The sequence below is a fragment of the Mesoplodon bidens genome, assembly GCF_964165515.1.
Source record: "Mesoplodon bidens genome assembly, chromosome: 15".
NCBI classification, from domain to species: Eukaryota; Metazoa; Chordata; class Mammalia; order Artiodactyla; family Ziphiidae; genus Mesoplodon; species Mesoplodon bidens.
In genome coordinates this window covers 52099433-52243611 of record NC_138171.1, presented here as the reverse complement: position 1 = coordinate 52243611, position 144179 = coordinate 52099433, and the positions used below count along the sequence as shown (strand labels likewise).

General features: G+C 39.6%; 3 protein-coding genes and 1 pseudogene across 7 annotated transcripts; 1 reads left to right on the top strand and 3 right to left on the bottom strand.

The window, feature by feature from the left end:
- Positions 1-16918: 16918 nt before the first annotated feature.
- Positions 16919-18238, top strand: LOC308629071 (ATP synthase subunit g, mitochondrial-like; annotated as a pseudogene). The gene has a single exon. The product of its transcript is annotated as an ATP synthase subunit g, mitochondrial-like (transcript).
- An 8604-nt stretch (positions 18239-26842) lies between these two features.
- Positions 26843-32741, bottom strand: RPS15A (ribosomal protein S15a). 2 transcript variants are annotated; one of them, XM_081257657.1, is made up of 5 exons: positions 32718-32741; positions 31483-31620; positions 30926-31005; positions 28163-28248; positions 26843-26992 (listed from the first exon to the last, which is right to left on the bottom strand). In XM_081257657.1, exons 2-5 carry the CDS (start codon positions 31613-31615, stop codon positions 26899-26901), a joined length of 393 nt encoding a protein of 130 aa, XP_081113783.1. In that variant the 5' UTR covers positions 31616-31620; positions 32718-32741; the 3' UTR covers positions 26843-26898. The 2 variants fall into 2 exon arrangements, with proteins under 2 accessions (XP_081113783.1, XP_081113782.1); XM_081257656.1 differs by lacking the exon at positions 32718-32741 and adding an exon at positions 32373-32707.
- Positions 32742-36272: 3531 nt separating this feature from the next.
- Positions 36273-44231, bottom strand: ARL6IP1 (ARL6 interacting reticulophagy regulator 1). 2 transcript variants are annotated; one of them, XM_081257296.1, is made up of 6 exons: positions 44102-44231; positions 41771-41904; positions 41219-41338; positions 38710-38827; positions 38030-38114; positions 36273-37588 (listed from the first exon to the last, which is right to left on the bottom strand). In XM_081257296.1, exons 1-6 carry the CDS (start codon positions 44135-44137, stop codon positions 37470-37472), a joined length of 612 nt encoding a protein of 203 aa, XP_081113422.1. In that variant the 5' UTR covers positions 44138-44231; the 3' UTR covers positions 36273-37469. The 2 variants fall into 2 exon arrangements, with proteins under 2 accessions (XP_081113422.1, XP_081113423.1); XM_081257297.1 differs by lacking the exon at positions 41219-41338.
- A 2928-nt stretch (positions 44232-47159) lies between these two features.
- On the bottom strand, positions 47160-143158 carry SMG1 (SMG1 nonsense mediated mRNA decay associated PI3K related kinase). 2 transcript variants are annotated; one of them, XM_081255521.1, is made up of 64 exons: positions 142719-143158; positions 123881-123939; positions 120549-120712; positions 119874-120029; positions 117425-117561; positions 115880-115938; positions 114661-114874; positions 111418-111543; positions 110948-111020; positions 109758-109855; positions 108319-108492; positions 106011-106235; positions 104354-104455; positions 103469-103738; positions 101815-101945; positions 101136-101297; positions 100581-100699; positions 99797-99884; positions 99605-99706; positions 99070-99210; positions 98286-98485; positions 97696-97892; positions 97366-97527; positions 95754-95908; positions 93907-94049; positions 93559-93760; positions 90636-90745; positions 89805-89952; positions 89260-89419; positions 88409-88529; positions 84965-85213; positions 84351-84635; positions 83060-83204; positions 82462-82600; positions 81330-81560; positions 81042-81219; positions 80212-80373; positions 79206-79423; positions 78742-78896; positions 76876-77098; positions 74085-74331; positions 73431-73660; positions 72293-72541; positions 71662-71800; positions 71470-71579; positions 71122-71340; positions 69420-69610; positions 68516-68688; positions 68087-68366; positions 67362-67634; positions 66899-67133; positions 66511-66737; positions 64101-64251; positions 63808-63997; positions 63143-63612; positions 61355-61492; positions 59853-60005; positions 57995-58174; positions 56809-57036; positions 55829-56040; positions 55560-55666; positions 54279-54458; positions 54094-54200; positions 47160-51801 (listed from the first exon to the last, which is right to left on the bottom strand). In XM_081255521.1, exons 2-64 carry the CDS (start codon positions 123928-123930, stop codon positions 51724-51726), a joined length of 10941 nt encoding a protein of 3646 aa, XP_081111647.1. In that variant the 5' UTR covers positions 123931-123939; positions 142719-143158; the 3' UTR covers positions 47160-51723. The 2 variants fall into 2 exon arrangements, with proteins under 2 accessions (XP_081111647.1, XP_081111646.1); XM_081255520.1 differs by lacking the exon at positions 123881-123939.
- Positions 143159-144179: the final 1021 nt, after the last annotated feature.

Genomic DNA, 144179 nt, shown 5'->3' with positions numbered 1-144179 from the left:
TCATCACACCACCCAAGCTCAAGGCTTAACCAGACTTTGCAGAAGGAGTGGACTAGCCAGTGCTTCCCCCTGACACAGAGAGGACATTGAGTCCACACTTGGATGACCACAGGGCTCAGCAATGTTTTCAGTTCCTGTGAAGGCGGGTGGAGCAGAGGGAAAGGGAAGAAGCACAGACTGGGCGCCAGCACTTAAACCTTACCAGTTTATTATCCCATTTTGCAGATGAGGAAACAAGCCCAGAAGGGTATGCTACATAATGGTTGTTGAAAAAAAAAAAAAAAAAAAAGATGGCTCTAAGATAGGTGCAAGCTCAATGAGGACAGGGACTGCCTGTGTCTGTCTTGTTCACTGCAGCAGCTCCAGAGCCTAGCACAGGTGGTCAAAAACATTTGTTGGATGGATGGATGGACGGATTGGGTGCACCCGTCTTCCAAACCTCAAACCAACTCTCTGTTGCCTCAAAGCCAGTGGGTGCCACTTTCCTTCCTCCCCTCTCCTGCAACCTCCTCTCCCCCATGGCTAGTACATGCTCTACCCCAGCCTCTCACTCACCCCCTCTCCAGGCTGGTCTTGGGATGTTTCAGGACATTTGTGGTCATGTGCTGCCACCTACAGGGAGTCTTTGGTACTGCAGAGAGGAGCCGTGTTTGACTCAGGTCTCACATTATGCAGAAAGAGAAACAAGCATGAAAACACATTTGGCAAGGACCTGGTAAAGGCCACGGTAAAATGGGGGATGGTTTAGGTTTAGAATCTTCTTTCAAAAGAGGAAAACACTGTGCTCATTCGGGTACACTGAGCCCAGGGATGTTCGGTTAGGTAGAGCAGGAGAGGGCAGGGGGAGGGAACAATGAGGTGCAGGAAGGAGCTTCTGTCTAGAAGTCGCTTATTCCACTCCAAAACAGCCCTGCGACGTGTGTCCAGTTAGCATTATTACTTTAAATAAGAAAAGGGGATCTGTAAAGGCAATTTGGAAAGTCCCAGAACAAAAGAGCTTAATAAACAGGCCTTAGAAAACAGGAACCAGGACTGCTCAGAAGATCCCAGCCAGAGGGACCCAGGAACTCTCTCAAGGGTTCCAACCCCTGACGCGGAAGGTCTCTACACAAGAGGCAAATCCCTGCAATGGAGTCTGTCCGGGCAGCCTGATTATGTGGCCCCCTCGGAGCTGGCGTCCAGGATTGGCAGGCCCAGAACTGCAAAGTGTCAGATAAAAGTCATCACCCCAAGGAAGGGATGCTGAACTTGAAAGCAACAGCTGTCCCCATTTCACAGGTGAGGAAACTGAGTCTCAGCTTTGATATCTGGTGCTGTTGGTTGGGTCTTTGTATGTTGCAAGGAAGAGCAACATTCTCAGGTTTCATTACAAGATTGAGAAAACCAAAGTCTTAGCCACCCAATAAGCCTCCCAGAGGCTGGAACAGCTTTGGGTTAGAGCAGTAGCTCTAGTCAGCTGTCAGCAGCTCTGTAACTCAGGGGCACCCCAGCTCGGCACTCTGCACTCCACCGTCATGGTGACTCAGCACCTCTGGGTCTTGGCCTGTCCCTCTGCTGTCCCCACTCTCCTCTCTGTCTCATTTCTGCTGACTCACAGTTCCTGTTCATTCATGGCTCCTACTCACCCATCACTTAGGTTGACTCAAAGCCTTCTACTTAGAACTTTCCTTCTGAGTGTCTCTCTGCTTCTGCCCCTGATGCTGACACTAATCCTTTCTCCATGTCTCAGATTCAGATTCTGCAGAAGAAAGCATCTGAATTGTTCAGTTGGCCCCCATTATCCCTATGAGTTGGATTTCTCACACTGGGCCACATCACAATCCTCTGACCAGCCTAGATGCTGCCTGTCCGTAGCGGGGTTCCACTCCTGTCCAAACAGCTGTATCCTGGGTCCTAAGGGCAAAGTGGGTAACTCAGAGCAAAGAACCCCTCTGAAGTGGCTGTGGATATGGAGGGTACGCAGATGTAACAGGCTCCTCTACAAGCCAGCTTGTACCTGACAGGACCAGGGTTTGAGCCCAGGTTTTCTGGTTCCAAGTCCTTTCCAACTAAGTACACAGGCTGTCCTGCCCCCTGGGATTAAGAAATAATAATAAGGGAATTCCCTGGTGGCCTAATGGTTAGGACTCTGTGCTTTCACTGTCGTGGTCTGGGTTCGATCCTGCAAGCCATGAAGCATGGCAAAAAAAAAAAGAAAGAAAGAAAGAAAGAATAATAACTAACACTGACTAAGCACCATTCTAGCTTTCCACTGAATATCTCAATCCTGACTGCAATCCCTCTTTAATTGTGTCCATTTCACAGAAAAGAAAACTCATCTATAAAGACTAAATAACAGGCTCAAAGTTATACTCCCAGTAAGTGGCAAAAAGTGATCTGAACCCAGGCCTGTTTGAGTTTATAAAGGAGAAGGAAAAGGAATACAAAGAGAGACCTTTGCTGGTAGAAACCTATAATTGCCTAGATTTGCACCTTCTGATATGGAACCACTAACCAAATGTGCTATTGAGCACTTGATATGTGCCTAATCCAAAGTGATGTGCTGTGACTGTAAAACAAACACCAGATTTCAAGGATTTGTTAACAAAAAAAGAATTAAAATATCTCATTAATAATGTCTTACATTGAATGAGAATTATGTTTACCTTTTGGGAGAGTTAATAACTGCTAGTGGACATCAACTCCATTATCAATAATACCAGCTTCAGGGGTGGTAGTAATGCCTATATAATAACATTGTGTAATATATACTTATCAAGCTCTATACTTAATTCCTATCTGTTTTATTTCAATAAATACTCTCATAAAAAAATAATAATGCTTTACATTGACTGCAGTTTTAAATGATACTATTTTGTATATTTTGAGTTAAATAAAATATATTAGTAAAATTAACTTTACCTATTTCTTTTTACTTTTTAAAAGCAGCTTTGTTGACAAGTAATTCACATGCCACACAACTCATTCATTTAAAGTCTGCAACTCACTGGTTTTTAGTATATTCACAAAGCTCTGCAACCATCACCACAATCAACTGTAGAACATTTTCACCACTCCAAAAACAAACCTTGGACCCATTAGCAGTCACCCCCCACACCCCATTTCCTTTTTCTCTCAGCCCTTGGCAGCCACTAGTCTACTTTCTCTCTGTATGGATTTGCCTATTCTGGACATTTCAGAGAAGTGGAATCATACAGTGTAAGGTCTTTTGTGTCTGGCTCCCTTCACTCAGCATGTTTTCAAGGTTTATCCATTTTATAGCATGTGTCAGTACTTCATTTAATTTTACTGTCAAATAATATTCCATTGTATGGATATGCCACATTTTGTTTATCCATTCATCAGTTAGTGAACACTTGAATTGTTGCCACATTTTGGCAATAAGTAAAGCTGCTATGAACATTCATGTGCAAGATTTTATGGAGACAAAATGTTTCCATTTCTCTTGATCCTTTTACTTTTCTAAATGGGTTTATCAGATAATTTTAAACTACACATGGCTGACATTATATGTCTGTTGGAAAGCACAGGCCTAGATCTTTCACCCTGGTTCAGATAAATTGTTAAAATACACAGCCACCACAGGAGACCCTGTTGGCTAACTCTGACATCAGTCCCCTCCCCATCAAAGCTAGGTGGTTCCCAGCTTGACAATGGGCCAGCAAACTGTGGAGGCAGTTTCCATCAGTCTGGAGCCTGCCAAGCAATCCCAATTCCAGAGACCCAACAATAACTCGGTCAATTCTGCAAGCTCAACATGACCAACAAGGCCCTTGAGGTGGCAGATAATGGGCATCCTTCCATTACGGAATGCTGGTTGTCTAACAAATAGGATACTCCCGCGGGACTTCACCCATGAAAACTAATCAGGCTCTCTGTTTCATCTGCACCAATTTCCCCATGAAACACCAAGAGTGGCTGGCCTGAATTTCTGGGTGGCCAGGATTCCTTGGTGCCCAGTTAAAAATAACTACAGCTACAACAATTTGTTAATGGACACACAATACAAAAAGAGGTCAACTGCGACATCAAAAACATAAAAGGGAAAGAGTAAAAGGGTAGAGTTTTTGTTTTCCATCAAAGTTATTATCAGCTTTAGGGACTTCCCTGGCAGTCCAGTGGTTAAGACTCCATGCCCCCACTGCAGTGGGCGCAGGTTCGATCCCTGGTCAGGAAACTAAAATCCCACATGCCTTGTGACACGCCAAAAAAAAAAGTTATTATCAGCTTTAAAAGTTATTATCAGCTTTAAATAGACAGCTGTAAGTATAAGATCGTTATGTAAGCCTTATGGTAATCACAAAAAAAAATAACCTATAGTAGATACACAAAAGAAAAAGAGAAAGGAATCAAAGCATACCACTATGCTAAAATCATCAATTCACAAAGGAAGACAGCAGGAGAGGAAGAAAGAAACAACAGAACTACAAAACAACTAGAAAACAATTAACAAGATGGCAAAAGTAAGTCCTTACCTATCAATAATTACTTTAAATGTAAATGGATTAGGTTATCCGATCAAAAGGAATAGAGTGGTTAAATGGATAATTAAAAAAAAAAAAACAAGATCAATGTATGTGGCCTACAAGAGATCTACTTCAGCCTTAAGGACACACAAAGCTGAAAGTAAAGAGATGGAGAAAGATATTCTATATGCATAGAAGCTAAAAGAGAGCAGGGGTAGCTATACTTATATCAGACAAAATAGATTTTAAGTAAAAACTGTAACAAGAGACAATGAAGGTCATTGTATAATGATAAAGGGGTCAATTCATCAAGAGGATGTAACATTGTAAATATATATGCACCAACACTGAAGCACCTAAATATATATTTTTTTCTTTTTTTTTCCTTTCTGGCTGTGTTGGGTCTTCGTGCTGCATGCAGGCTTCTCATTGCAATGGCTTCTCGTTTGGGAGCACAGACTCTGGGAGTGCAGGCTTCAGCAGCTGCAGCACGCGAGCTCAATAGTTGCGGCGCGTGGGCCCTAGCACACAGGCTTAGTAGTCGTGGCATACAGGCTTAGTTGCTCCGTGGCATGTGGGATCTTCCTGGACCAGGGTTGAACCCATGTCCCCTGCATTGGCAGGCAGATTCTTAACCACTGCACCACCAGGGAAGTCCCAAAGCACCTAAATATATTAAGCAAATATTAACATATCTGAAGGTAGAAATAGACAGTAATGCAATAAGAGTAGGGGACTTCAATACTCCCCTTTCAACAATGGATAGATCATACAGACAGAAAATGAAAAGGAAATATTGGACTTGAACTACACTTTACACACCAAATGGACCTAGCAGACATCTATAATACATTCCATCCAACAGTAGCAGAATACACATTATTCTCTAGTGCACATAAAACATTCTCCAGGATAGATCAAATGTTAGATCACAAAACAAGTCTTAACAAATTTAAGTTGCTGAAATCAAATCAAGTATATTTTCCAACCACACATGGAATGAAACTGGAAATCAGTAAAATGGGAAAGCTGGAAAATTCACGAATATTGGAATTGGAAATTGGAAATTAAACAACACTCCTAAACAATCAATGGGCCAAATAAACCAAAAGGAAAATGACAGAAACCTCCAAACAAATGAAAATGAAAACACAACCTATCAAAATGTATGGGATGCAGCAAAAGCAATTCTAATTAAATGCCTACATTAAGAAAAAAGAATAACCTTAAATAAACAATCTAAGTTTACACCTCAAGAAACTAGGAAAGGAAGAACAAACTAAGCCCACAGTTAGCAGAAAGAAGGAAATAAAAAGATCAGAGCAGAGGTAAATGATATAGAGATTATAAAAACAATAGAAAAAAACCAATGAAACTAAGAGTTGGTTTTTTGAAAAGATAAACAAGTTTAACAAACCTTTACCTAAAAGAGGAGTGGGGGAGAAAAGACTCAAATAATAAAATCAGAAATGAAAGAAAAGACATTACAACTGATACCACAGAAATATAAAGGATCAAAGTAGTCTTATGAACATTTATGTGCCAAAAAATTACATAACCTGGAAGAAATGGATAAATTCCAAAAAACATACAACCTACCAAGACTGAATCATGAAGAAATAGAAAATCTGATCATATCTGTAACTATTAAGGAGGTTGATCAGTAATCAAAAATATCCCAAGAAAGAAAAGACCAGGAACTGGCCTCAACAGGGAATTCTTATCATATGATCCAACAGTCCCACTCCTGGGCACATATCCAGAGAAAACTATAATTCAAAAAGATACATGCACCTCTATGTTCACAGCAGCACTATTCACAATAGGCAAGACATGGAAAAACCTAAATGTCCATCAACAGATGAATGGATAAAGCTGTGGTACATATATACAATGGCATACTACTCAACCATAAAAAAGAACGAAATAATGCCATTTTCAGCAACATGGATGCAACTAGAGATTATCATAGTAAGTAACGTACTTAGTAAGAGAAAGACAAATACCATATGATATCATTTATATGTGGAATCTAAAATATTACAAAATGAATCTATCTATGAAAAAGAAACAGACTCATGGACATAGAGAACAGACTAGTGGTTGCCAAGGGGGAGGGAGTTGGGGGAGGGATGGAGTGGGAGGTTGGGGTTAGCAGATGTAAGCTTTTATATATAGAATGGATAAACAACAAGGTCCTACTGTACAGCACAGGGAACTATATTCAAAAATTCTATGGTAAACCATAATAGAAAAGAATATTTTAAAAAAAGGAATGTGTGAAAAAATATATATAAAAATAAATAAAAAAATAAAAAAAGGAATGTGTGTGTATAGATACACATATAACTGAATCACTTGGCTGTACAGCAGTAATTAACACATTATAAATCAACTATACTTCAATTAAAAAAAAAACAGTGAATTCTACCAAACATTTAAAGAATAATTAACACCAATCCTCCTCAAACTCTTCCAAAAAATTGAAGAGAACACTTCCAAACTCATTTCACAAGGCCAGCATTACCCTGATAAGAAAGCCAGACAATGACACTACTAGAAAAGAAAATTACACAGCAATATCCCTGATGAGCATAGATTCAAAAATCCTCAGTGAAGAGACTTCTGGGGAAGACGGCGGAAGAGTAAGACGCGGAGATCACCTTCCTCCCCACAGATACACCAGAAATACAGCTACACGTGGAACAACTCCTACAGAACACCTACTGTATGCTGGCAGAAGACCTCAGACCTCCCAAAAGGCAAGAAACTCCCCACGTACCTGGGTAGGGCAAAGCGGAGAGATTCCCGCACAGAGGATCGGATTAAAGCTCCACAATCAATTTGATGTACCCTGCATCTGTGGAATACATGAATAGACAACGAATCCTCCCAAATTGAGGAGCTAGGAGTCAGTGTTGTGCCTCTGAGGTGGGAGAGCCAACTTCAGGACACTGGTCCACAAGAGACCTCCCAACTCCACATAATATCAAACGACAAAAATCTTCCAGAGATCTCCATCTCAACACCAGCACCCAGCTTCACTCAACGACCAGCAAGCTACAGTGCTGGACACCCTATGCCAAACAACTAGCAAGACAGGAACACAACGCCACCCATTAGCAGAGAGGTTGCCTAAAATCATAAGAAGTCCACAGACACCCCAAAATACACCACCAGACGTGGACCTGTCCACCAGAAAGACAAGATCCAGCCTCATCCACCAGAACACAGGCACTAGTCCCCTCCACCAGGAAGCCTACACAACCCACTGAACCAACCTTAACCACTGGGGACAGACACCAAAAACAACGGGAACTACGAACCGGCAGCCTGCAAAAAGGAGACCCCAAACATAGTAAGATAAGCAAAATGAGAAGACAGAAAAACACACAGCAGGTGAAGGAGCAAGATAAAAACCCACCAGACCTAACAAATGAAGAGGAAATAGGCAGTCTACCTGAAAAAGAATTCAGAATAATGATAGTAAAGATGATCCAAGATTCTATTTCCCAGATCCAAAATCTTGGAAATAGAATAGACAAAATGCAAGAAACAGTTAACAAGGACCTAGAAGAACTAAAGATGAATCAAGCATCAATTAAAAACACAATAAATGAAATAAAAAATACTCTAGATGGGATCAATAGCAGAATAACTGAGGCAGAAGAACGGATAAGTGAGGTGGAAGATAAAATAGTGGAAATAACTGCTGCAGAGCAAAATAAAGAAAAAAGAATGAAAAGAACAGAGGACAGTCTCAGAGACCTCTGGGACAACATTAAACGCACCAACATTCGAATTATAGGGGTTCCAGAAGAAGAAGAGAAAAAGAAAGGGACTGAGAAAATATTTGAAGAGATTATAGTTGAAAACTTCCCTAATATGGGAAAGGAAATAGTTAATCAAGTCCAGGAGGCACAGAGAGTCCCATACAGAATAAATCCAAGGAGAAATACGCCAAGACACATATTAATCAAACTGTCAAAAATTAAACACAAAGAAATCATATTAAAAGCAGCAAGGCAAAAACAACAAATAACACACAAGGGAATCCCCATCAGGATAACAGCTGATCTCTCAGCAGAAACTCTACAAGCCAGAAGGGAGTGGCAGGACATAATTAAAGTGATGAAGGAGGAAAACCTGCAACCAAGACTACTCTACCCAGCAAGGATCTCATTCAGATTTGATGGAGAAATTAAAACCTTTACAGACAAGCAAAAGCTGAGAGAGTTCAGCACCACCAAACCAGCTTTACAACAAATGCTAAAGGAACTTCTCTAGGCAAGAAACACAACAGAAGGAAAAGACCTACAATAACGAACCCAAAACAATCAAGGAAATGGGAATAGGAACATACATATCAATAATTACCTTAAATGTAAATAGACTAAATGCTCCCACCAAAAGACACAGATTGGCTGAATGGATACAAAAACAAGACCCATATATATGCTGTCTACAAGAGACCCACTTCAGACCTAGAGACACATACAGACTGAAAGTAAGGGGATGGAAAAGATATTCCATGCAAATGGAAATCAAAAGAAAGCTGGAGTAGCAATTCTCATATCAGACAAAATAGACTTTAAAATAAAGACTACTAGAAGAGACAAAGAAGGACACTACATAATGATCAAGGGATCGATCCAAGAAGAAGATATAACAATTGTAAATATTTATGCACCCAACATAGGAGCACCTCAATACATAAGGCAAATACTAACAGCCATAAAAGGAGAAATCGACAGTAACACACTCATAGTAGGGGACTTTAACACCCCACTTTCACCAATGGACAGATCATCCAAAATGAAAATAAATAAGGAAACACAAGCTTTAAATGATACATAAAACAAGATGGACTTAATTGATATTTATAGGACATTCCATCCAAAAACAACAGAATACACATTTTTCTCAAGTGCTCATGGAACATTCTCCAGGATAGATCATATCTTGGGTCACAAATCAAGCCTTGGTAAATTTAAGAAAATTGAAATTGTATCAAGTATCTTTTCCGACCAAAATGCTATGAGACTAGACATCAATTACAGGAAAAGATCTGTAAAAAATACAAACACATGGAGGCTAAACAATACACTACTCAATGACGAAGCGATCACTGAAGAAATCAAAGAGGAAATAAAAAAATACCTAGAAACAAATGACAATGGAGACACGACGACCCAAAACCTATGGGATGCAGCAAAAGCAGTTCTAAGGGGGAAGTTTATAGCAATACAATCCCACCTTAAGAAACAGGAAACATCTCGAGTAAACAACCTGACCCTGCACCTAAAGCAATTAGAGAATGAAGAACAAAAAACCCCCAAAGTTAGCAGAAGGAGAGAAATCATAAAGATCAGATCAGAAATAAATGAAAAAGAAATGAAGGAATCATTAGCAAAGATCAATAAAACTAAAAGCTGGTTCTTTGAGAAGATAAACAAAATTGATAAACCATTAGCCAGGCTCATCAAGAAAAAAAGGGAGAAGACTCAAATCAATAGAATTAGAAATGAAAAAGGAGAAGTAACAACTGACACTGCAGAAATACAAAAGATCATGAGAGATTACTACAAGAAACTCTATGCCAGTAAAATGGACAACCTGGAAGAAATGGACAAATTCTTAGAAATGCACAACCTGCCAAGACTGAATCAGGAAGAAATAGAAAATATGAATAGACCAATCACAAGCACTGAAATTGAAACTGTGATTAAAAATCTTCCAAAAAACAAAAGCCCAGGACCAGATGGCTTCACAGGCGAATTCTATCAAACATTTAGAGAAGAGCTAACACCTATCCTTCTCAAACTCTTCCAAAATATAGCAGAGGGAGGAACACTCCCAAACTCATTCTACGAGGCCACCATCACCTTGATACCAAAACCAGGCAAGGATGTCACAAAGAAAGAAAACTACAGGCCAATATCACTGATGAACATAGATGCAAAAATCCTCAACAAAATACTAGCAAACAGAATGCAACAGCACATTAAAAGGATCATACACCATGATCAAGTGGGGTTTATTCCAGGAATGCAAGGATTCTTCAATATACGCAAATCAATCAATGTGATACACCATATTAACAAATTGAAGAAGAAAAACCATATGATCATCTCAATAGATGCAGAAATAGCTTTTGACAAAATTCAACACCCATTTATGATAAAAGCCCTGCAGAAAGTAGGCATAGAGGGAACTTTCCTCAACATAATAAAGGCCATATATGACAAACCCACAGCCAACATTGTCCTCAATGGTGAAAAACTGAAACCATTTCCACTAAGATCAGGAACAAGACAAGGCTGCCCACTCTCACCACTCTTATTCAACTTAGTTTTGGAAGTTTTAGCCACAGCAATCAGAGAAGAAAAGGAAATAAAAGGAATCCAAATTGGAAAAGAAGAAGTAAAGCTGTCACTGTTTGCAGATGACATGATACTATACATAGAGAATCCTAAAGATGCTACCAGAAAACTACTAGAGCTAATCAATGAATTTGGTAAAGTAGCAGGATACAAAATTAATGCACAGAAATCTCTGGCATTCCTGTACACTAATGATGAAAAATCTGAAAGTGAAATCAAGAAAACACTCCCATTTACCACTGCAACAAAAAGAATAAAATATCTAGGAATAAACCTACCTAAGGAGACAAAAGACCTGTATGCAGAAAATTATAAGACACTGATGAAAGTAATTAAAGATGACACAAGTAGATGGAGAGATATACCATGCTCCTGGATTGGAAGAATCAATATTGTGAAAATGACTCTACTACCGAAAGCAATCTACAGATTCAATGCAATCCCTATCAAACTACCACTGGCATTTTTCACAGAAGTAGAACAAAAAATTTCAAAATTTGTTTGGAAAAACAAAATACCCCGAATAGCCAAAGCAATCTTGAGAACGAAAAACGGAGCTGGAGGAATCAGGCTCCCTGACTTCAGACTATCCTACAAAGCTACAGTAATCAAGACAGTGTGGTACTGGCACAAAAACAGAAAGACAGATCAATGGAACAGGATAGAAAGCCCAGAGATAAACCCACGCACATATGGTCACCTTATCTTTGATAAAGGAGGCAGGAATGTACAGTGGAGAAAGAACAGCCTCTTCAATAAGTGGTGCTGGGAAGACTGGACAGGGACATGTAAAAGTATGAGATTAGATCATTCCCTAACACCATACACAAAAATAAGCTCAAAATGGATTAAAGACCTAAATGTAAGGCCAGAAACTATCAAACTCTTAAAGGAAAACATAGGCAGAACACTCTATGACATAAATCACAGCAAGATCCTTTTTGACCCACCTCCTAGAGAAATGGAAATAAAGACAAAGATAAACACATGGGACCTAATGAAACTTCAAAGCTTTTGCACAGCAAAGGAAACCATAAACAAGACAAAAAGACAACCCTCAGAATGGGAGAAAATATTTGCAAATGAAGCAACTGACAAAGGATTAATCTCCAAAATTTATAAGCAGTTCATGCAGCTCAATAGCAAAAAAACAAACAACCCAATCCAAAAATGGGCAGAAGACTTAAATAGGCATTTCTCCAAAGAAGATATACAGACTGCCAACAAACACATGAAAGAATGCTCAACATCATTAGAGAAATGCAAATCAAAACTACAATGAGATATCATCTCACACCAGTCAGAATGGCCATCATCAAAAAATCTAGAAACAATAAATGCTGGAGAGGGTGTGGAGAAAAGGGAACCCTCTTGCACTGCTGGTGGGAATGTGAATTGGTACAGCCACTATGGAGAACAGTATGGAGGTTCCTTAAAAAACTAAAAATAGAACTACCGTATGACCCAGCAATCCCACTGCTGGGCATATACCGTGAGAAAACCATAATTCAAAGAGACATGTACTAAAATGTTCATTGCAGCTCTATTCACAATAGCCCGGAGCTGGAAACAACCTAAGTGTCCATCATCGGATGAATGGATAAAGAAGATGTGGCACATATATACAATGGAATATTACTCAGCCATAAAAAGAAACGAAACTGAGCTATTTGTAATGAGGCGGATAGACCTAGAGTCTGTCATACAGAGTGAAGTAAGTCAGAAAGAGAAAGACAAATACCGTATGCTAACACATATATATGGAATTTAAGAAAAAAAATGTCATGAAGAACCTAGGGGTAAAACAGGAACAAAGACACAGACCTACTTGAGAATGGACTTGAGGATATGGGGAGGGGGAAGGGTAAGCTGTGACAAAGCGAAAGAGAGGCATGGACATAAATACACTACCAAACGTAAGGTAGATAGATAGTGGGAAGCAGCCGCAGAGCACAGGGAGATCAGCTCGGTGCTTTGTGACCGCCTGGAGGGGTGGGATTGGGAGGGTGGGAGGGAGGGAGATGCATGAGGGAAGGGATGTGGGAACAGATGTATATGTATGACTGATTCACTCTGTTATAAAGCAGAAACTAATAAAAATATATATATATATATAAAAAATCTACAAACAACAAATGCTGGAAAGGGTGTGGAGAAAAGGGAACCCTCTTGCACTGTTGGTAGGAATGTAAATTGATACAGCCACTATGGAGAACAGTATGGAGGTTCCTTAAAAAACTACAAATAGAACTACCATATGACCCAGCAATCCCACTACTGGGCATATACCCTGAGAAAACCATAATTCCAAAAAGAGTCATGTACCACAATGTTCACTGCAGCACTATTTACAACAGCCAGGACATGGAAGCAACCTAAGTGTCCATCGACAGATGAACGGATAAAGAAGATGTGGCACATATATACAATGGAATATTACTCAGCCATAAAAAGAAACGAAACTGAGCTATTTGTAATGAGGCGGATAGACCTAGAGTCTGTCATACAGAGTGAAGTAAGTCAGAAAGAGAAAGACAAATACCGTATGCTAACACATATATATGGAATTTAAGAAAAAAAATGTCATGAAGAACCTAGGGGTAAAACAGGAACAAAGACACAGACCTACTTGAGAATGGACTTGAGGATATGGGGAGGGGGAAGGGTAAGCTGTGACAAAGCGAAAGAGAGGCATGGACATAAATACACTACCAAACGTAAGGTAGATAGATAGTGGGAAGCAGCCGCAGAGCACAGGGAGATCAGCTCGGTGCTTTGTGACCGCCTGGAGGGGTGGGATTGGGAGGGTGGGAGGGAGGGAGATGCATGAGGGAAGGGATGTGGGAACAGATGTATATGTATGACTGATTCACTCTGTTATAAAGCAGAAACTAATAAAAATATATATATATATAAAAAATCTACAAACAACAAATGCTGGAAAGGGTGTGGAGAAAAGGGAACCCTCTTGCACTGTTGGTAGGAATGTAAATTGATACAGCCACTATGGAGAACAGTATGGAGGTTCCTTAAAAAACTACAAATAGAACTACCATATGACCCAGCAATCCCACTACTGGGCATATACCCTGAGAAAACCATAATTCCAAAAAGAGTCATGTACCACAATGTTCACTGCAGCACTATTTACAACAGCCAGGACATGGAAGCAACCTAAGTGTCCATCGACAGATGAACGGATAAAGAAGATGTGGCACATATATACAATGAAATATTACTCAGCCATAAAAAGAAACGAAATTGAGTTATTTGTAGTGAGGTGGACGGACCTAGAGTCTGTCATACAGAGTGAAGTAAGTCAGAAAGAGAAAAACAGATACCGTATGCTAACACATATATATGGAATCTAAAAAAAAAATATGGCTCTGAAGAACCTAGGGGCAGGACAGGAATAAAGATGCAGCTGTAGAAAATGGACTTGAGGACACAGGGAGGGGGAAGGGTAAGCTGGGACGAAGTGAGAGAGTGGCATGGACATATATACACTACCAAATGTAAAATAGATAGCTAGTGGGAAGCAGCTGCATAGCACAGGGAGATCAGCTCAGTGCTTTGTGACCACCTAGAGGGGTGGGATAGGGAGGGTGGGAGGGAGACGCAAGAGGGAGGGGATATGGGAATATATGTATGTGTATAGCTGATTCACTTTGTTACACAGCAGAAACTAACACACCACTGTAAAGCAATTATACTCCAATAAAGATGTTAAAAAATTCTGATTAAAAAATGGGCAAAGGATCTAAACAGACATTTTTCCAAAGATATACAAATGGCCAACAGGTACATGAAAAAGTGCTCAACATTACCAATCATCAGGGAATTTAAATGCATATATAAATACACACATATACAGTGGAATAGGACTCAGCCATTAAAAAAATGAAATAATGCCATTTGCAGCAATATGGATGGACCTAGAAATTATCATACTAAGCGAAGTCAGAACGAGAAAGACAAATATCATATGATATCACTTATATGTGGAATCTAAAATACAACACAAATGAACTTATCTACGAAACAAAAACAGACTCACACATACAGAGAACAGACTGGTGGTTGCCAAGGGGAAGGGGGTTGGGGGAGGGATGGACTGGGAGTTTGGGACTAGCAGATGCAAACTTGTATATACAGGATGGATAAACAACAAGGTCCCTACTGCACAGGGAACTGTATTCAATATCCTGTGATAAACCATAATGGAAAAAATATGAAAAAGAATATATTATAACTGAGTCACTTTGCTGTACAGCAGAAATTAAACATAACATTGTAAATCAACTATACTTCAACAAATTTTTTTTTAAAAATCATTGTGCTGTACACATGATGGCACAGGAGGAGAAAGGAAGGGAAAGAGGAATCATGGCTGAGTTGCCCTCAAGAAGCCTACAGTCTGATGGGACAAATGGGACCAACTGGAAAGAAACTTAATTGAAACTAATTTGTGGGCTTCCCAGACATGGCCCAGCTACAAGCCTGGTTTAAGCTCCACCTCAAGGGCAGCAGAGTTTTTGGGGTTTTTTCCCAGATAAGCCGAGGGCAGAGCACACTGGACCCTACACACTGTTCTGTTCCCTTCATATTTTGTCTCCAGTGACCCCAGGCCCAAGGGAGGTGGCCTGTGTGAGCATGTCCGAAGCTGATGGATTGAAGAACAAAGAGGAGACACAAACTCTTACCCCCCAACTGGTGAATATTAAGAATTCACTCCCAGCTTCCAAGGTCAAAGTCTCCCAAACTGCCTCTTAGAAGCTCCTAATCCATGAATGAGGTAGTTTAACTTCTTGCACAGACGAGGACAGTGGAAATGGAAGACATGAGAGGGATCAACTACTCAGACACCCTCCACCAAGGAATATCCCACTTGTAAAAATAAGAGGATTCTTTGGCTGTGAAACTTGCTTATTAATTGAATAGGAAACTTATTTTGATTCCCCAGAAAAATGTCAGACATTAAGTAATGCAAATTCCCATTCAGCCAGGAGCCAAAGAAGCAGAAAATATGAATCACTAGATTCTTCCCCATACACCAGATCCACATTCTATTTCACGGGAAAGAAACAAAGAAAATCAAATTCTCTGACATCTGGATTTTGCTCTATCAAACAGACCACCAGAATGGACTGGGGATGGGGCTGCCCACATTTTCTCAGGGCCTACACTGGGGCCCCTCAGAATCACCCAGAGGACCAGCCACATCCTGTGTGTTCTCCTGTGAACCTCTCAGATCCTTTGAGGTCTAGCGGGAGAGACTGGCTCATGACCAGGAAGTTAGACAAATGTGAGGTCAGTGCCTGGTAGGGAAGCAGCACAGGGGCTGAGGGACAGATGGTGGGGTCAGCTCACCCAGCCGAGTGGGCCCAAGCTGGGGTAAAACAAGGGAAGGCTTGAGCAAATTTTACCTTCCAGGCAGCACAAAGGTGCTCATAATTTGTTCTAAGTAAAGATCCACCAGTTTAATAGGTAGGTAGTTGCAAAACCATGTTCCCCACTCCCCTTTTAAACGTGGCTGTTTACGCACATAAGCACATCTGACATGAGTGAGTTGGAGAAAGCCCCCACTTGTATGTTTGGATTCTGATACTGATAACAACAGCTGTTATGATTTTCTGAACACTTATCCTGTGCCAGGCACCAGACTAAGTTCTTAATGTGTTCACCCATTTAATCCTCATGATAAGCCCATGAAGCCAGGGCAGTGCTTAAGACAGAGGCCAGATCTGAATCTGCTTTCTCCAAATACTAGCTGTACAACCAAGTGGCCTAACTTCCCTACACCTCAGCTTCCTCATCTGTAAAATGCACCACCTTGTAATATTAACATGAAAACTAAATGAGTTCTTATATTAAGCGTCTGGAACACAGAATGCACAGTCCAAGTATGGCCGTCATCATTATCATCATCATCATCATCTGTTTTCACAAATGAGATAACTGAAGCTCAAAGGGAAGAAGGCTAAGCTATATCCCCACAGTCCATTCTACTGTCAAGTTCATTGTCAAGGCCCCGCCCTCCCCTATATTCCCATTCACACAGCATCTGGGTTACACTCTACAAAGCCCCTGTCCTTCGGACGCCTCAGGAAGCAGGGACTTTACATCTTCTCTCTGGTTTGGGAGCAATCACACTGGAAACTCAGCTGGGTGTGGACCGCCTCTCCCTGGGCACCTACGCACCTGCCCACACCACCATCTCTTTGGCTGGAACCACGTGCTCCTGGGAGCTCTCCCCCTTTCTCCCTTGGCACACTGTATACTTTTCTAAGAGGATACAGACACACAACCCCATCCAAACAGCAAGAGAACACATCACGGCCAGGAGGGTGACACTCAGCCGGCCAGTCGGCGCGACGGGCTTTCCATCCTAGAACCATGGCCCAGTTTGTCCGTAACCTCGCGGAGAAGGCCCCGGCGCTGGTCAGCGCTGCTGTGACTTACTCGAAGCCTTGACTGGCCACATTTTGGCACTATGCCAAGGTTGAGCTGGTTCCTCCAACCCCTGCTGAGATCCCTACAGCTATTCAGAGCTTGAAAAAAATTATCAATAGTGCTCAAACTGGTAGCTTCAAACAGCTTACAGTTAAGGAAGTTCTACCGAATGGTTTGGTGGCCACTGAGGTGTGGATGTGGTTTTATGTTGGCGAGATCATAGGCAAGCGTGGCATCATTGGCTATAATGTTTGAAGACCAGTCTTTGCTTTGTTATTTGGGTGTTCTTGGACCATGTGTGAGTAGACAGCTATTTGAATAAAATAAGGCAATGTGTCAAAATCAGTGTTTTCTCTGTCAAGCACTACATGGAAGGTCACAGTTTCTCTTGATATTAAGTTGGGTTGTCTTTTGCTTTAACACATTAATACAGCTCTAAATGCATGTCTTTGCTTAGCCTACAATTGGAAAGGATAGATACGAATATACCAACCTGGTACATGTATGTATGAGGATAGCATTTTACTTTGAAGGCTTGAAATAAATGATATTTAAGCTTAATTTTAGAAAAGTTGGGGAAAGGCTTTGAGAAAACAAGAACTTGTTCCAGTAGGAGAAGAATAATACCATGTGCCAAACATGGTATATACTAGTTAAATCACCTAGTATAAAGAATACAATTTGGACTGCTTTTCTTTGCTAAAATCAGAGAAAGACCCCTTTGACAACAGCTGTGTCTGTAAATGTAGGGGTACTTTTTGTCAGTTTGAATATTGCTTCCCCAAGAGACCAGCCAGGTGATATTCTGTGTCTTTGTAACATCTTTAACACTAGGACAGAGAATGAAAGCAATGACCTGTGTTTTCAATTTAATTTTGATATGTTATTAATCTTTTTTTAAGGACCTATCTTTACAAAAATAAAATATCCTATAGATATTTAACAGGATAATAGTTTAGTATCGTCCATGGGTCAAAATAGTATATTATGTCCTGAAATAAATACAAGTTATTGGTTAAAAAAAAAAAGAGAGAGAACACACCACACAGTGGTTCCTCAGTGTCACCACACATGTATACATTTATTCTAAACACATCCCATCCTCACAGCCCTAAAACAGGGCTTTATTTTTAGTGAGGAAATATGGCTGCCTCATGGACAGTTTCTATTAATTAATTTTTTCCTGTGAACAGCCATAATTTCTTGTTACTTGCATAGCTTGTGATTTTTGGTTGTTGAATACTGGATATTTTGAATATGTGGCAACTCCGGAAGTCAGATTTTCCTTCCTCTGCCTATTATAGGTTGCTGTTGTTTGCTTATTTAGTGACTTTTGTATTTTTGTAAGGTCTGTAGTCTTTGCCACTGAATTCTGTGTTCCTTTAGCTTATCGGACAACTGCTATTTTGGCAGAGTTACCTTAAATGTCTGGAGCCAACAAAAGAAATAAAGAATTCTTTTACAGGAAAGAAGAAATACCCTCTTAGTCTTTGCCAACTGAATCTGTGTCAGGGCACGCCTTGAACACTTAGTAGAGGTTACTTGCAACTCTGCCTTAGCTTCACTTCCTGCTTGCACAGAGCCTGAAGGCCAGCAAGAGATGAAAGCCCAGAGTCTTCTCAGGCCTTCTCTGTGTGTCTCACTCTAAGCCTGCACATGGTTTTCTCGAGTCCCAGGCACGCATGGAAGCTTTGAAAAGCCCTATTCCCATATATGTCTCTTTCTCAGGCTTCTTGATCTTTACCTGTCCCAAGTATTGCTGCAGGGTGCTGAGGCCAGTACCTGCCTGTGCCTTTAAATGCTTTTAGCAAAAGCAACGTGTCACCCCAGCCCCAGGAATGCCCTGAGGAAACAGGAAGCCTTTCCACCTGTCCTGAGGGAGCCACCAGGCAGGCTGACCCCACCACCACAGCTGTTGGAGAATAGTTTCCCTTCTGGCACTCGCAACCAGCACGAGAAGTCTGGGTCACCATCCTCACGGCCGTGGAGCGTGGGGGATGGTGGGTGGGCAATCTGAAATGCCACTGCACCCTCTCACCATAAAGAAGCAGTTTCTCTCTTCACCAGGTTTTCCCTTGGTTGTTGTTAGTTTTTGATTAGATTTCAGAGTTCTTCAAATGCTGACTGACAGTCTTCACCAGCTCATTAGTTGTTTTGGGGAAAGAATGGAGCCCTGGACTTCCCTATTCCACCCATTTTGGTTTCCCAGCACCTTTTAAGCTCTCCTTCTATGTTTGGGGAAATTCCTACATTGTGAGTCTAAATATCCCCAAGGTGGAGGCTCAGGACTTGTTTTCCCTGTCTCCCTTGCAGCCAGTAGTACACTTACATCCAAGCAAGATTGGCCCTGTATCTCAGAAATACATAAAAAAATAAATGTATTAAGGAATACAGGGTGCTTTTGTCATTCAGGATCATACACTTAGCACTGGCTCAGCATGAACTGTAATCCTAAACATCCCATTTCATAACACCGTTCAGGCCCCCAAGAATGTTCTCCTCACCTCTTACCCTAAAATCTCTAAACAAAGGGCAACTGTATCTAAATATCAGAAAGGTTTGTGGGGAGTGGCCTCTGCCAGTGTTGCAGACAGGCACCGTGTCAGAGTATGTGAAGAATTTTAGCATTGAAAATACTTAAGTGAAAGGACAAATTAATTAACTTCTTAATAACTTCTCCTTCTCAAGCAGCACGTGTGCAATAGATTCTAGCATAATAAGCATCACTTGCCAGCAGTGCTGAGCGTCCATTTTTCTGTTTCTCTTCATGTTCCTGCTTGTCGTTTCCAAGGAACATTTTGCAATTTAAGTAGTTAATATCACTCTCTAATTTGTGTATGTGAGATAGAGAATTTCTATTTGAATAGAAATTTCCATTCTTCTATCCAAAGATAGAAATATAAAGTAATACCAATTCTTTAAATTAGCAACTAGATTGACACTGAATACTAGAACTGCAATAAGTCATGTAAGAGAAATACTACATAATAAAACTATTAATAAAATTGTTTTCAAAATATTAAATTAAAATTTTTTAGCTTTAAACAACTTTAAAACTTTGATATTCAATACTTATATAATCTGTATTTTGCCCTGTAATTTTAATACTTTTGAATACTTTAGAAAAGCAACTTCACTGAGGCTTTTGAGCTTTAAAATATTTAAATTTTTACATTAACTTTCATTTATATCTTCTATGAAAACATATTCAAATTTTTATATTTTGAAACTAATTACACTTTTTTTGTCTTTTGGATCATTACTGCCTGTAGGACATAAACTATGCAAAAACCTTTATTATAACAACATATTTCGTGATTTTATGAAAAATGAAGGCAAGAGAAATAAATTTTATGGAATATATAATAGTTATAAATTATGAATGTCTTTCTCATTCAAATATTGCTGTCCCATCAACTTGCTCAGAATATATGCAATAATTCAGTTTAGACATTCTGCCAACTTCATCATAAAAAACCAAATTTGTTTGGGGTTTCATTGTTGTTATGAAGCTGTCAAGATAGGAGATGAGAACAAACATATTTTACTAAACATCTTGTTAGCCTGATTTATTACTTTTAAATACATAGACATATGACACACAGGCCTCTTTCTGAACTCTTGCCCTGGCACAGTCTGCTTGCAGTCGAGTGTGAAGCTTTGATCCAATAGAATGGTGTTTCTCAAGCTGGGGTGATTTTTGGTTGTCTCAACTGGCATGTAATGTGGGGAGGCCAACAATGCTGCTAACATCCTATAATGTACAGGACAGCCCCCCCACACACACACACACAATTTTCCTGCACCCCCCCACACAGAATTATCCTGTCCAAAATGTCAACTGTGCCAAGGTTGAGAAACCCTGCATCAGAGGATAACATGAAGTCAGTGTGGAACTGATACTAGTAAGGGTGATAGAAACTTCAAGCTTCCAGAAACAGCAGGGGCAAAGAACTCAGGAGCTGAGTTTTTGAACAGAATGGGCCAAAGGTGTAACGGAGATAACCAGCCCTGGCTGAAAGCCTCCAAACTAATTCTCTGGCCCTTCCAGAGACTGAGTTACCTTATATCCTGTAATAAACTGAACTAGCTAGAGTGGTTTGTTTTTTGCAACAAAAAAATGATGACTAATAAAGCAGGTAGCACTGTATACCAGAAACTAACACAACATTGTAAATCAACTATACTTCAATTTTTTAAAAAAGCAGGTAGGACTAATATCCCAGCCCCCATCTGACAGATGACAAGATTGATCCCCAAGAAGCTCCAGAGCAGATTGGTGAAAGAGCTGGAAGTAGGACTGTGTTACTTTGCAAGTAGCTAGAATTTAGTTCAAATCAGTAAATTTAATTTTAGCTTTATTAATTTATTTTAAATACACTAAATTTAAATTTAGTTCAAACTAGTACTTTTGAAAAAAAATAGTGGAGAATGTTATTCCTTGCTCACAGAATACGAACATGGGAAGGGTAGGGTGCAGCTGCATCTCAGGAACAACCGGAAGCCAGTCAAACACCGTAAGGACCTGATGCATCTGTCTGCTCAGGGACATTCCTCTGTTGTTGCTCCAAGCGTCTTCTTCCTCATGGCCGAAGTCATGATAATCAGCATCACTCAAGGTTTTTATCTTATCATTTCCACCATTTTAAAGACACAAACCTCACATCTTCCAGGTTCAAAAAACCCTCATGTATCTTCCACCTGGTTTGAGGCAGGTGCCCCACCTAAGGACGGACTGTCTGTGTCAGAGGGCTGCGGGTTGGGGGTATGTAAGAGCCACATGCACGCATGGAGGGGGTTGCGGTGGGTAACGGAAAAAGCCACGTTGAGAACAGAGGGTCCTATAGTCTCCTGACATCCACTCATAAAGAATGATAAACCCTATTATGCTAAAGCCCACCCATTTCCTTTTTGTAACTTAATAAGCCCTTACTAAATTTCAGAGATTGCTCTAAGCACTTGTAGCAGGAGGCTGGTAACAAAGCAGAATCATCAACGGGTGATTTCTCGCTCTTCCTACACTGTCACTGCTGAATAGCTGGATCTCTGCACTGTCATCCACACTCCCAGTCCTGGGCTAATAGAGCCCAATGCCCATCACCATGGCAGAAAGAAACAGGGTCCACGAGAGTTCTCCCACCAGCCACTAGATGCTCCAGCCCGGAAGTAACACACATCACTCCTGCTCACAGCTCATTCATTGACCAGAATTAATCACATGGAAAGTACATGTGCCTGGCAGGTGGAGAACCTGAATATTTTGCCAACAGCTCTAATTACCATTCCAGCACTTTACAAGCATTATATTTAATCTTCTGACCACCACAGAGAGTAGTACCATTATCCCTACATTAAAGATGAAGAGCACAGGGACATCAGCTCGGTGCTTTGTGACCGCCTGGAGGGGTGGGATAGGGAGGGTGGGAGGGAGACGCAAAAGGGAGGGGATATGGGAACATATGTATATGTATAACTGATTAAATTTGTTATAAAGCAAAAAATTTAAAAATTTAAAAATTAAAAAAAAAAAAGATGAAGAAACTGATGCACATAAAGGAAAGGCAACTGGCCCAAGATCACACAGCATGTGATCCATTCTATTACCCGTATCTTTCTTTACTGCCTCCCTTACCTTATTTTCTGTGTGGTCTGCAGCACTTTCATTGCCCATTAGATTACTTAAAACATAAAACTGGGAACCTGGGTGCCAGGACAGTGACCTTGAACTGAATCCTGCCCATATCCCACTCTACCCCCATGCTTCCCTGAGACTGATTTTTGGGACCATGGAATTCTGTGGACTCAACACTATAACACAGGCACTGGATGGGATTACATCTTTAAAAACACTCTCCAGGGCTTCCCTGGTGGCGCAGTGGTTGGGAGTCCGCCTGCCAACGCAGGGGACGCAGGTTCGTGCCCCGGTCCGGGAGGATCCCGCATGCCGTGGAGCGGCTGGGCCCGTGAGCCATGGCCGTTGAGCCTGCGCGTCCGGAGCCTGTGCTCCGCAACCGGAGAGGCCACAACAGTGAGAGGCCCGCGTACCGCAAAAAACAAAAAAAACAAACAAACACCACTCTCCATGGCCCAGAGGGTCAGAGATGACTTTTTTAAACATGCTGACATCTTTGATAGGCTAGATGCTGGGGACAGAGATAACAGGGTTCCTGCTGTGGAACATGGACTAGATGTTGGCACACCCTGGGTACCCTAAGTGCCTGGATATGGTAAACATATAATAAATTTAGTTACACACTGAAGGTAAGGAGAACGTATGCCAGAACATAAGGGCCTGAAAAGTTAGACTGGTAAAGCATTTAAATCCTGACTTTGCCACTCCCTAGCATCTTCAATAAATGGTGTCACAGCTCCGTGCTTCATTTTTTTCACCTGAAAAACTGGAGCCAGCAATAGTAGCCATCATGCAGAATTAAGATGAAATGAGATGATACATGTAAAGCTCTTATTTCATGCCTGGCATATAGCAGTAAACATTTAACAAACACTAAAAACTACTATTAGCCTTATTAAGGCATTTATATCTTTAGGAGAGAAAAGATAAGAGTATAACAACACATGTTCCTTTTGGTGGAAGATTTACGATGGAAGTGACATTTAAGCTGGATCTTGGGAACACCTCTGGGGAAGAGGAGAAGGAATTCCAGGTGGGGTGAGCCATCAGCAAGGGCTCAGAGGTGGGGGTGATTTAGAGTTTAGGATTAGATTATCTCCATATTAAAGATGAAACAACTGGTATTGTCAGCTGTTTTGGGAAGCAGTGAATTAGACTGGAAAGCCAAGTAAGAATCAGACTTCGGGTCTCCCAGAGCTTGCTTTCTTCGGGGTCAGTAGTGGAAAGCAAACTTCCTAGCCTGGGGAGAAGGAAAAAGTAATCTCAGATGCTGACCTGACCAAGGAAGACTGTAATAACTCTGGCTTGCCCAGAGAACTGAGTACTCAGAATTCTATCTACCCAAGTTACCCGGAGACAAGGCAAAACAGCTTCTAAATGAGGACACGGCACACACTGGCGTGGACACAGACGTGCTGAGAAAACATGGAGTATGTTCTTGGCAGCAGTTTTGACTTCCAGGGTCTGGGTACGTGCTGGGGCCCCCTTTAACACTGACTCAAAGTGCATCTGGTGGGCTGTCCCACTCCAAACCCCAGATCTCTCCCTGCTGGCAACAGTAGCACGCTAGGAGGAAAAGCTGAGTTCACACCACAGCAAAGTACAACTCTGAGCCAAGTCATTATGCCAGCAGGAACCTAAACTATCTCCAGAGCCTCAAACCTAGGGGTCCAGACCCAGCCAACCAGCCCCCGGTCATGTTACAACTCTTACTGGGTCTCAGAAACAAGGACTAAGGCCACCTGCTTCCTCACTCATGTGCTGTTAAATTCATCAACAGGTCACCCAATTTTCCTTGTCCAGATTTTTCCCACCCTTGTTCATTTTAAAGGACACAGGATCCCTACTAATGGCAAATAGGGCCATTTTCTTGTCCTCACTTTAGCATTTGAAGTCAATGCCCAGTATGATATTCAGTCAACGTGTACTTACTGAGGTATCCCCTATGTGCCAGGTATCAGGCTAGAAACCAGACAACAGTAAAGAAAACATGGCCTCCATCCACCTAGAGCTTACAACCTTGGCATTAAGAGAAACCAATCAACCATCAGCTCTTTGGTCTTCTAGACTCACTTCACTTCAGTGTCTGACAAATACAGCTGTAAAATGACTGTCAAGTGCTATTTTATATAACCTCATCTTTCCCTCAACTGAGGTAGGTTTTTTCCATTATCCCCAATATACAGATGAGGGAATCAAGGTTATTAGGTGGAAAAGCAGACCTCAATCCTGGTGTACTGAGCCCCCCAAATCCATGTTACTTACTCATGGCCTTCCAAACACGAGAGGCCCCAAACCCAGACATGCCTCTCAACTTTTCTTCTCACATTTTAGCAAGTGAGGCCTACCACATGTGGTTACCAGCCACATCTCTAGGGCCTGTCTAGGTACTCCTGTTCCCCACATCGTACAGTAGGCCCCCCTTTCAGGAAGTTACTACGTTACTGAATACAAGCCATACACCAGTCCCTGTTAGCAACCCCATGAGGTTAAGTTGTCCCTGTTTACCCAACAGGGAGCTCAAAGTTGTTGTCACTTGTCAGAATTCACCTTACGCCAGGTCAGCGAGGATTTTTACCGAGAACTACCTGACCCACAAGAAAGTCAAAAACAGCCCTATAGGAAAGTTATCAAAACAATCCCAATGGAGAACTGTGAAACTTATCCTTTTCTGAAAAGAAAAAAAAAAAAATCAAACCTATACATCAAACAGGTTTAGGCACCTAACATCCTATTAGGTCTACTGGACATCTTGTAATAAAGCCTACAACCTGACAGCCTTTTTAACTTTGGCCCACTTGACCAGCAGACAACTGAGGAAAAGTAGTTGCTGTCCTTTTTTGTAAGGCTGAGCTGCCCCATTCACCCTACTCCTATGCAGGAAAATACAGCTGGCTAGGTGCTCAGTAACATAACATACCCAGGATCTCTTCCAAGCGTCCTTTCTCCTTGGCCAGACCCACCAAGAATCAAGAGTCTAGACTGTGCTGTCCAATATGGAACACCAGCCACATGTGGCTATGAAAAGAGGCTAGTCCCAATTAAGATGTGCTTTAGGTGTAAATAAATGTACAGTGTTCGTCATTTCAAAGACATCATGAAGAGTAAAATCCCATTCATTTTTCACATCAATTATATGCTGAAATTTTAACTTTTGAACACAAAATGTTATTTAAAAAAAATCAATCCCAGCTGTTTCTCTTTACTTGTCTTCACGTGGCTACTAGAAGGCTTAACTACACATGTGGCTCTTGTTACAGCTGTACTGGACAGCACTACTCTTAGAAGGGAGAGTGGAGCTGTGGCCTGTTTCACAGAAGCCACCCCTGCCCTCTCTTTGGTGTCTGAGCTCTTTACAAGCATTTCCCAGGTCAAGTGATCCAGTAAACTAATTCTCCCCAATTCCAGAATATACTTGGTGACAGGCTTACAGTAAAACTAGTTTTTAAAAGATGGTCCATGTTTTGGAAAAATGACATTTTATAACCACATATTGCTAAAATGTCCCTGATATGCCATCCAAATTTACTTTGAGATGAGTCTTAGTGAGCTGTGGGGATCTAGTTATCTGCTTCCTTATGAGCAATTACATAATCAACTACAACCATATCATATTTTTAGGGCTTGAAATGTGTATTCTGTCAAGCTAAAAATAGGAAAGGCACCACTCCTTCCAGGGTTAATGTAAGACTCCAGAAAGGGACAGCTTCACCACCTGGACCCCAACCCAGAGTCAACCATCCAGGGCCAGACACGCCCTCCTCTGGTGAGCCACAAGGGTGATGGCGAAAGTTATCCCAAGTCAAAACTTGCTTCTACGTCAAGGAAACAGCATTCACCAATTAACACAAAGGCTGTACGCTCCCGCAGACGCTCTTGCTACTCTGCTGTACAAAGTTCAAAACGACTGAGGGAAGCACCAGAGTCCTCTGAGGCATTTTATTTGCATGTATGTATTACATCCCTAGAAAAAGAATCCAAGGATTTTCCCTCCTGTGTGTTTTCGTCTTGCTTCTTCATGGTCCATGATGCCAGCTGAGGTTGTCAGTACAATGAAACTATGGAAAGTTTAAAAAAAAAAAAAAAAAAAAAAGCTGGTAAGTTTTTCCTAAGAATGTTCAACACAGAGCTACTTTCTGGTACAGAAAAACTCCAACATTTATCAATGCTTAAGATGCCTTCCCATAATGGACACACAGACTAATGCTGCCTCCACAGGCTGGCAGTACACAGGCACGGTTCCTAGAACCAAAGACCCAAACCCAGAGATATCAGCTATACACATACAGCCCTGGCCTCAGCTAACAACGAGAAGCAATGTTACCTAAGAGTAAAGACTGGAACTCCTTTAATTTCAAAATGTCACTTTCTGCTCTCAAGGAGACATGCAGTCTAAAGCGTTAAAGAACTGACTGAATTGTTTCTGCCACTTACTGTGTGTACGATCACAGGAAAGCTACTGTACACAGAGTTATTTGGACAAAGGGCATCCCACCTGGCCTAGCTACCTCATGGGTTACTATGGGGATCAACGTAAGACACAGAAGGTATGCCAATTGGGAGGCATTAAAATTAGTATCATAACTACAATCAGAAATGACTCGCTCATAACACTATACCTGTTATACGGCAACCACGAAGTGGGAGTAAATTCAGCATCACCAAACATGACCGTGGGTTTAAGTTCTTAACCACAAACAGATAAGCACTTACTGTGTCAGATCTTAAAGTGCTTTACCAGAACTAAATCAGGTGATACTGTAACTTACAAGAGAACTACTACCATTTTTAAGATGAAGAAATCAAGGCTATGACTTGCCCAAGGCCTCACAGATTTAAAGCAGAAAAACCAGGATTTGAACTCAGTCTCTTACCGAGGAGGAAGATTTTCAAATCGAGTTTCCCCAGAGGCCAATGGTTGAGAAGTCATCCTGGCCATAGGAGGGGATTCACAGTGAACATACATGAACTATATGCACTGAGCCAAAAGAGCAAACATTAAAGGGCACACAATTCTGCTGTCTCTCAGCCAGCCTCAGCTCTCCCACGCCTCTCAGAAACTAGAGCCTAACACATGAAGTATAGCAACACAGGAGCTAATCCTTGAGTCAGGGATGGAAACGGAGACAACGGCTACTGCTATTAAGTTAAAAAAAAAAAAAAGCTCAAGTCAAATTGCATCACAGAGATCCACAGCATTAACTTTTAAATACAGAAAATTGACTCACCCAAACTGACGGGACGGGAGCAGGTTATTCTGCCATTTTTCTAGATCTTTGAGTTGCACATCAAACCTGGGGCTGATCACTCCACACTGTAAAAACATAACAGAAAACGCCGTTCACACTTCACCAATAACAGAAAAAGAGTAACATTAAAATGCATTTATAATTGAATTGTCATATAACCCAACCAACTCAACATTTAATGGGTAACTATTTTGTACAATCTTTGATATAAATGCCATTTGAAAAACACACTTAATTAAGACTATACCTACTTAGGAAGAAAAAGCAAACTATTGAAAACGTCAACAGAAGAGGGAGAACACCAAGACACCACTAGCGGGCATTCCTACGGCCCGCAGAGCTGTCTCAGCACAGATGACCAGATTTTACAGAACTCAAGTCTTAGACAAATAAATTATAGTCAAGCCCTACTAATCTAGCAAAATGTATAGAAGGCAGAAAGAGGTAAAGAGTTATCCCACCTGCATGCTACGGCAGTGTTGGGTGGGGAGAGATGACACAGCAACAACTATCCTCCAAAGTGAGAGCTAAGAGCCACGGCACTACAATCCATCATACCTAAACCATAAAACACAATAAAATTTCAAATATCCACTAACAGGCTACATGAATCTATCCGTGGGTTCACACAAGGTCTATGACTAGATCCAACTGGGTGGAAAATGAGGGGACTAAAATGCTCTTTAGTTAATTAGAGCTAAACGTGACCCCGCCCTCTGCTCATACCACCAACTCTACAAATCACTAGAAAACTTTAAAAAAAAACAAATCAAAGCAGGAAGCCTCCTGTTTACACACAAGAAATGATCATGTGAGAACACTCAGGATTAGTACCTTCAGAGGGCTAAGAGAGCAGACAGAAAGTTGTGTGTGCACATCCATATAAGCACCATTCAAGATTCCAAGATGCTTAACTGTAAACTAAAAGAGGCTATGAGATTAGAACTTAGTGAAGTCTTTGGAGCTGGTTCACTTCCCTAGACAGATCTGAACCCACAGAAACTGAAAATGGACCTGTCATGCCCAACTGCCCCATGGCAGGAAGCCCACTCAGGTTCTCCTTTTTATAACATCACCTTATCAGCTACAAATATCACTTGACTGTCAAGGGCAATCCCACACTGGATGGAAGCAATACAGGGATAGGGATAGGGAAAACCCAAGTAAGCTACAGTGAAAGACCTTTCTGAGGCCTCTACACTACCACACCCAGGCTTGCTTTATTCCAGCCGCAAAAATCCCTTCCATTCAGCTAGCAGAACTCCAGCACAGCTGCTCCCAAAGCAGATGAATCTTAAGAGGATACAATCAAGGCAAGAATTTTCTTAATCTATAATCTTTAAACACTACCTTACTTCCCAGCTGCATTACATTTCCACAATAAGGTACATCTATCTCCTGCATGAAGGAAACTGAGGCAAAAATGTCTTATAAAGAGTAAGAAAGCTGCAACTGAGAAACCAAAAACTAATTCCAACACTTTAGTGTGGCAGGGCCTGGATTTCAACTACCTGTTAGCCAGGATTTTCTAAACTAGTATACCACAGAACAAGGATGCCACAAATGAGTTCCATTTGGGAAATACTCTGTTCAAACTTATTTCTCAAGCTATTATGTGTAGTTCAAGAGAAATGTGGTACAGGGCACTTCTCCAACTAAGTTTTTTTGGTTTTGCTTTTTTAACATCAACAAAAGCTGCCGCAGGACAGCTTTAAACTATATACTGGAACCAGCTCTTCCACAGTTTACTGAGACCTCGAGCAGGACTCAGCTCTCAGCTTCCTAACTCCTAAAAACAGGGGAAAAAAGACACGCCCTCTTGTACTTCAAGAACACTGTGAGGGTCAGAGTGAAAAAGTGAATCCAAATCCTTCCGTAGGAATGGAGTCTAATGGCTACAATAGAACAAAACAAGACATAGGCCCAAAATTCCCTTCAAAAATTCTTCAAAGGCTTCAAACCCAGTAGTTTTCATCTGACACTAAGTATCCACACAAGAAGCAAATTCACTATGTAAGGAACCAACTCTGTAAAATAGGAATTGTTGGTCCACGAAATAACCTTATCAACACATCTGGCCCCTGTCACTAACCACTCACTTTCTTGGCCCGTGTGCCCCACTCTGTTGGACCCCCTTGAAAATACGAAAGCTACAAACCTGAACACAGAAAGCAGGGTAGCAGCTTAGAGACCCCCCAACTTGCTTACAGACAGATACCTGCCCCCAAAATACATGGAATCAGTTAAACCACAAAGTCAAAAGAATCAAATAGATTCAGTAGATTATGCCTACAGGGAGAAGCGACCTCAAAGACATACATTCAGCCTATGTCAGCAAGAACAGAAATATTAATAGTTAGAGAATCCCATGCTCTCTGTTCAAAATACCCAACAATCACCAAGTGAGACGAAGGACCAAAAGTTATTTACATTGTCAGGACTAGTGGCCTTGAGCCACCCAAGATTCAAACACCAGTATCATCGGTTGTTCATTTTCACCCAACCCTCCCGCATCTCCCTTCAGATACCTTCTACTCCACAAACACTAGGTTAACTCACAATTCTACCTGGAGAACAAACGCAGTAAAAGGTCATATATAAAAATTAACGATTTTAATCAATCCCTCATCTTTTTAACCTTAAGGAAGCAAATTATCTGTTTCTACAAGGGCAACTATAACATGGAACACCCTGTTAGACCATTCTGAAGGTTCTTAAACGTGGAAGATAATCAATTCTTACCTTATTTAGCCTGCCTGTGAGGTTCACAACAATTTTCCCAGCCCTGTGATCATCGATGATCTCAAATTCGCCAATGTAACCTAAAGAACACAAGTGACTGTATTAAAAATAATTTTTAAAATTTAGGGGGCAACACCCAAAACAATCCACCCTGAACTTTTAAAAAGGGGATTATTTCCTCCTTGCCTTTTCACGGCTTCCCACTCCCAAAGGCTACCTCGTGCCCAAGACAAAACAATCCTCCTTTCCATCCCAAGGAGCTCTTAGGTTCAGAGCCCTTTCAGTGACATGTTGCAGCTGCAATGTTACACAACGAAAAGCCATTTTAGCTGCCAAACTTTCTCCTCCTTTCAACAGTTCTACCCTACTCAGTATTTCTTGAACAGCATCATTTGTCCAGAACTACCCTGTCCACAGCCCCAATCAATTGCATTAGTTCCCATGTATGACTGCCACCTTGTTCCCCCATCTTCCCACATCTCTCCAACAGTTAACTTCTACAGGACCCATTCTGTAACATGTTTACCTCAAAACATAATAAACAGCAAGACACTTACCATGCTTCATCATCACAGTGAGAAACCTGACGATGACTTTGGAGCACGGCCTAATAAGAACCTGGCGTTTGCCTCTCTTTTCGGCATTGTTGATACTCTTGAGAGCATCAGCCAGGACATTCATGCGCACCATTATGGCTGTTCAGGGAAGACAAAACAGGGGTTTTATTGGCATTGCCATTAAAAGGCACCCAATCATTCCACTGCGAACACATCCTTTCCTTTCTGCCTCTATCATGAGGAAGTTTCCCCATTTCTAAGCAGCCTAGTTCCCCAGGATACCCAGAGGAATATGTCGACTATGTCGAATCAAATAATTCATTTGATTATTTCATTAATCAAATGAAAATACCAGCCATGGTAGGTCAGTTATTCAGAACGGGAACTGATGATTACCAGCAGTATTTTCCAAACTTCTGGAATCCAGCAGCATGTGTACTATTTATTAACACTGTCCTTTAAACCAACTGACTCGGTGGCAGCCTTGTCCTAACACCCAAAAGATACTACTCAACTCTCACCTAACACCCGTAACTATTCAAATTAGACGCCCGTCCTTGTGCCATCTAAAATTATGCCCAACAGCAATCGTAGCACACTGGTAAGCAGAAACATTTCACATGCACCAGAATGGACTCTATCACAGTGGGCACGAACTTTAATAGTTTTGAAAGCTAAGGATAGAGGCATGCCTCAAATGACGACAGTAGGGATCCAACCTGCTTCCTCAAGCTCAACAAAGTGTCTGAGGGGAAAACCTGGAGCCCAGACGACCCAAGTGCGTTCCCAGCAAACCGCCACCCCAGGCAGGATCCAGTTTTCCCTCCTGAGGGCCCTCTGTCTCCTAAGCTCCCGGCGCGGCCGAAGTAATGGGAAGCTGCACGGCTCACCAAGGCTACGGCTCCCCGATGCTTCTCGGAGCCAAGGAGCTGCCTCGACCACTAATGGGAGGTCCTGGCGCCGCCGAAAGAGTCGGGACTGCCCCCTGACGGTCGAAAGCTCCGGGTCCCGGCGGGGCTGCGGCCTGCGCCCCACAGGCCGGGCTCCCCAGAGTGCAGAGCATGGGGCGACCGGGCAGGACTCCCCCCTCCGCCTGCCCAGACCCCCGCAAGGATAGTATCCCCGGCCCAGGAGGTCTCCGGCATCCTCGCAGGGCACCGAAGCCCAGTCCTAGACCATAGGATGGCACCGATAGCCGACGGATGATACTAGGCCGTTCACAGAGAGACACTCACCGGCACGGAAAGATGGCGGAAAGAAGTTGGGAGGGGCGAGTGCACGGAATTATGGGAAGCGGTCGGACTATCGCGAGACTTTCAAAGGACCGCCAAAAAAAATAAATAAATAAAAAATGAATTGCCTAGTGGAAGGAGGCTGGTGAGGGGCGGAGCCTCCTCACGGGTGGGCAGTAGAGAGTCGATGGAGTCGAACACCCAGGCGAGGCCCTGGGGAGCTAGCTGGTGGAGGTGCGGCGTTAGCATAGGTTCGACTCCCTTCTAGCATCTAATCCGTAAAAGTCAAAAACTGACAAGGGCCTAGATATTTGCAAATTTTTATTGCAGTAACTGTTCACCATTTAAAATGAATTTTGATACTTGCGTATTTACAGTATCTCTAGAAGGACCCACAAGAAATCGGTAAATGCCTCTGGGAAGGGCGTTAGGAACTGGGATGGTAGACTTGCTTTTCTCCCAATACAATTTAGTTTTGTTTTTTGAAACATGTGTAGATTACTTTTTCATACAGTCAAAAATATAGTTTTTAATCGGTGCTTCCTTTTTGACTCTCCCTAAATATTAGAAATTTACAGGAGTTCCAGACTTTGCTTTCGAGTTCTGAGATACACAGTTTGGAAGAAAGCCACAAATGTTTCAAAATAAACGCTCAGCCTCTTAAAGGTTATTGCAAGGGTCAGATGAGATAATGGTGACAAAGGGCTCGCAAAATGTCTGGCACGTAGTAAATAAATGCTCAGTAGGTACGGCTTGAAGCCCGGGGGTCTGGCGGCCTGGAAGGGAGTGAATTCTGGCTCCGCCCTCTCCGGGGCTGAGTAACCTCAGGCTAGATACCCAACATCTGAAACTTCCGCCATAGACTTCTCTCGTCTCTGCTGTCACCCTTACCCTCCCTTCTTAACCTTCTTTGTGTTTCCCACTTGGCCGCCAGAATGATCGTTTTAAAACTTAAGTCAGACCTTGCACTCTCCAAGGGTTCCTAGCACCCTCAGTAAAATCCAAATTCCTTACCAAAACTTACAAGGTCCTCCCTGACGTGCACACCTGCCTCCTTGCCTAGGAACATCATCCCCCCAACTTTCGCCCCTGGCTTGCTTTTCTTCAGATACACCAAGCATACTCTGCCTCAAGGCCTTTGCATTTGCTTTTCCCTTTAACTTGAGTATTCCTCCCCCCCAGTTTATCCCCGAGACTTGCTCCCCACTCCCTTTCCTCAGGTCTCTATTCAATCACACACTCATACAACCTTCTCCCCATTCCCCCCAACCCCATTGCCCCGCTTAATTTTTCTCCACAGCACTTACCAGCTGAAATATTGGAAGTGTACTTATCATCTGTCTCCATTAAGTAAGCAGGGATTTGGTTGGTTTTGTTCACCGCTGTACCCACAGCTTCTAGAAAAGTCATCTGGTACATAGTAGGCGGTTGATATGTATTCGATGAATAAATGAATGGGCAAATCAGTTTCCCCATTTGCAAAATGGGGATGATACACCAATCAGCTGAAGTTGCTATGAGGGTAAATGAAATAATCCAGATAAAAGAGACACATAAAACCCGGGAGCGTGCATGCTCAGTCAGCGATTTGTGATTAGCATCACAGCCCACCTCCCCCACCCCCAATGCTTCTCAAATCCCAGGTGAACATTGAGGAGAGCTAAGCTCCCAGTTTGAACATCTCAGGGATATAGAAATCTCTGGTTGTTACTTACATTTACAAAAGGACATTTGCTTTTCTAATGAACATTTCCTTTAAGAACTGGTTCCCTGTACACTTACCACATCCTGTTGACAAAAAATGTGGTGCTCACCTTAATTGAGGGCCTTAGCAACAGTGGGAAGTGAATAAATCCACTTTCCTTCAAGAGCCTTACCATAAATAGAAAATTAGTACCACCCACTATCTCTTTATACATTTCATTCATTCATTCATCCCTTCATCCAGGAAATATCTAATGAGTGCCTACCATGTGCCTGCCAGGTGTTGTACCAGGTGAGAGGACAAAAATATCAGTTCTTGCCCTTAAGAGGTACAGATCCTAGCGGGACAGATCTCTAAATAACAGCACAATACTGGGCAATGTGCCATATAGGACGCCAATATGAAGTGCTGTGAGAACAGAGAGGTGGCCTGGAAAGTTGCTAAAGCTTTCACAGAGGAAGTGCCATTTGATCAGTGTCGTGAAGGGTGCTAACAACTACTAATTCCTAACTGCCACTAAGTGCCTCCTGTAGATTAACTGAATCCTCAGAACAACACATGCAATTTACATAATGTCCCCGTGAGATCTGTACTATTATCTCCACTTCACAAATGAGGGAGCAAACGAAATTCAATCTTAACTCTGTCTCCAAATTTTGCTCTAGGTTAAAAAATCAAAACAAAAAAGTGGTCACTTATAACTTGTCTAAGCTACTAAATTACTTGTGGGGTTTTGGGATCCTGAAACGTCAGGAAGGGTGTGTGGCCGGCCTATAGATATTAAGAGCTAGGAGGGCATATAAAGACGGACAGAAATCTCAGAATGGTTGGGTTGGAACTGGGAAAAGGGTATTAGGGTGGAAATGGAGCGGGAGGGCCATGTATACATTGCCTCTTGTCATCCTGTGAATTCTGGAATGATAGGACCTCTGCCAGAGGTGGTGCAAAGGCAAGAGTTGAAAAGGGACCTGTGCTGTGGCCAGAGCTGGCACAGGAGTAGCCAAGCTGGCCTGGGGAGTAATCATAGCTGCATGTGGAAGACCAGCATTTCAGAGCATCCAGTGACCAGGAGACCTATGGTGACTGGGTGACTGGGTTGAGACTTCCCTGTTCTGGACATCATCAAGCCCCCAGGAGGGTCCAAGGAAGGATCCACACACTTTGGGGAGAGGGGGAGCAAGAGATTTAATTTGACATTGAATCTTTTCCCAGGATCCACTATGTATAGATAGTAAGGCCTAATGATAAAATATCCAACTGGGGCTCTATTTTTTTTAAAATTCTAAGTGCAGACAAAAGTCACCCACCGATTATTTACTGAGCAGCTCAGGTACTGAATTCCGAGCTAGGACCTAGGGCACACAGGTGCCTTGGCAGGCACTCTCTCCTGCATGGCTCCCTGCCTATTCTTCCAACCAGGCCCTCTCACACATCACCTTTGGCCATCAATTATTCATTGTATCTCCTTTTCCATCTAGGGTGGTGCCTGGATGTTTACTGAATGAATAAATTTAAACCTTTTATTTCATTTTGTTCTTAAAGAGCACCTTATAGCCATGTAATGATCACACAGGGTAGTTCATTAATCGGGTACATAAATCCGATCATGTAAACGTTGTACTGGCTAAGCTAGAAAGAAAGGACACGAGGGATTCCAGCTTTTTTATTTTTCCCCTTTTACACAAAACAAAGTAGAAGAAATAATACCGGATTAAAACTGCAAAAGTAGCTAATTGGTAGAACACACATACACACAAAAATCTAGGAAAACAAGCTTATTTACAATGAGGAAACACAGGTAAATTACGGTAGTTTGTATACGAAACATTAAAAAAGAAAAGTCAAACATATGCTACATGGGTGCCACTGTTTACAGCAATACTGAAGGGGAGAAAACAACACTTATTTAGGAACAGATACACCACAAGGTCCAGGTTTTACAGCATCAGTGCAATAAATTCACAAAACTATATTACAGCTAGTTAATCAGTTTAAGAATTGTTCCCAAATATGTCACATTTCCAGCCCTCAGAGGTTCATTCCTACAGATTTCAACTACTCCATCTATGGGGACCAAAAGCAGCCAGTGTTACCATAAAATGAGAATCTTGAGGCTTACGTTTAAAGGCTTATTCTGGTCTTGAAAAACTAGTAGGATTTTCTACTGAAATGAATCTTGACTAAACACAGGATGAGTTTTGTTCTTTATTAGCTGATCTTGGAGTGAAGGTCATAGACATGACTCTTAACCTATTATGTACTTTAGTTTCATTTAGCTGAAAATCTGAAATTAAAAGTATTCTAAAAATCCTAAATACCATCTTGCGTAAGCCTGCTACTAAAAAGCCCTTAAGGATGTACTAACTTCAAGTTTAAGTGCACGGGAACAAGAGTTCTAAGCCTGTCAGATTACCCATCTGGGAGGAAGGATCAATGCTTCCAACAAATTGCTAAATTCTGCACAAGGGGGAAGCCAACACATACTAGGCCATGGAATTACTTTCATTTTATTCCATGAGGATTCTTCTCCCACAGTATCGAAACAGAATGAGGAATGAATCTTAACTGGTCTCTTCATCAGAAGTGGTAAACTTGGTTTCTATATTCACGAAGCCAGACAGTTGTTTAAGCAGACTGTGAAAGTAGACAGTAGAACCAGCTTCCTGTAGTCACAGACCACTATCTTGTATCCAGCTAAAGCAAAGATCAACTTGAACAGTTATCCCAGGCCACTGTTAACTGTACTAAAGGATGAAGTTCACCACTATATTATTTTAAAAGCAAGAGTTCAATTAACCCTGGGTGAGAAAAACCAAGACAAGTGGAAATGATGAATGAGTTGTCCATATAAGGCCAGCTGATGAGAACACACCCATGAAGACACTGGGCATAAAGCCTTACTTGGCAAGTCAGAATTTCTACTCACTAAGGGCAGAATGAGGGACAGCAAAGAGCTACATCTGTAACATTTTAGTATCCAGACAGCATAACAGACACTGTCCCCAAGGACAACGTATACACCATTAATCACACTGAATAAAGCAGATGTATTATTCATTTTTCTTTTCTTTTTGTTTGAGAAGCTTGTTTATCTCTCTTTTGGCCATTCCAATGTACTTCGAAATGATTCCATGTTGGTTTAGTCCAGGAAGCAAGAGTAAGAAAGTCACTTAAAATTAAAAACAAAAACAAAACAAAATAAAATTACAAAGGCAGCAATTAACTTCCCAAAGATTCTAACATTTTATAGAAGGTAGTTCTTCAGACTATTACACACTCTAATGGGAGGAAGTAACATGAAATCCATTATTTCCATTGGTATTTATCCCCAGAAGCTTCTGCTTCATACCTCCCAACCTCAGATAAGACACACTGCTTATTTTTACCTCTTGCACATTACTTTCTACCTTGGTTATTAGTTCTTTGTCTTAACTTCCGATAAGACCACAAACTCACTGAAAACAAGGACCTGGGATTTAGTCATCTTTCCATACTCACACAGTTCCTTAATCGCTGCCTGGAACTCAGGGAGCAGGAACATATTGTTTACTAAATTCCAGTTAGACTTTACTGGCCAGGATGTACCTGCAGTTTTTCCTCAAAGACTTACCTATCAGGTAGGTGAGAAGGAGGTTGTGGACTTGCTGTCCCACCCAAGCAACCGCAGCAAGAGAAATGATCATGGTCATGAAGTACTAATAATGAAAATAACAAGAATTTATCAACTCCTAGAAACAGACTAAGAAGCGAAACTTCAGTAGGTTGTTTCAAAGACTGGAAAATAACTCAGTTTTTATTCCCACTTTTCTTTAAAACTATTTAGTATCTATATATTATATAAAACCCATAGAAAACTCCCTAGGTCTACTTTATAGAATTTACATACATTCTCTCCTAGAATAACTATAATTCTGTATGTAAATTAAGTAGTTTGTAAGTTAACTACTTTTGCAATTAATAACTTCACATAGTAACCTCAAGTGAAGCTAAGAGAAAAGAGAACAAGTGCTTCCTAAGTATATGTCTTTTACATTTATTTCAGTAAATAAAAGAGAAACAAAAAAATTCACCTCTACAAGAATAAAAATTGAATGCAAAATGTAATTTTAACTTTTAGTCTAATACAGATAAATATTTATGAATGTACTCAGAGGAGTTAAACCAACAGATAATGATAAACATCAAACTACAACTAGAGTAAAGCAAAAAGGCTTTACACTACAATGAAGCAAAAATTGACTCAATCTTAAAATGTTGCTTTACTTAAATAAGTCAAAACCAAAAAAGTACCATTTTAGGCTTTTCTTCCTTTAGCGTAAAGAGGCGTTTCCACCAGCCCACAGCTCTGCGTCGAGTTTTTACTAGATTGCTGCAAATTTCATGGAATCTCTGCTGTTGCTCAGTGGTCCTAGGAAAAGAATCTTCCCTTTTACTATAGGCAAATCTTAACAGTAAACAGAAATACACCGTCCTCTCAAATTTCAGAAACTATCTTCTAAAGAAAATCTAAATAAAAACAACAATGATTCACCATTATCTTATAGAAAAAGTTCTTAAACCATTAAGACTCCTTTTGGGAATTCCCTGGTGGTCCAGTGGTTAGGACTCTGTGCTCTCACTGCAGAGGGCCTGGGTTCAAAACCTGGTCGGAGAACTATATCCTACAAGCTGCTCAGCATAGCAAAAAAGACTCCTTTCATAGCACAGGAATAAGTTTTAACATAAAGACACACGTGTGTGTACAAAGTAATGGTATCTATGGTTCTAAAGCCAAATTTGGTCAATGATAGTAACAAAAACCTCATGACTACTATGAGCCATGCAGAAATCAGTATGAATTAATTTCCCTATTCCTATATTATTTTGCAGATCCCAATGAATCCTGGGTGGTGACCCATCAGAGTCCCACTATTTTGAGGAAGATGTGAAGTTTCAACCAAACAGTTATATTTAAGCACTCGTCAGTAAGATAATAACTACTAGCATTCAAAGCACAATACCATCCACTGGGCTTCATACATTTGAGGCCTAGGCAGCCACAAGGAGCTCAAATCCAAATTCCTTATAAATTTAGTCCCATTGAGGGAAAATATAATCACAAACAAAACAGCAGTAAGAATACAAAAAGATCCTCCAAAAAGCCCTTTGTAGTTTATAATGTATTTTGGGTTCTGATTTTTTACAGAAATTTTGCCTTTGTACTGTCTTTGCTATACAGACGTAATGGCTGCTATAAAAAGTAAGCCCTATGCTGGAGATGTGTTGCTTTCTCTCCTGTAGTCCTTGTCCCTATAAATCTGCAGTGACAGATACAGTAGAAGGGCTTCTACTGAGCCCTGGAACTTCTTATAAATAATCAGACCTCGTATGCTGCCCATAGTCAAGGCTGGACTGTGGCTAGGCAACAGTGTTCTTCCTTCCTCATAAAGGTCAAAAAACAAAATCACTCTGTAGATAAGACTGAGTCACATACTGATTACCACAAAACTTCAAGAGCTTACTTCTGAAAATTTTTCTCCAGGAGTTATGAATTAGCAGATTAGAATGTCATCTGGCTAATAAAGTCAGGGTCTGAGGTTGATTCTGTTACACTGTTACATTGTATAGTTACAAACTTGCCCCCCAAACAGCAGCACAATGAAAAACAATTCAAAGCACATTTCCTAACACTAACCATTGTGCTATGGCAGAGACATCTTTGTTTCAATACAAAAATGCTTAATTATCCCATAACTTAAGCAAACCCTACATTTAAAATTCTTATTTTTATTTATTTTATAATTTGCTATTATCAGGAGAACGACAAACTACAGGCACAAGTAGACTACCAATGAAATTAAAATAAACAACCAGGGAGAATAGCAGCTAGGAGAAAAAAATCCATTCCTATATCTAGTTTTGCTCACTATTTGGATCAAAAGAGAAATGAAACATTCCAGAAGGAAGTTAAAAAATACTTTAACAGGATCCACAGCCACTTATCTTGGGAACTCATAAGTAACCCATTCAAAGAGTGGTATAAATGCAATCAACAACCCACTTATATATACAGCTTGAACGTATTCTAAAGCACTTTTGCTAACCTCCACTGCACTACCTCAAGGTCTCAACGTGAAACACAAGATCAATCTTTTTCTTTTTTTTTAAAGTCTTTATTGAATTTGTCACAATATTGCTTCTGTTTTATGTTTTGGCCCCTCCCGACCAGGGATTGATCACGCACCCCCTGCATTGGAAAGCGAAGTCTTAACCACTGGACCACCAGGGAAGTCCCAAGATGAATCTTAAAGTCAAAATATTTCACAGCACCCAGAAGAGTCTGCCTAATAGAAAAGTAGACATTCAATAAATAGTTGCTAAATGAAGAGGCAAAAAAAATCTACGTTACTGTTTTCATATTCATTCAAAAGTAACTGGTGAAATTAATATTATAATATCTTAAATATCAATGGAAAAGATGTAAAAGTAGACATACTATTTTTATGGAAAGCCCATTATGAGGTCTGCAATCCTTGATAAAACATTACCTAAAAAAGCCTCACTTCAATAAAAAGGTCTAGGAAGAAAAAAAAGTCAAATTAAATGCTAGAGTATAAAAGAACTATGGAGATATAAGTACTGGAAGTTTGTGATTTATATCTGAATCAGCTAAGAAATTCCTTACATCAAACGATAAATCTAACCCCTAGCCATCTGATGGTTAAGACAATTCTCTGTGCTTAATTACAACACACTAGTCATAGCCACCAGGCGCAGTAACTTCTCAGAAATTAGACTGCCACATCATTATTTCACCTACCATTTATTGGAGCCAAAAATTCTAGGCGCTAGAATGGGAACAAGGTAGTCAGCCAAGCACAAAAACATAACAAAACAGGAAACACCTGACAGAACGGATGGATCTAGATAGTAGATAGTCCTGTTTAAAAAAAAAAAAATAAAGGTTAGAAAAACATAGTCCTCATTAGTCCTAGCTGAAGATGTTTATTCTCCTAGTCCTCTGGTTCTCAAAGATGTTATTCGCCTTTTTTATTCTAATTTTCTCACAAGTAGTTTTCCGGAAGCTTCATGACATCACGGCTGTAACGGTTAACGTAAACATGACGAAGCAAAGGCTCTGGAATCCTCAACATTTTTTAGGAGTGTAAAGGGTCCTAAGGCCAAAAAGTGTGAGCCACATTTTTATTCAAATGCCTTGGTTACTGAGTTTACAAAGTACTACAAATTCTGAAAACTAGGCAAACGGCTCTAAGCAAAGGCATTCTTTACAGATTCAGGCACTTCCATAAATGGAACCTGAGCCCTTTAGGAGTAACAAGCACAATCTACAGAAATTTAATAGCTCACTTACAGAAACACCAAAGAAACCACACCCATGATGGCAGGTGGAAACCAGGCTCTTTCCCATCGGAGGACTTTATCTGCCATCAGCATCACTTCTCCCCATCCTTGCAGCTGCTCTTCCAGATTTGCAGTCTCTGCAGCCTACATATGAGTAACATTTAAAGCGATCATTCTACTAATCTCAACATTTCTGTGGCTCCTAGAGAGTTACATTCTTCTAAGGCACCAGGTATGTAAAACGACTCTTACAAATCACTACCTTAAACAAATTAGTTTCTTAGAAAAACGCAATTTTGAAACCAAAGACAGAAATCAATGGGGAAAAAAATTATCATTTAATGCTCACTTTCCAAGTCCAAGCACTGGGCTACTCTTTTATATGCATTATGTAACATAATCCTTATAGACCCCTTAAGATAGGGATAATCAGAGCCATTTTACAATTAAAGAAAGCGAGCTCAGAATGGACTTTCCCAAAGCCATGCACTACTAAGTGGCAGCGCCCTGAGTATAAAATTGGATCACTTAAAGTTTCTCATTTCAGGTAGTTACAACTGGTCTGTTGTTTTGTCATTTCATTGATTTAGCCCCCTACTTCTGAATCCATTAGGAAAGCCTCTTCCTGAACAGCATTCAATTTCCAAAATAGCTCTTTGTGCAATGAAATCATTTAGATGTTGGCATCATCTGCACAATTAAGGAAAACTACTGTGCTTTTACAAAATTATAAAAGGCATATTAAGCCCAATATATCTCAATAAAATGCTTCTTACACTTATCAGGACATTTTGGTTAGACTTCAAATTTCTCTGCAAATTTGACCATCAGCTGCAAGTAGACTTCTCAGATGAGCTAATGTGGCAAAAAGCCCTTAAGCTGATTTTGGTAGAGAAAAAAAACTTTGAACAGGAAACCCATGTGTCCTTATAGCTGTTATCACAGGGAAATATGCAAATGACAGGAGACAGGGCAGCTTAATCTTGACAAAGATGTTATCTGTGTCACACTGACACTTAGGTGACCTCAATGGACTTTATATACCATGCTTAATATAGTTAAATAAGAGATTACCACGTGGCAGAAGCTCTGCTAAATATATTATATGCTTATACTTTAATTACTCCTCCCAACAAGCTGAAAGGAAGGTGTCATTACTATCCTCATTTTACAAATGTGGAAACTGAGATACACAGAGGTTTACAGATCTGAATCCAGCAAATCCAAGGCCAAAGGCCTTGTTCTCCTTAAATTAAGTCACACTGCTCTGTGGAAAGAGCAGCCGAGCTCCAGGCCAGGATTGTTGTTGTTTCAATAGCTGTGTGAACTTGGGCAACGATCAACTCTTAAAAGGAACCTGGCTGGGGCTCACTAGGCTAACCATAGAAAAGGGGTGTGTGTGTGTGTGTGCATGTAAGGGGGCAGAGGTCATGCATATCTAAAAACCAATGCAAAATGAAAATCACGCACAATCAAAACTGCCCTGCAAAGTCACTTAATTCGTTAGCACCTGAGCTCTTGGAAAATCAAAAGTCAAAATTAAATTATTTGGTTTCTCTATTCACTGTTGTTCTGGTGGTGAGTAGCATGCTTTTTCCTGGGGAAAGGCAACTGAGAAGATGGACGGACTTCTCTCGTTTTTACCTAGATCCTGAGGGGGGGATTCGAGCTGAGGTTAAAACTGTCTGCCTGTGATACAATCTTACTGCAGTTCCCTCCGACCCCTGCTTACTCTAAAATCGTCCTGGGACACCCCCCACCCTCGCCCAGACAAACGCCAGAACCTCCCACTGTCCCTCCAGCTGGATCCTACCTCCAGTTCCCAGCGGCGAGCTCGTAGCCTCCCTGCCGTTTTAAAGCTGTGCCAGCTTTAAAAGAAATTCTCGGCAGCAGCCCTTTGACCCTCCACCCCTGCCCAAGTATTAGGGGAAAAGGGCGAACGGACATCCTGGTTAAGATCAAAGACGGGGAATCCCAGATACGGCTGGGGTCTGGGCCGCAAAAGCGCTCGACGAGCCCCTCGCGGCCCTCTGCCAAGGACTGCACCCCAGGCTGGTCACAGCCCCCCTTCTCCCGCTTCCTCCTAAAACCCTATTCGCGGTGAATGATCACGCGCCCTCCTCGCCCCGTCGTGCACCTTCCCCAGGGGATGTTAGGAGTCGACACGACTAGTGACCGCCAAGCAGAGGTTACCCAAGAAGCCCAAAGGGCAGGCGTCGTCGCCTGCACCTGGGAACGGAGAGGAGGGCCGGGCCCGCGGCGGGTAATAGGAACGAGGCCGCAGCGCACCGAAGTCCGGAGGCCCCGCTCGGTCCCCTCGCGACGGAGAGCTGGGACTCACCAGCAGGTTGGTGCTGCGATTATCTCCTTCCGCCATTGTTCCCGAGGTGCCCCCTCAGCGAGCGTAAGACGCCCCCAAAAGCCTGCCTTCCTCAGAGGCACTCACGACAACCCCAGCGAGAAGGCACGCCCAGCAGGACGCTTATATAGGCCAGCTGCCTTTCCCGACACAACCCGCGAAGCTCGCTCCTCATTGGGCAAATCGAGCTCACGCTTAAGCGGGCCGGACCAACCGCTGCTCAGCGCTTGTCTTGAAACCCAGATCAAAGGAGAGTGAGGGGCTTCCCTGGTGGCGCAGTGGTTGGGAGTCTGCCTGCCGATGGGCTTCCCTGGTGGCGCAGTGGTTGGGAGTCTGCCTGCCGATGCAGGTGACGCGGGTTCGTGCCCCGGTCCGGGAAGATGCCACATGCCGCGGAGCAGCTGAGCCCGTGAGCCATGGCCGCTGAGCCTGCGCGTCCAGAGCCTGTGCTCTGCAACGGGAGAGGCCGCGGCGGTGAGAGGCCCACGTACCGCTAAAAAAAAAAAAAAACAAAAAAAAAAAAACAAAGGAGAGTGAGACCACGCCGGGGCCGAGGGGGCGGGGACACGGAGTAACCAATACCCAGGAGATGTGCTACGCCCCGCCCAGGCCTTTCGGAATCGGTTCAACTGCCCCTGGCCAGGGCCTGGTATAGCCTTAGTATCCCAAGGGCGGGCCGCCATGGTGGCTCGCGGACTCTCCCGGGAAACCTCAAAGCAGCTAAGGTGCCTCTCTGGAATTTAGTCCTCAAGGAAATATGACACCCAATATCAGGCGGAGGGCGGAGGGCAGAGATGGGCATGTGACGCTAACCGCATTGTGATTAAGGAGGCTGGCTGGCCTGGGATCTTCTTCCCGACCCAGACGGTGGCCGTGACCCTGGCTGTGCCCCTAGTCAGCCCGCCTTTCTTCTAATACCTGCTCTGCCAGCCCTAGCCAGGCCGCTGAGCAGCTTAGACCCAGATATGTGACTCGCGGACTCGTGCCCATCTCAGGAGGTTTTGATTACAAGTGAAAGGGGCCATTTATGTAGATTTTGTGCAATTTTTCCTTCCCTACCCATTAGGAGTAAGGCCTTAGTTTGATGGAGGGGCGGGGGCGGCGGAGAGGGTGTGGAAATCTGGGCATAGTTTAAGAACTTGTGAAAAATGCACCGACTTATAAAATTGGCTTATTTTCATGGGTTCTTTGGGGAAATTCTTTGTGGGGCACTTCACTTAAACTACGAGCTCCCCCTCCAAAAAGGGACTGGTTTTGACAGATCCTTTCTTACTAAGGCCATGCTAAGGAAAGATGTAAACCCTCTCATAAGGGTGGAATTTATTGCAATTTAAGAATTAGATGAACTATGTGAGACAGTTCTACATGTTTGTCTCCAGGATTTCAAAATGCGTTAACATTTTCATTACTGAATACAAACAAAATAATGCCAAATGTTAACCTGGTTAGATGTCTCTTTCAGGAAAACTTACCGTAGCTTTTAACTTCCAGCCTTTTACCCTTTTATAGTCATCTATATTATGCCATCGAGTTTGTTTATTTATTATTTATTTATTTATTTAGCGGTACGCGGGCCTCTCACTGCTGTGGCCTCTCCCGTTGCCTCCGGACGCGCAGGCTCAGCGGCCATGACTCACGGGCCCAGCTGCTCCGCGGCATGTGGCATCTTCCCGGACCGGGGCACGAACCCGTGTCCCCTGCATCGGCAGGCGGACTCTCAACCACTGCGCCACCAGGGAAGGGAAGGGAAGCCCTGGAGTTTATTTCAAAAGCATTCCTTAAATTACTACCAAGTTCCTAAGATTTCAGGGAAGACATAAAGAAATGTGAGCCAACACAGCTACAGACCACATGCTGCCCCCTAAGAAAACCAGGGGGACCGGAGCACTGTGAATTTCATTAAAAAGGTGTGAAATTGGCCATGGAACTTTGAAAAGAAATAAAGCATCTGTTCAGGTATAAACAATTCAGGGGGGTAAAAAAAAAAAAAAAGCCTTTGCAAGGAAACTGCCACTTCAGGGAATGTTGGGGCAAAACAGGTTATGTAGGTAAAATGCAGGCAGTTGGGCAGCCGGTTTTGGGAGATTTGAAAGTTGTGACCTCTGAGGAGCAGGCCCTCCACTACCTATTCCAAAGGAAATCAAAAGGTCCCAGTCAGTCGGCAGCCGCACAGTGAGTGCATATACGGAGCGCTGAGTGCGAGATCTAGCCACAGGCACAGCAACGCCCTCTTCCAAAGGACAGGGTGTGGGGTTATTAGACTTTAAAAACCGCCCCGTGTACTTTGGGAAATCAGGTTTTGCTGCAGAATGTGCGTGGTTTACACCCAAGTTCCCTATGTACAACTTCAGAAGAAAGACTTTTCAACCCAGCTTGTGAAATTGAGATAGGTGAAAAAAAAACTGAAGAAACGGCTTTCAAATGGCATGGGTTCTTCATAGAGTATTTGTTACTCAAGGAACATTTGCCCAGAATGATTTGCAATTTAACAGCCTAGGAGCACTTCTATAAGTTCCTTAACTAAGCTTCCAATTGCCCTATTAAAAAAAAAAAAAAAAAAAAAATCACCCACACTTAGTGTAGCTTCCTTTGGAGCTTTGTTTTTTTTTTTTTTGGTATTACAAAGGCAGGATGTGAACTTTTGAAATATATCAGGTGACTAAACAGTTAACATAAATCCTAACATAATCTAGCAGCAACAAATGCAATCTGATTTCCAGATATTAAAACAAGCTGGACATTGTTTTCCTTCAGAGCTTTCATACACCAGGGAATATACGTGTCAATAATATTCTACAGGAGTTTTTAAAGAAATACAAAATTAAGCTTAATAAATTGTGCCTTAATACTAAGAACTTTCCCATTGAAGTAAAATTTCTACTGCTATTCAAAAATACTATTAGAACACTGAGTGTAAAATACATTTTTTAGAATTTTTAGAATTTTTGTAGGTATTAATAATTAGCTTAAAAAAAAAGCTCCCCATATTCCAAAGTTAAGTTTTCTGGAAACTACTTCAACAAATTCAGAGCTTAAATCCTACGTCTTTTAAGACTTTATTTTTTGAAAAACAGGTATTTCATACAATCTTTGCCACGTTAATGCAAGTATGCACAAAGTAGGCCATGTATTTTTGTTTTCCAAAAGTTGCATTATGAACACTTTCAGGAAGCTGGTGTGATTTATTCAACTTTTAACCTTAAATACAATCACAAAATTATAACCATCAGGAGGCATTACAACCTTTTGTACAGAGAAGCCACTCTATTTATACAATGTTACTAGAACAAGGAAGATTCAGTTCAACTCAATTTGCTCTACATAATAAGGGTAAAGTAAATTAACAAGTGAAGTGTGATGTTGCCATTGACATCACAGGTGGAAATATAAGGAAAATTTAAACCAAAAAATAACTGACAAAGGAACTTCAAATAGGAGCTGAAACTTGGGTCAAAAAAAAAAAAAAAAAAGCCTGCTTCAAAAGACATAAAAACATTCTGCAAGTCTGCATTTCAGAACAACATTCAATTCCTTAAGTTTATCATCTTCAAAAGCCAAGCTTATTGTATGACACTTTTGCATTAGCACAACAGCTTCCCTAGTAAGCCCAAATTCCCATGGAAAGCAAGAGACTGAATGGTTCATGTTGTACAACTAACTCTTGAACCTATAAAGCTTCTCTCAATTGGAGTCCATTTGCCCTTTTGTAAATAAGAGATAGTGATACTCTTACCCAGGCATAAAAAAAAGCAGGAAAAGTGCAATAAACCCTTCTGGGTTCATAATACAGTGAATTTCCTTCCCCAGTGTTTGGAAAATTTATAATGCTAGTTCTTCCCCATAGGAGTAGTGGTTCTAATACAACCCAAATAGTGAAGAAATCTGTCACTTCTTTTAAGTGACCCTTACATTAACATAGTCTACCTCCTCGATTTAAGGAGAGGGGGAAAGTCCTAGCTCTAAATTACTGGCATTTTACAATCTCAAGATACAGAATGGAAGGTCATTGGTTTTCATATTTATCTGGTTTTATGTAAAACAAAGGTACTTAAATGTGCTAACAGAAAAGTGTTCACTGATTTGTGATGTATACGAACAGAAGCTAACAAGGCTAATTGTAGATGCTTTCTTTAATATGAAAAGAATTGGGAGAAAAAGAAGAACCAGCTTCTTTGATTTTAGTACTGCCCAAACAAGTAAGCCCCCAGAGTAATCACAAATATGTGGAGGAAAATAGGCCAGGAAGACTTTTCAATTCAAAGTACTGCCTATATCACCCCAAATTTAAAAGGACCTAAGATTGCACATCAACTCTAATATTTGGCTGCACTTGCATTGCCCTGCTTGGAATTTTTTAATGGCTCTTTCCTTAAATTTCACACATCAGAACAACCACAGTTAAAAACAAAAACAATGCAGATAACGTCAAACACTGGACAATATAAAGAACACTATATACTAAGTTCAGGTAATAGAGGCAAGTGTTAAGGGCAGAAGTGATGGAAGTTTTTCTTTGTATTATAAACCCTCACCCTGAACCTGGGGTTTGGGCTCTAAGAAAGCAATTTAGGGAAGCAGATCAAGAGCTTGATTCTCAGTTCTCACACAGAAACCTCACATATCTCAAAAAACTCACAAGTGTCAGACACAAAATAATCTTAATAACCATCTAGCGAACTATGTGAAGAATTCATGACCAGAAATAATGAAATACTGCAAGACACACCAAAGAAAGAGTAAAAGAGAAATACAGACAGCACCATAAGCTACTAAGCCTCCACAGCTTTACAGATAAATCAACTAAAACTCAGGCAATTCTAGAAAATTAAAGACAGCAAAACACTTAAGATAAACTTCAATTTCCAAGGGCCATAAGCTATTCTGTACCCCCTGAATCTTAGAGAGGGAAAAAGAGAGAGAGAGAGAGCACAAGAGAGACAGGGGAAGGGGGTGGGGCGGGAGGGAGAGAGAGCAAGAGGAAGAGGAAGGGGAAGGGGAGGGAGAGGGTGAGAGGGAGGGAGGGAAGAGAGAGGAGCAGACCCCTGGTTTTCCACAGGTATTTTTGTATCATCAAAAATGCATGACTTCATAACCACAGCACTCTGAACTTTACATCACTTTACAAGATAATCACCAAAATATGTCCCTGTCTTCTCAAACTGCTGTATCACCAAGGCCTTTTACCTCTGATTAAATCTGACTGTTGAGTTCTCTTACAACAAGTCAAAATGATAAGGCTACTTGCCAATGACTTCCCAGAAGAAGCCAAACTGTACAGACTGGGGGTCTTGTTGTCCAGAGTGCAGTGAAGAGCAAGCTCTGAAGTCACCAGTTATTCCTATCTGCCCTACAACCAAACATGTATATGCCACACTATTCTCTGAGGGACCATTTTAAAGTAAAAGTGATGGACAATTTAGCAGAGACACATGTTTTTTATGTAAAGCTGTTTTGTTTTCACTAGGATAAGGTGCCAGGTACCTCTGAAGCATGAAATTCACAGGCAATAAAATGAACCTATTTCATTTATCTTCTTTACCAAAGAAGTAGCAATTTCTGAATACTACCTATAGGGACAAACTAGTGTGAACTTGTTTTATCACTGTGATAAAAGTTTTTCCTTGTGACAAAAAATGTTGTTGAAAGACTGTTTAATCTTGAGAGAGAGTAGAGGTAATCAAGTGATGAGTGCAGTAGCCTCTAGGAAATAAAGCAGTGTGCAAAACACAATATGGCATTATTATTCCAGATAGGTTGTTTTGATTGTGAAAATAAGGTTCAAGATGAATGAAGAAAATAAAATTTGATGCACTAGGTTCCTTAACTTGCTATTAGACACATGGGGGTATTCAAAGATACCACCTTTCTTGTAATACCTGTCTAAGTATTAGAAGAGCACTGATACTGAAATGCATTCTCCCATGAGTATTTAAAGATTATATATTAACGTGGCAGTGAGGATACAGGAAAGGCCGGAGCTATGTGGAATTTTTCCTTAATACCTTTCAAGTTTGTCTGTGAAGACTGGCAACTAGAAAGTGATCACAGTGCTAATCTCTAAAATGCAGGAAAAATGTACTCAGTCAAGATTTTAATCATGTTCTACTTTGTGTTGATACGTGACTTTAGGAATCCTATTCTAGTCTGGATTTTTATTTTGGATCAACAATTGAGCTTACACAGTCAGTACTGAAATGCAATGCTAAATTTAAGGAAACCTTGATCATGAATTCACTACTGAAAAGGAAACTTAAAATTGTGGAAAAAGTAAAGTACTTCACACACTAATAACTGAACTTAATAAAAGATGTTGGTGGTTCTCACTTTTGCTGATGTTTCATGTATATGTCCTAAAATGCCAGGTAAACTAAAGCACTTTTAATTTACACCTTGTAAATTGTAAATTAAAAGTATCAAATGAGAAAATTGAATTAAAAAACGTTTCACTCTACCTCCACCAGAACATCACTTTATTGTTAATCTGTCATCAACACTGTAAAACTCTAATAGGTACTCTATCCTGGTTTTTAAAAAGGTAAAAGATTACATTGGATTAGCTACTTTCTATGAAAGAATCTACAGCAATCACAGAAGAGGGAAAATTTGAATGACCTCCCAAAAATGTACACTATAAGCGAAGGGGAGTGTACATTAAATCAAATGTCTGTTAGATTCATTACTTTTGAATGCAAAGTGACAATTCTGGAAACTGTACATGATGGAATCACAGAAATGACTTAAATAATCAGAATTACATTTTGTATGTGATCACCAGACCTTTAAACAATCCTTGCATTTTCCATGTTACTGGTGGTTTTGGAAAAATTTCTGTTTATCACTCCAAATATAAGTTGTTAACAGTATTGAGATGGAAGAATATGAAATATAAGGATTGAAATAAAACTGAATGTGAAAGATGGCTAATCTACTAGATCAAGTAAAGGGGGATGGGCAGATGGTGGGGGCTGGGGAGGAGGAGGATGGGGTGGGTTTTTTCCCTTCATTTCAGAAGTTCTTCCAATGTAGTGTTATCTGTTACATAGCTCTCCTTCTTCAGTCCATTTCTGAAATTCATATCGCATAGCCTTTTTGTACTTACTGGTCAACCCAACCAGTACTGTTGCCAAGCAACAAGTGTTACGCAAGAATCTGAATGCATCAAATCTTCCTTGGCTGTGTCGCGGCCCCAGTTTTCTCTGTTTCTGAGCGGGGTTTGATTTTTCCTGGATTGTACACACAGGGTCAGGTGGAATGGAGTTCCAAATCACTCTGTGCTCCGCGGCATCCCGATTTCTTTCTGCAGCTAACCTCCTGACACGTTTGCAGCTGTTCTGTGGCAGAAAGACAATCTCCGTGTTCAGGCGGTGAGCTTTCTTTCTTTCACCCTTGACCCTGGGGTTGCAGGCCATGGTGTTGGGCGTATCCCTGAGTGCAGCTGTCCTGCAGGATTCACTTCCTAGCGCACCGAGATTTCCTAGGTTTCCTCAGAATAAGCCCCCAGTTGCATCACCACCGACTGTGGTGTGGCTTTGGATGCCTGAGGCTGAGTTGATTCTGGTGGATGTCTGACCTCGCTTAACCAGACTCATCTACTGTCTTGCCATTCATACCCAGGCTGTCCAACCTTCATACAGCTGAGCCAAGTTATCTAGATTAGTTGCTTCCTTAATGACATAGTCAACCTGTAAAAATAGGCAGGATAGAATTAAAGCCATTTAAAACTTGAAAGAACATGGCTCACATATGTTATATGAACTGTTTAGGAGTAAGTTCCCAAATTAATAACCCAAAGATGTGTAGTTGTCATGGTGGGAAAAGAAGTTAAGTAATCTGAGCTTCCTTCATAATTCCATAACTTACAAATGTGTGTCTTGGGAAAGTCACAATCCCCTTTGAGCCTTATGAATCCTTAGATGAAGAGAGAGTGCCACTGACCCCACAGGTGCCCTTGGGATTAAACATGTGAATTCACTGGGCAAATGCTTAGATGCATTAAAAAGTGCCCAGCAGATTCTGAAACAGTTTGGTACTCAGCAAATATCTACTGATTCTTCTTTTTTTTTCAGGGTGGGGAGGGGCACACTGTGCGGCATGTGGGATCTTAGTTCCCCAACCAGGGATCCAACCCATGCCCCCTGCAGTGGAAGCACAGAACCTTAACCACTGGACTGCCAGGGAAGTCCCCATATCTATTGATTCTGACTCAGCTAAATTTTCTTTTATAGTAAGAGATATAATCGTTATCGCTATCCAGAGCACCCATCAGGGTCCAATTATATCGTAAATGCTCAATACAAGGCTGCTGAATTGTAACCTACACCAAAAGTTGTATGCAAAGAACTCTATACTTACCCCACTCCTGTGAGCCCCTTAACTTTTACATATAAAATTTAATAACTATCAGAATAAAAAGCACAATAGCCAAGCATCCTTTAAAAAGATGGACAGAGACCTAAGATGCACAGTCATGAAAGCACACAGCCCATTAACCTACCAAAAACTTTCTGAAGTAAGGATACCCCTGGACCCAGAACACCGTCCATGGTTCTTGACAAACTTGACAAACTCTCTCTAAAGAATGAGTCTTAACCAAGAAGAGCTTAAGCTTAGATCCTATACAGAGATGTAACAGTGTTTAAAAAAAAACAAAAACAACTTTCCTTGCTGATGTTACATTTGAATTGTGGATGCCAAACCATTAAAAAAATAGGACACTCACAAGTCTCAAATTTTTACCCCACAGAAGAAAAGGCATATGTGTAATGGAGAATTCAGGAGAACACTACCCTTGACCAAGTTATCTAACTTAACAACAAAGATAGCACACACACATGCCCCTTGATGTAAGATTCTAAGAACACATCATTGGCGAAGTATTCTTGCGAAAAATGTTGATTCTGAATCTAATTATGAAGAAAATATCAGACAAATACAAACTGAGACACAATCTGCAAACCAAGTAGTCTGGACACATCAAAAATATAAGTGTCATAAAAGAAAAGAAAGAAAAGGCTCAGGAACTGTTCTAGACATTAAAGGAGACTAAAAGTAGAACAAGTATATGAAATTCAAGATAAGCCTTGACTAAATCTTGTATGGGTTGGGGTGGGGTTGGGTTGGTGGTTAAGGAGAGGCAGGCTAAGTAATAAAGGACATTTGAAGATAACTGGAGAAATCTGAATATGGACTCAATGTTGGATAGAAGTCAATGTTAACATCAATGTTAAGTTTCCTGAGTTGATAATTACATAATTATATCGTAGCTATATATTATTAAAAGGTTTTGGTTAGGAGACAAAGTATTTAGGCATGAAGTGTTACAATGTCTGCAACTAACTCTCAAATGTGGTTCTGAAAAACTGTGTGTATGAACACACATACACAGAAAGGTAAGGCAAACGTTAAGAAAGCATCAACAATTGGTCTACCAATTCTAGGTAAAGAGTTTATGAGCATTCCTATATTTCTATAGGCTGAAACTTCAAAATAAACAGCTATGGGGAAAAGAATTCATTCTTGAATTTATATATACAACTTTAGAAACACTAATGATAAAAATTCAGAGTAATAACTTCAGACAAACTGATACCCAAGAACACTTTATAGATACTACTTATTTATACATACTATGACACCCAAAATGTCATCCTCATTTCATTCAAAACCTTCACACAGCCCTCTCTAAAATGCAAATTAACTGTCTTCTGTTGGAGGAGAGAGGGTCAAGCCACACCCCAAATTTTTATTAAAAGAACTGGGAAGAAAGGAAAGTGCTAATAGGGTAGAGTCAGAGTCAAATGCTGAATATCTGACAATCCTAGAACTGTGTCACTCAAAATCTTCTGAAGTCTATAAAATCGATTTAAGTTCCTTATTTCTTGATATATCACCAAAGGATAGTGGTGAGGGGATCTTTAAACCTCTACTGTTTCAGCAGCATTAAAATGTGTAGCTCAAGTTTAAAAAATGGTCACCTGTTCAGCAACTGACATCCTCCTATTCGGATCAACATCTCGGCCCTCTAACTTGGCTTTCACTCTCTTCCACACGCTCACTGCATATGAGTTTCTCTCCTGCACAGCTGTGAAGCAATGGAAACGTGTAAGTCAAACCACCACTTCGTATGAATATTTAAGGTATCCTTATTCTGACTAATTACCTTTTCCAGTTTTAGGGTCTCTGACAGCCTTTTTAGGACTACAAGCAACACTCTTGCCAGTTCCTGGAACAGTGCTTGGTGGAGTATCTGCTGATGTAGCTAGATTTTTCTGAACCAGCTTTCTAGCATTCTGTGACATGACATCAGGCTGAGTCTTCTGGCCAGTGTTGCTCCGGACTGCTATAGAGAGAGAGTTGGTAGCTCAATTTACATGTACACAGAAAATGAAGGAGCAGGGCAGTGCTCTCTCAATCGTCAACTACAAATGGACAGCCCTGATACTAGATGTGATTTCACAACCTTAAAGTCCTTATCCCTTAAGGTAAAAACTCTCCTCCTAAAAATATAGCCTAAACAGCTAGATATTCAGGTATCAATTTGTACAGTGATGCTCACGAGTTTGTGTGGCATTAAAAAAACCACAAATATTTTAACTGTCCAACAGTTAATATGGTAAAGTCATAGAATGGCACATTAAATCTTGCTGTTAAGTCATTTTTTAAAAGATTACTTAATAATAGGGAAATTATCTATTTAATATTAAGTGGGAAAAGGCAACAAAAGTTGCATTCACAGAATGATCCAACTTGTATATGTGTGTGCATGCATATAGAGAATTCAACAAATACATAGTGGTTTTACCTCTAATTGGAATGGAACGATAGATTTTCCTATTAATTATTTTTCTGTATTTTCCTAACAGAATATATTTTATAATCATAAAATAAATTATTTAGAGAGTATCTGAACACACAGTATTTTTACTCTCTAACAATAAGTACTTTAAAAATTAAGCCAGAATTTGTTCAGTTTGAGATATGACAAGAGTTTAGGGAAACGCTTTATTTATTTATTTTAAATAATTAATTTTTAAAAATTGGAGTATAGTTATTTATAACGTTGTGTTAGTTTCTGTTGTACAGCAAAGTGAATCAGTTACACATATAGATATATCCACTCTTTTTTAGATTCTATTCCCATATAGGTCATTACGGAGTACTGAGTAGAGTTCCCTGTGCTATACAGTAGGTCCCCACTAGTTATCTACTTTGTATATAGCATTATGTGTATGTCAATCCCAATCTCCCAATTTATCCTTCCTCCCGCTCTCCCGCTTTCTACATTTGTGACTCAATTTGCTTTGTAAATAGGTTCATTAGGGAAACCCTTTAAAAAGGTGATGACTAGAAACATATTAGACACTCATTAAACATCTTAGCATCTATGTGTAGATTATTAACAGGTCAAGATTCAGGTTCTTCTGAAGTAGGGGAGTCTTACCTGCAGCAAAGGATGGCTGATAAGTAGCAGATGACGTTGGACTTGAACATTCATTTGTTGCATCGGTGACTAAGGGTGATGCAAAACTCACTAAATTATTATAGACACTGAAATATAAAATAAAATGGCTCATTTATGAAATGCTTTAGCAAATAGCTACTTATAAATATGAACAAAACTGAAAATAAATTAAATGAATTAAATAAACAAAACTTACTCTACCAGATGTTTTGCTTATATTTTAAATTCAGGCCAGAAGGCATTCTTACCTCTGACTTTGTGTTTTCAGTTCTTTCAAGGTGGGAGTTATTTCCTGGAGCATTTCAACATGTTCTTGACTTCGAACCTGACCCATAGCTTGGACTAATGTAAACAGCACTGTCTGAATGTTGTCTTGCCATGATTTATATTCACCCAAGAACTGCCTAACACTGTTCTCATAGGGAACATCTTCACCATCTGCCAGAGCAGCTTCTTCATCCTAGAATCAGTATGTTAATGATCAAGAAAAATGGTATTTGCTTCAATAATTACTCTTAAAACCATCACCTTCTGGATAACAGGTAATAGGTGTTTTTCAAATACCAATGTGTTTATAATATGCTTATTACAATTTAACTCCTTTTCTACAGGAATCTTGTTTCCAGCACAAATAAAAACTCCAATTAAAAACAAATCCAGGGAATGCCTTGGCGGTCCAGCAGTTAGGACTACACACTTCCACTGCAGGGGGCACGGGTTCGATCCCTGGTGGAGATCCCACAAGCCACGTGATGTGGGGGGGAAAAAAATCCAAAAAGTAAATGATTTACTGTTTTGTGATGATGAAGTAACGCAGCCTTTTCTGGGGATTCAGTTTCCGTACTATCTAGTTTCTGTACGATACTAGAGGGAGGATATTTCATTTATTTTGGGAGCAAGCTATACAATTTTGGGTAGGGAGGTGGAAGAGAGGTTAGAGATCTAAATACTCTGTGAGACTAGGTTCAAGTTTCAGCTCTACTATAAATTATATGACTTTGGATAAATCAATTTCTCTAAGCCCCGGTTTCTCTGTGAACAAAATCAGAATACTACTTATACTTACTACCTGCTTAAAAAAAAATAGTCGATGAAAATACAAATTAACTCAGTGACGAACAAACTGGAAATATGACCTGAGAGAAATTAGGGTTTTTTCTCATTAATAAAACTGTTTGTAATTTTATAAAAGGAGGGAGTAATTATGTGTCAATGGTATTAGTCTTACCTTGGCCATTGCTTTCAGGAGATGTTTGACATCTCCAAGCTGCCGGTTATGACCAGTGAGCACAGTCTTTATATTATCAACCAAATTCTGAATTGTTTCACAGACCGTTTCTATCTGTTGCTCTTTCTCTGTCTGAATTGCTCTCTGAGTAGACATATCCTGGGTCAGTTGTTTGTGTGCTGACAAAAGCCATTCAGAGCTGCCAATAGGATGTTCAAGACTCGTGTCCTAAATAGAATAAGCATTTGTTTGATTTTAAGTATCAGCCAGAATAATATAAGGCTCTTTTCTTCATCATCATCTCAAAAGACATTCGTAACTCAAGCCGTGACACAAAGAACCTCAGTTGCTGAGTCATGAATTAATTATCTACAAAACACTACTTGACAATAATTTAAACAATCTATAAAATACAGACTAAGATTTTTACCTTTTCTGCATACTCATACAGGGCATAAATGTTTAAAGTTTAAAACCTAAGAAAATGTATCTGGAATAACAAAGATGAACCATATCCATGAACCTAAACCCACTGTAAATCACTCTTTCTCACTGTTGTGGCCTCTCCCGTTGTGAAGCACAGGCTCCGGACGCGCAGGCCCAGCGGCCATGGCTCACGGGCCACTTCGCGGCATGTGGGATCTTCCCGGACCAGGGCACGAACCCGTGTCCCCTGCATCGGCAGGCAGACTCTCAACCACTGCGCCACCAGAGAAGCCCTAAATCACTCTTTAAAATGAAACCAGAGGCCACAACAGCGAGAGGCCCGCGTACTGCAAAAAAAAAGAAACCAGAGTCTCGTAATACATAGTCTAAAGCCTTCCCACAAAGTAGAAATGCCGAATTTATCAACTTGATAATCCAGCATTCATCTTCCACTCGCCCTCTGTCTGCTACCCTACTTTCAGTGCATCTGAGTCATTTGCTACACACTGTCTTTCTCCTCCCCTCCGAACCTCCACAGTACTTCCAGTTGTAACTCTGAGAGTTCTTTTCACTTTTTCATTCACTGTATTATTTGTGTAAATAAGTTCCTTGGGGGCTAAAAGCAAGATTTAATCATATACAGTACATGCTCAATAAATGTAAACTAGTGAGTGAATGTATTAAATTGATTTTGAGGGAATACAGTTGGTCTTATTTTAATCACCCAATCTCTTCACTCCCACCAAGATTCAAGACTTACCACTCTCTGTAATAAACGAAGTTCTAACTCAGAGACCGAACTGTTAAACTGTGATGCAAATGAACACATTTGCTGACACCGTTTGATTAGTTCAAATAATGAGGCATCCAGGTTTAAGGCTTCTGCAGTTCTAGTTCGTAAACTTTCAAAATGAATGATATTGCTGCAGAGGAAAGTGACCTGTGAAGATGAAAAAGAAGAGTGGAACCATCACAATGAGGAAGAAATTTGCAATTAATGAAAACAAAAAAATACTACCTTTTGATTTCCAGAATTCAGGACCAGGTCCTGAAAATGTATGAATGTATGACTCTTGTGGGAAACAGACCTACTCCTTATAAAAGCTAAATAAATGAACATTTTTTGGTTGATGCTGTTAAGACTGAGATGGTCAAAAGCACCTAAGTAGAATTAGGTAAATATTATCTTCTGCACGATTGTTTTTTAACTGAAATTTTACTCCATAATAAAACTGTTATCATATTCAGCTGCAATTCGTTCATGCTGTGTCTGAATTCCAATCTGAAATGTTCCCCTTCTGCTTCTACTCCTGCCTAACTTTACCATGAAGATCAGAAAACACTAACTGGATATTTGACAATATTAAGCACATCTTTTAAGGTACAACAATAGTATTGTGACTGTGTTCCTAAATAGTTCTCTCTTTTTTTTTTTTTTTTTTTTTTTTTTGCTGTACGCGGGCCTCTCACTGCTGTGGCCTCTCCCGTTGCGGAGCACAGGCTCCGGACACACAGGCTCCGCGGCCATGGCTCGCGGGCCCAGCCGCTCCGCGGCATGTGGGATCTTCCGGGATAGGGGCACGAACCCGTGTCCCCTGCATCGGCAGGCGGACTCTCAACCACTGCGCCACCAGGGAAGCCCAGTTCTCTCTTTTTTTAAAAAATAAATTTATTTATTTATTTTTGGCTGCGTTGGGTCTTCGTTGCCGAGTATGGGCTTTCTCTAGCTGTGGTGAGCGGGGGCTACTCTTCGTTGCGGTGCACAGGCTTCTCATTGCAGTGGCTTCTTTTGTTGTGGAGCATGGGCTGGTTCTAGGCATGCAGGCTCAGTAGCTGTGGCTCACGGGCTCTAGAGCACAGGCTCAGCAGTTGTGGCGCATGGACTTAGTTGCTCCGCAGCATGTGGGATCTTCCCGGACCAGGGCTCGAACCCGTGTCCCCTGCATTGGCAGGCGGATTCTTAACCACTGCACCACCAGGGAAGTCCCAATAGTTCTCATTTTTATAGATACTTATTGAAATACTTACAGATAAAATGATATAATATTTGGGATTTCCTTAAATATGGGATGTGAAGGAGGAGTAGGAAGTATAGAGGAAATAAAGTAGGGCTTAAGTTGATAATTATTAAATTTTAATAATGGGTATATGGGATATGGGAATCATATTAACCCAATTTTGCACCTGATTAAAAAGCACATAGTAGTTTTTGTTTGTTTGTTTTTTGCTCCCAATCACAACAAAGTTAATCCACAACCTCTGGCAGTACACAAGATCCTAAGACATTTTATTGCCATGTGGAAAAAATAACATTCAAACCTTTATAGTTGCATATAAAGAAAATCTTAGATAAATATGGAATTAAACTCTTTATTTTCTAAGAGGCTGGATCCACCTTATACTTAACTGGGAGGTAATAAGGGTCTAGGGAAATAACTGGCTGTGAGCTCAGTCTAAGGATGCCCTCTCTTTCTCCCCCAAGGCCTATCAGTTCTTCTTCCCAGTGCTGTAAACTAGACGGTGGCTCTCAAGCTACTCCTAATTATCCCACATGTAACTTCCAATCAGTTATATAATCCTGTAACAGGAAACAAAATAGCGCACATGAGTGCCTATACCTGACTTGCTCTTTGGCTCTCTTTAAGGACAAGATTTCTTCTTTCAGCTATTGTTGCTTCAAAATCTTGTAGTACAGGTGTCAGTGCAGGGTTGGCACCACCTGCCCACTTGAGTCGCTGTTCAATACTTGCTTCAAGTGCTGCCAGTTTCTCCTATAAAAGCCAGCAGAATCTCAGTGAAAACAACTCTTCACTTCCTGTCTGTTGAGCATTTTATATAAATACAAGAGATTCAAAAGAAGTAGGATGGGGCATAAGTTAATTAGAAAACATCTTTAACAGAGTGTCACCTTTTGGAATTAATCTTGATTTCACGTTGAATATTTAAGGCTAAACATGTTTTGGATAGGTAAGGATTGGCTTTCAGTTTATTGTCTTAAAATTTGCAGAAAGAAGTTTCATTTTCATTTTTAAATAAAATAGTCCTTAAAACAAAACACCTGCTACACCAAATTCCCACTGCGCTATATGTGCTATCTACAAGAAAATCCATTTATACTTTTGATTGTGAAAGATGAAAGTCAGATTCCCACAAATGCAAAAATTTACAAATAATGGTAAAAATACAGCCAGGTTATCATGACGAGGAAGATTTTATACAACAAAGTTGCTTCATTATTTATTCAACGTTTTGAGCGGAGGAATTCACATTCATAGTCTCTCTCTCGCTCTCGCTCTCCCCTCCATCCCCTATTTCTTTCTCTCACACATATACACTTCTAAAATCAGAAAGGGCATGATGAGTTCATTCTCCTAAATTGAAAACTAGGACTAACATGCTGTAGAGAAAAGGTATTTCAATCTTCAAAGAAGTAAGCTCCAGAAAAATTTTATAAAAAAATTTAAAATTATAAAAGTGATTATACTTGATTTTATACTAATATTAATCTATAAAAAGAACAGAAATATGACAGTTACTACTGAGTGTATGAGATATAGGAATACTCACTATACAGAGATATATAAAGCCATCATCAAACCAGTTTTTCTTATTTAAAAAAGGAAAGTGAGATTAAATATTTTGCTGAAATGACCAAAGAATAGTCAATAAAAATGGTTTGGAAAAATGTTCTGCTGCCTTTGACATCACAAAATTCCATTAACTAACTGCACAATAGAAGTAAGAAACGCCTAAGCTTCTTGGATATTAATAATAAGCCAAATATAACTGCTTTATATACATTTCAGAAAACAAATTTGGTATTCGAGTTTTTCCCATTACCAAGGTCCCCTTATGTATAAAAGCATGGTAATATCAAATTCATTAAAAACTTGAAATATTTAGTATGTCTCTATTCTTGGTTCAAAATATACCACTAAGATTCAGTTACTTTGGAGGGTAAGAAAAAAAGATATAAATTAAAAATAAAAGTGGAAAGGTATTATGTTCCTGTGGCTTAGAAGCCAAGGACAGACTGAACAACAGAGCACTAACACTTCACCACAGTGGAGGTCATTTCTAAAAGTAAGATGTACCAGGCGGAGGATCTGACAAAACACACCTGAACTGTTGCAATTGAAGTTTCAATCTGGCTCAGAGTATGGAGTTTCTTTTTCATGCTGGTTAAGATGGCAGAACGAGGGGGAGGAGTGACCGACATGGCTTGTGGTCTGTTGATAAGGAGATCTTCATGCTGCCACTGTTCAAAGAAAAAGAAATGTAATAAAATAAGCAGGAAAAAGCCCTTTAGATAAACAAGGGAGGGGAGGTATGATTTAGGACTGGGGGAAGAGGGAAAAAACCCAGCTGCAGCAAGGTGGGGTGAGCAGGGAAGAATAACAGAAACACAATAAAAGAATCAACCAGGTGGAAAATTTCCTGAGGTAGAGAATGGCTGATAAATTTCTTGGATCACTGATATGCAACATTTAAATAGTAATTCTGAAGATGTTTCCTAGTCTAAGTAAAAATCTGCTACACAATCCCCCTAAAATATAATCTTCAGTTAAGAGGTTGGAACAGGCAAGGTAGGAGAAGAGTTCCCCAGCACGGAATTAAGCAAGTAACTGAAAGAAGCAATGGCAGCAGTCACAGAAGGAAGAATTCTCCAGAGAACCTACAAGCAACAGAAAGGCATAGGTAACTACTGACAGAGGATTAAGCCATCCTGTATGCTGTAAGGTGGCCCCAGAAGGCCCAAGGGACATTTGGGTTAAAATTTAAAAGTTACATTGTGCTTACAGCTTAAAATGTGTTCAGATGAACAAAACTGGAAGGATTTTGATAATGTTTTCCATATAGTTGTCAATTAAGGGAATAAACTCTAAAATGTATTAAATAATAAAACTTTTCAACATTATATTTTTTAGAAGTAAAATAAATACCAAAAAATCCCAATGCGCTGGAAGGACTGTTAATATATAATAAATGCAACTTCAGAATTTGAATAAATTACTTTTCTTATGAGGTAAGAAAACAGCTAATGATAAAACTGCAAAGAGAAGGAAATACACTGGTTCCATGCCCCACCAATTCCACTCTTGGGAAGTAGCTTCAATATAAATGATACAAAGTAACCAGTGTTTGTGCCAAAACAGATCCCAGGATAATGTAGTCCCCCAATATTACTCCATGAGTGACAACCTGTCTGAAGCTACTGACAATACTGAAGCCTATATTTGAAATAAAGAAAGAAGAAAAATAGCTATAATTTATACCGTGCTTAGTGTCTTACACAAATCATCATTTTTAACCTGCACAGTCATCAACATTTTAGAGAGATACTGTCCCCATTCTACAAGTAAGGAAATCAGACCTTAAAGGAAGTTAAACTTAAGTTCATATACCTGAATCCAAATCCATCTCACTCCCCCAAAGCCTGTCATACTGCCTCTAAACAAACAAGGACAAAAATAGGCTTCTAAAAAACAGTTCCCAGGTGATGACCAATGTATGCACAGAGCTTAGAGAATCAGGGCAACAGAAGTCACTTTAGAAATAATTATGTTAAGACAGTACAGAAGGCATATCCACCTAACGAATAAATTCAACTGTGAGAAATTACATTTACAAGTAATACTTAATGATAACACTAACCATACAACTCTGATGGAAACTAATTCAAAGGACACAAACCATGAACACAAAATGATCTCAACTACGTAAAAGAGAAACAAGGAATAATTGGAAAGACAGCACTGGAATGCTAAAGCATTTCGATGTTTGCTCTGGGCTGGCACAATTCAGGAAGTTTACAATTTTCTCTTCTTTATACTATTCTGTATTAATTCCCCCAGCTTTTCAAATTTCTACATTGAGGAAAAACCCCTTTATAAAGAGAAGTACTAACTTGAAACATGGCGATATGCAACTGAACGCGCTGTAGGCTTGTCTTACAGGAGGAGATGCTCGTCTCCAGCCTGCGCACCAAGTCGTGCTTCTTCCAGGCAGTGTCGTAGGAGCTCGCCAGCACAGTCGCCCTGTTCATGACCAGCTGAGAGAACTTCCCGATCTGGATGTTGTGCTCCACTGCTTTTTTACACAGATCATCAACTGAAACTTTGCTTTCAGCACCAAAATCCTTTGCCTCCACTTGAGCAATAATGTCTACCCCTAGAGCACTGATGAAGCTGCACAGCGTGAGGCCCAAGGCTTGGTTCGGGAGTCCAATCAGGAGCTGCCGCACAAAGTCAGCTGTGAATGCTTTGATCGGTTTGGCCATCTGGTCTTCACTGAAACAAGAGTTTCTAAAAAGGGTTTTCACATTGACAATCTGTACAGGCCCATTTACAGTATTCTGATCTTCAAGTGAACTTGATCCTAAAAAAGGAAATTTTTCTTTCAGTATTTCATGCAACACTAAAATAAGGTAATAATGCTGCTTATTTAAAAACTTGAAGATTACATGAACTTAGTATTTTAATTTAATTTACAATTAAATTAAGCCTACTCTATCCTGTCCCCCTCCAAAGTACTACACAACTAAACCCAGCTTGTCTAAGAGTGAAATATTACCTGACAAAGTTTTAGAAAAGGTACCACAGAGCCTGAAGAACTCCTTAATTGTCTGTAGTCGTTTTAGAAAGAAAATCTCTTCAAGCACCTGTCGGTGATTATCATCATCAAAAAAATTGACTTGGGTGCTCCTGGCTTCCCTTATAATGTCAATCTTTCGCCAAGCTATAGGAATTTCCATCTTATTTAGCTATGTAAATGAAAGAAAAGCAAGTTCACTTCTTCACTCTTCACACACTGAACAACTACTTTCCTACACTTGCATTTATTCATAAAACCAGGTCAATATTTACCTTTTCAACTAATAAGCCAAAAGCAGTCTCAACTTGGGCAAACATGCCATCAAATGCTACCAAAAGCATCTGGCCAGCTGACATTTTTGGTGTTTCATCAACTGAACCATTTCTTGGTTGGATTAATTCACCATATTGAGCATGAAGCATTCTAGAGGAAAAGAAAAGGGAGTTAAAACCCTCGCTGAAGAGTATTAAATTTGGGGGAAAACGTAAGATCAACAAGTCTTACAGCTAGTATGTGGAGTCTAGGGGAAAAGTCTCTGTATGAAGGAAGGAGTGTTATTACCCATCATTAATGTGAGTAAATTTTATGCAAATGTGAGCTATGACATTTTAAAAAGACTATATAAAATATTACAGTCTCACTTTATACACAGAATGTAAAATAATATAAAATGCCAGTATTTTTTTTTTAATGTCGAGAATCACACAGTTCTAACGCTGGTGGACCTATAGCAAAGGTTGTCAAGTATGTTCACACTACTGTCACATGGCAGAGCCAGCTACAGACAGTAAATGGAAATACCTATCCTTTTTGGCATGCTGAGTTTCGAATAATGCATAGTTTGAAGGTAGGTCTTCAGAAATTTGCCTTTCACATTACCATTAAATTAAGAACGTGCGTAGTGTTTATATATCCAAGCACTATTCTAAACATTTTATATAAAAAAGCAAAAATACAATTCCCAGTACCTATGAATACTATCAGTAAAACTAATGTTAACTAGATTTTTAACTTTATCACACACACATAAATAGCTAGAAAACGATTAGGAATTATTAAGAGAATTTAAAATTTAGGCTACCCGAGAAATTTCTAATGGAAAAAGAGCTGCATGATGGTATAAAGTTTTCCTTGAGATTACCAAAAAGTTTCTCTAACACAAGATACACACAGGCTGTAACAGAATCACACATGAAGTCTGTAACCCAATGCATACATGGAAGTAAACATTCCTCCATTTGACAGTAAAGGGAATCTAGATTAGATATTAAGGGAAAATAAAGGCTAAAATTTTGTGAGGAAGAAAAGTGTATAGATTTAGCATCTAAGTTTTAAAATAATGTTAGAAATTTTATGATAAAGCTCTTGTGCAAATAATCTAAATCACTATTTAGCTGACATTTATGTTTATGCTATATTGATTGCAATTATTTTTTAAATTTTATGGTAAAACAACTACAAAGAAACAATAGGAAAATTTTGAATGCAACATAAAAGAAAACATTAAGGAGTTGTTACCCTTACCCTTTTTGGTGAAATAAGGCACCATAAATTAAGAAAAATAAGTTTACATTTTAGATATATACTTCCCTCAGTTTAAGAATGAAAAGGTATTTGCTTCAAAATAACTGGAGCAGTACAATTTAAACAAGATTAAACAGGTGCAAGAAAAACAGAGAGAGATTAACCAGGTACAGATAATTACTGAAGTTGGTAAAATGGAGGTTCATTATACACTATTCTACTTTCTTGTATCTTGGAATTTTCCCATGGGAGGAAGTATGGTGGATCAATTCATTTCTACTCTCTCAATTATACCTTCTGAAGGTAACTGGACATCAGAATGCCAAAGAAAGAGGCCTTGAGTCACAAAGCACAAAGGGTAGGGCTTAGCTTTGGGTACAGTGCAAGCCTGGAGAAACTGCCCAACCTCTACAGGTTCCAAAGTCAAACTGTTACCCTAGATTTAAGAGTCGAGAAATACAATGTTCAATACCTAAAACAAACTTATAAAACTTAAGCTAACTTAAAAGTGTTCATCTGAAATTAGGTGTATACTCCACTAGTTAACTAAACTGGCTCAGATGCTTCCATGGAGTTCCAAGGGCTGGCTTAAAAAGTACCACACTCTACTTTGTGTGTGTGCATATGTATGGTGAAACTACAGCCCTACACACACACACACAAATGAGTGCATGTGTAACTGGTGAAATCTGAGTAAGCTCTGTGGACTGTACCGATGTCAATGTCACGGTGTTGCTACTGTACCATAGGTATGCAAGATGCTACACTGCAGGAGGAATGAAGGGTACACAAGACCTCCCTGCACACTTTTTTTTTTTTAACACAACTTCCTATGAGTCTGTAATTATTTCCAAATAAAAGGGTTTTTTGTTTGTTTGTTTTGGCCCTGCCTCAAGGCTCACAAGGTCTTAGCTCCCAACCAGGGATTGAACCCATGCCCTCAGCACTGAAAGCGCAGAGTCCTAACCACTGGATCACCAGGGAATTCCCCCAAAATAAAAGTTTTTTTTCAAAAGACATTACTTATAAATGCTTATATATATGTATCTGCTCTGAAAATTAAAAGTAAGCTTACAGTAAAATAAGAACTCAAAAAACTTTTATCTGGCTACCCATCTCTTTCACAAGAAAAGAGAACACAGCTTAGCATTCACTTGCCTGGCAACATCGATGTAATGAGCATGTGTTTCTTCCTCAAGTCCCATAGCTGCATTTCTTAAATAGGCTTGAAGAGATTCAACTAGAGTCTGCAGAGGAACACCATCAGTTGTCTGCTCAATAAGACTGTCCAGTTCATGAAGCATACTTTCTAATGTGTATTCTCCTTTCATTAAACATCTCAGTGCTTCTGGAAATATGATTTGCCGGAAATTTGAATTTAATTCCTATAAATATGTGAGAAACATATTTTAATGCTTTCTGAGTTTAGAGAAAGCAACATTAAAAGGGAGGAAGTCAAATCACTTTTTGGACCCAGAGATGAGAAATACAACGTTCAATACCTAAAACTAACTTCTAAAATTTAAGCTAATTTAGAAGCACTCACCTGAAGTGAGGTGTATACACCATTAGCTAAGTGAACTGCCTCCGATGCTTCCATGGGGTTAGGAATGTCTAAGTCTTGTGGCACTAGGTGACACTGCTTCAGTAACTGAACAAGGCATGTGACATTTCCACTCATACTGCAGAGCTCCTCCAAGAACCAGGCTCCATCGCGAGAAGTCAGATCAACCAGCTGCTCTCCAGCACTCGAAGCTGCACCTTCCATCATTAGGTTACGCCTAAAAAATGAGATAAATATTTGTACAGTGAAACTGACTTAGCTAAGCACACATAAATGGGATACCTCAAAATCTGAAAGGAAATAAAGCAGTCTTACACCGAGCAAGACTAATGAAAGAAAAAGGATATCTTAAGTTTGGGATCAAACAAAAGACACATGAACTCTCCATAAGCATCAATGTTCGCAAGACAATGAAATGGTCTCACTATGTGGTCAGCTAACTCACCTTGTGAGGGTACAAAGGGCAGAAATAATAACACTTGCTAGACTCAAAGATCCTTCCTCTCCATTCTCGTGAAGGAAAACTTTGATACAACGTTCAATTTCTTTCAACTGATCTTCACAAACAGGTACGGTGACAGCTTCCTGTTTCAAGCGTTCCACCTGTCTAATAAGACGGCTGTTTATGTCTGTTGCGTACCGCTGCAGGGTCATCTCAGTGGCAGTGATGAACTGACACACTGTTGGGGGTGGCTGGGGCGCATACTGCACTTCGTATCTGTAAACAGAGAAAGAGGTGCTTGTAAAGAAAGTTCACGCCTTACAAAATATGAAAAAAGACAATATGGAATACTGAATTTGATCTTCCAACCTTGAAGAGTAGAAATCATTATTTCCATTTTACAGAAAAGGTCTCGAAAGCGAAAGTAACTTCCTAAGATAACTTGTTAGTGAGCGATAGAATCAATATTTGAATTCAGCTCTCTTTACCCTGATCCAACCATGCTTACACTGGGATACATTTTAATCAATTAGGAAAAACACACTGTCTTTTAAAGGAAAACATGAGCTCAAACCCTCTTAAAACCAAGAGAAAAGTGACTCTGTTCAAATTCCATCTATCAATCATTTCTTTCAGAAAAATAAAATACTATGCAATTAAAAACATGAACACAACTTTGCTTCCAGTCCCAATGAGAAGTAAAGAAAATGGAGAGTGATCAAACTTACTTCCTGTAGAGTTCCTGACAGCGCTCTACTGTGGTGTTACAGATGAGCTCTTCCATCCAGGTTTTCCATTGCTCGATTCGATGTTTCTGAAATATAGCCTTTGGATACTGCAGAGCTACGGTTGCATAGTGGTGCAGCTGCTCCAGACAGCCTCGCAGCACTGAGCGCCTCTGCTGCAGGAGGGTACCGACTTCCCCCTCCAGCTGCTCACACTGGCTGATCAAGTGGGCCTGGCCAGCATTCTGCAGAAAGGCTGTTGCTGGCACATAGCTTGGAGGACCTTTGGGTAACAGATAATTATTGATCACAATGAAACCATTTCAAATCAGCAGTCACTGAAAGGGAGTACAAACCAGAACTCCACACATGAACACAACAACAACAAAACCCACATGCTCACAGGTACATCTAAAATAAGTCAATCCATACCAAGGTCCATTTGTGTGCTTATCTCCTGAAGCAAACTTGCCAGTTGTGTTGCTTCTAAATTATTGAATGCAGCCTGATAATGTGTGATCCACTGTTCAAATTCATTCAGCTTCACCTGGATTGCTTCCTGAACAGCTCTTTGCTGAGTCTGTAGTTGAGTGTGTTCAGAATACCTAATGGAAGGAAAACATTGTGATTGCTCTTCTTTCTTCTGTGGACTTTCATCACCCTGAAAGTACATTCTGCTTACACTTGGACTGCCTGGTAAGCTCCTTTTCAATCTTGAGGGCACTGCTCAAATGTCCTTTCCTTCTCTGGTTTTTCCTGACCCTACAGAGTTCCCTAACTACACTCAGAACATTTTAAATAAAATTCTACCACATTTGCCAGGGTTACGAGTTATTTGAAGTATGGAAGACTGAGACTTGACAGGTCTCCATAATCCCAGCGTCTCTGGCAGTGTTTGGCACTTGTACATTTAACCACCCTTCACTGAGCTGGGCAGCTGCTCTGTGCAAGGTTCATTCACTTAGATCACTTTAGTTTAACGCTCAAAAAAACTCAGCCAAGTAGACAAGATCCACTGTACAAATGAATAACGATTCAGATACAAACTGCAGAGAGAAAACCAAACCCCAGGTTTTCTGAATCCAAGTTCAGTGTTCTAACCACCATGTCCACCATCTCCCATAGTTACTCAAACATTTAAATTAAATATAACAAAGCAGAAAATTTAAGTGAATTCTGCTTTATTAACGCTTTGAAACTGCAGTTCCTGGGAGAGCTTTATTTATCTGAGTTGCTGCAATAATTCTAGTTCAAGTTGACAATGTTTACACAAAAATATGAAAATTATCCTTAATGGCATATCTTTAGAAGTAAGAGTTCAACACTTGTTTTAAACCTGTGTTGCAGAGTATGAGAAGGATGATCCACTCCTTCAGCTCCTTCTAGAAACTCTATTTCTTCCAACAGTTTGCCCTGCAGTTTTTCCACATCTGTTAGTTGCTCTTGCAAGCTCAGGTATTCATCTAAACTGCTGTCCAGCTTGGGAAGTACAACCAGCATCTCGTCCCTATTCTTAAACCAGTTCACCTGTAAAAAGACATTATTAGGAAGATTCTTATATAGGGCTGACTATGAGATATGATGATGTCTGTCAGAAGGATCATGTTAGAAGGACATTCTGCACATGTTACTCTATTAAATCTCAACAAAGCTGGGGTGTGTGTGTGTGATGGCATCACCCATATTTTTAATAAGATAACTAATGTGGGTCAATTCAAACAGCCATAAATGAAGACTCAATTCCACAATAACACGCAGTTACCAAGACGCCACACAAAACAAGATTAGCATCACTGGCTACCACGATATTAAAATCAAGAAGGAGGGAGGCTATCCAAGTAAAGAACACTTAAAATCCTCATTGGTAAACACTTTTCAGTCTATTAAGAAAGGTATAATTTTTTCAAATCATTAACCCACCTCCCATGTGTGAGAGTGATTGTGTCTTTGCATGGGAGCATTTCTTAGTGAAAGATCACAGCAAACTGCGCCTTACTTCGCTGCCATTTCAGTTTTATACACTACAGTCGTATAAAACCAATTTTTAGAAAAAGTTTCACTCTTGGACTTCCCTGGGGGCACAGTGGTTAAGAATCCACCTGCCAATGCAGGGGACACGGGTTCAAGCCCTGGTCCGGGAAGATCCCACATGCCACGGAGCAACTAAGTCCATGCGCCACAACTACTGAGCCTGCGCTCTAGAGCCCACGAGCCACAGCTACTGAGCCCATGTGCCACAACTACTGAAGCCCACGTGCCTAGAGCCCGTTCTCTGCAACAACAGAAGCCACTGCAATGAGAAGCCCGTGCACCGCAACGAAGAGTAGCCCTGCTCGCCGCAACTAGAGAAAGCCCGTGCACAGCAACGAAGACCCAATGCAGCCAAAAATAAATTAATTAATTTAAAAAAAAAAAAAAGAAAAGAAAAAGTTTCACTCAAGTTTTTTTTTTTTTTTTTTTCTTTCAGTATGCGGGCCTCTCGCTGTTGTGGCCTCTCCCGTTGCGGAGCACAGGCTCCGGACGCGCAGGCTCAGCGGCCATGGCTCACGGGCCTAGCCGCTCCGCGGCATGTGGGATCTTCCCGGACCAGGGCACGAACCCGTGTCCCCTGCATCAGCAGGCGGACTCTCAACCACTGCGCCACCAGGGAAGCCCCACTCAAGTTTTTTATGGACATGTTAACTCTTTTTTTTTTGGACGTGCCACTCAACTTGAGGGATCTTAGTTCCCCGACCAGGGCTGGAACCTAGGCCCCGGCAGTGAAAGCGCCGAGTCCTAACCACTGCACTGCCACAGAATTCCCTGGACGTGTTAACTATTTTTTTTTTTTTTTTTAATTTGGTTGCATCAGGTCTTAGTTGTGGCAGGCGGGCTCCTTAGTTGTGGCATGCATGTGGGATCTAGTTCCCAGACCAGGGGTCGAACCTGGGCCCCCTGCATTGGGAGGGCGGAGCCTTAACCACTGTGCCACCAGGGAAGTCCTGGACACGTTAACTATTAACCAAAAGATGACGATGACTTATTATCATTGGCCTCACCTTAATTTCAGCTACTCTCGAAGAAAAAAGGCTGCGAGTGATCTCTCGTTCCATCTCTCTCTTGCTCTGCTTGCTCTCGGCCTGCTGGCCCCCTCCACCATAGACGGCACCAGCAAACCCGGCCTCACCCCCAGCTGTCCAGTCCACCAGGGGGTCATACACAAAGGCCTCTAGCAGCGTCAGCAGAGTCTCTCTGCCACGCCGCATAATGTGTAGAACCTGTTTTCAGAAGACTTTTAATTAAGTTTTGCCACAAGTTTCCTCATTAAAATGTAGTTTTTCATTCCAAAGGATTTGTTGATTTAAACAGGTACACTAAGAGGTGTAAGAGAAAAAAAAACCACATACCTGCTCACATGAAAGCCTAAAAACACCTTCTACTCCAGTTACACCCAGTGCTGTTTCAATGTTCTGTGTCATTCGAAAAGGTACTTTCTCAGGAACTCTAAGGCTTTTACCTTGAAAAGACAAATCATTATATTTTTGTCCTTTCACCAAAATAAATTCGACCCTCATATAAAAAGTCCACTTTAATTTTACCTTTTTCAAAGCAAACATTGTAATCTATGTGAACAACCTCTCCAGTCGTCATATCTATGAGAACATTATCCAGATGTCTATCTCCAAGGCCAATTATATATCCGACCATAGACATGACTGCAGTAGATCTGGCATAAGACTAAAGAAGAGGGGATGGGGGAGCAAGTTAAGCATCATTAGCAAATTTCCTTCCAACATGGACTTTATTCTCTAAAATTTACAAACCTCCATAATCCTACTCCCTTATTTCTAAATAAATAGCTAGCGCTCTGCAGGGACGCTGCACATGGTCACAGAAACCCTGCACTGAGCAGCAGCATACGACACGGGTTGGTCCTACTTAATCACTATCAGAATGCAGGATTTAAAAAAACAGAACAACTATTCTTCAGCCTCTCTAGTTTTTCCCTTTCTAAAGTTTTTATTCTCCTTTTCATTTCATCCATAATCCCCTCCATTCTGCCTTCATACAGTCATGGCTATGCCTCATAAAAATAAATGTAATATAAGATTCAAATGCAGGTCTCAAACTACCAAGTCTGGAGGGAGGCAGGAGGAGGGTGAACAAGACAAGACAGGAAGCAGGCAAAGAAACAATACTACTGATGATAGTCTAAAACAAAACACATACCTGTGTGACTCTCCACCATTCATCAGGGGTGGTGCAAGATGACCAAAGCTCTTTAGCAAGGAGATTTGGGGGCGTGGCCTCCATTAACTCTTCTAATACTGCCTTCATCACATGAAGAGGCCAATCCCGTCGGGACACATCCAGACTAAGTCCAACTGCTTTCAAAGCAGGACTAATTTTACTATAATAAAGTTCACTAGGACGGGGTACAATTCCAGGATTCTGAGGAGTTTGGTAGGAATCTTGGGCCTTTAAAAAAAATTTTTTTAAGGAAAGATCAACTTTGTTTAAATAAGGATAAAGATTACCTTGAATATAAAGTGGTATTTTAAAAACTGGTTTTTCAGCGGAACTCTCTACTTAGCTAGCTAAATCTCATCCATCAAATAGCCAAGTCGTCTGGACTATGCATCTTTCTTACAAATCTACATATCATTTTCTTAATTTGGTATTACTACTTTATTGAAAACTCTGTCTACTGTTATATTTTCTTGAGGTTCAATTCAAGCTCAACATCCAAGTTACATTCTTCTTTGTAACACATAATTCTGTTTAAAATTTATCACTCATTTACTGCACATATTTCATTCTTCACCAATATGACTTAATCAATGTAAAATTAACAACAGATATTCAGAAACACCTTAGACAAAAATTTAAATAGCCCTTCTCTAATTCCACCTCCAATTCACCTCCTCAGTACCTGTTCTGTAGTCTCCTAGGCCTACCTAAAAAAATTTGAAGGCTTTCAAACTCTTGCTCCTTCCCATACCTACCCTACTTAGATTCATTTTATTTGTCTAGATGTTGGAACCTGAAGTTGTGACTGTTTAAAAATTTATCTTCTTATCTGTAGTACTTAGTACTACTCCTGTCATATACACTAAGCACTCAGATACTCAGCTAAAATGAATTCTAAAGAACTGTTCTAAATCATAATAAATTTCACTGGTACAAAATAGGATGCCACAGTGATTAACTCCAAATTTAAAGTTGTGTCTATTCCTTCTTTAACTCTTATAAACTTGGAAAAAACCTCAAGGGCAGTAAGAATAGCAATATGTCACAGAGAACAGACTAATATATATACTTGTTTATTAACATTCAAATAAAGGCACATATTTTAATTTTAATCAACCTTTTGTGCTTGTAAGGCAGCTTCCCGTTGTTGCCATCGTTTGTAAAGACCAAATAAGGGTGTGGCTCCATCCACCCACTGGATTAGGCCTGATCGAGTTCCTAGTGGTGTTACAGAATAGTGTCGAGCATGGAAACGGGGTGTTTCCTGGCGATTGATTGTAGCAAACATAGTATTTACAATAGACAGAAATTGCATTATTCTCTCATCCAGATGTAAATCCTCCAATCCTATGGAAACAAAATTAAAGTAGCTAGAGTAGGTGACCAGATGGGGTGAAGCGCAATGGGATGGGAATGGGACTGGAAACATACCACTTTTTTGTGTTCCTCTCAATTAGCAACAGCAGTCAAGAACTGACAGCCAAAGAAGCACAATGAGAGCATTAGAGAACATTCTATTCAGTCACAAGGTATTAGATACTAGCATTATTAGCTGTACCTCAGTTGCCCTGCTTGTATAAGTTCATAAGCAAGAAGAGAGGAAGCAATGGAAAATCATACCACACAGCCTCCAACCACTTCTAACAAAATACAGGATACTCCAGGCTATTCACGACATATAGATACTCACCTAAAACAATCCTAACACACACACACACACACACACACACAGTGTTAATAATCAGACAAATATTCTTCTTTTAAATCTCACCTTTAAAAAGATAAGGATAGCTCTTCCCATCTGATCCGAGAAAGAGAAGTTTCTTTGGCTTGGTTTTGGTAGGTAAGATTGTGATGGTTCCACCCACACTGTGGATTGTGACAGTGTCTCTGGCTGAGACTTCTCCAGGAAGAGCAATTTCAGTGTTAGTCATGGCAGCCAGCCATGGGCTGATTTCTTCAAGACGCAAGATGTAACTTGCACGTTTCTGTGCTCTCTGTTGCAAACTCAGCATTATCTATATTTAAGATAGGAAAAGTTTACAATACCATTACAACACTTATTTTCTTCTACATTCAATCTGGCTTAAAGATAAATTTAAAATACAAACACCTCCTGTCCAGTTCTTACATTGAATTTGATGTTACACATTTGGGCCATCCTGGGAGGGGAAACACTGGTGTGCTGATATGCTCTAGGTGATTTCTACTTTGTTCAGACCTCTCCCACCTCCTCTGTACAAATATGCAATGAAATCATAGCAGATGGAAAGAAATCACTACTGTGATCACAAAATTCAAGGCTTGTAGCAAATTCCCCACTGTTAAGCTATGTCCAATCAATGCCCAAACAAGTCACTTCAGTCCTTGCAACAGAGCAAGATATATAGCCAGCTATTGGCTGTCAGGTAGACACACCCTTAAGGAAGCCATCTGAAAATGTGGTAACAATTTAGAGCTCTGTCTACTTTAAGTATGCAGAAAAACACACAATCTCTTCTAACAACTCGCAGGAGTGGATCATGTATAGCTGTATCTCTACTTGTAGCTAACTCAATAATCTACACCTGATTTAATGAACACTGGGCTCTGCTTTCATGTGAAAACTTTTAAATCAATCTTTAGCAACATTTGTTCATAAAAGGAAAAAGACAACTGGAAACACCTCAAGTATCCACTGACAGGACAAAGGATAAACTGTGGTACTGTCCCATAATCTATCAATGTTCAGCTGTATATAAAATATGGATGACATTAAAAAAAAACAAGAACAAAAACCTAATGCTGATCCATCAATTATGGAAGTGGTAAACACATGCATGTACATACAATATAATCTCATTTATATGAAGTTCAAAAACAGGAGAAGCTAAACAATATACCATTTAGAAATGTATCAATAAAAACTGTTTTTTTTAAAGTAAGTAATGATTAATTCAAAATTCAGAGCAGTGGTTGTGGAAAGGGAGATATAATTATGGAGGGACATAGGACTTCTAAAATTTTTCTCTGTGACTTATTTCACACACACACACAGGTTTTTTAAAAAGTATTCCCCCTGGGAAGGGGGTGGGGGTGGGGGAAGGACTGGGATCAGCAGATACAAACTAGTATACATAGGATGGATGAACAACAAGGCCCTACCATATAGCACCGGGAACTATATTCAATATCCTGGGATAAACCATAATGGAAAAGGATATGAAAAAGAATGTAAATCTATATATATAAAAGAGTCACTATGATGTACATCAGAAAGTAACGCCACATTATAAATCAACTATACTTCAATTTTAAAAAAAAGTATTCTCCCTGTCTCCTCCTCTGGATTTCTTGGTTGACTTACTGAGAAGAACACAAAGAAGCAAGAAACTACTGCTGAAACACGAGAAAACAAGTTTTGGCTAGGCCACACATAATAAACTTCATCCTTCATGTTAGTGCTCGTATCTTGTGCTTCTAAGGCATTTCCCCTGAAGTTAGAGCATTTCCTCTAGTTTCCTCTACTTTGCATTTACTAGTTAAAGTCAGGTGTGTTTTCTGTCTCTACACTGTATCTTTTAATAGTTTTTTCATTACTAAAGTTAAGGAAATCAGTTAAGAGCAATATAGGAAAGGGATAGGGAAAGAAGGGATAAGAAAAAAAGCTACAAGGTAGCTTAAATAGGCTCCCCCTGGGCTTCCCTGGTGGCGCAGTGGTTAAGAATCCTCCTGCCAATGCAGGGGACATGGGTTCGAGCCCTGGTCAGGGGAGATCCCACGTGCCGCGGAGCAACTAAGCCCATGTGCCACAACTACTGAGCCTGCGCTCTAAAGCCCGTGAGCCACAACTACTGAGCCCACGTGCCACAACTACTGAAGCCCACGTGCCTAGAGCCCGTGCTCTGCAACAAGAGAAGCCACTGCAATGAGTAGCCCGCGCACCACAACGAAGACCCAACACAGTCAAAAATAAAATAAGTAAATTTAAAATAAATAAATAAACAGGCTCCCCCAACTAGTGGTGCTATTGCTGAAACAGATGAAAACCAAAGAACATACAGAATTAAGGGGACCAAAACATAAAAGATAAGGATTCTCAAGTATTTAAATACACTTATCATCCCTCAAACAGGCTATGCAGAATTGCTGTCAAAGAATTCCTTATAAAAACTGATGTTGTTACATGTGAATATTGTCTGTTAGAAATACTGAACACCACTCCACCAAGAAAAACTACATAGGTCCAAGATTAAATTTCTTAATCTTTTATGAGAAGAATATAGCAGGCAGTCAGTATTTAGCTCAAGGCCACAGCTCCTTCCCTAATTTCTTACAGTACATTCTTCCCTGGTATAAACCCTCAGTAGATTAAAGTTTGCCACCCTAGGCCCACTCACCCTCAAATTTTTAAAAATGAAGAAAACACCTTTCTCTATATTCTTTACATGCAACTGACCACTGGCTGCCTTCCATGGGCTTAGAAAGTTCTCTTGTGTTCAAAGTAAAAAGAGTCCCCTTACTTAAATTTTTCATCTCAGGGAATTTCCTATTTCAGTAGCATTCTTGAGATTTTTCTGTACCTCTTTAAATGGAATCCAGCTGCTTCCAGGCTTTGCAGGGTTTGATGGTGTCTTCAGTTTTTCTAGGGCATTTTCTATTGCATCACCGTAGTTATCCTGAAACCACTTTTCATGAGGTGTTTCTGCAGGGGCCGCCGTGATGCTCCTCACATGCTCCAAAGCAAACACAATGGGCTTCATCAAAGCCGTGTGCTTCTCCCGCATGATTGCAATTTTCTCTTCTCTGACCAGAAAGACGTAAAGTGTTCAATACAAACAGGGAACAATTTAATTGTCACGTGTAAGTAAACAGTATCAACGAATAGTCAAAATAAGGTAATAAAATATTAGCAAAGTAACTGACTAAAAACAGCATTGCAAAAAATCCAGCATATAAAAGAGGCGCCTTCTCTTTTCAACAAGTGGTGCTGGGAAAGCTGGATATCTGCTTACAAAAGAATGAAGCTGAACTCTTACCTTTTACTATATGTCAAAAAATAAGTCAAGATGGATCAAAGACCTTAACATAAAAGCTAAGGCTTTATTTAAAACTCTTAGAAGAAAACAAAAGAAAAAATTGATAAACTGGGCTACATCAAAACTAAAAAATTATGTGCATCAAAAGACATTTTTTTGGACTTCCCTGGTGGCGCAGTGGTTAAGAATCCGCCTGCCAATGCAGGGCACACAGGTTCGATCCCTGGTCCAGGAAGATCCCACATGCCACAGAGCAACTAACCCCGTGTGCCACAACTACTGAGCCCATGTGCTACAACTACTGAAGCCCACGCTCCGCAACAAGACAAGCCACTGTGATGAGAAGCCCGCGCACCGCAACGAAGAGTAGCCCCTGCTCTCTGCAACTAGAGAAAGCCCGCATGCAGCAAAGACCCAACACAGCCAGGAATAAATTTTTTTTAAAAAGATTTTTTTTTTTCACTCAAGAGAGTGAAAAAAACAATGCATAAAACAGGGGTAAAATATTTGCAAATCATGTATATGATAAGGCATTAATACCCAGAATATTTAGAGAGCCCCTAAAACTCAACAACAATAAAACAACCCAGTTCAAGAATGGGCAAAGGATTCAAGTAGACACTTCTCCAAAGGAGATACACAAATGGTCAATAAGTACATGAAAATATGCTCAACAGTATTAGTCATTAGAGGAATGCAAATCAAAGCCACAAGATACCATTTCACACACATTAGGATGTTACTATCAAAAAGACAGAAAATAACAAATGTTGGCAAGGATATGCAGAAATTGGAACCCAGTTTACCCGTTCCTCTACAAGTTAAACATAGAATTACTATCTGACCCAGCAAATCCATTGGCTCACACACAATTAAAAGCAGGGACTCAAATAGATATTTGTAAAGCAATGCTAATAGAAGCATTGTTTACAATAGCCAAAAGACAAGAGCAACTCAAGTGTCCATTGACAGATGAGTGCATAAATAAAACGTGGTATATCCATACGATGGAATGCTATTTAGCAATAAAAAGGAAGGAAATTCTGATACATGCTACAACATGGAATGAACCTTCAAAACATTATAAGTGAAATAAACCAGACACAAAAGGACAAATAACTGTATGATACCAGTCACACAAGGTACTCAGAATAGTCAAATTAATAAGGACAGAAAGCAAAATAGTGGTAACCAGGGGCTGGGGATAGGGGAGAAGGGAAGTACTATTAAATGGGTACGGAGCTGTTTGGGATGATGGATAAGTTCTGGAACTGGACATAACACTGTGAATGTACTTACTGCGACTGAATCGTACACTTAAAATTAGTTAAAATGGCAAACTTTATACGTATTTTACATTAAAAAAAAGAGGCAGCTATGTTTTTGGAGTGTAAGTATATGAAAACATACTTGCGTAAGGTATTGTTGTTCTGGACTCTCTTCACCTCATCTTCCAGCTGCTGAATTCGTCTCAGGACATACATGTGTTGCTGTAACAGAACTCCCAACCAGAGCTCATCCCAGAGAACAGTGACCCTGCGCAGCTCAGCCACGAGCATCTGAACCTGCACACACGGCACATTCAAATATGCTCATCTACAAATCTACACACAGCACAGTTCTGCAAACACTGGATACTGCAAGTGAAATGTGTGCATCTTGTTCATTAACCAATTAGAGAACCTTGATCAGTGATTCTATCAGTAAAGATTTATAAAACCAATTTTGGTTATTTTAAAAGCTTTACTCTTTGAATAATATTTCTGTAACAGTTTTATGGGTTTAGTTTTTAGGTGAGTTTTTTGGGGGGTTTTTTTGGGTGGGTGGTTACAATAAAAATTTATTTTAAAACATATGAGTTGGGTTTTTTGTACCTGTAACACCATAGTTGGGTTTGCAGATGACAGTTTATCTACAATTTTGCTGTAGCAATCCTGCATCATGGCTTGGTCTTCATTCAATCCACTTTTAGGCTCATCCTTATTGCTATCTTGAGAAGCAGGAGGACTTCCTCCCTCACATTCAGAAACCAGCAATTCTTCTCCTTGAATATTGCCAAGTAAAGTTGGAATTGCAGAGGAAAATTTATTTCCTAAAGTGAAATGGGAGAATAAGGTATAATTTGGATACTTCTCCATGTGCATATGTTGAGTTAGGGAAAACATCAATAATGTATTTGATCCCAGAGCACTCATTTAACTGATTTTGCCTTCTGTGCACTAAGCTGAACAAAGATCATGGATATTTTGCCTTTTTACAAGTTTAGCTTCTATATTTATTAATATTATAAGCTAATAAAAGATAAATGGGGGGGGCTTCCCTGGTGGCGCAGTGGTTGAGAGTCTGCCTGCCAACACAGGGGACACGGGTTCGTGCCCCGGTCTGGGAAGATCCCACATGCCGCGGAGCGGCTGGGCCCGTGAGCCATGGCCGCTGAGCCTGCGCGTCCGGAGCCTGTGCTCCACAACGGGAGAGGCCACAACAGTGAGAGGCCCGCATACCGAAAAAAAAAAAAAAAAAAAACGATAAATGGGGGAAAACATAATAAATGAGTCTCAACAAATAAAGTGTTCCCCCAGCCAGAGTCCAGAACTTATTTTCAATCCTTGTCTGTGCCAGCTAATTCAGCTCGGTGAACCTGAGATTCCTCCAAGCCTTAGTGGGTTACTATGAGACTGAAGATATCGTGTAAAGCACACATCCTACTGCCAGACATGGTAGTTACTCACTCAATAAATGGTGTTATTACTGTTACTATTATTACTATGGAAAAATTACAAACTCTATCAACTCTGGAACTTTGCTCAAAAAATTTTACCTAACAAACGTTGTTTGCAAACTCATTTATACTTAAAGTAGCAGTATTTTAAAATTCCTTACCTGAAGCCTGTGATTCACTACTAAGTGATATGGTGCCCACTATTGCAGGATACAATATGAGATGTGGGGAATCTTGAGCCACACGGCAGAGAAGGTTACAAATACTTTGGCGCACATACACTTCAGGGTGGTTTAAGCGTGAGAAAAGTTGTGGAATAATTCCTTCAGGATAAGAAAGAAAAATACTTTAAAGTTATTAAAAACAGTCAACATGGTGGAGGCAAAAGGATAAAACTTGATATATGTCAGCATTAGTTCTAAGAACCTCAAATTTCTCCCTGTGATAGCAAAGAACCATACACAATAGTTCTTGATTTGCAAGTTTAGTTAGGGTACAGAGCTATAATCAAAATCCTAAGCAATTCAAAAATGTTATAGAGAAATATATTTTCGTGAGTGCCTGTAAAAGAAGGCAGAAACAGACAATTTTTTCAAAGGGTATATGAAAGTTTTTGAAACTTATTCTTACCACTCTCTCCAAAATTCCTTTTGTATATAAAAAGCTTCCGCCTCTCAGCCTTCCATTTCTCTGAAAGGTGGGAGGGAAGTGGTATAACAAGCAGTCCAGAGTGTCCTATGAACTAATATAGCTATTTCATAACACACTCAAATAGTAAACATAGAGGAACTTTTTTTTTTTTGCCACACCACTCAGTATGTGTGATCTTAGTTCCCTGACCAGAGATTGAACCCATGCCCCTCTGCAGTGGAAGCGCAGAGGCTTAACCACTGGACCTCCAGGGAAGTCCAAGGAACTATTATTTTTCAACAGTCTTATTATATTCTACCCAGAAACAATTTTTCCTGAAGCATTTTATTTAGACTATCACCTCTCCATGGCGCAGTAGGTGTTGTTTCCAAGCCATGTTCCAGATACTGCCTAAGCTCTCCAGCATGCTTCACAAGCAATCTGAGCAATCGCAACGTGGCCATCACAATCACATCATCCGTGCTCTGCTCTGCTCTGTGACTTAAATGTAGCCGAGGGTCATCTTCATCTAAAGGAATCTAAGGATGAAAAAACAGAAGGAAAAAATAAGACAATTCCGAATACTGTTTCCACCTACTAGAAAAGAAATTTCAAATTAACTTTCCTAATAGAACACTGTGCTACCTACCTGACCAGCATTGAGTTTAAGGAAAGTAAAATATGCACTGCAAGATAGTTTGTACAGGCTGAAGATCCTATCTACAACTTTCCTCCACACTTTAATAACTCCTTCTGTTGCACTTTCATCAAGTTCTGAAAGCCATGGGCAGCTTGATATTAACTGACGCCAGATAACATCAACCATGTCATCTTCCTCATTATCTTCACTTTCTGTTATCTGAAGTGTTATATCTTCATCCTGAAGAAAACAGGGCAAAAAAAATTGCTATTTTGGGGCACAAATTAAAAAAGGGAGAAAGGTACGTGATTTTCCTAATATATGCAAGCATTTTCTCATTTATGAAAGACCAAGATACTCCACATTTAGTGTTATACATATTAAATCAATGTTACTATGCTTCTCTTTATGATATATTCACTAATGTAGCTAATGATGAAGGATATAAGCATTTAGCAAAGATCAAAGATTTTGATTTGGGGAATTTAAATGCTTCAGAGTTACAACATAATACTCTGCCTGCAGAGAATTACCTTACCCTCTCTACAGTACTGCACATGTACATAACACCAGCTTTGACAGACACTGATATATGCTGAAGTCTAGAGCAAGAACTAAGTCAACACAGTTTTATCTCAGCAAATAAAATGCCAACTTCTAAAGTCTACAACTAAATACTTAATAGTTGTAACATTCTAGAATTCATAGAACTTTGAGAGGGGAGGGAGTAAATGCTACAGACCATCTAGTCTGCTGGTTTTCAGCTAGAATCACCTAGTAAAACTTCAATAAACCCTCCCATCTCCAACACATACACAAACATTCCATCCAGAATATGTGGAGAAGGGCTTAGACACTGGCATATTTTAAAAGCTTCCAAGCCAGTATTAAGAATTTCTGATCAGAAGAGCAATTAAAAAAGAAATCTACATAAAACAAACTTCGCCTTTTTAAACAGGACCCTAAGGATATGACTTGATTTCTCAAGAAATCACATTCTTCTTATTAGAAAAATACTTTAACTCACTTTCCTCTTATCAAAGTTTCATTTGAAACAAAACATTTAATCGAGTATATGTGATTTAGAACAGTGAACTTGACTCGAATATTTCCCCCAAACACTGTATCATGTTTTCCTTGCCTGAATGCCCGCTGGCCGACAAACAGCCTGACCAAGAATACCATAGATTCTCTCTTTTTCTTCTTCGGTTATAGTGTCTGGGAGCAGATTCTGAACTTCCGATTTTTCTCTAGGCAGCAGACGAACACCTTCTCCCTGACTATAAAAATAAAACAAATTATCAGTATTTCAGCAACCTAAACTTCTCCATGTCAGCAGAGATTTTAAATCTCTAGTTTGTGGGCTTCCCTGGTGGCACAGTGGTTAAGAATCCGCCTGCCAATGCAGCGGACATGGGTTCGATCCCTGGTCCAGGAAGACCCCATATGCCGCAGAGCAACTAAGCCCGTGTGCCACAACTACTGAGCCTGCACTCTAGAGTCCACGAGCCACAACTACTAAGCCCATGTGCCACAATTACTGAAGCCCACGCCTAGAGCCCGTGCTCCACAACAAGAGAAGCCACTGCAATGAGAAGCCCGCTCACCGCAACTAGAGAAAGCCCACGCGCAGCAACGGAGACCCAATGGAGCCAAAAGTAAATAAATAAAATAAATTTATAAAAAAAAATCTCTATTTTGCAATGCATTAAATAAATTACACATTTTAACATACATACCTAGCATTGTCAACCACCTTTCTGCCCCACCTGTAAGCCCAACTAGCCAATGCTGCCCAAGATTTGGCTACTTCAGGAGCCTGTACTGAAGATAGGTGATACAACTGTCCCAAAATGAAGTCGGGTTCTCCAACTCCAATATGTACTGCCATAGTGGAGAAAAAAATAACAATGTCACATTCATAAATTTCTAATGGCATTCCCATTAACATTTTAGGATTTTACTATCTGCAAATAAGTTCTATAATATTATATAGTACATAATTTGATAAAGCACACATTTGTATTATGCTTTTCTAAAGGGCTAATATGTTGAAATGAATCACTCAGCTTCCCAAGTAAGCTTAAATTATCACCCTGTAAAACACATCTATGTCTTTCATGATACTGAACTTTACGAACAGTTCAGGTGTCAGATGTGTTCTAGAATGTCTTATATTTTGGATTTGACTGGCCATTTCCTCACAATTAGATTCAGCTTAAACATTCTGGCAAAAATAATAGATAGGTGATGAGTATACAATTTCATTCAATCAAAGATTCATGAGGTAAATATCTTTATTTCCAGTTTAGAAGTGAAGAAATCTCCTCCTATAGTGCCACTTGCCAATATGAAGATTTATAATGATCACAAGACATATCCCTTGTGAATAAAGACCCCTATAGTACATAGATTAGAATTACTTAGTAAGACCAATGTAAGTAACTACAATTCTAGGCTTCACAACAACAAAATGAACGACATGAACAAAATTCTCATGTTTCAGCAAAAAGGTTAGTTATCTCCCCATCTGTAAAACCTGGACAATCGTGCCTGCCGTAACAGGCACTCAAACACTGAATGAATTAACTATCCTATTTGTCGAGTACCCTTCTGTTACTAGCACTAGTGTCAGGATGTGAAACTTGAACCTTTCTGTAGTTTCTGTGCTCCACCAGTCAACGGGACCAGAGGCCACTATTCTGTATCTTTGTTGTTCCTCCTAGCATGAGGTAGAATTTTAGATATCACAGGCAGGACCTTACTGCCAGGAAGAACATCAAGGTTCATAATAGCACCATGAACTGGGGAGGTGGGGAGTACAGCCTGGGAGGCGGAGTTCAGTGACTTCCACAGTGGTATCAGATGCTGAAGAAATGTGCTTTAGTCACTTCTGGGCAATATAATATACTAAATTTCCACAGAAACAGTTTCTGTGGCCAATTATAGCCAGCCTAACACTGTAAACTTTAAAGTAGGGGGAAATAACTTCTAAAATTAATATTTTAAAGCTAATCAAACAAATCCTACCTGTAGATTCGCTCTCGATCCGAGGATACTCTTCTTCCATTGTATTAACAGATGGTAGTTCAATTAGAGTGAGTATGTTTTTAGATAAAGTAGAAAGACCTGTAAAGTTCTGCTGCTGCTGCGCTCTGTAAACCTGTTTCAGCTGCCCTGAAATTTCCTTCCATTCTGCCTGGATCCATTTAGCCAATGTCAGAATTGACTTGGCAACAGCATGTTCAGCCTTGGCAGACTTGCAGAAAGATATGGCGCAGGAACTCAACATCTCCATTGCGTGTGTTGACTGGCCTATAAAAAATCAAAACACCAGCCCTTAGAAGCCTTAGAAGCAAACAAATGACATTCTTTCAGGATAAAGTAATACTGTAAATTCAGTGACAATCAATGAGCTCTGGAAACATTTCCTACTTTAATAAACAATAACAAAATTACCTCTTTTAAAAGCACCAAATTGCAGAGGTAAGTCAATTACACATAACTTACTCTTCAGGACCCAAATTTTCTGCAACAGTTGAGAAAAATCAACTTTTCTATTATTGCCTTACACCATACACGGTAACATTCACACACATGATTTTTATTATAGTCTTGTATTAATCATAATTCATTTTACTAACCTGCTGTATATAGCAATTTGGTTTTTTCAATGTCAAGTTCAGGCCCCCATTTTTCATCCATTTGACCTTGAGTTGATAGTTTTTTAAAATGCTGGACCAAATCCTGCGCAGTGGTGGTCTTTCCCAGCTGAACCTCACTACACTGTGCCAGCAGTCTTGTTGCAAGTGACACATTCCCCCGTTTTCTAGCAAATTTTGCTGCTGTTAGACCTAATTCCATGAGATGGCTTCTAATTGGAATTGTTTGTTCTGGAGAGAAGAAAATGTTTTATTAGTCCTTGCCTGGTCTAATCCCAGATTGCACAGAAACATGACCAAAAAATGTCTTCCCCAACTATTCCCTTCCCCACTACCTCCCTAAATAAAGATAATTCGTTTTTCATCATCTTTAAATCCCTAACAGCTAGCATAGTGCTTGGTATACAATAAACAATAAATGTTTGTTAAAATAAATGTATACAACGGAGTAGACAAAAGTAAAAATCGTTCAGTATAAGAAATTTAACTTTTGGGCTTCCCTGGTGGCGCAGTGGTTGAGAGTCTGCCTGCCGATGCAGGGGACACGGGTTTGTGCCCGGGTCCGGGAGGATCCCGCATGCCGCGGAGCGGCTGGGCCCGTGAGCCATGGCCGCTGAGCCTGCGCGTCCAGAGCCTGTGCTCCGCAACGGGAGAGGCCACAGCAGTGAGAGGCCCGCGTACCGCAAAAAAAAAAAAAAAAAAAAAAAGAAAGAAATTTAACTTTTTAGCTTCTGAATCATTTTAGTAAAGAGCCTAAGCCAAAGGGTGGGGAATGAGGGTAAGGCTAGACCATCCCCCCTTCTTGAGTAAGTACCCTCTGCCCTTCTACCACGCCATTCTCTCCTGGTTTACTCCTACCTTTCTGAAGAATCTTTCTCAGTCTCCTCGTCCACTACCCACCCACTATAATTGGTGTTCCTCGGGGTCAGTCCTAGGCTCTCTACTCTACTCTGCATCCTCTCCCTGGACAATATCATCTGCTCCTGTGGCTTCCATTACCATACAAACGCTGATGACTCTTGAATCTTTATCTCTAGCCCAGACCTGACATCTGAGTCCCACCTGCCTACCAGTCACCTATACTCTGGCATTTCAAAGGCACTTTAACCTGTGTTACATGGAATCCATTTTCCACCTCCCTCCAAACCTACTTCCTTCTCTGTCTTCTCTTTCTCAGGTAAAGGCACATGATCAGTTTGGCTACCTGAGCAGGTGCCTGGCAGTCATCTTAGCCTTTACTTTCAATCCTCATATCACATCTGCTTTTTTCTGTCCCTACTGCTACTACCTTGGTTACCTTTAGCAGGGACTTCAGCCTAAGTGGTCCCTCTGCCCCCAGCCTTAGCCTCTTCTAATTCATTCTCCAATCTGCAACTGAACTGATCTTACACAAAGGTAAATCTGAACACTTAACTTCCCTTTCAGGCCTTCCCACTGTCCTTCCGATAAAGCCCCAACTCCGAAATTTGGCTTATGAGGCACTGATGCTTACACTGCATTCTAATCTCAATCTCATCCAGCTTCATCTCTTCCCATTCTCCCTTAGGCGAGAATTGAGAATTGAGTCATCTAAGAATCTTTTACTACTGCTGCTGGACTTCACACATGATATTTTCTCTAACTAAATCAGTCTGCCTTCTTTCTCATCTCTACCCCCCACCTTGGTCTCAGCTTAAATGTTACTTCCTCCCCAAGTCCTTTTCTGATTCCTAGGATTAAATCGGTGCCCTTGTTGTGCTATTTTAAGCACCATGCATGTGCACTTCCATTTAGCACACCATATTACTGCTCCCTGCTTGATGACAATTTTCCCTGCTAGACTCCAGAATCCCTTTAGTCCTAGGAATGCAGAAAAAAGGCTTGTCTTGTTCACCATTACATCCCAACTTACAGCACAGTACCTGGCACAAAGCACATATTTTGACAAACAGTTGCTGAATAAAGAAAGAAAAGTAAGGAGGAGTGAAGTTCTGTCTCCAAATGTAACTACTGAGTTACTGACTTTTTCTTCTCAGTTTTAAAACTTATTCAATATGGGAAGGATGGGAAAGGAGATGATATTTGTATTCCTATTATATGCCATGCTCTGTGCTAGGGCTTTTATATACCTTGTCTCATTTCCTATAATCCTTACAAGAATCTCATGAGTGGGGCAACCCCCATAACTGAAAAGCAAAGCGACTCAGAAGTTTAATGACTTGCCCTAAGGTCCCTCGATTTGCAAGTGTTGGGCTAAAGATCCAAACCCAGGTCTATCTGGCACTGAGGGTCCAAGTGAGCCACAGTTGCCAGTCATCACCCTGCACTACAAGTCCATATCCCAGCATTGGCTTACTTAAAATTTAATACTCAAATTTACTCAGTAACCCTAGTGACCACATTTTTGACTAATTCTACAGAATTCTGGCAACTTTTCTGCATTAGAGTGAAAAGGAAATTGCTAACATCCCTTTAGCATGACATTTCTTTCTTAAAAATGAGACCTATGAATATTGATACAAATACTAATTCTCTAACTATTCAATTGAAGCATTTAAAACATTCACGGTACACTGTATCTGACAAAGAATTTGAATCCAGAATATTTAAGTCGTATGACTTCATTAAAAATGGGTAAGAGTTGAACACTTATAAAATAAGATATACAATGGCCACTATTCAAATGAAAAGATGCTCAATATCATTAATCGTCAGGAAAATACAAATAAAACCACAATGAGATACTATTATATATTCACTCCAGTGACTAAAATTAAAGAACCACTATAGCAAGTATGTAGATGTCAGAAGGAGTGTAAAATGTACAATCACTTTATAAGAAACTGCCGAACTATTTCAAAAGTCAAACCATATGACCCAACAATTCCAATCCTAGGCGTTTACTTAAGAGAAAGGCAAATATATATCCACCCAAAGACATGTACATGAATTTCACAGCAGCTTTAGACATAATAGCCCAAACTTGAAAACAACTCAAATATCCATCAAAGGATCAACAGATAAACAAATTGTGGTATATTCATACAATGTATATTCATACGATGTATATTCATACAAATGGATACTACTCAACTATAGGAAGGATGGCACTACTGACATATGGAACACAGGGAACCTTAAAAAATTAAATGCTGAGCAAGAGAAGCTAGACACAGAGCATACTGTACCATTTATAAAAAAAAAAACGTTAGTAAAGACGAGTCTAATCTATAGTGATTGGAAGCAAATCAGCAGTTGCCCAAGACAGGACAGATGGGAGAAATGACTGGCAAGAAGCATGAGGAAACCTTTGGGGGTGAGATAAGTATGCTGTATCTTGATTGTATTGGTGGCTACACAGGTGAAGAAATGTCAAAATCATGAACTATACACTCAAAATGTGTAATTATATCTCAACAAAGCCATTTTTTAAAAAAAGCTAATTACCTTTTATTTTCTCCAACAAATGACTCTGGTACATGGTATATCTTAATGCCTGCATCCACGGCCTGACATCATGCTGTTTACATGAACGCAAAGCTTCACTGAAGAGTGGGATAAGACAGTCCTGCCAGAGAAAAACCAAAACTACTTAATGTAAACAGGCTCCTTATATGACCCCACAGGTAAGCTACTTCAGATCTACTCCAGATTTATCTATTAAACGCTCCCCTTTCTTCACTGTATCTTCTAATCACAAGAGAAAACAACACGTTAAGGAGAAAAACCTTTGTTTTGCCAAAACAAAAAACTTTTTTCAGAATATTAAGTCCAATTTATCGCTGTACTTATCAATAAAGCAGTCACATTTTTATAAAAAAATAAACAGCTCATTTACTATAAAGTAGAAGCTAAGTTACAGAAAAACATAAAACTACTGCTTCATAAACAGATTCTCAAAGATTATTTCCCTTGGGAAGGGCCCATCTTTGGTTAAACTTTACCCTATTTGGAAGGAGGAGGCACAGTCTCTTTTCAGTCAAATCTGAAATTTATATAATCTGGTATACATTTACGTAAACAACTCCTCTTCCAAAAAAAGGGAGGGAGGGAGGGAGAAAAAAACCTAAGCAACTAGCCATCCTTGAGATCGTACATCTTAGGTTCTATCTTCCTCACATACTTCTCCAATAAAAATTTGCCTGAAAATGGAATTTTAGATTTCTGGATTTACTTACTAGCTTGTTCAAAAAATGCTACAAATGCTATTTTAAAAATGTGAAAAACAGCCTTTGTTCCACACTAATGTCTAGTAATGTTCAGAAAGATATCCTGGTTAAAAATACACATATACACACCTCTGTTGAAAGTCTGCTAGAAACTGTGTTCTCCAAAGCAGAAGAGCAATACAGCTGTAAGGTACTTAGAACTGGCAGAGACTGTGAAACCGTTAAAGTAGAAAGTCTCAGTGGCCCAATAGCTATGCGGCAGGTTTGCTTCAAGTACTTCACCACGTTTCTGAAAGAAAATATTTACTGCTAATTAATAAATAAGATTTTCCAACTTGTAACCACTAAAGGGATAAGGCAGTGTGATAAGATGCTACTATACTGGCATCCAAAGTGGGGGAAGAAAAGGGAACTGCCTGCTCTTAAGTAAAATGACACAAGCAAGTCAAGATATCAGTATTAGCTTTGGGGGATATAAAACTTTTAATTTTACTTAGTTTCAACCTCTGTATATTAGCAAGTGACATTCACATATCATACGACTTCTACAACTAAAATGAAGCTATCATGCCTAGCGCTGCAGTGATCTGGTAACTGTCTCATCCCCACCAATCTACACACATTTACCATATGGTACACATAATGCATATTTACCTCCTTAGGATTACACTTACTCAGTTATAGACTGCCACTTCTGATCTTGTTCTACGTGGTTTAAAGCAGTTGCCAAACAAACAGAACTTCTCAACAACTGAACTTCAATGGACTTCTGAAGTTCCCTTGGATCTGGACTTAACATGTTAGGAAGCAGTTTTTTCATATCTACAGAAATTGAATAAGTTCCACTAAGTTAATTCACTTTTAATGTACAAGAGTAACAAGATACCTTGACAGTATTAAAAAATAATCACCAATGAATACCTCCTTTCATGTTTAAGTTCATATTTAAGTTCAGGCAGTTTCATATTAAGTTCAGACACTATGATTAAGCATTTCTGGTAGCTATATAAAAATACTTCACATAAAATAATACCTCAGACCTCTCAAAATGAGTTCAAAGACTCAAAAATCAGTAAGTCAACCTACTACTTAAAGGGGCAAACACTGAATTTCGCAAGTCAATGTTAACACACAAAATATTCATAATACTAACTTCAGTATTACATTTTACAAAATGCTCCAGTTGTGACAAAGAACTTAATTAATGAACCACATCAAGATGTCAAGCAAAAAAAATATTTAAACACGACTTGCGCTTTTTCAAAGAAAATGGCTAGATAAATCTCTAAGTGTTACAGTAGCCTTTCTTAGTTTGCTTAATTTGAATTAAACTATTTTTCATTTGCTAAATCAAAGGTAAAGGCAACAGCCCTAATTTTGTGCTTCACACTCTGCCCCAGAAAATGTACAGAAAAACTTCCAGATTTTCCACTAAAATATACTAAGCCAAACATTTTAAACAACTCGTTCATTAAAATACTTAATTTTAAAATTATCTCAAATACCTATTTTTTCTTTTGATCCTCCAGCAAGTAGATTGATATTTTCTCCTGGTAACAATTCTAATTGCTCAGTACATTCAACAAACTCTCCAGATTCAAAACTGCTTAGTGATCTGTAATTAAAATATTGGTTAGCTTGTTTTACATTCTATCCAGCCTGTGGAACCATTCAAAAATACAGAACAAATTTTAGAAAAAGAAAGCAGTTATACAGAATTCCTTTGATGCAAGTTCTTTCCACGTAGGCCACCATTTTATTTTTACTTTGAAGATGTGACTACCATCTTAATTAGAGTGGCAAACTGGAAAGTCATAGCTAGACATTCAGTTTAGCATACTCAACCCTCCATGTTTCCTTCCTCTTTTTGCAGTCTGTTATCCTTGGGGGCCCGACCAAAACACTAACAGTAGAGCTCTGCAGGGCAACTTCAACATCTAGTTCTCCCCAAGCTACCACTAAATTCCCTGCATGGCCTCACTGCTCACCTAAAGCGTAAGCCCTAGTAGGTCTCCTATTCTATTATCTCAATCTGATATCCTACTCCTGCCTTCTTTCATTGCTGGCCTCCCTCCTCCTCTCCCTTTTCCACTGTTTCCCGGAACCTGTTTCTCTTCTTTCAAAGAATTTTTCCTTCCCTTCTCCTCACCTTACCTGAAAATGGTACACCTCTGGAACTCCTTCCAATAGTCTGTAGCTTCAATGCCAGGATGAGGGCCTTACCCTCCTAGCAACCCACTGCTACTTCCAGATCTTTCACTCTGTTCCCATTGCTATTACAGCTGTTCTCCAACCAACAAGATGACTTACAGTTTCTCAATTTCCCTCTTTTCCATTAATCTCTCATCTTTTCCTGTCCCTCTCACTATGTCACCTCCCTTACATTTCCAGCACTGAATATAGCACTGGAAATGTACATCACTTGACTGTACCTGCTTCTACCTTAATAAACCCCAAGCTGGGATCAATGCAACCACCAGCTTCTCAGGTGAGCCATAATCACTTGTCACTGATGAACTGTCTCAGTGTGGTGACCAGCACACTTATCATTTCTGCCACCACAGAAACGGCAGGTCTGCTGTGTCCCCACTATGCTCTACAATGCCCTTGCACTTTCAGCTAATGACTGACACCTCAGAAAAAAAACAAACACAGACTTTCATTTTCTCTACCTTTACCCCCCAATCCACATGCACTCCCCAAACTGTATGTATCCAACTTTAACTGCTTTCCTTGAGGCACAGGAAAGGTGGAGTCCAGTTAATCCTTCAATCACTGTTCTTTACCCTGCTTCTTCAACCTGTCTTCTTATGGCTCCTTCCCCTAGGCTTAAAAGAACATTTAATCTCTCCAATATTTATAATAAACACACAGTACTCTGTTCCAGCCACAGTGTTCTTTCCTTGACTTCATTACCCAGTTAACCTAACTAAAACTTTTCAAGTTTCTCCACCACTCCACAGTATTCAACCTGGCTGCTTCTCCTCCTCTCTCTACAAAGCTCTTCTTGCTCAAAGTCTAAGAAGTTCCCGACAAGGAAGACTATTCCTGTCTGGTTCTTCTGCATCTTCAACATTGCCTTCCTCAGTGTCCTTGTGTTTTCTTCAGTGGCTTCTTCTCCCATCCCTTAACAAAGATGCTCAAAAGGACTCTGACCATGGCCCTCTTTCTTTTTCACTCACTCTTCTCCAGAGCATTATCTGTGGTTTGGTGGTTTATGAAGGCTCTGGAGTATAAAGAGTGAAAAAGAAAGAGAGCCTGTAATTATCACCTATATACTAATGATTCCCCAAGTCTCTCTCAAGCTTAGGGTTTTCACCTTAGTTCCAAATCCAATTCTTAACTGCTTACTAAAACAATATTGTCTGCATGTTTCACATACCTTAAACATACTTCATTGTTCTCTGTGTGTTCCTACTTTCAATTAATAGCATCTGTTTTCCTCCCTCTACCTTGGTCTACATGCGTCCACCCTGGCCCTTTACCTGCAGTCTCCTGACAACCCAGCAGAGGGAGCCAGTAAGTCAGATCATGATATGCCTCTCGTACTCAAATCCCACCTAAGATTTTCTACCTTACTGGGAGTCAAAGTCTTTTTCAGAGTTCCCACCTACTTCTCTACCCTTATCTCCTATTATTCACTCTGCTCCAACCACAGTGGCTTCCCAGGCATTTCCAGAACACTCCAAGCCTATCATCCTTGCATCAGGTCTGTTTCAAGTCTGTGCTCAAATGACATCCTGATGGCATTCCCCAACCTAGTCTGTGTGTCTCCTCACTAGAAGGTCAGCTCCTCAAGGGTTAGAATTTGTGTCTGTCGTACACAGTGCTACACCCCAGTGGCTGGCACTCAGTACGTGCTCAATGCAGAAACTACCCATTAATTCATTTACTCACTACAAGCTGAGCTCCTTGACGGTGAGGACAGCTAATGACCCTTATCATCCCAACCAAGTGTCTGGGACAGAGCCTGTACTCAAATTTCGAATTAAGAGATTAATAAATGCACAGAGGAATAAGGAAAAACAAAAAACAAAAAAGGGAGTTTAATTTACAAATGTCATAAACTCTGGCCTCTTTATAGTAAATGTTTTGATATATTCACACCTAATTTAGAAACAAAGCCATCAAACGTTATCCTTTCTAAAGCAGTGACAAATTTCTCTTTATATTCATTATGATTTTAGAACAGGCTCTGAGAATCAATACCAAATGACTGTTTCAACATAGAAATCTGTCTTCCCATTGCATGAATACCCTCCTCACCTCTAATGTTGGTTTTTCATTGTAGTCATTTTTACAATGGCAGTATTATTAGAAATATAACCATCTTGCCATAGTAAATATGAACAATTTTAATATTTTTCTGCCATAAAAGAAGACTTTAAAGTTACTGAAAATTTGTTTAATGGGGTAAGAAATCCTTACTTTATGTAGTTGAAATCAGCTTTTAGGTTGAGAGAAGTACTGCTGGTACTCTTTTTCAAGTCATGGATAGCATTCTGCCATTCCTGTACAGCAGCCCAATCAGCAATTGAAATGTAGCACTCACATGCTTTATTTCCCAAATAATTTATAACCTCAGGAGAAGAGTCAGTTGGTTTGGACAGCACAGTTTTTCTGGATTCACCTGAGTGAAAGTATTTCATAAAATAGAGAGAGAGACCCAAAGCAGTTATAAATATTTCAAAGAGCAGAGAAATCTAAAAATATACAGTAAGATCATGAGCACAAACTATTTGACTACAACTTTTTATTTAAATCCTGAATGCTCACCGTTCAAAGAATGTTTGGGGCTGGCACTGTTACGCCCAGCATTAGCCAACGTGAGAACAGATTTGTCGAAGCTGGAGATGCAGCAATCAACACCTGTCATGGCACACAGGTGCTCCTGGTACTCCACAGAGGCCTTTTCAAACCTTCAATACAAGTTCAAACAGTCTTATTTTTTAATTATCCACATATTTCATTTCTAAAAAAACTGGAAAGAATGAGTTACTCAATCAATTGAGCTGAGACAATGAGTTGATTATTCTGTGTGGGGTTGAGCAGGCACAAAATTAGACCTCTTCCTCACAAAAAATGAAAATAAGTTCAAAAATCGTTAAATGTTTAAGAGACAGTATAAAATAACTAACAGAATATATCAGTATTTAATCTCAATGTGTGCAAAGACTAAATAGAAAAATAAACACAAGAAAAAAATACATAAAGTTAACAGATCTAATGACATCATAATTTGAAACTTCTGGGCATCCAAAAAAAAAAGGGACTTCCCTGGTGGCACAGTGGTTAAGAATCTGCCTGCCAATGCAGGGGACACAGGTTGGAGCCCTGGTCAGGGAAGATCCCACATGCCGCGGAGCAACTAAGCCCGTGCTCTAGAGCCCGTGTGCCACAGCTACTGAAGCCCGCACACCTAGAGCCCGTGCTCCGCAACAAGAGAAGCCACTGCAATGAGAAGCCCGCGCACTGCAGTGAAGAGTAACCCTTGCTCACCACAACTAGAAAAAGCCCACACACAGCAACGAAGACCCAACACAGCCAAAAATATAAATAAATAAATAAATAAATGTATTTTTAAAAAAACATGAACATTAAAAACAAATTACCAATCAAGAAGTTAGATAGCATCAATAATCTTGGTGTATAATAAAATCTCACAGATCAATAACGAAAAAACCAAGAGGCCACAAAGACATAATCTATGTTTTTAAAAATCACAAATGGTCAATAACATATGGGGAAAGTTCTATTATTAATAAAGAAATGTAAATTAAACATATTCACTAATATGGTGGCAGGGTTCTTGTTTCTCAGTAGACCTCTGTATTCACAAACGTGCAGGGAAGAGGTGTTACTCTATTGTTAGAGATACAAATTGGAACCATCTTTTATGTAGGGTAAATTAGCAATAGTCTACATCATATGCCTTATGGTCTATAGCCTTTCTTCTAGTAAATCAACTTGTAGGAATGCATTCAAAGAAAACAATCACAAACATGAGCAAAGAATTAAGTGCCATGGTGCATTAAGATTAGTAAAAACATCACAAATAACCTTGCTGTCCAACACTAAGGAACGTTAAATTATGGTGCATTCCCCAAAAAAAGAAAAAAAAGTGTTGTTAAAAATCACATCATAGAATATTTAACACGGCAAAGTATTTTTTTAAATATTGCTGAGTAGAAAAAGCAAAATCATGAGACCAGCAGAAACACTGCTATTTCTGTGAAGAGGATAAAAAACTACATATAAGAGAAAAAAGAACTAGAAAGAAGGCATATATGTACACTAAAACTAACAGTTGCCACTAAGAGATGGAATTATGAGCCATTCTTTTATTTTCCCTACACTTTCCAGATTTGGTAAAACTTACATAAGCATACATAGAGGCACTGAATGAGTTTACCTAGAGCAATGAGTTTGAACATTCAGTGCACAGAGCTAATGAGCAAGAACTCTGGCCATAAAGGGCAATTTGTATCAGACTCTGACATGAAAGGTTATCAATTAAGAATCAACATTAAGTGTAATTAACATTTAATTACAATGTTAGTCAGTAATACAAAAAAATTTAACATAGAGAAATCCTATCACCCATTTCCTTCCTTCCAACTTACCTCCCTTCAGCCTGTTGGGCCACTGAATTAATCCAGAGAAGATTTTTTCCAATGACCGAAGATGACCAGGCAGCAATTCCCTGTATAGCTTCAGGACAATGAAGTTCACACAGTGCTTCTACCACCATCATGATAGTTACTTCCAATTCATTCCCCTGAGAGTGGCATTCAGAAAAATCAATCACAGACTCAATATCTTCAAAATTCAAATCTCTACTAAATTTACAACTACCGATCACAATCTAAAGCCTGAAGTCAAATTTATTTAACAATTATTTTTACAACAATGAAACTGCATTATTGGAATTACCTAAAATGTTACATATAATGTAGATACAAAGGGGGGGTTGGTGATGGACCTTAATAGCACATGCATGTTAGTCTTTACAAAAGAAACTTACTTAAACATTTAAACTGTGGCATCTTTGGGAGTAACACGTGAAGTAAATATAAAACAAAAATTAAATAACCATGAATTAAAGAATGCTTAATTTTATCTCTTTGAATATTGCCTACTGACATTACCTTAACTGGTAAACAAGTACAATTTTTGGATTCCACTTATTTAGTGACCCTACTTACAAGCCAGCACATTTCCCTACATTATAACATTATTAGTATTATACTTTTACATCTATTATAAAATTATTACACTTTCCTATACATTATATAATCATAAAAATTCTTTCTTTTATACACAAATGTCTTAGAATTACCTTTAAAGTTCTAACCATTAAGCATAAGTAATGTATATTTTCATTCTAAGTAAAAAATATGAATAGGTGACCCTGGAAGTTACTGCTTGTATAAAAATACTGGATCAAAAGCTTTAAAAATGAATAGAACCAGGCTTCCCTGGTGGCGCAGCGGTTGGGAATCCGCCTGCCAATGCAGGGGACACGGGTTCAAGCCCTGGTCCGGGAGGATCCTGCATGCTGTGGAGCAGCTAAGCCCATGTGCCACAGCTGCTGAGCCTGCGCTCTGGAACCCACAAGCCACAACTACTGAAGCCCACGTGCCTAGAGCCCATGCTCCACAACAGGAGAGGCCACCAAAGCGAAGAGTGGCCCCCGCTCTCAGCAACTAGAGAGGACCCGAATGCAGCAGCGAAGACCCAATGCAGCCAAAAATTAAATAAATGAATAAATATATTTTTTAAAAAGTTCATTAAAAAAAAATGGGGGCTTCCCCGGTGGCGCAGTGGTTGAGAATCTGCCTGCCAATGCAGGGGACACGGGTTCGAGCCCTGGTCTGGGAAGATCCCACATGCCGTGGAGCAACTGGACCCATGAGCCACAACTACTGAGCCTGCCCATCTGGAGCATGTGCTCTGCAGCAAGAGAGGCCGCGACAATTAGAGGCCCGCACACTGCGATGAAGAGCGGCCCCCGCTCGCCGCAACTAGAGAAAGCCCTCGCACAGAAACGAAGACTCAACACAGCCAAAAATAACAAATAAATAAATAAATAAATTTATATTTTTAAAAAATGAACAGAACCTTTAACTTCTTTTATCCATAGACTAGATCACAGCAAAGGAATTAAGCCCAAATTCTAATTAACAGATTTGATTAACTCCACACACACACACACACACACACACACCACTTTACCTGAGATGAATTTGTCTTCATTTCTGTAAGCAAGTCGAAGCCATGTCTCACTGTCACAGCAGGCTGTCCTGCCAACAATCCAACCCTCATGATGGAGAGTCGGATCCGAGTCAGCCAGTCTTGACAAGTTTGGCGATTGGTATAGAAAAAAGTCCTAATGACCTTTAGACGAGAAAGAAGAGCTCAGGACTGGTTCAAATTACAGGCAGAGATGTCTCAAATACACATAAAGCATATACATAGGTCTGCTGCGATTTCAGCTCTGCACGCACACACTGCCAGGTTTGACCACGAAACTGACCAAGCAACATTCAGCCCACGGAAACCAACCTTGGGAGGTGATGTTAATGCATTGGCACATCCCTCATATGCATTATACATTAACTTCTCCAGGTTTTCCAGATACTGCAGAAGAAGCACAAGTCTAAGCTGGTTGCTACTGTGGCCTTCATCATTGTCTGCAGTTGTCCACTGACTAACATCTTGATCGGGGTTTAATGTGTGAGCTGCAAGACTTCTAATGATACCTAAAACCAAAAACAGCATTCCAAATTTAAAAGGAATCTTCCAAGATTCTAGAAGTTCTTAGAATAATTTCACAAATTCATATTTATCAAGTATCCTCTGTATATCCATCATTTAAAAACAAAAGTCCCAACAAGATCTTTTCATTTTTAGAGGAAAAAAACATCTTCTCCACACAAATCCCCTAGATTTGTGAACAAAAACACATACAACATGATTATTTAATAAAAGCTTATTCTAACAAACATATCTAAAAGATTAACTGATAAAGTACTAAAGAAAAAAATCATATACTCTCAAATTTTTGCTTTAACAAGATAAGAAATCCATTATTTCTTAATGTAAGCTTGAAAGTATTTACATCACAAAGTTTGAAACAATGCAGAGTCAATTACCTTCAATTGTCTGGAAGGTATCCTGAGCTCTGCCCAGTGGGGTTCTCAACTTAGAAAGGACAGTGAACTGTGCTGCTTCCCAAATAGCCCACTGCCAAAGGACAGCATCTGTCTTTAGTAGATTGCGAGGAATTGTTGATTGGTCACGTTTATCCAGTCTCTGGCAGCTATAGAACAATCTTTCTAACCAATTGTCCTTCCTGGGAAAAGCAGTTTCATATTTAACAGACAATGACAACTTTGTTAAAAAAAAAAAAAAAGACAAAAACAAACTGCAAGGGAAATGGGAGTAGGGGACTACAATCTTCCCTACTTGAAAAAAGCAAACATGTAAAATTGGGAAGCATTATGTCCCCACCTCTCATTTTAAAGAGGTCTTTTACAGTCGAAATAGAATAGGGTATGGTATGGACAGATTATTAGAGTAAAAGGCTCACGATAATTTGACTATCAGGATAAAACATTCATTGCAACTAGAAATCTCCAGAATGCCTCGCCCCCAGGCCCCTCCCCACAGCACTGATGACTAGGTCAGATCAGTTAATTGTCAACTACATTTCACCATTACTGTCAGTTGCAAAGCCCATTTTTATTTCTTCAGATGCCATCTTCAAAGCAACTCCTCCTACTACTGAAAACTTAAAACAACCCATTTGAGAAGAATATTACTTTCTACTCTGCCACCCCTGACATATTTTCTCCTCAAAAGTGGGCACAGGGTTAAGACATTCATGTATATTTAAATTACTTTTCCCAGATGAAAGAGTCAAAGAAATAATCTTACCCTGTTCTATGAGAGTTCCCATACAAAATAAAACTAATAACATCGGAGAAATCTTGTGGGTGGAATGTGTTACTTGGCGCTTTACTCATGTGACTTCTTAATGCTAAAGAAATTTCTTGAATTTCTGTGTGGTTGTTATTGCTGTAGACAGAAAATAAAGTCATTGCTATGCAAAATGTTTTCGTTAAAAAGTTAGTTCATACTGTAAATGAATCATTTCCCTGCTAACTAAATTTGAAAATAAAAACTGATAAAATTAAGACTTAAAAAATACATACAGAAATGTTACAACTTTGAAATTTAAGGTTCTTAAAGCACCAAAATTGACCTAATTTAAAACTATAAAAGAACACAATTTAGTTTTACGAATAATAACTACTGAGAAACATATTTTGAAATTATAAGTATTATTCTGTAGCAATTATCATCTCTTCAGTCACTAAGAAGTGCCATACAAGATGTGATATTAATTCACTAATAGGCAATTTGTCTTTTCCTGAACTAAACATTGTGGGATGTCTTTGCACCAACATACCTCAAGACAACATCTAAAGGAATTGACTTCAATAGCTTTCCAAATGCTTGTCGAATACGAGTTCCACTATGGACTAGCTGAACACGGCAAACATCAACACACCTACAAAAAAATGAAATAGATAATACAAGTGTGGAATATTTCCAAGGATCAAAAGGGCCAGGGTCAAAATACTGGATCTTTAATCCATACCTCTGTAAAAGATCATCTGGTAAGGAAGAGGACAAAGCATGTAGACTGCTGCATGCTTGTAGACAGATATTCACATCTTCGACAAGAGCTATTAAAAATTTAAAGACACTTTCAGCTTGCCAGAAGAAATTATATGCCACTATGTCATAATTTTCTGAACCCATTCATTTCAATAAACACTGAGTGCCTACTATGGATGAGGGGCTGCTCCTGCCTGGTACCATCACTGGCAGTAACATTTGGGAAAATGATACTCTCAACAAAACCCACACAGGGTGACTAGTCTTCACCCAAACCTTTCTCTGAAGGAAACTTTAAAAGTACATGGAATGTATAAACAATCACATAAGCTTAAAAATGTGACAATCACTTAAAAACAACTTGTTTTTCACATATTAAGAATGGCAGGGGCTTCCCTGGTGGCACAGTGGTTAAGAATCTGCCTGCCAATGCAGGGGACGCAGGTTCGTGCCCCGGTCCGGGAAGATCCCACATACCGCAGAGCGGCTGGGCCTGTGAGCCATGGCCGCTGGGCGTGTGCGTCCAGAGCCTGTGCTCCGCAACGGGAGAGGCCACAACAGTGAGAGGCCCGCGTACCGCTAAAAAAAAAAAAAAAAAAAAAAAAAAGAATGGCAAAAAAATTAACACAGATTATGCATTTGTCATTAAAATGGGGATGATACATTTCCAGTCATGAAAAGCACTCAAGTGACTATCTTTCTGCCATTAACAAAGATCTCTTTTAAGCACTGATTAACAAAATTAAATAATCTCAGATTCTTACTGTTGGCTAAAAGGCCTTTGCAAAATTTATGGAAAGATGGAAGAGAGAATAAAGGTGCATATGTTTCAGACTTCCTCATTAAAACAGCCACTTCCAAAGCCCAGGTCATTAATAGTTTCCTGAAACACAAAATATACAGTTGATTTCACACTAAAAAAAATAGAAAAACACCTTGAAAAACTTACTCTTTTTACATTAGTTTTCTTTCGGTCTTTTAAATACCTCAAGCAATAAGAAACAAATATTAAAACTATAGAAATTCCTTTGGCAAAACTGTCTTTTAAGGAAATCTCCCCAAACTAGCATAAATTGTAGCAAAAAATATTTTAAAACCTCTATAAATACATTCATCTATAAAATATTGCAGGAGCGGGAGGTTTCATGTAATTCAGGAAAGAACAAGAAATTCTAGATTAAATAATAAAAACAAAAATTTAAAGTGTTTCACAATGAAGAAGTTGCTCTACCCATTCAAAGGACAGTCTTCATTTCTTTTTCTCAAACTATGAAGCCAAATTAACAAAAGTTAGAAACAATATTATAAGTATTAGTTACCTTGTGTCCTGGTTAAGATTATCTTTCTTAAGCAATATTCCCAGGAGATTTAATATAATTGAGAAATGTTTTTTTGTAGCTGTAGTTACAGTACTAATCACCGCTCCATCAAACAAGGATGGGGACGAGGAACTAAGACTACTAGATATAAAGTGGTCATGCCTGGAAGACAAAATGTGGATCATCTTTTTATCTCTCATTTTTTAAAAAAAGGCAATTCCAAAGTTAAATCAATACATATTTTTAAAAACGTACTCTAGGGACTTCCTTGGTGGCGCAGTGGTTAAGAATCCGCCTGCCAATGCAGGGGACACGGGTTCGATCCCTGGTCAGGGAAGATCCCACATGCCACAGAGCAACTAAGCCCTTGCGCCACAACTGCTGAGCCTGCGCTCTAGAGCCCGCGAGCCACAACTACTGAGCCCAAGTGCCACAACTCCTGAAGCCCATGCTCTGCAACAAGAGAAGCCACCGCAATGAGAAGCCCACTCACAATGAAGAGTAGCCCCTGCTTGCCACTAGAGAAAGCCTGCACACAGCAATGAAGACCCAACACAGCCGAAAATAAACAAATTTATAAAATAAAATAAACTTATAAATGTATACTCTAAAGGGCCCATCTTCCCTTTTCAAAAAAAAAAATTTTTTTTTTCTTAAGAAGTGTATGTAAATACATTACCTGGTACAATGAGAATACAATGTGTAGAGCACTGCATACTGAATGGCAGGAAAGTGAACAGCCAGGTCGCCATGCACAATCATCAGATTCTTACTAAGGAGTGCAAAGACAGTTGGAGACAGTGCCCACATCTGATGACATACAAAAGAAAGTAAATGTATGGCTCCTCCAAGACATACATGAGCATACAAAAAGTGTATCCTTCAAAATATGTCTACACATTTTTAAAAATTAAAATTGACAGATTTAAATTTGGAAACAAGCTAGTACACTAAACCTGGGATCAGCAAATATTTCTTGTGAAGATGAGAGTAAATATCTCAGCCTTTGCAGGCCACATGACACCTCTGGTACAACGTCCAACTCCTCAACTCTGCCACTGCAGAGAGAAAAGTTACAGACAAAAAAACCGGAATGAAAGTGGCTATGTTCCAATAAAAATTCTTTACAAAAAGAGGTGATGTTTGGTGATGGTTGCACAATTCTGTGAGTATGCTAAAAATCACTGAATTGCATACTTTAAATGAGTATTATAATGTATGTGAATTATATCTCAATATTTTTTTTAAAAAAGAAAAAAAAAAAACACGTAGTGGGCTAGATTTGGTCCATGGACTGTAATTTGCTGATCCTTCATCTAAACAAAGCCCTTGCACCCTTCAGTGTAGTAGATCATATTTCCTCAGTTTTCCATGTACTTCAAATGGCAAGTTGCCCTGTCCAGTGAGAAAAAAGGCACACCCTGCCACTCTAAGCCTTTTCCATCCTTCCCTTTCTTTCCATTGCTAAGATAACTCCTTTCCACCTGACTGCCCTGTCCCGACTCCCTCTCGTTTCCAGAGTGCAGGATGTAAACCTCAAATCTGAGCACAATGTAAATTTCTCAACAACCAAATTTTAGAATGCAAAGAATGGAAGAGTCTACCGCAGCCTAGCAGTGAGGGAAAGAGCAGCTATGGAGGGACACAGGGCAATCTGATCTAACAATATGGAAAGCATGCAAATATAAACATCAAATCTTGACTCTTCTCTCCCTTCTCTCTTAGACTACATTATCCCCTTAATTATATCCCATTACTTTTCGTTACGAATAATGTTTTTCAATCCTGCAAGGTCCAATAGGAGGGAGAAATATACTAACCACAGCAATAATTATAAATGAAAAGCATGGTCACTTCAAATTTCTTACAGGAATAAAATCTTTATTCTTTTTCCAAAAGAATATATGAATGTTCCTAGAGAAAAGTAGTTAGTCAAAAAATAAGGACCATATGGAAGCACTAACTCTAGTGGGAAGAAGGAAAAGAGTACCAGGGGAAGAAGGGGTTGCCTATTAAAAGAACTATACAAACTTGCCCTGTAGAAAATGTTGACAATTTTTCTAAAAGCATGCTAGAGTAAATAGGAGAAAGCATTAAAATACATTTTGTAAAAAATAAAACAAATATAAAAAACTTATCAAGGAAAGCAAGAGCTAAACATAATGGCAAGAAAATATTCCTGTCAATTTTAATTATCCAGGCATGTCCAAAATATGGCCATTTGATCTATGTGATTCTGTAGACACACTGCCTTGATAGGTACATGAAATATGTAAACATGCAATAAGAGGCTGAAATAGGATAAAACAAAGTCATTACAAGTAAATACTCACCCCAATCAGTGAGTTTTTAGCATTTCCAATTGTAGTCAGAGCACTGAGGTCAAATATAACTACAAATTTTGCATTGTCTACATTGAATACATGATTCTTAAAAGCCTCATGTTTTATTTCGGAACAGGCATCAGGAAGTTGTAGACTATGTAACAGGTTGTTTAGGGCACAAGTCATTTCTCCCAAAATTAATTTATAGGCAGTCTCCAGAACAGGAATATTCTTCAGGCCGAGCACTGCTTGATAAACAGCATGGGCTACAGCAACAACCTTAAAAAAAGAATTCAGGAAAGTGATAATTAAATGGAAAGTATATTACTATCTGCATAATGGTGATGATGCACATCAGTTTAAGACTGATAAATTTACTGTCCAAAACACCAAAGACCTTAATTTTTAAAAAAGCAATTTAGGAAACCTACATAGTATCAGTAAGCATTTTAAAATCTATAAAGCTTTATTAAAAAAAAGCGTCCTCTAAATTAAAAGTGACGATGTGAAATTTCTTAAAAGTCCTTTTTTTTTCCCAAGCCAGTATCAAAACACATACAAACAGCATTTTATTAAGATAGGTTTTCCTACATCTACTTAGAAAGTCTATACTGGCTTTGACTGGTAGTCGGTTAAGAAGCTAACGATGAAGTTTTATTTACAACATACACATGACATTTTAATGAAACAAATTTAATAAAATCTGAAAAAACTATCTGCATATCACTCATCAAGGTATACAGTATGAAAATCAAATATTAAGTTAATCATAATTTCTATATTCTAAATCAAATATTTATCATTTTGATTTCATTTATGTAGCCTACTAAGGAACATGATTCAAACTCTTCAATGACCTAAGTTTATCAAAAGTCTGATCAATGAATCACTTACCTCTTTTTCTTTATGATATCGCAAAAATAGTAGTTTAGATGATGGTATAAATAGTTTTTCTACAAATGATGATGGCAGTTTTGTATTTATCTGTTCAACAATCTAAAAGAATAAAATAAGAAATGAGCTATCAATTCACAAAAGAACATGGAGGAATCTTAAATGCATATTTCTAAGGGAAAAAAAAAACCAATATGAAAAGGCTGCATACTGTATGATTCTAACTATATGACACTCTGGAAAAGGCAAAACTATAGAGGCTTCCCTGGTGGCACAGTGGTTAAGAATTCACCTGCCAGTGCAGGGGACATGGGTTCGAGCCCTCGTCCGGGAAGATCTTAGTTGCCGCCGAGCAACTAAGCCCATGCGCCACAACTACTGAGCCTGCACTCTAGAGCCCGCGAGTCACAACTATTGAGCCCACGTGCCACAACTACTGAAGCCCACGTGCCTAGAGTCCATGCTCCACAAGACAAGCCACCACAATGAGAAGCCCGCGCACAGCAACGAAGACCCAGTGCAGCCAAAAATAAATAAATTAAAACAAACAAACAAACAAAAACTATAGAAACAGTAAAAAGATCAGTGGTTGCCAGCCAGAAGAGGGGAGAGAATAGGTGGAACACAAGGGATTTTTAGGGCACTGAAACCCTTCTGCATGATACTGTAATGGTGAATACATGGCATTATACATTTGTCAAAACCCATAGAATGTACAATACAGAGAGCGAACCCTAAAGTAAACTATGGACTTTAATTAATAATTATGTCTCAATTTGGCTCATCAGTTGTAATAAAAGTACCACACTAAAACAAGATATTAATAACAGTAATAGAGGAAACTATTGGGGGAAGAGGTTATATGGGAACTCTGTACATTCTGCTTAATTTTTCTGTAAACCTAAAAACTGCTCTGAAAAATAATCTATTAAAGAAAAAAGTAATATATCTAAGCTATATGTTTAGGCCTTAACATTGTGACATTAAAATGTTTAGATACCAAAATAGGATACATGTATTTACACTTAAACATGGATTTTTTTCACATTGGCAAAGGGAAGTGTAACTATGGCAGAAATGTTTAGCAGAATGTCATCTAGAATTTGCTTTGAAATAATCCAGTTGGGGATGCAGAGATGGCAAGGATGAGGCAGAGAGTAGGAGGCCTAGATGAAACCAGATGGGCCATGTGCTTCTAATTATAGAAACTGAGTACTAAGTATGCAGAGATTCATTATACTACTCTACTTTTTTAAAATATACTTCAAAAGGTCCATAATAAAAGGTGGAGAGAGGGGCGATATTTATGATTAAGAAAAGAATAAAAACTATCAAAGAAGTTTTCATGTTTCAGAAACAAAACATAACAGGGTCTTTCAAAATAGCTACCAAGTACCTTCTCTACATAGTATTTATCAGGAGTGCTAGACAGTCTCATGTGAAGGATGATATTTCATCCATAAAAAAAGTAAAGCTACACTGAGATGAGCTCTCAAATACTAAAAGTACACAGATACTAGAGAAAAAACAAACTAGATTATATAGATAAGACTACTTAATGCAAAAAACCACAAACAAACAAGGGCTTAATTTCTTCCGCATCAATTTAAATTTAAGGGCCTGAATAAACATATTAAACAAAAAAGAATTCACATACCAATGTGAGTAAATTCAAGACTGAGATGATATAATCTGTACCACAAGTCTGGCAATTCTCCAGTTGATCTAATCCATATGTAATAACCATGTCACAATGTATAGTCATGCTAGGATCCAAGCTGCCGAGCAAAACACCAACACACTCATTAGCAGCTGTCAACACAGCCTCAGAAAAAAACACCTGGTTTGCCGCCGTCACACATCTCATTACTCTGTACAGAACCTGCAATGGGGAAAACAAGCAGCTTTAAAAAAAACTCATATTCTTCCACAGAGCAAGAAATATTTTCTATTTAATGCAGTTTTAATTGAAAATTAACTGCCTGCCTTGTCAGTAGTCTTTTAATATTCTAGTTCTCAGTGGCTGAATAATAATAAGGGTATCTCTGGTACAATACACAAGAAGGATATTGCCTAAGTATTCTAAAGTACTATTGTGACAGGAATGGAATTTGCCATACTCTATTTCCCTTATACCCAATTCCTATCCCCCCACCAAAGTCACTAAATGGTTGAAGTTCAGAATCTTCATAATAATCAGGAAATACACCAGAACTTAGAACAGTAACAGTGTTAACAACATGGGAATAACCTGCTGTGAGAATAACTTTCTGTAATCTAGCACTTGGACTTTTAATCAATCTTTTAAAACTAAATATCCAAGATAGCTTTAGCTTATGAAAGTTCATGTACTGATGGTCTCTATGTAAAGATAAATATAAATATTCTCATTCATAACATAATACCTATTTGAAGATCATGAAAATCTTATCATTTCCAGCCCCCAAAACCCCCAGTAAACTATAGTAGTCAATGTACTACATTTCTAATAAAAATAACTTAGGAAAAAACAAGTACAGAAAAACAGATACAGAAAAGATTTTTCTCAAATATTCTCAAATATTTTCTCAAATATTTCTCAAATATTCTTTGAAAATTCTCAAAGAATTTCCTCAAAATATTTCTCAAATTTTTCTGTAATATTCAACAACTACTACATATAGGGTTTTCTTGTAAACCTGCATATAGATTTAAAAGGCCTAAAAGACCATTTTTGGCAAAGACCTAAAAGACCTTCATAAAAGAGTACATTTAATATAGAACTATCCCAGAAAATGATACATTCCTGTCCTTTTGTTTTATATCTGAGTTAACTGCTTTTATTTCAACACTGACAGTCATCAACCACCCATCTTTCAGACAGTAAAAATAAAAATATTAAACCACTTGGATCAGTTTTAAAATATTAACATGCTGGTTTTAATTATCTTCAGGACATTTCTGCTCAAATACACAATTAACTTACCAAGAATGACATATATAATTAATGTCCTATTTTATCTAGCAAAGTGTTCAACAAAGTAAATGCTCATAAAAGCTAGAATTTTATACTAGCAGTAAAATTTTAATCATTTAGGTTAAATCTTTTATGACTTTATCACACAGGTTTCTTCTCCCTTCTTATTCAAGCAGAATATAATGATGGGGGTTCATTTCTCACATCCATTACACTGAACCACTCACTGGACTGTAATACAGTGCAGCTGAAGTCTGGGGCTGCTGAAATGTGGCAATCTAGCTACTTCTCATAATTGGTGTCAGGCTATTACATAGTTTAAGTTCTTATATCTTTATATCCTTTGATGTCAGGCTATCAAGTTGTTTCATCCTGTCATGCTTAGAGAAAATTACTTTTCGAGGCCTTCTCTGTTAAGAGTTATTCTTGGTATGTTGAAAAACTAAAAGGAGACACAATAATTTTAAAGCAAAACTCAGTATTATTAAAAAACTAGGGGGCTTCCCTGGTGGCGCAGTGGTTGAGAGTCCGCCTGCCGATGCAGGGGACACAGGTTCGTGCCCCGGTCTGGGAAGATCCCACATGCCTTAGAGCGGCTAGGCCTGTGAGCCATGGCCGCTGAGCCTGTGTGTCCGGAGCCTGTGCTCCGCAACGGGAGAGGCCACAGCAGTAAGAGGCCCGCGCACCGCAAAACAAAACAAAACAAACAAACAAAAAAAACTAAAGAATAAGATTTTAAAATTCATATTAAAAACAAGAATAAATGAACCTACAGAGAATCTCCTAAAAGAAAAGTTCATAGGCGTTTAAAAATTTTTTTCATCAGGTTGGGGGGTGAGGGGAGTGAGATATAGAATTCCCTACTTTTCTGGCTATTTAAGAAAGTGGCCAGAACCTACACACGTTAAACAAATGAGGGATTAATAACATAGCTCACTAGGTAAACAGAAGCATTTAAAAGGAAAGGCAATTTTTGTTGAATGATACTAAAGACTACTATAAAACTTACATCTGTTACGTATGCCTCAGTAATTGGAGGACCCCGAATTGGGCTGAAACGTTCCCCAATGCTCCTCACCACAGTACTGAATACCCGGAGAAGCGCTGCCAACTTTGGTAAGGACACAGATGGAGGTGGAACATCTTCATCCACTGACTCCCCAGAGGCCACATGGCTGAGGTCCTAGATGTGAATTCAACACCATTCTTATTTAAGTAAGACATTGTTTAAAAAACAAAAAACAACTCCCAATTTTAAAATCAATTAACTTTATAATACATTTTTACAAATAAAGAGGAATTTTGGCTTATGAGAAAAGGAAACATGAATCTAAGTATAAAAGTAGATTTTGCTTCTCTAATTATTTAAATAAGCAAATATTAACCTCAATAGATTCTTTGAGCCACTCAAGTCAACAGTATACTAAGCCAATATTATTCACATGAAGAGCAAGGGGGGTTGGGGGCGTTTAGAGGAGGTTGGTTTAAAAAATTATAAGACCTTAGAAGACCTAGCCTACAGATTTATAAGTTAGCTGAGGAAATTAGACATACTCAAAGGAAAAGATTAGCAAAAAATGGGGTACTAGAACCAACATATACCTACACATAATTAAGCACCAAAATAATCAAAGAGAATTAAATCTTAGGGATAGCAAAGGGAAGTCTCTACAAACTAGAATGGGTGGCTTATCAGAAGCAGATCAGCTTTTAAAGGTGTGCTAGGAACCAAGACATCCTAGGCATAGGGGTAAAGAAACATGTGGAAGCAAAATATTCCCTCACTTTACTCTGAAAGGGAGCAGATAGATTGGTACAGTTAAAAGTAGTGAAGTAGTAACTGTTTCCTAGAAGTAGCAAAAGGATAAAGAAAAGATGAAGCTAAATCTTTATGGAAGCCTTGACCACCAAACAAGAATCTTGGTAATTACCAACTGAGTAGGGAAGAAACACTAAGATGGCAGGTTTAAGTCAGGACAGTGGCCAGGAAATCCAAGAACCAATAATAGACACTTCAACAGCAGTATTAAAGGTACCATACTCAAAGGTGGCTGAAGCCAAGCCTTGTCCTCCAAAGCATGATCCAAGATTGCCAATACAAGTAAGAGAAAAAAGTCTTTAGGGACTTTTATACAGTATCAATTCACCTTTTTCATAACAAAAAATAAGAAACAACTGAAGAAAATGTCTTCAGGAAACTACCAGCCACCAAGATTATTTCAAGCTTTGGGAAATTAGGCCTGCAATATTTCTATCTTTCTGGTAATTCTGCTGGCAACTTAAAAACATCTAAAAATAATTAAAATATTGCAATGGTCTCATAATTTTTGCTTAAATGTCAGGTGATCTGAATTGTTCTAAAATAAATCTAGCACTGCTTTAGATTTTTGTTTTTGCTTTTCTCTTACCTGAAATTTTAGGAAATAACTTCATTTTTTATATACTCACCTCAGCATATGCCTCCATGTCCTCTAGAAACTGACCAAGAAGAGTGGTAGAAAATGCAAGATCAGCTACCCAGAATGGCTCCAAACTCTGCAACCACCCTAGGAATCATACAAGAAATTTTGGAAGAGTAGAAAAAAAATTTTAAGTCCAAGTTAAAAAAAAATTTAAGAGAATTCTTTTAAAAGGTATCTGGTTTTCAAGTTGCCCACTCTTGAAACATGCCTTATATCATAAAATTAGGACTGTAAACTGTTTTTTGTTTGTTTTTGGCCGTGCTGCCTGCTGCGCAGCTTGCGGGATATTATTTCCCCAACCAGGAACTGAACCCGGGCCCCCGCAGTGGAAGCGCAGAGTCCTACGCACTGGACCACCAGGGAATTCCCTGTAAACTGTTTAATATACTAATGATTAACCACTACCTCTTTTAATGCTACAGAAATGAAAATACTCCAGAAATTAAAATATAATCTCATGTCCTTTTTTTTTAATAAGTAGATTCAGTATCCATACTGTCACTACACAAAGGACTTAGACTAAAACGTGCCAAACTATGGCCACCTTGGCTTTCTTCTCCAGGGCCACACCTGGCCAACAAAAGTGTACACTCATCCCCCCAAGGGAAATGGGACCACTTGCCAGTAGAACTGAGAGAACTACTTTCACCTGTATATCTTAATTTCATAAGTTTATTTCACCAAATAAGCTATGAGAAACTACAGCACCTGGAACAAGCTGAAATGTCCAAGTGAGTCATATTAGTCATTCATTTAACTCGGAAAAAAATTTTTTTTCTTTATCATTTATGACAATCCTCCAAATTAACCCATTTGTTTATTTGTTTAATCAATAGAAAAACAATAAATCACGGATATCCAGGATCTTCCTTTCTACCCTTCAGGGTACTGTCACTGTGGTATCTCCTACCAGCACATGCAGCAAATGACTTGAGATAAAGTCCTTACTCACAGGTGCAACACTACAATCTGTATTTACTCTCCCTACCTACTACAAAAGCACACATTTTTCCTTTTAAAAGATAAATTTAGCCAACAAGTAATCTTCACCAAAATATCCTCTGAAGCAATTATTTTTCTTGCATTATCAAAAAAGTAGTGTTAACAGCCGGTCTTTGAGAAACGAACACTCCTTCCCACAATATTTAAATGACTAGTATATGCTGAACGACTCACCAGACACCTGCTGTGTAAGCGAAGGTTTCTGAGTATGATCTATATGCCATCCGACTAATATGTCAACTGTATCCTGGATGGAGACAGAGAGAAGGGGACTAATCATTTTAAGATCTTATTGCTATTCCACCCTGTGGACCATTTCAGAGTAAGAGAACCTAGAACATCTTACGTCCTACCTTCTTGACATTATACATTAAAGGGGGGTTGGGAGGGGCAGGGCAGGAGAATAACAGAACTTTCTTTATGACACTGATGAAATATTTCTTTCTTTAAGTATCTTAAGGTATTAGTGTTAGCAAGTACAGATGGTATTTTTTATAAAACTACATTATTGCATCATTCACTCCTGGACCTTAAAACCAATTATATTCGAAGGAGCAGAAACTTTGTTTTCTAATTCCCCAGGTCCTCATAAATGCAGCCAATCCCTTACCCCATCATCTGAAAAGAGGGGGCGGGGAACTCACCCTAAAATTAGTGCTGAAAATATGAGGGTAACATCGAGCTACCAAAAGAATGCACTTAACACATTTGCAAAGTAATTCTGGTGTATCCACATTTTCAAGAATGGACTGCAGGCTGGTCATTACAAGCTAAAAAATAAAAGTTACAAACCGTGAACATTTAATAAAACAGGGAGAAAACAAGCAAATTAGGTTTATTATTTAATAGTGACTATAGCCAAAGCTGACTATATCAAAGAAAATAAATTCTATAGTTTTAGTTCCCAAAAAAGTTGAAAACATTTCAATCCACTGTTTTCCCCTCGTTTAACATCTGTTAACATTATTCCTAAGTAACATGTTTACATTGTTCCTAAGTGCTCTCTTCAAATCCATGGGTGTGATTAAAATTTCAAGTACAAAAACTAAGCTGTGCTTGGGAAACTTGTCTTTAAAGTACCAGAATTATTTTCCAATTCAAAACACAGAGCAGATGTTGTATGACTTATACTTTAAGATATTAGTACTTGCTTCAAATTGGAATGATTTAAAGGTTAGCATGGCCCCAACACAAGAAAGACACACAGGCTCATGTTACCATTATATATATTTTTTAAATAAATATATGGCGGGCTTCCCTGGTGGCGCAGTGGTTGAGAGTCCGCCTGCCGATGCAGGGGACACGGGTTCGTGCCCCTATCCCGGAAGATCCCACATGCCGCGCAGCGGCTGGGCCCGCGAGCCATGGCCGCGGAGCCTGTGTGTCCGGAGCCTGTGCTCCGCAACGGGAGAGGCCACAGCAGTGAGAGGCCCGCGTACAGCAAAAAAAAATAAAAATAAAAAAAAATAAATAAATATATGGCATACTACCTATAGACTATTTTGCAGCTAAAATTTTTTGTTGTTCAAACCAATTTTTCCCCAAAAGGAAAGTTCTTCTCTACAAAAGAATGATGTTGTAAGTATAGAAGAAATGCCAGAATTAGAAAACCACCATTTTGCAACAGCCAATGCTATAATCTATACAATGCACAGAATATGAATGAATGCTAAAATCAAGTGAAATATTATGAAAAAAACAGGATATTCAGGAGGTCTCACAGTATCATGCCCACATCACTCACTAATTACAAAGGGAGAAAAATAAGCCTTCACAATGGAAAGATCTGGTTGGTCATCACCTTAACCAAGTGATGAAACTCTTCATCTAAGAGTTATGTGAACTGAAGTTATATGCCTGCTAGTGTGATACAACACTAAGTATGAACCCATGAAGTATTCATGACCAAAATATTTGAACTGAATCTAAACAGGAAGGAATAATCAGACAAGCCCAAAACGTAGAACATTCTACAAAATAAGGGGGACAAAAAAGGTGCAGAGAATTGTTCTGCTTAAGAGGTTAAAGAGGCACACGACCATCTTCAAGAGATTAAAGATTCATCAATACATGAAACTTGATGGGATCCTGGGTTAAGACAAAAGTTATAGACATCTTAGTGGCAGCTGCAAAATTTGAACATGGATTGTCTTATGTGACAAAATTTTCTTAGGTATGATTATAATGTTAATATGAGATTAGCCTTAATCTTAGGAGAGGCATGCTGAAGTATCACAGGATAAACCATCATGATGTGTGGAATTTATTTTCAAATAGTTCAACAAAAAATTGTCTCTGTGTGTGTCTGTGTCTGTGTGTGTGTAGAAACAAAACAACTGCAGCAAAATGTAGTGACAGAGCTAGGTAAAAGATATATGGGTGTTTAATGTATTGGCCCATCTGTTTTCCTGTGGATTTAAAAATTTTCAAAATAAATACTTGGGGAAATGTTCATATTATGAAAACTGTATGCAGAATAAGCCAAATTTGGTGTTATGCTGGTTACAAATTATTTTCTGAATCTCTTCCAAAATTTTTTCACAACCTCTATAATCAAATAAAAATAAAAATTTTAAAGACAGAATAGATTTCTCATGTTTTTTAAAAATAACCAAAATAAAACATATCATGAATTGTTTAATAAGAAAGCAAAATAAATAAAGATATCAAATATTCTAAAGACACCACACCCTAAATTTTTAAAAACATTAGCTCAACAAAAACTTAATTACTTATAACTTTGCTCAAAATTAAATTGGGAATGATCTTTTAATAATTCAGATACAGGGACTTCCCTAGTGGTGCAGTGGTTAAGAATGCACCTGCCGGGCTTCCCTGGTGGCGCAGTGGTTGGGAGTCTGCCTGCCAATGCAGGGGACAGGGGTTCGAGCCCTGGTCTGGGAAGATCCCACGTGCCGCGGAGCGGCTAGCCCCGTGAGCCACAAATACTGAGCCTGTGCGTCTGGAGCCTGTGCTCCGCAACGAGAGGCCGCGATAGTGAGAGGCCCGAGGCCGCGATGGTGAGAGGCCCGTGCACCGCGATGAGGAGTGGCCCCCACTTGCCGCAACTAGAGAAAGCCCTCGCACAGAAACGAAGAGCCAACACAGCCATAAATAAATAAATAAAAATTTAAAAAAAAAAAAAAAGAATGCACCTGCCAATGCAGGGAACACAGGTTTGATCCCTGATCCGGGAAGACCCCACGTGCCGCAGAACAACTAAGCCCATGCGCCACAACTACTGAGCCTGCGCTCTAGAGCCCACGCACCCCCCGCGCACCACAACTACCGAAGCCCGCGCACCTAGAGCCGGTGCTCCGCAACAAGAGAAGCCACTGCAATGAGAAGCCCGCGCACAGCAACGAAGAGTAGCCCCCGCTCGCCGCAGCTAGAGAAAGCCCACGTGCAGCAACGAAGACCCAACACAGCCAAAAAAATAATAATAATAATAATAGTAATTCAGACACACATTTATTTTATATCACTAGGACTAAGAATTTTTGACATATTATCAAAACTTTAGGCCCAAAATAAGTTGTGGTGTTTAGTTTTTATCTCCCTCAAAAAATGTGAAGCCCCCTTCTACGTGGCTTTCCTCATGGAGCTCCTATTTTCAAATCTGTAAATGATTCTAGTACTACGCAAATTCAAAAGAAAGCTTCTAAAAAGCAAAAAGACAAGATTTTTAAAATAACTTACTTTAAATCTACCTTTAATGTGTATCATTTACTCAAATTCAGAAAGAGGTGTTTTATTTACATCATATATCAATCAGTAGATAACCCTTATTCTAAGTTTCCTTTCTTCAAGCTCCCCTTCAAGGATGTGTGTTATGGACAACTTTCTTCCCAAGCACATCATCATTCCCCCCAACCCTCCATTCTTACCTGCATTACGGATGAAAAGGCTTTCTTTTCTCCTACAGTCTCTAGTGCTTTGTAGGTGGCACATAAGTAGAGGAGTTTAACTTCATCTTTTGCAGATGAGCTAAATTTGCTAAAAATCCATTTGAAGATCTTCTCAGCCTCATAGCTCAGAGAAGCACAAAGAAGGCCAAGACAGCAAGCTCCCTCCTGTCTCAATTCCTGAAGCAATTTGCTACTGTGTATATTTTAATGCAAACAAAACAAAATACACAAAAAGCTTAAGCTTTCAAAGATGACAAGAATGACACATCTTACAATAGAATGTTTTAAATGATTTTATAATTTTTATTCAAACTACACAAAAGGTTGAAATTTTATCCACTTTAAATATTCTCTCCATTCTCTGTCTCCTGCAATGCCAAAAGTACCTTTGTTAAGACTTTAGATTTTCTTTTATAGAATCAATTATTTACAAACAGTAAGGAAAGGCTTAGAAATACTAAAATTCAGACTTCAAATTCCATCTCAAACTACATTAATTGATTCGCAGAAAAGGGCAGCAACAAGTGATCAGATAAAACACACTATATAATTATATACTTGGTAATATTCAATATGTAAGGACTATAAAATAGGAAATGGTAATAGTTAAATACAGTAAACTTAAAGGACAACACTGATTTAAGTATTATATTAATGAGAAACTATATAAAATAAAACCATCAAAAAGCAGTAAGGTTCGTGACCTGCTGAGATGAGTTTTGGATGCTTTCCAACACTGCAATTCTTTGGGAATCACCATATGAAGAAATGACTGCACACTTTTGGAGAACCCCAGTAGCCTCAGAGGATAGATGGCCTGAATCCACTGTTGCCCAAAGAAGGAAGCTCCCTTTTACCTCTACTCTCTAAGCAGTTTCCAAATGCTCTAGTTCACAAAAGTTAATCACATTCATTCACACTTGCATTAAGAGTTTATGTCATTCTACAAGTCAATGCTCAATTATTCAGTCATGTTGACAAATTAAAAAAAAAGAAAAAAAAAGAATGGCTCTCCCTTTCAAGTGGATTCGTTTGTATTCAGTGGTAATTAATGTTTAAATACTTTCACACAAATAACGATGACAAGAGAACCCAATGAAACATTAAGTAGATGTTCATAAATGAAGCCAATGGGCTTATCTTCTTGTACACTTTTTAATAGTTTCTAAAAATATATTTTAGTCTTTTAGTTACTTACCTTTCATTAAGCACATCATGTACAGCAACCAAGATATTATCCAATTGTTTAACTAGCACCTTAAAAAAAACACATTAATAAAAACTTAAGATTCCTATACTTTTAAGAATAACACTGTGTACTTTTTTTTTTTTAACTTGTGTTTCCCTCCAAATTATAACTGGACCACACCTTACTTTTCTTATTATTCCCAGGTCCCAATTATATCATAAGTTAAGAGTGTCATAAGTTTCCTTTCAGACTCTGAAAGAAATTTACCCATAGGAAATATACAGCCATGATCATCAATGGGGGGAAAAAAACCTCAAAAAGCTTGTGTCATTTACTCTGAAATGCATTTTTAAAACAAAAGATGGATTGATGGATAGAGGAAGAGGTAGAGAGATATATGATAAAGTCATACGATAAAGTGTTAATGACAGAACTTAGACACTATGATATTCACTGTAAAATTCTCTCAAGTTGATGTGTATTTGAAATTTTTCATAATAAAATGGAGAGGGGGGTTGGAGGAAGCTTGCTTTGAACCAAATGTTATTTGACTCACTATACCATTTCATTAATTTTCTCCTGTTCAATATCAAGTTCTTTTTTAAATTATTTATTTATTTATGGCTGTGTTGGGACTGTTGCTGCGTGCAGGCTTTCTCTAGTTGCGGCAAGCAGGGGCTACTCTTCTTTGCTGTGCGCGGGCTTCTCATTGTGGTGGTTTCTCTTGTTGCAAAGTACGGGCTCTAGGCACTCGGGATTCAGCAGTTCTGGCACGCGGGCTCAGTAGTTGTGGCTCGGAGGCTCTAGAGCGCAGACTCAGTAGCTGTGGCGCACGGGCTTAGTTGCTCCACGGCATGTGGGATGTTCCCGGACCAGGGCTCAAACCCGTGTCCCCTGCATTGGCAGGCAGATTCTTAACCACTGCGCCACCAGGGAAGCCCTATAGCAAGTTCTTAATTTAACATTAGGAGACTTACTTGGAGGGTAAAGAAATTTGTAACTGCTCTTGTACTTTATTTTTTTTGTTGACCGGGCCACACGGCTTGTGGAATCTCAGCTCCCTGACCAGGGATTGAACCCGGGCCACAGCAGTGAAAGCCCGGAATCCTAACCACTAGGCAACCAGGGAACTCCCTCCTGTACTTTACTCTTTAAAGTGTTTTTCCATTTATTTAGCCCTAGCCACCAGACCAAACTTACCCACGAACAAAATATGTACCTCCTACCCCAACTTCACATATGAAAAACAGAGATATTCTGTCCTGGAACACAGAAGAAAATTCCGAGGACAACAGAATAAATGCGTAAAAGGTCAAAAGCACTCTACTGCAGAAGGAACCAATGTGGATCTAACATTTGTATAAATAAATTACACATTAGGGGCATTAAGTTCTAGACCATCATAATACAGGCCAAATCAATCTGGAGTAAGGAATCCCTATTATTTTTCCTTGGAAGCAAAACTTTTCCCTTCTTTAACCACTCTAGGTAACATTATCTACTGAACTATGGAAAAATGAAACTTATCAACATTTCCAAACATACTATACTGACCAGCTTATTTTCTGGTTGCTGAATAAATTCTTTCAACTGCCTTACAGTAGCCAGTCTTCGGTCTCTGTCGTCTTCCCGGGTGATCCTCCGAAGAAGATTCGACAGTCGAGACTCATCAGAATAAGACATCGAACGCTCTGTGAATATAAACATTGAGTATGAGTCAGCACAGAAACTTTATAGCCCAAATATTTTAAAGTATATTAAAAATCGCAGTCCACCAAACAATAAAAGCTCAATGAATGTAGGTCCTGTAACACTTCTGTTCATCACTATAAACCCAGCCCCAGCAGACTGCAGGCACACAGCAGACCCTCAAAAAGGATACGCAAACACCTCATTCCAGAGGACCAACTGACAGAGAAAAAAGAAAGGCTTAGAAATTATTCTCTTTGAATCTGTCCCAAACTGTTTTCAACATCTAGGTAAAGAGCATAGGTAAGAAACTTCAACAGGTTAGGGATAAAGTCTCTATCAGGCAGAAACAGGTTACATGTTTCTATTTCTCACCTAGGTCTCCCACTGGAGGGGAGCCTCTTGTTCACATCATCATCATCTTCCTAGGACAAAGTTTTGGTGAACTGCAATCACATATTCAGTTCAACAAATGTCTAATTACCACCTACCATGTGCAAGTATGCTGCCACAAGGAAAGTGGCAAATCAAAACTTTTCTTCCCTTTTTCTTTTTTTTTTGCAGTACGTGGGCCTCTCACTGTTGTGGCCTCTCCCGCTGCGGAGCACAGGCTCCGGACGCGCAGGCTCAGCGGCCATGGCTCAAGGGCCCAGCCGCTCCGCGGCATGTGGGATCTTCCCGGACCGGGGCACGAACCCGTGTCCCCTGCATCGGCAGGCGGACTCTCAACCACTGCGCCACCAGGGAAGCCCCCTTTTCTTCCCTTTTTCAACGACAAGAACAAGCAAGAGTGCTCAAAATGCTGAACACTACTAATAAAGATGGCTTTAAGTACTACATTTTTCTTTTTAAATTTTCAGCTGTGCAATTTATCATAATTAACCCATGTTCATTAACACAAACCACATTAAAGGGTCTGACAGTTTCATTTCTAATGAACGAAAGGAAAATTGATAATAAAAGAAATTACAACGTCTGAGAGAAGGAATAAGATTTTTAAAAATCCCTAGCCTATAGAGTATTTTCAGTAAGGATGACTGCTAAAAATGTATTTAGGTTACTAGTCAGGAAATCTAGGCTCTATTTACAATTCTGCCCCTAGCAAACTGCGTAACTCTGAGCTTGCAAGGGGGATCTAAACTAAATAAGCTTTAGAGTCACTTTCTAACTCTATCATACCTAAATCTAAGACTTCAAATACTGGTGGGTTTTTTTGTTTTTGTTTTTTTTTGGCCGCACCACTCGGCATGCAGGATCTTAGTTCCCTGGCCAAGGATTGAACCCGTGCCCCCTGCAATGAAAGTGCAGAGTCCCAACCACTTGACCACGAAGGAGGTCCCTTCAAACACTTTTATGAGACAGTATAGGCTTTGACTAGTCATTCCACTTTAGAAAATTTATCGAAATTTTTTTAAAACTGCATGCAAAAAAAAGCTATAAACACAAAGATGTTCACCAAGATACACACAACACACACACAAAGCCCTCACGGGGAAAAAATGGTCATAAACTAAATGTCCAAAGAGTAATTATATCCAACAAAGTGTATAAATCAGAAATCTTGATTTCTTAATCAGCTTTACCAATACAATAAATTTCTCTTTTAGAAAAAAAAAATGATCATTACCTCTAATCCTATGAATTTTCGAGACACTTTACCTATAGAGTAAGGCTTGTGTTATAAAGCGAGAAGCAGTAACTGTGTATTTAACTTTAGAAAAGGGCCCAGTCCATGTACACCCCTACCCTCACCCTAGAGTTCAAGGACTTGCTGCAGTAAGAGCCCACTATACATTCAGTATCCACTATAATCAGGGAAATCCTTTCTTTAAAATCTTACCTAGTCTTCTAATCTTATTTTAAGAGAATTCTCCTTTAAAAAGTATTAAAGGGGGCTTCCCTGGTGGCGCAGTGGTTGAGAGTCCGCCTGCCGATGCAGGGGATACGGGTTCATGCCCCGATCCGGGAAGATCCCACATGCCGCAGAGCGGCTGGGCCCGTGAGCCATGGCCGCTGAGCCTGAGCGTCCGGAGCCTGTGCTCCGCAACAGGAGAGGCCACAACAGTGAAAGGACCGTGTACCACAAAAAAAAAAAAAAAAAAAAAAAAAAAAAGTATTAAAAACCTTCTTGTGGGAATTCATGGTAGGGAACAGTTCACAGGAAAAGGAATGCAAACAATTATCACCTGCACATGTTTCTCAACTCAGTAAGCTAATCAACTCACACAGGTGCAAGGCACTGGTACAGAAAGAGGCATTTAGGAGATATCTCAGCAGAGGCTTGTGTGATTCTCCCTAGTTTACCCAGACTTACCCTGTGATTTCCTCATGTCTTTGATGGCTAACGCACGACTGCCATGCTGAATACTGGTGAACTCAGGGCTGGTCACATTGTTAACCCTCAGCTCTTGCCCCAACGACTTCCGACCATAAGTATTTTCCCCAGATCCTCCATTGACACTGTAGCCACCTAAAAACAGCAACATTTACATTATTTCAATACGGCTCTTTGTTTCACTCAATCAATTCCTGATAGTTCAGGTTCTTCTGAACCAATCTGCAGTTCAACCAGCCTTGGCTTCTATTCTTTCCCTGTGATGCATGCATTGATTTCATTTTGTTATCTTCAGTGGAAGATAAGAAGAGAAACGGAAACTAAATTAACCCAGATTTTGCACTTTAAAACTTTTTAGAAGTCTAGAGGAGAGACAGTAGTCAGGAAAGCCTTAGTGATAATATTGTATTTTGGGGCAAGGAAACTGCATTTATGTATTGCGTGTGTGAAAAGTACATTAAAAATTTTTTTTAATTAAGGGGGTAACCTTAAGAAGTTTCAAGAACAGCACTGAGTGTAATATTTATATTTTAAACATATTAGAAGAGAGAGGTGAGGGAGCGAGAGAGGGAAGAGGAAGAAAGGGAGAGGCAGCTAGGTTAAAAAAAACAAACGCACAAAAACAGGCCTCTAGCAGCAAGGAAATATATATACCCTTTTCGTCATTCTGTATGTCAGCGTGGATTCTGGTATCATCGTGCCTTTGCCGAGACACCACAGCTGAATTTGAAGGTTGCAGTCCATAAGAGGAAGACCCACCCCTATCTCTGGATGAAGAATATTTTAAATTATCTGGGTCGGCTGATGCACTATCAGTTCTGCAAAGAGAGAAGAGTATAAGGTTACAACTTTAAACATTTTGATAGCCCAAATCATAAATCTTTCTTTCATACATGCCTCTCTCTTCTCATTACTATTATACATAAGCACTCCAATGTGTAATAAGAAGTCTTTCAACTGGGAAGGGATTATCAATGGATGAAATACCAGCTTTTCAGCCCCTCCGGCTATCTAAAGACCCATACAGAAATATGAATAACTACCAGGACTACGGTGGCCAACGCAAAACTTAACAGGTTTTGGCACTGAAAGTTCCATGTCCTAAGAACTCCCTCAGTCCCAGGCAAACTGAGACAGTTGGTCACCCTGGTCCCAGGATTCTTTTCACATGACTTGATAAAAGGAATAGTTCTTCCTAAATCTCCTCCTCCCAGAAGAGGGTTTTAACCAGTGGAAAAATTACAATCTTCCCAGTCATAAAAATAAAAAACACTGGCAACATATCAGGCAGGGGCAATGTGTTACCAAATTATTTTTAAAGTCCTGCCTCATGGCAATGTGGCTCGCTCTCTCTCTCTCTCTCTCTCTCACCTAAATTTGTAACTTGACTATTTGGTGGGAAAATAAATTATAGAATGAAATTTGAAAGCAAGCTCAATAGGATATTAGGAAAGAACACATTAGCTGCAAAGATTTTTTTAATGTATGGCAATACTGAGGACTTCATTGAAGATTCCTCATATAAAGAATATCTATTAAAATTATAAAAAGTGAGGAAAATAAAAGCAAGGTGTCAGGAATCCAATAAAGCTGAAGGTTGCAGTCCATAATCTATTTAAAATTCAAGTACCGCCTAGAATAATCCGAGATACCTGGATATTAACAAGTTGCTCAACCCCAGGATAAAATCTGTACCCTTATCTAAGGATCATCTCTATGCCTCAATGTCCCCATCAGTAAAATAGGGAGCTAAACTTTATAATTTCTCATGAGCCTTATTCTTCCATCAACCATAAGTTATCAAAAAATAAGAAAACACTAACTACCCTATGGCAGCATATGAAAAATACCAAGAAAAAAGTTCCTCTGCTATTGATATTTCTTCTGAGAGGAACAACCTTCTGGAAAAAAATCACTTTTATGATACTTATTAAAACACCTTCTGCACCCATAATTATCTGGAAAAGTTAAGGACACTGGCAAGAGCAGAAACTGAGCTATTCTTCAACCCCCATGGCCCTCCCCTATGTGTAAAAAAAAGTGTCTGTGTATTTCATTTCGAGTTTATCATCCTTTCGTTGCCCCCGCCCAAGAACACTAAATATGAAAAGGTGCATAGGCTCAGACACCCTGATCTGACCTACTGCAACCACTGTTAATATAGAATGTAGACAAATAGGTTCAATTAAACTTGGATACCTACGTGGCACCAATCTAAATTATTCCTAAAGGCTCTCAATCTGAAACTTGATAAAAATCCATAACCCTAGCATACTATGCATATAACTAAGGCTCCACAGTGAAGTATCTTCTTCAACCATTCAGAGTTCACTTGTTCATAAAGCTCAGAACTTCCAACATATGAAAAATAAAATCTATGGAATTTCAAAAAAAAATGTATTAGGATATTTTCTAAGTATACTAAGTATAAGCATTTAAATACCTTTACCACTAAATGGAGCATGAGAACTTTTTAAAACTAACATAATGATCTACCCCCATGTATCTAAAATAGCACACTAAATGAGCACCTACAATAAACCATAACATACCATTAATTTCTAAAAGGGAACTGAAAAATAAAAGAGAACTTATGAGCTTTACTGGCAGATTTTGAACCTGTCTATGTGTATAGCACCTAACACAACCTAGAAAAGGAAGTTGTTAGTAAATGAATGAATAAAATAATTCTAAAACATCAAGATAACTTAAGTCTATCAATATTTAAATAATCTGAATTTCTAATTTTCATTATGCTTATGTATCACATATACTACTCTTACCATTGAGAGTTAAATATTTGTATCTTTTTCTGGTGACATACCAGTAAACACAAGGCAACAGAGAATATGGGTTAAAAAAAGATCTGGGCTCAAATCCCAGCTCTAGCACTGAAAAGGTATGTGTGACTCTGCACAAGGAACTTAATTTCCAAGCCTCAGGTGTCTTTTGCATAAAATGGGGATAATATCTATCTATTATGTAATGTTATTGTGAGGCTTAAGAAAGATAAGTTCTTAAGAAATACTTAGCCTACAAGGTACACTTGACGTTATTATTACCATAATAGTAAATATATTCAAGGTTTTCAGTCTAAACAAATAAATATAAATAGTTCATAAACATATGAATATGATCAAAACAAGTTTTTATACTCAATATACAATAGCTGATTTTAACTTCTTCACTGAAGAAATTAAGCAATCTACTGCTACCAACAAATCCATTGCTAACTAGGAAGCACTGATTTCAAACTAAACTGAAAAAAAACAGGAACAACCTCCCAATTTGTTAGAAATACACGTTTTTAAATCTCATTAGTTATAAACACCAAGATTTTTTTTTTTCCCAGAATTTGGGTTTTCAGAAATATAGCAAAAACTTCACTAGGGTAGAGCTACTGTCTCAGAACTGTCTAAAAACTCCCTGGTTGCTAAGTTCTTCTAATACAAACTGATCAAAATATTTCTAACCAGAATTCAAGTTATAGGTATTCTGAACCCAAAAGCACAAAATAGTTCAGCATTTATATGAAATCTCTATTTTTATAATATCTAGACAGCTTAGTTCTCAAAAAGTCAGTATCAGGCAGTTAGCACCAACAAGATCATCCCAGTCCAATAAACAGAAAATTGTTAAGAATGAAAATGAGCACTTAAAATGAGGCAATCAAAGGCACAAAATAGAAAATGCAGATTTGAACTCAAAAGAGGCAGGCATAAATGTTAAGCTAGTTATAAGGCCTGAAAAAGCTATCATCTGCCAGAATTAGTGTCTCAATTTAGTGATAAAAAGAAAATGTATCTGTTAAGACTAAGTATCCTAGCAAGAATCCAAAAATACCTCCACAGCCCCTTTAATACTCTAAAAATATTATGGAAAGAGAGAGGGAAAAAAAAGAAATGCATAAATTCCCCAAAACGATTAAACTGAAGTTAAAGCCTGATGTACATGCCACATGAGAGGTAAGTTTCTAAAGCTCATACCTCAAAAATCGCATACTGTATAATATGGAGCCTTTGTGATGTTTTTGCATCAAGTCAATCTGTAAGACAGTAGTTACAATATTAGTGAAGACAGTGGGTTAAAACATTTGTTGTTCAAACATGAAGCAAATATCATTTATGGGTTAGGTGCTTTTAATTGCACTATGGCCCTCTAGGGTTCATATGTTGAAGCAAAAACTGAGATGGCACATGCCACTCTGTGCCTTAGAGAATAGAGGCTTAAGGTGGCAACAAAAAAATTTTTAGTACAAAAGAATTTAAATGTTAACTATAACATACAAATCACATGCAAATATAGTTACCGCTCATTTTAGTCACCTATTCTCAATATACAGAAAATGTAATAAATCTGAGAGGTTATTCATTTTCAATGACCCCAAGCCCTCCGACCTCATACCAACAACCTACCACGTGTTAGGGGATAGTTAAGTATCTCCTGGCTAAATGTGGTCTTATGGTCCAGTTCTTGAGGGGGAAAAGTCAGCCTGGAAATGTGAAGTCAGGGAATTCCCTAGTAGAAAACATTTCCATAAAGCACCCCGAAATGACTTGATGCAAACACCACACCTAGTGGTGCCACCGGAATAAGCATCATATTGCTTCAAGTTGTTTTTAACTAGGCTTATTAAGGGACTTCGTTCTCATGGTGAAATCTAATTTGTAATAGATATCAACTAGGAAATGATATTTGCACTAAAGCCAATGAGGTGGGAATGCATTTATTCTCTAAAGCAATGGTACTCAAAGATGGATAGCATCACTGTCACAAAGCAGTTGTAGGATAGGCTGTGAGTTTTTCATACTAACAGTTAATACCACTGATTTACTTTTTAAAAATAAATTCAAGGTTATCTCTGTGATATCTCTTACTCACCTGGATTCAGACATACTTTCAAAAGAGTATAAGAGAAAAGGTGAAACTATGCATAACTCTGAGGATTGTGTACTTTCACATTAGAGACATTGCTCTAAAATATGAGTCTATGGCTAAAAAATTCACTTGGGAGGCTCAGGGACTTCATTATATGAAACTGTTTCCACAGGAGAAAACAGTAAGTTCAAATTTAATATAACAGAATTGAACCATCATGCCAAAATTATAAGTTTACCTCAATTTTACTATAAATATTAACAGTTAATATTTCTTAGTGAAACTTCCTTAGCTACTTAAGTATTAAGTGTCTACAATACCAAACCCATACAATTTATGGGTTCTTTATTATCAACTTTTTTTTAATCAACTTTTAATCATCAATCAAACATCAACTAATTAGTTTCTGCAGCCTCAAAATATAAAAATATATTTAACGATTGTTGTAAAACTGTAAAGAATTTTACCTTGCCCAAGAGAGATCTGGCCTTAACCCTTGGCTTCTGGAAGGTAATCTCTAAACTTGGAATATAATGCCTAATAAGAGTGTCCTTGGGCTTCCCCCGTGGCACAGTGGTTAAGAATCTGCCTGCCAATGCAGGGGACACGGGTTCGAGCCCTGGTCCGGGAAGATCCCACATGCCGCGGAGCGGCTGGGCCCGTGAGCCATGGCCGCTGGGCCTGTGTGTCCGGAGCCTGTGCTCCGCAGCGGGAAAGGCCACAACAGTGAGAGGCCCGCGTATCGAAAAAAAATAAAAATATTTTTAAAAATTAAAAAATAAAAAAACACCCAGGGCTTCCCTGATGGTGCAGTGGTTGAGAGTCCGCCTGCTGATGCAGGGGACACAGGTTCGTGCCCGGGTCTGGGAAGATCCCACATGCCACGGAGCGGCTGGGTCCGTGAGCCATGGCTGCTGAGGCTGTGCGTCCAGAGCTTGTGCTCCGCAGCGGGAGAGGCCACAACAGTGAGAGGCCCGCGTACCGCAAAAAAAAAAAAAAAAAAAAAAAAACCCAAAAAACAGAAAAACTCCATCAATTCCACGTCCCTCCAACCAAACAATATGCCTTTGCTCTTTGCAGTCAAACTAAGAATTGTCTCTACTCGCCGTATCATTTCTTTACCTCCACTAGCTCCTCCAGCTACACCAATCCAACTTTTGCCCTATCACTTTTGGCAAAACCAACTAAGACCTTCAGGCTGATAAAAGCAAGATATATCCCAGGCTGCTTCTTACTCATCCTCTCATAGCAGGTTTTCACAGGGCTGCTGAGGATTGAGCAGGCTGTGGCCTACACAAAGGTGCCTTACAGAGGAATGAGGTGGGCTGAATGAAAACTTCTTTTTAAAATCCTTACAATAACTTGGGCTCAGATCCTGAGAATTCAAAGCAACCAGATTCTTCCCTTCCTTTGGCTTATAGTATGTTATAGTCTGTATTTCTTGCTGCCTCTCTGGTTCTGCTTTTTCAGGAAACTTTGAAGCCTTGCTCAGCCTCCTCTACCAAATCACTAAATCTTGGAGTTTCTCAAAGCTTGACCACAGGCCCTCTATGCATCTCACTTTGTACTCTCTCCCGCAATCCATGCCGATGGCAGTACTTATCACCTATGTGACATCGACTCCCAAATCCAGGCCTCCATCATAGATGTCCACTCTGAGGTCCAGACCTATATAGCCAACTGTCTAAAAAAACAATCTTAATGTTCTAATGCCTCAAACACAACTGGCTCCTTTCTTCCTGGAACCCCCATTTTAATAAATGGCACCATCATCAGGTATTTTCCAATAAATGGCACTATCTGGCCAGTCAGACACAGTATGTTTCCCACCTCCAATTCTCACCTCTCTCCCACTTCTCCTCCACATGCAACAAAAATAATTCTTATAAAACACAAATCTGCTGTCCTCCCACTGCCCTTTATCATCTTATGTACCTTACTTCCCTTTTCAGCTAACTCTCCACACTCTTGTAATCCTTTTACATTCTATGCCCCATCCATCCCAACCTTTCAGTCACCTTGCTCAGCTCGTCTGCCTGGAACAGCCTTGTCCTCAGCACTCGTGGACCCTAGCTAATTTTTCAATGTCCTTCAAGCTTCAGCTTTCCTTCGCAACGTTTCTGATTCCCCTGAGGGTGACTAGGAGTCCCTGCTATATAAGTGCTTCCAGAGAACCTAATAGTTCCCTTAGCTCTTACACCATTTGAGAAGCTTGTTTAACTGTGTTCTGCCAGGAGACTGTAAATTCCAAAAGGGCAAGAGCCTGTCAGTGTTGCTTATCATTGTACCCCTCGTTGCCTTGATGGCACACAAATTAGTTGTTGACTAAATGACTGCCTATTCTCACAACCGAGGCCTTTCTCTTGACACTGGAATGCAGTCCCCTAACCTAACCCAACACTAATTTTTCTTCAACATTCAACCTAGAACCCATACTCCCTAATCAACAATATTTTTTCTTGGTTATCTTCTACAACAAGAGCAGTAACTAGGAGTAATGACTCCAAAAGGCGAACTAAGTAAGACAGTTCCAACCCTCTAAGGATTTACAATCTAGAAAAAGAAAGAACTGTTAGTATAAGTTCCAATTAGGAGTATAAAATGCTCTGTCCTTTCAGAAAAAAATAAAAATAAAAATCCCATCATTCAGCCCCTTCTTCAAACTCTTACAGCACTCAAAGAGAGAACCACAGTAGCTTGCACTTTAGTAGTTATATACTAGCTTCAATTTGCCCACTAGTTTGAAAAGATGCTAGTATTGAAGGCAGAGGTACTGTATTTTCTAATACCACACACCTTTCGTAGCAAAAGGAAAACAGTATAGTGGTTGCTGCATGGAGGGGGGTGGGGAACTGACTAGAAGATGACCTTGGATCAAAATCCATTGTGATTATTTAAGTAAAAATTTTGTCTTCTAAGGTAAAACTTCATATAACTAAAATATGGTCTATGCATATGATCTTAAGAATAACTTCTCTGAACACAAAAAAGAAGCCAGTAATAGAAAGGGATGGCTTCAGTAATATATTTAAATGATTCTAAATTTTTAAATTCTACTTAATACGCATTTTAAAAGTCTTATTTATTTTTGTGCAAAGGACACTATCAAGTGAAAAGACCACTCATAAAACCAGAGAAAATACTTGCAAATCATATATCTCATAAGAGAAGAGTGTAGTATCCAAAATATACAAAGAACTCCTGTAACTCAACAAAAAGACAAACAATCCGATTTAAAAATGGGCAAAAGACCTGAACTGATAAATCTCTCTGAAGACATACAAATGGCCAATTAACACATGAAAAGTTGCTCAACTTCATTAGTGAATAGGAAAATGCAAGTCAAAACCACAAACAGAAACCACACCCACTAGAATAGCCAAAAAAAAAATTTTAATGGAAAATGTTGTGAGAGGTGGAGAAATTGGAACCCTTGTACATCACTGATAAGAATGTAAAATGGTACAAAGGACTTCAGAAAACAGTTTGGCAGTTCCTCAAAAAGTTAAACATAGAATTACCACATGATCCAGCAAATCCACTCCCAGGTATATGCCCAAAAGAACTGAAAACAAATGTTCAAACAAAAACTTATAGGTGTATGTTCACCACAATACTATTCACAATAGCCAAAAGACAGAAACTCAAATGCCCATCAAAGGATGAATGGATAAACAAAATGTGGTATACAACAGATGATTATGCAGCCGTACCTACTATAACATGGATGACCCCTGAAAATGTTATACTAAGTCAAGGAGGTCTGACACAAAAGGTTACATATGACATGATTCCATTTATATGAAATATCCAGAATAGGCAAATCCACAGAGAAAATAGATTTGTGGTTGCCAGGTGCTGGGAAGAGGGGGAAATGGGGAGTGACCGCTTAATTGATATTGGGTTTCCACTTGGGGTGATAAAAAGTTCTGGAACTAGATTGTGGTCACAGTTGCACATGTTATGAATGTACGTAATATCACCGAATTGTAAAATGGTAAATTTTATGTGTATTTTACAACAATTTTTTAAAACCTTATTTATGACATTCTTGAAAAGACCAAATTATAGGGGAAAAAAGACCAGTGGTTACCTAGGGCTGGGAGAAGTTGACTACAAAAGGGAGCAAGGAAGGGCTTCCCTGGTGGCGCAGTGGTTGAGAGTCCGCCTGCCGATGCAGGGGACACGGGTTCGTGCCCCTATCCCGGAGGATCCCACGTGCCGCGGAGCGGCTGGGCCCGCGAGCCATGGCCGCGGAGCCTGTGTGTCCGGAGCCTGTGCTCCGCAACGGGAGAGGCCACAGCAGTGAGAGGCCCGCGTACAGCAAAAAAAAAAAAAAAAAAAAGGGAGCAAGGAAACGTGGGGTGGGGGAAGCGAAGATATGATGGAACTATTTACAGCTTGATTGTGGTGCTCATGGTTACAATACTATCTGCATTCCTCAAAACTCAAAGAACTCTACAGCATATAAACTAAAACTCAATAAATCTGACATAAAGGAAAGAGTATGTTTCTTTACAGTAAAGGTATAAAAGTAAGTAAAAGAACATTGATTTATTTTTAATAATTCAATATTTCATGTCTTATATTGCCTGCCATCTTTTGTAGCCATTCTCAATGGAAAAGCAAAAATGTAGCACTGGATGATCTCCAATGAAACCAAAGACTGTCAGCGTCTGAATTAATCAGGCATGAGAGCTGGAACTTTAAGCTAGGGAAGGATTAACCTAGCCAAGGTACAGAAAGAAACAAAACAGTGCACTTATACCAGTAAAAGACAACTGTTACCTAGACTAATAGTAAAAAGTTCCAAATTTCTAGCAAGATAGTAATTTTACTCTTTAGCAATACTTGAGAAATGCCTGAGGTAAGTCCTTATAGCACTTTATTTTTTTAAAAAAGAAACACCCTGTAAATTCCTAATATTTTATTGCCTACCCATTTTGATAGCTTTCAAAAAAAATTTAAAGAGTCAAAGCACTGTCGCTGGCAAAATCAGAAAAATCATTGCCTGAGAGAGAGACAGGCAGTCCACTTCTAATTTATTTCACATATTTAAGTATTACGAGGTTCTGTACCTCATCTGGCATAAATTCATTTCTTACTAGGCATTAAGAATATTGACAGTTATTAAAGGTGGTATGCTTTTAATCTCCAATACAGATGTGAATTCAATTTTCAGCATTTAACAAAAAAAACAATTTTGTTAATGCTAAATAATCGTTCACCTGAAGGCTTCCGAATCTAAGGCACCACATTAACTGGACTCACTTTCTTCTGACCTTTATTTTATTTATTTATTTATTTTTTTTTTGCAGTATGCGGGCCTCTCACTGCTGCGGCCTCTCCCGTTGCGGAGCACAGGCTCCGGACACGCAGGCTCAGCGGCCATGGCTCACGGGCCCAGCCGCTCCGCGGCATGTGGGATCTTCCTGGATCTTCCTGGACCGGGGCACGAACCCGTGTCCCCTGCATCGGCAGGCTGACTCTCAACCACTGCGCCACCAGGGAAGCCCTGACCTTCATTTTTAACCCAAGCTAGTTTACAGCCTTAAATAAAATCCTGCTTTAGCTACCATTTGCATTGCTTATCTTCCTCTTTTGTCAGCAAGTCCTGGAAGTACTTTAGAAACATCCCATTCAGCCTGGGAAATTGCCAAGATTGAAAGGAAATCTCTTACTGCATGACCTCCCTAGCAGAGGAAGGACAAAAAGACTGAAAGTCTACCAAGAAACATGTCCCACCTCCTCACCTCCATCCAGACTCTCCAGTTATATGCCAAACATAGCCACTTAGGACAGAGAAGATTAAGAATTACTAAGAGTTAAACACTAAAGAAATCCTAAAACGAAGTCTTGAGACCAGAGGGGGACTCTGATCAAGGATAGGGCAGAGTGTTTTATAATATAGGAAATGTGTGCGACCATCTTTTTAAAAGTCCTGGGGACTTCCCTGATGGTCCAGTGACTAAAGCTCTGCACTCCCAATGCAGGGGGTCAGGGTTCGATCCCTGGTCAGGGAACTAGATTCCACATTCCTCAACTAAGAGTTTGCATGCCGCATCTAAAAGATCCCACACGCTGCAATGAAGATCCCGCCACAACCAAATAAATAAATATTTTTAAAAATAAAAAGCCCTGAAAACTGGGGTGGGGTGGGGCCAAAACAAACAAATAAGTAAATAAAAATCAAAAGTCCTGAAAACAGGCAAATAATGACTGTAGAGTTATTCTGATAAAGTTCCTCTAACTAATAGACTCAAGCATATACCCAAGGGACTAACATGCTTGTGAGATTCTCTAACAATTACATATTTTAAATTTTCCCTTTAAAAATAATCCAAAAAAGCACTGTGGTACAAAAATGTACTGTGTAACAGATAACATCATTACCACTTTTTTTTTTTTACAGGTCAAGAAAAATGATGTGGTTGCCAAAAATCACTTGTAACACATCAAGAAAAAGTAAATACTAGGCAATTTAGACAGGTATTTTTAAAGAAAACTATTACCAAGTTAGGCTCTACTGCCACAATGGTATGGTATACCCTACAAATCCTGGGCAGAGTCAAGGATGTGGGCATCGAAAGAGCAATATTCTAACATGCACCCCTTACCATGTAACACATCTTAAATATAATGGCAAGTATGGAAAAGACACTGAATTTCATATTCCACACATGCTTCTCAACAGAGGAAGACATTACCAGAAATATCTTTACGTCATTCTCAAATCAGACACATGACCCCCAACCCCAACCCTCTTAAACAAATAAATACACCTTAAAGAGAAATCTAAAACACTTTGGTTCTATTTCTAACTTTACCAACATAATTATACGAAGACAGCAAGTGGATTTTTAAATGGACTCTGACTCCTTTCAACATGTCCAGTAACTCCTTTAGGACCTATCTCCTTAGGTATCCTGGGGTAGGAAATACACTATTAAACACCAAACTGGTAAAGAAACATACTACCTGTAATCAGTGGTATCATGGTAAAGTATGTATGGTAAACCCTCCTACTTAAGCACTGGAACCTCTTTTTCAGAGGTGATCTTGAACAGCCATATCCTCCCCTACTTAAACATAAACAAATAAAAATGTCTCATAGATAAATCTCAAAAGACATGGGCTCCTAAATCAAATAGTTGGGAAAGGAAGATACTTTTCACAAAAACCAGATTACTCTTCTAACTGCAGAATTATTTATTAAATGAAGACAGTTTGGGGTAGTTATTGAAACACACTAGTAAGCAGCAATCAAGAGCCAAGAAACAGCGCTCCAACTGTGCTCAGCAGTGGCCAGAAATACACAGAGGTATTTAAAGTATTTAGCTATAAGTTTGAGAAAGCTATGAAACAGTTCAAAATCATCACTTAAGCCACTTTAAATTCAAAAGGCCTATAGAAAGGCCTATACAAACCCTATCTCTTTCTTTTGTTACATTTTACACTAAACACACTTGTATGAGATTCATTTAAGTGGTATAAAATAAGAACTTTACAACGAAAGAGAAAAATCAATGTTTCTAGATATGAAGTTCCTTAGGAGACAGCATTTACCCATTCTGAGTAAATTTATAGTGCTATAATGTAAAATAGTACCAAAATCTCATGAAAGCTTAATACTGTATATACACTACACAACGATACAAAATTTCATTAATTCCTATCTGTTTAGAAGATATATGTGGTTCTTCTTTTTTATGTATTTCAAACTATTACATTGCCAGAGTCTGTCCTTTCCATGATTCCATGATTTCCCTACTCCCTTTAAAACAAACATACATACGTACTAGAGTAGGGGAGAAAACGCAATGCAGCATTCAACTGATGTTCTTATAAGAATCAGTTCTTAAATTCCAACTATATAATGAAAGTTAAGCAAGGTACAAGCTACCTTTTAACCTACCCTGTCTATTTAATTCCATTTGCACCTACCCTACAATAAATGCAGTCAGAAAGATTAGATTATTTTTGCTGTCTCACAATTTCAACTGGTTTCAAGTTCTTAAAGTGTGAATTATAAGACATACAGAAAAAATAATGAAGAATGATACAGACCTACAGTCAAATTCCTCATTGGCCAACTTGAAACAGGATGATAGCCTACTGGAAATTTTCATTCTAGAAGCCTATAAGTAGAAAATGTAAAAAGAAAAGCCACTACTATACTAAGGATAGCAAATGCCATACCTAATAGAAATTTAACAATTATACGAGATTCCAGTCATATATCCTCTAAGACACTTGACATAAATGCCCTTCATGAAACTTTTAGAAGTTACCACACACACATACACACACACACACACTCTAGTACTTAGAGTTCTAGAAGAGAAAAATGAAATTTGAACTAGAGCGTGGGTGCATGTGTGTAGTAAATTCTAACTTTTTGAGGAAGAGATAAAAGAGGGAGGTTCTTTAAAATTCCAAATTTGATTCAGATGTGGCAACATAAATATCATTTGTATAGCATTTTACAGTTTTGAAAGTAATTTCCCAAACTTTATCTTTAACCCTCACAACCCTGCATCTTAGGGAAAGCAAGAATTACCTCCTCAGAGGAACAGCTGGTAATGTCAGTACAAAAGACCTCTGTCTTCCCATTCTTAGTCCATTGCTATTTTCATGACACTAGCTTCTCCTAAGACAACTATTTGTAAAGGATCAAAACTAAAAATGCACACATTCTTAAAAATAAATGTACCTTAGAGAAGAATCTAAAACACTCTGGTTCTACTTCTAACGTCTCCAGTGTAATTATACTAAGACAACAAGTGGATTTTTAAATGGACTAAAAGAGCGGGGAGAAGAGCACTGCCGTGTAATTTTCACACCTTCAACAAGATTACAATAAAAACACAGGGAATACTGGCATTATAGTAACTATACAAGACAGGCCACTTTCATTAAATAAAAGGCTGCTTTTACAAAACTTTGTCTTAGAGTCAGTTAATTGATTACCACCTCCCCAATACACTTTTATTAAGCGTAAGTTCATCTTTAGTTTCAGTATTTTCAAAAAAGGAACAAGATACCACATATGAAAATTACATCAATATTTCAAATAATGACAATTAATCATTTATAACAGAATTCTAACTCAAGTCCTTCAAAAACAATACAAACTGTACCTCAAGGTAGATTCCTCTAAACCAGACTAATGAATAGACACTAAATCTCAAGTTTCATTGTCTTACTTCTGGAAAACCATTTTCATTTTTCTTCACATTTATCAAAAGAATACAAGGACAAGAAGAAAAACAATCAATCTTTTTAGGAAAGAAAATCCAGGATGTTTTCTTTCCAATTAAATATGCTAATGAATATTCATCTGTATAATACTACGTGATACTGGTGATCATCTTTGGATCTTTTTAATCATCACATCAGAAGAGAGTCCCATTCTATAGAGAACAGACAAAAAGTCCGACATTTTTCCTCAAATTAATAGATTTTTCTGCCTAATTTCTGGCAAACTGCAGGAAGTCAACATACACTCTGTCATTAGGGCAATGAGTCTGAATTTCCAGTGTCAGAATCAAAGCAAAGAGACTGGAAATAAAGTGATATATTTCAGACAAGGATTCCAGGGTTCATATTACTAGGAATATAAACTAGGGAGACCCTTAAGAGGCAGGATAGCAAGAGTCATGGGTTGCTTCAAAGAACTAAATATTCCAAGATGAAAGTTAAAATTTCAAACACACACACTGACACACACACACCATATACACACATCTTTTTAAACCAGAATATTAAAATGCTAAAGAGGAAACAGTAAAGATAATTTTTCAATTAAATTTAAATAAGAGGGAAAATTTTAATTCAAAGAACTTCAGTAAAAAACAAGATTGTTACCAATGCTGTCATATACAGAGGAAAAACTAATACATGTCACTATATAGTCCAAGACATGCTTATTAGTGAAGGCTTTTGCCTAATCAGCAGAAAAGGTATTAATATATTAGATGCCACCCAAAAATAAAAATCTAGTAAATACTAAGTCCAACAATTTTTTAAAAAAATCTGCAGACATATACATATAATTACCTTAGGCCACTGCAGAGCTTGTAATAATTTTCTTGTGGACCTATAAGAGCACTGCTGAGGTGCTTTATTGATGATAAAAAGGGTAAAGGAAAAAAGTAGTGCCTTTCCTTGTAAACAAAGAAATAGCAGAATTTAGTAAGTTCTATACCAAACAGCAATCTACAATTCTGATACCAGAAACTCCTCTTTTTTTTTAAATTAAGTTATTTTATTTTATTTATTTTTGGCTGCATTGGGGCTTTGTTGCTGCTGTGCACGGGTTTTTGTCTAGTTGCAGCACACGGGACTCTCATTGCGGTGGTTTCTCTTGTTGCGGTGCACTGGCTCTAGGCACCACGGCTTCAGTAGTTGCGGCTCACGAGCTCTAGAGCGCAGGCTCACTAGTTGTGGCACATGGGTTTAGTTGCTCCGCGGTATGTGGGATCTTCCGGGACTGGGCTCGAACCCGTGTCCCCTGCATTGGCAGGTGGATTCTTAACCCACTGCTCCACAAGGGAAGCCAGAAACTCCTCTTTTTTTTGGGGGGGGGGAGGCAGGGGGACTGTGTGGTTTGTAGGATCTTAGTTCCCCCACCAGGGATCGAACCCGGGCCCTGGCAGTGAAAGCGCCAAACCACTGGACCGCCAGGGAATTGCCCAGAAACTCCTCTTTTGAAAAAGATTTTTAAGTAATTAACACAAAAAGTCTGTAACAGGTTTTTAAATAATAAACATGAGATCCTAGACATACTATGAATAGCAACATTAACTTCCTAAGGAATGATTTCTAACAGGAATACAATCTCCTTTTTTCAAAGGGTATGAAGATTAATATGAAAGAAGTAATTCACTATGAAAGAAACCTGTTGATTCTGGAAAATTTGGATTTCAGTCATTCCCGAATCAGCAGGCATACAACTGGCAAGAGGTTTGTTTCCTCAGGCCTTCTAATGGAATGTCAAAAGAGGCTCAACCCACCCAGTGCTTAACTTTTTGGTGATTAGACTGTTTAAATAATGTACAAATAGATACAACAGATATGGGATAAACTGTCAATGTGAAAATTAACTTTATGTGAGCAAAGTATTTCTTCAAGATGGATAAAACCTATGAATCTTAAATGGCCATAGTCTGATCTGGCCACCTCAGTCCACTAGAACATGGTCCCTTTGAACCTGTACAATCACCTTACTTAAGCTGCTGCCTCCGGCTAACCGAGCTGCTGTACAAGGAACAGTTCCTCTCAAAATGCCTCCTACAGTTACAGTGTTCTAAGCCCTGCAGTTAACTCTAAACACAAAAACAAACTTGCAGAATTCCATTTTCATGTATTTACTTGAGAAAGGACACTCAAATTTAGAGTGTTTACTATTTATTGATGCACTGGTAGGGAAGAAGGGATACAGAAGTAAAACCATTATACAAGATGCATGCACACATAAAGGTTATGTCTTACTGGGGAAGAAACTCAGATAGTGAGTGTTATTACAGAAGGCTGGTGCTTCCCACTGAGGGGGTGCATTTAGGCTGAGATAGCATGAAAACACCCAGGTCAAGCACTCTGAGAAGAACAAGCTATGCAGTAGCTACACAGCAAGAACAGGACTTGCAAAGGCCCTTAAGACAGAAATGAGTTTGGGGAGTGCTTTAGGGCAAGTACACAGAACAGTGGAGAAAATGACAGGCTCAGCCTTCAGGGACAAACTAGCTGGGAGAACAAAAAAGGTTGAAGTGATAAGCACAGTTACCTTTCATTGTAGACCTGTACCAAGATTTGGAAAGGATCACAGAGGGCAGAGGTAGGGTAAGGATCTTAAGGGAAGCGCAATATTTAGGTTGGGGAGAGGACGAAAAACAGAGCTACCAACGGTAGGTTCAAGAGGGAAGAGAAAAGTCCGTGAACCTGTAGCTCACAGGAATAAATTTAGCCAACAAACTTAGAAGAGCTCCTCTGTGTTCCAGGACTCAAATGCCTGAAAAGGTTAACAGTGGATCCACCATCTGAAACTGTTTTCACAAGGATCTTCAGATATCCCAAGTCTGTTTATAGCAAAAGAGGAATAACAGAACTATGTTGAAGATGACGAGGTTATCAATCTTCAGAAACCATAAGTTGGTAATAAATCATAAGATAATATTCAAAAATTTCCTGTCTATAATAACTTTTAAGGTAATATCCACATGTACACTCTGCCAGGGTTTTTGGGTTTTTTTTTGGGGGGGTGCAGTGGGAAGGGAAATTATCCAACTGCAAAGTCATTGTGTATCTGTACCTTGATCAGGGTCATGGTTACACAGGTGTATACATTTGTCAAAAATCACTCAACTTAAGACCTATACATGAATAAATTTTATCTCAAAAAAGTAACAAGTTCAAAAAAGAATTCAACTAAGAAAAAGTACAGTCAACTAATACAAGATGGAGCAGAACATAATAAAAACATATACATACACCTGAAACTAATATGTTGTACGTCAATTATACCTCAATTTAAAAAAAAGAAAAAGAAGAACACAAATGTCTCCCTAAAAATTTAATAGGTTACATTCTACGTTAAAAAAAAAGTAATAAGCTGGAATATTTCATACAGGAATTAAACCACAAAATGTCTGCAATCTTCACTGTTAGACCTCTAAACAAGAGGGGATGTGTTTTATTTTCTACTCCCCAAAATAAAATGGATTCTGAGAAAACTTTAAGATAGCCAAAGACAGGTAACCAAAAAACAATATGAAGAGACACCAAACAAATGACAGCTTGTGTGAATCTATAAAGGGAGGTCCACTGAAAGCTGCCTCAGGGATTTATTTTAGGTGATTAGGATTGGGAAAGAAAAGCAAGTAAGCAAGTGCCAAGCAGTGAAAGCAGGAAAGCCTAAATTTAAAAGTTGTGAGAACTCAGTGTTCACAAAAAAAAAAAAAACCATCAACCACACTCCATTTTGTGTATATGATCATCCTATATAATGTAAGTGTCCTAACCTGAATTGAAGTGTGAGCAGATAAAAAGTATCACTTTAGTGATCACCCTCAATCAACGCCAGATAACAAATAAGGGGCTCTTGCTTATGGAAATTCCATATATTGAGCTGAATACTTTTGTCTGAATTTAAACCATGAATTATAAACAGAATATTCAGGTCCTCAACAGTCTCTTGTCTAGACTGTTCCACCTGCCTCCTACTGTGGTTAAACACACACACACACACACACACAACTAATTTTAATCTTCCTCAATTATGCCACTTCCATGCTGGTAAAACTTCAGTAGTTCCCTAAAGTCATACCAAACACACGTCCAGTATGATTCAAGACCTACAATACAGCCCCACTCCAGCTCTTAAGCTTCATCTCTTATTTGTATCACACCTCACAAATACCCCATCCTTCTAACCAAACTGGTAACATTTTACCAAGGACAACTTGCATTTTGCCATTTCCCTGCTTTCTTCTATTTTTTGATCCCCCCCAAATTTAGTGTCAAAATAGAACAGATCAATTTAATGGTCCCACTGCCCCCTACTCAACTGTACAGCTTTCCCTCCTCTGACTCTCCAAGTTTTAAACTGTAAATCACATATAAAAAGAATTTTACCAAGAATTATATCACAATTAATATCCATATACTACTTTACCTTTTACAAAGCCCTTTCTTATCCCCCATACTACCCGATAATCTCCTTAAAGACAGTAGCTCTATTAGTCATAAAAATCCCTATGGCATCACTATTTCCTGAATTAGAATATTTTCATTGAATTAGAATATTTCACAATCTCCTATTATTTAAAAAACCCTTCAGTTATACTCCCAACTTAAAAAGGAACCACAACAGAAGGGAGAAAAGGGTTCAATTTAAAGATAAAATTGCCAAATGTTTCACAAAGAATATATTTTGAAAAAAAATAAACTTTCCCCCCAAATTAAACACCCATACACAATTATCTGTAACTCCTTAATGTACATGAAAATCTGTGGTACAGAACTGGCAACGATTAAATTCTGTTTAACTAAAGCTCTATTTATAGTTATAAAATATGTAACTCCACTTAATTTCACCCTTTATGTATTTCACTATATTATGTACCCATGGACATCAGACAGTACAGACTCATAAAAGGCTGAAGAGACAACTCTAGTTTCAAACATCCAGCTTCTCACAATGTCAGACATACTAGTTTTTGGCTTTTCTATCTTCACAGCCCTCTTCCCCATCTTTTGGTCTGTGACAATGGAGAATGAAGGTATTTGTACTTGTGAGAACTTCAATCTGTCTACGTTTTACCAAAAATAGAAGCTGTCTTTAATATACAGTTTCATCCTTTTAGAACTGTAGAAAGATCTTAACATTGGGCACAGTAAGATATCCAAGATATATCTGTTAAATGAATAAAGTCTTAAGATGCCCAAGTGTGGAAATAAAATTATGTGTTTTCATTTGACAATGCTCCCTCTTGCTTGTTGAACTAATCTATATTTGACTCCAATGTCAAATCAGTCTTGTCATTTTGGAGAATTAAAATGAACAATATAACAAATTACACACTTTTTTGTTTTTTTTTTTTTTGCTTCACCGCCTGGCATGCAGGATCTTCGTTCACCAAACAGGGATCAAACCCACGCTCCCTGCAGTGGAAGCCCAGGAGTCTTAACCACTAGACCACCAGGGAAGTCCCATATACACTTAATTTTAAAACAAATCATTCTGATCTCTATCTTGATTGGTGCACCCAGAAGATTACCCCCCAAAATAAAGTCAAGAAAAGGAGAGACTGGTTACTGCCAATAATAAAACCACTCATTTGTCTAATCATTCTTAAATGTTAATGGAGGGGCTGCGCTGGTGGCGCAGTGGTTAAGAATCCGCCTGCCAATGCAGGGGACATGGGTTTGAGCCCTGGTCCGGGAAGATCCCACATACCGCAGAGCAACTAAGCCCGTGCGCCACAACTACTGAGCCTGCACTCTGGAGCCCGTGAGCCACAACTACTGAGCCCGCGCGCCTAGAGCCTGTGCTGTGCAACAAGAGAAGCCACTGCAATGAGAAGCCGCGCACCGCAACGAAGAGTAGCCCCCGCTCGCCACAACTAGAGAAAGCCCGCGCACAGCAACGAAGACCCAACGCAGTCAAAAATACATAAATAAAATAATTTTTAAAAAAGTTAATGGAGAGTACAGTGAATGAAAACGAAGACTATAATCCAGTGCTATAAAAATACTTTCTGCTAGAGGTATGCTTTTAGCAAAGGTGGGCTTGCTCTGTTGCCACATGACACTAGTCTATTCAGCCACCTGGAACACTTCCTGTCAATATGTGTGAAGTATCAGGTGTGGCCATCATTGACTCAACAGTCGGTTTCCAGACTAACTGACAAACTAACACTAAAAGAAACCAACCAAAAATTGCTTTTTTAAATCCTACTTTTCAAAAAGCCTAAATCTAGTAAAATAGAACCAAAAAAATCAGACAAGGACTGGTACAGAAAAGCAAATAATTTTTGTTTTAAACCAAAATGACTCTGATGAACCATACGGAATCTGCCTGCATTTGAAGATGTTTAGAAAAATAAACCCCCATTTAAGCAAGGGGAAAAATCGAGCTCCATTCTGTCAGCTAACTGGAGTCTGTCACCTTTCTAAAGTGAAGAGGGTACAGAATAACAACCTCAAATTTAACTCATGAAAATTTATGACTTGGCAAACACCTGAAGTTTTTTATTGGCTATTTAACAAAACAACTAGGCAACCGTGCAAAGAAATCAAGTTTTGCTATGGCATATTGTCCATACTTTTCTATTCCCTCCTCTACAAAAAAGTCAAGTATTTCCAACATCCTAATCAACCGTTACTCCGTGTAACCAAGCACATCTCACAGTATCTGTCTACCTAGGCAATAAGTTCTGAGACTTTGTTAAACAGCACCGCTTCCAAGAATGCATACATCCTCCCCCCAACACAGACAAGAAATAAAGTACTTGAAGAAAAACAGACAATACTAATAACCCACGTACATATTCCACAACTATATAAGCCATTCTGCTTCATACCTGTCAAATTAAGCCAGGTGATCTCAACCCATAGCTGCAACTGTGCTACTCCATTTATTTAGAAACACAAGCTACAACTTATTCTTTTCCAGAAGCTGCAGGACTATTTGTGAAGGGCACTTTATTTAGTCCTCTAAAGGGATACTGTGTACATTCTTTTACATATGCTGACCACAGTACTGAAAAATAATGGAAAATCTACTGTCAAAGAGCTCAAATGTCAAATTCAAGTTCATTTATCATTTAATTCATTAGATGCAAAAAAAAATCAAATTTCACACATTTCAATGAACATACAAAAGAATGTCAATTACAGATAAAAATACCAAAACTAGTTAACTGATTTTAAGTAAAGCAGGCATAAACCCTAAGTGGTAAAGGACAAGTAAAACTATGCTTCCAAAACATTTTTTTTAACTACTTATCTCAATTCTAGGCTCAGGCATTAACTTTTAAAATCACCTAGTTACATACACCCGACCTCAACAGACACAGGATTTGGGAAGGCATATTAAACAGAATGAGATGTGTACCACTCATTAGCCAAAAGAGTATTTTGATTTTTCTATCAAGTATTAAAGTGTTACCTTCGAACATCTTACCAAATTATTTCCAAACACTGCTGGAATTACATGAAACCATCAAGAAGCAAAATTCATCCCAACAACGTGTGTTTGTCTAACATTTATTTGGCCAGTTCCTGGACAATCATAAGGCAAATGTGCTTCAAAGTATGAGAGCTCCATGAATCAACTAACCCTAAAATATTATATACGTTTAGGAAGTTCTTCTAGGCACTGGGCTAAGTTCCAAGATAGTCTGAGTATTACAAGCACTTATTCAGTAAGAGAGATAAGAATGAATTAGTCCTAAATTAGGTACAACTGCCCCATGATTAATCAGAAAGACACAAAAATTATTTTTTTTTAAAAAGTCGATGCTCCGCAGGGAGTTTCCTGGTGGCCTAGTGGTTAGGATTCCGTGCTTCCACTACCAAGGCCCAGGTTCCATCCCTGGTTGGGCAACTGAGATCCTGCAATCGGCCCGGGGTGGCCAAAAAGGGGGGGGGGGGGGGGGGACAAAAAACTCGATCCTCCTCATATACTCATTTCCAACTAGGCCCCAAACCTGTCTGAAATCAAATCAAATTCTCTACTCCTCTAAGTAACTGTCCGTACAACTGTCCGTACAAGTGTCCGGGTATGAATTGCTCCCCGCCAGAGTAACTGCCCCTGCACTTGGGGAAAACTTCATTTCCTAGTACCAGGGTCGGTCGGCCCCATTAACACAGTCACAATATAGTCTCATGCTCCACAACTACGCTGTTGTCAGAGTAAGGCCTTAGAGTGCTAGGTTTTGTTTTGTTTTTTTAATATTAACACGTGGGGGATCACAGAAGGGATCCCAGTTAAGGAAATCTTTCACGTGGGGACTCAAAGGGTTAAAGATCAGGGAAGTTAATGGGTAAAAGAGAGGGTCCCGTACTCCCAGGATCCCCCAACTCATATCCTAACTTGAGGGCAAGGTGGCAAGTAAAAAGTGCCCCCACCGCCAGGTCCCCCTTCCTTCACCCAACTCCTAGGCCAGTGCCTTCTCCCAGCGCCCTGGCTCTCGGCTCCAGCCCCCGAGCTGAAATGCAGGGAGAGGGGAGGCATTTAGGCCTCGCCTCCCAGCGGCCTTCCTCCCCCGGCCGGGGCGGGAGGGGACCCAGGAAGCCGCGCCTGGTTCCCCGGGGCGGGGGGTGGGGTGGGGGGAGGAGGGTGGAGAGCCTAGGCCGCGCCTCCCACCCCGGCGGTCCTAGGCCTCGGCCCGCCCGAGGCGGGGCCCGGGGTCGGGTCGGCGGGCTGGGCGCCGGCTCACCCACCTGGGTTGCCAGTCATTCCAGCTCCGCGGGTACTTGGTGCCGCCGCCGCCGCTGCTCAGCCGAGACCCCGGGGCTCTGCGGCTCATTACCTTCCCCGACACGACATGGCCAAGCGCCGCCGCCCGAAGAAGCGCGAGTCGCCGCCCGAACCGGCCGCCGCCGACACTCCGCTCCGGCCCGGGGTTGAAGAGGAAGCCGAGCAGGAGGAGGCGGCGGAGGGCGGGGGAGGCGGACGGCCGTTCCGGGTTCCGCCTGAGCCCGCAGCGCAGGACTGGGAGGCGGGAGCGGCGCGGTGAGAGGGAGGCGGAGGAAGGGGAGGCGACGTCTCTTACAGGGCCGTACGCGGCCCGCGACGCCGGGGCGCAGGAGGAGCAGAACAGCGAGGAGGAGGCGGTGGCGGCGGATCCTCAAGCTCACACAGCCACGGTTACCCAACCTCTCGGCTCCGCCCGCCGCGCCGCCGCTGCCGCACGGCATGCTGGGAGCGAGGGGCGGGGCCGGCGCCCGCCGGGCCAGGGGAGAGGGCGGGGCCGAATCAGAAGGGCGGGGCCTGGGGCGGGGCCGGGCTCAGCGAGCGGACGATCCTCCCGCGCCCTGCGGTAGTCTGCACTCAAAGCGGACCACGCCGAGGTCCGGTCCCGCCGCAGGGGATCACGGGAGAGGGGAATCTCCGCCACCACTCCCACACGCACACCCTCCCACATAAGCCCGGGAAAGCACCTGACCCCCTGAGGGCCGGGCAGTAAGGTGTAAACAAGCATCCAATTAAGAACCTGAGGTGCCCTTGCGGGGGGTGGGGGGGGGGTGCGCGCGCGCGAGTATATACACACACACACACGGAGGCGTGCCTTTAGGGTTCACGTGCTTCCACGTTCCTCACCTTCTACGGTAAAAAGTGGAAATTTAAAAAAAAAAGAGAGAGGGTGGATATCTATTTACCCAGCCTCCACCTGAAATGCCCATGGAGTCCTGACACCTTGACCATTTCTTCACTTTGCAAAAAACTAAATTAAATAGAGAAAGCGGAGTACTCTCGAGCACCAGACCCGATTCCCTGCATTGTGAAATATGCTCTGAAATCCTCTCACCATTACACTTGCCCACCTTCCCCTCCAAAAAGAGTCGGGGGGCTGGGGGGCAAACCTGAGCACTCTCTCCCCCACAGCGACAGTCCCCCAGAAAGACTTCACTAAAACATCTGATATATGATGTGAATGCCATCCATATACATTGAGAAAAGGTCAGCAAGATGCACATCGAACAGGTAACAGGAGTTACCTTTGGGAAGGATAGTCAAAAGGATCTTACCCTTGTCTGCACAGAGGGTCTTAACCTATTTTATGTTTCAAGAAGAAAGTCTTTATATGTTTCTTGTGTGATTAAAAATGGTTACCAAAAGTACTTGAGATTATGAGGTGTTACACACTCATCCCGCTTCAACCCTGGGCTCCTTACTTGTGC

What these genes read in the sequence shown, in the direction of transcription:
- ARL6IP1 (XM_081257296.1), bottom strand. Translation starts at nt 44,137, where the DNA reads ATGGCGGAAGGAGATAATCGCAGCACCAACCTGCTG. An exon ending in ATCGCAGCACCAACCTGCTG is followed by an intron (nt 41,905 to 44,101) that starts GTGAGTCCCAGC and finishes ACTCATATGTAG; the next exon opens with GCTGCAGAGACTGCAAATCT. An exon ending in ATTTTTGGCTCCAATAAATG is followed by an intron (nt 38,828 to 41,218) that starts GTAGGTGAAATA and finishes TTCTTTTCCTAG; the next exon opens with GACCACTGAGCAACAGCAGA.
- SMG1 (XM_081255520.1), bottom strand. Translation starts at nt 142,804, where the DNA reads ATGAGCCGCAGAGCCCCGGGGTCTCGGCTGAGCAGCGGCGGCGGCGGC. An exon ending in AGGATCAAAAGAAAAAATAG is followed by an intron (nt 89,953 to 90,635) that starts GTATTTGAGATA and finishes CAATTTCTGTAG; the next exon opens with ATATGAAAAAACTGCTTCCT. An exon ending in CTTTTCTAAAACTTTGTCAG is followed by an intron (nt 63,613 to 63,807) that starts GTAATATTTCAC and finishes TTCCTTTTTTAG; the next exon opens with GATCAAGTTCACTTGAAGAT.
- RPS15A (XM_081257657.1), bottom strand. Translation starts at nt 31,615, where the DNA reads ATGGTGCGCATGAATGTCCTGGCTGATGCTCTCAAGAGTATCAACAAT. An exon ending in CACTGTGATGATGAAGCATG is followed by an intron (nt 31,006 to 31,482) that starts GTAAGTGTCTTG and finishes TGTGTTCTTTAG; the next exon opens with GTTACATTGGCGAATTTGAG. An exon ending in CTCCCGTCCCGTCAGTTTGG is followed by an intron (nt 26,993 to 28,162) that starts GTGAGTCAATTT and finishes AACTTTCCATAG; the next exon opens with TTTCATTGTACTGACAACCT.